General features: G+C 40.9%; 9 protein-coding genes and 1 pseudogene across 10 annotated transcripts; 4 read left to right on the top strand and 6 right to left on the bottom strand.

Annotated features, from left to right (window-relative positions):
* Window positions 1–9,944: 9,944 nt before the first annotated feature.
* SPRR4 (small proline rich protein 4) lies at window positions 9,945–10,166 on the top strand. Its single transcript, XM_014739747.1, has one exon. The coding sequence runs from the start codon at window positions 9,945–9,947 to the stop codon at window positions 10,164–10,166; it is 222 nt and encodes a 73-aa protein (XP_014595233.1).
* A 7,458-nt stretch (window positions 10,167–17,624) lies between these two features.
* Window positions 17,625–19,455, top strand: LOC100061178 (cornifin). The gene is made up of 2 exons (XM_023641142.2): window positions 17,625–17,745; window positions 18,826–19,455. Exon 2 carries the CDS (start codon window positions 18,844–18,846, stop codon window positions 19,159–19,161), a length of 318 nt encoding a protein of 105 aa, XP_023496910.1. The 5' UTR covers window positions 17,625–17,745; window positions 18,826–18,843; the 3' UTR covers window positions 19,162–19,455.
* A 9,747-nt stretch (window positions 19,456–29,202) lies between these two features.
* Window positions 29,203–31,062, top strand: LOC100630251 (cornifin). The gene is made up of 2 exons (XM_014739773.2): window positions 29,203–29,272; window positions 30,315–31,062. Exon 2 carries the CDS (start codon window positions 30,334–30,336, stop codon window positions 30,745–30,747), a length of 414 nt encoding a protein of 137 aa, XP_014595259.2. The 5' UTR covers window positions 29,203–29,272; window positions 30,315–30,333; the 3' UTR covers window positions 30,748–31,062.
* Window positions 31,063–42,593: 11,531 nt separating this feature from the next.
* On the top strand, window positions 42,594–44,391 carry LOC106783194 (cornifin-A). The gene is made up of 2 exons (XM_014739958.2): window positions 42,594–42,731; window positions 43,844–44,391. The coding sequence occupies exon 2, from the start codon at window positions 43,862–43,864 to the stop codon at window positions 44,081–44,083; it is 222 nt and encodes a 73-aa protein (XP_014595444.1). The 5' UTR covers window positions 42,594–42,731; window positions 43,844–43,861; the 3' UTR covers window positions 44,084–44,391.
* An 18,025-nt stretch (window positions 44,392–62,416) lies between these two features.
* LOC106783196 (small proline-rich protein 2I) lies at window positions 62,417–63,758 on the bottom strand. Its single transcript, XM_023641139.2, has 2 exons — window positions 63,676–63,758; window positions 62,417–62,955 (listed from the first exon to the last, which is right to left on the bottom strand). Exon 2 carries the CDS (start codon window positions 62,934–62,936, stop codon window positions 62,748–62,750), a length of 189 nt encoding a protein of 62 aa, XP_023496907.1. The 5' UTR covers window positions 62,937–62,955; window positions 63,676–63,758; the 3' UTR covers window positions 62,417–62,747.
* Window positions 63,759–72,449: 8,691 nt separating this feature from the next.
* On the bottom strand, window positions 72,450–73,846 carry LOC138924277 (small proline-rich protein 2I-like). Of its 2 annotated transcripts, none has more exons than XM_070268227.1 (2): window positions 73,771–73,846; window positions 72,450–73,053 (listed from the first exon to the last, which is right to left on the bottom strand). In XM_070268227.1, the coding sequence occupies exon 2, from the start codon at window positions 73,032–73,034 to the stop codon at window positions 72,846–72,848; it is 189 nt and encodes a 62-aa protein (XP_070124328.1). In that variant the 5' UTR covers window positions 73,035–73,053; window positions 73,771–73,846; the 3' UTR covers window positions 72,450–72,845. The 2 variants fall into 2 exon arrangements, with proteins under 2 accessions (XP_070124328.1, XP_070124329.1); XM_070268228.1 differs by having other exon boundaries at window positions 72,450–73,045; window positions 73,771–73,806.
* An 8,915-nt stretch (window positions 73,847–82,761) lies between these two features.
* LOC138924279 (small proline-rich protein 2I-like) lies at window positions 82,762–83,906 on the bottom strand. The gene is made up of 2 exons (XM_070268230.1): window positions 83,839–83,906; window positions 82,762–83,114 (listed from the first exon to the last, which is right to left on the bottom strand). The coding sequence occupies exon 2, from the start codon at window positions 83,093–83,095 to the stop codon at window positions 82,907–82,909; it is 189 nt and encodes a 62-aa protein (XP_070124331.1). The 5' UTR covers window positions 83,096–83,114; window positions 83,839–83,906; the 3' UTR covers window positions 82,762–82,906.
* An 8,753-nt stretch (window positions 83,907–92,659) lies between these two features.
* Window positions 92,660–94,055, bottom strand: LOC106783195 (small proline-rich protein 2I). The gene is made up of 2 exons (XM_023641137.2): window positions 93,988–94,055; window positions 92,660–93,263 (listed from the first exon to the last, which is right to left on the bottom strand). Exon 2 carries the CDS (start codon window positions 93,242–93,244, stop codon window positions 93,056–93,058), a length of 189 nt encoding a protein of 62 aa, XP_023496905.1. The 5' UTR covers window positions 93,245–93,263; window positions 93,988–94,055; the 3' UTR covers window positions 92,660–93,055.
* An 8,966-nt stretch (window positions 94,056–103,021) lies between these two features.
* LOC111773519 (small proline-rich protein 2I) lies at window positions 103,022–104,172 on the bottom strand. The gene is made up of 2 exons (XM_070268229.1): window positions 104,096–104,172; window positions 103,022–103,374 (listed from the first exon to the last, which is right to left on the bottom strand). Exon 2 carries the CDS (start codon window positions 103,353–103,355, stop codon window positions 103,167–103,169), a length of 189 nt encoding a protein of 62 aa, XP_070124330.1. The 5' UTR covers window positions 103,356–103,374; window positions 104,096–104,172; the 3' UTR covers window positions 103,022–103,166.
* A 39,445-nt stretch (window positions 104,173–143,617) lies between these two features.
* Window positions 143,618–143,932, bottom strand: LOC111773644 (small proline-rich protein 2H-like; annotated as a pseudogene).
* Between the last annotated feature and the right edge of the window lie 247 nt (window positions 143,933–144,179).

The following is a 144,179-nucleotide window of genomic DNA, read 5'->3' as shown; positions in this document are numbered from 1 at the left end:
GTGCCATCATCAACAGGGCAGGGAATGATGCTTCCCGGGGAAGAGGGACACAGGCAGCAAAATCTTTATAAACACAGCCCAGTCCACCTCACCCATGTGCAGAAATTCTTGGATATCTGTCCTGTGGAATTACTGATCCTGGTGTCGTCTTCTTTTGAACTGTGAGTGTCATCCTAGAAAGCCCAACCAACCTCTGTCAAATTCTCTTATATGCAAAAGACTGCTAATGCCCTGAGGAGGACGGAATCAAGAGTGAGGAGGATAAGTCCCTGCTCTTCACAGGCCCACAGCCCAGCAAGGAAGAAAAGCACAGGCTCCAAACAAGCACACGGCAGGCAGTGAAACACACCAAGGAGAGTCCAGCGACGTGGAAGACATGGGGCTCTGCTGCGTCCAACAGAGGGTATAAGTGTCCTCTCACAGCCACACGTCAGAAGATCCACTTATGCAGATCCCCTTGACTGACCATGTATTTGGTTTGTTTGAACACACATTCCTCATGTATCTATTATGACAAGATCCTACTACATATACATATACATGTACATATACACATACATATACATATACTACACGTACACATATACTACTACATGTAAAAGTCAAGGACAGCAGGGAATGAATGCTGCTGCCCTCAAGGAGGTCATCGTTAACAGAGGGACAGACCCACAGATATTCTATTCCAAAGCCACAAAATCGATGATAGGACAGGAGCCTCCTAAACAAACACAGGCACCGAATGCCACCAGGTTACACAGAATGGGGGGCGTTCAGGGAAGAAATGAACTAGTTTCTGAAGTTCTAAGGTTAGTCAGGCACAGATTAGGGGCAAGCCCTCCAGGCAGATGGATTAGCTTATTGGCAGAAGGAGAATGAGAAAGACAGAATATTACTTTCTAAAAAAACTGTAAATAGTCCATGATGGTTTATGGCAGGGACAGCAGAGTATTTGTGCAGAGAGAAAGAGGAGGGTGGGGTGACTGGGTCAAAAGGAGATTAGAAGCCTTCTCAGAGGGGCCAGAGTGTGAACATGGACCTTTTAAACCATGGATTTCAGCAACTGTGGACTGGTGGAGGGTCAGTGAAGGGTTTGGCATCAAGTGGCTTGATTGCTATGTATGTGAGCTATGATCCTGCCCTCTCCTTTCTCATCCAGCTCAGGATGGACCACTGAGGGAAGGTGGTGTATTTGTGCATCAGTCTGCTGAGTATGTGCAAGGCCACTCACAGTGCAGCGTGGCAGCTCAGAGCTCTATGAGCCCTGGTCCCACCTGGGGGTCTCAGTCATCACCAAGCACTGTCTGAGGCTGATTCTGGCAGCACTTGCTTGCTGCCTTTTGCAGCCACTTCCCTAAGAAAAGTCTCTGTGGTCAGAGAGCAGGGTACCAACCAGACAAACTGGCCCAGCTTGTGGTATCTGCTAATTTGTCTGTTTGGTTTAGTTTCCTCTCTCAGCCACCATCAGACACCGTCTGACCAGAGGGATGATCTGAGCCCCAGTTCCCCATCCCAAGGGCCCTGGGCCCTGGGAACAATCAGGCTCCTCAGTGGGAAGTGACATGAATGGAAACACCTTCTTGTCCCATCTTCTTCTAGGAAAAGAGCTACTGCTCCACCATGGCTGCCTCTGGCTGGAATCCACTTGAGGTTAGATCCACTGAGCTCAGTTGACCAGGAATGGAAACCATGAAGAACTCCTAAGAGAAAGAAAGAAAGAAAATAATTAAGAAATGATTGTCCAGCTTATAGGATATACTTCTTAGGGGTTCCTATATTTCCTTTTGTTTTATACCATTAGTCTCACGTCCCCAGTGGGGCTTTCTTTGCTATCTACACTAGGATATACTTTTCAAAAGTAGCCATCAGCCAGTCAGTAAACTAGTCAGCCAAACAGTCAGTAAATCATTTGGTCAAACACTCAACCAGTCAGCTAATCAGCTTTTCAATGAACTAGCCAGTTAGTCAGCTAGTTTGTCATCTTGTTTTTTCTTTATATACTCACTCCCTCTGTCTTTCACTCACTCACTGACTCAGTCACTCAACAGCATCCTTTAGTAACTGGACCACCCACTCACCAACCAGCTAGCCTATCAGCTGGCTAAGCACCAATTTTTAGCAGGGTTTAAGTTCTGTCCTGAACATCCTTCCTGCCCTTAAGAAGCTTGCATTCTGGCTAGTATAAAGAATCTCCCCATACAAACACGCACACAAACATGTAAACATCCAGGCACCCAAGCCTTTTACAGGTAATGAATGCTTTCAACATAGATCTTCAAGTTTGAGGGATGTAAAGACAATGCATCTTGTCTTCGGGATAAACAGGAAGAGCTACTTACAGGGGAAAGTATCAACCTGAACTTGAAAAGATGGATTAGTCCAAAAAGCATCTTAGCACTTCCTCAGTTCTGACTATAAAGCCAAAATGTCTAGCTATGGGTTTGCCATTCAATTCAACTCATTCATTTATGAATCATTCACCCATTCATTTATCCATTCATTTGTTCATATTTATGGAGTGGGTGTAATATGTGTTTGGCTAGTATGGGGGGTAGATGATAAACACGTGAATAAATGATGAGAGTGGAACAGCTCCTACCATCAAGGAACTTACATTTGATGCAAAGATAAGTATATATATATATTTTACAGTTGATATATTTGTCAAGTCAAAACATTACATGAAAAGTGTTCCAAGTTGGTGTAAGTAAGAAGCTGTGTGTGTTGAGCAGAAGAGGAAAACACATCTTTTGGGAAAGATTAAGGACTGAGGTCATGGAGAAAGTAATATTTAAAATGGTCCCTAAAGATGATCTTGAATTTCCCTGGGAAATCTGGGAGTAGAGTGCCGTCACAGATCGAATGATTTGAGGTGAGAAAGCGTGAGGCAAGTTTTGGAAGCAGCAATCCCTTTAACAGTGGTATTAAGACGAGGGGAGATAGATGGGAATTACAGGTGGTGTCAGCGTGTGCGAGGTTCCTAAACAGTTTATATCCTCTCTCCTTCTTCAAGTGTTTCAATTATTCTCATAATTCCTATCATATCACTCCCTGCTTTAGGCCTGGGGGACGACTACCTGCGCTCAGTGGCCCCTTATTTCTCTCAGAGCCTACATCTCTAATCAATTATGGCACTCTTTCCAGTTGGGCCTGAGCTCAACCTAGTACACTCAAATCACTACCAATCCCACTAGGATGAAACGAGGCTGCCTTGCTGGACGTAATCATACATTTACAGAACGTTAGTGCTCAATTGGACCTTAGAGAAAATGCTAGCCCGTCTCCTCATATTGGAGAACAGGAAAATTAAGGCCCCAAAACATAAACGGACGTACCCAAGATCTCACAGCCCATAAGGGGGAGTATCAGTAGAGCTATTTCTTTAGTCCCTGGCCTCCTTCCCTCTGTCTCTCAACTACACTGTGTCTTGTCCAAGGAAAGGGTGACTAGTGCTTCGGGCCACGTGACACAAAGGGGCTGATCTTGGCACGCTTCCCGGAGAGGGATGCTTTGCCCATTCATCCCCTCCCCTTCCACCGCCAGTCTTCATCTTCCACAGGTCTATGAGTGTTCCCTTGGAACTAGCCTCTCACCAGGTCCAGGACTTAATTCCTCCTTTATAAAGCTCCTGGGACTGTCGAGGGTCTTCTAGAAACATATCGTAGGGAGTTAAAGGGTGGAGGGAGAAGATAAATTAAACACACATTTCTGGAGACTATTCCTCTTACTCTTCTCTCCATGGGACTACTTTTAATACTATTACAGAGAATACTTAACATTACTCTCTGAACGTCTCATGTGCAAACAGCTAAATTAGAGAGGGAAATGATTTATGTTACAAATTGATTTCCTACATTAAAAAAAGGTCACAAAGTCTCTTTTTTTTTTTTTAAGATTTTATTTTTTCCTTTTTCTCCCCAAAGCCCCTCCGGTACATAGTTGTATATTCTTCGTTGTGGGTCCTTCTAGTTGTGGTATGTGGGACGCTGCCTCAGCGTGGTTTGATGAGCTGTGCCATGTCCGCGCCCAGGATTGGAACCAACGAAACACTGGGCCGCCTGCAGCAGAGTGTGCAAACTTAACCATTCGACCACGGGGCCAGCCCCGGTCACAAAGTCTCTTTAAGCACCATCTTCTAAAGTGCTTGCTGGCAGATTGTTAAGTAATTAGTGGAGAGAAAGACTTGAAACTAAAATGTTCTAAGCCATGACTGCTGGTTAGGTATCAACCAGAAATTAATATAAAGCAAATATGACATGATTATGATTTTTAAAATGAGATGTAACGTGCTCAGTTTGAAATTTTCATTTTAGTGGATGAGCAGCTAAAATATAGGAACACTGGCAGCCCGAAACCACCACTGTCCTCTCCACCAAACACAGTCCTTCTCTCCAGAAGCCTTTCCTGAGTAACCCAGAGCTCTCCTTTTTGTCTTCTCCTGTTTCATTCTTAGAAATAGCATAATCAATATGTTCCGTGTGTCTCTAAATGGAGCCATCAACAACCTTTCTTTTCCCCAAAGCCCAGAAACAAAAGTGCCCTGGTGGAGATGGGTCTAGATGGAGAGGTAGGTGATAAGCATTGTCTCTGGTGGGGTCCCCTCCCAGTGTCAGGTCTCTGCTGCCCAGTCACCCCATTGTTTGTCTGCAGGGTGGGGCTAGGGTTTCTCAAGCTTTGACTCACCTTCAGAAATGAGTCTTGCCTGTGCCCTTCCCTCCCGATGGAGTCATGGGCACACACCTGCTCTCAGGTGTCTGTTTCCTAGAGAGGGGAGATGCAGAACCTGGCCTACTGATTTTAATACAAAATGGTCCTTTGAGGATGAGAGTGTAACCGAAAGTTCGGTCCCTGAACCCGATGCCAATCCAAATAACGAGAACAGAGTCTTGAGTGGAAGAGGAAAGGTTTTACTATGCCAGGCACAGGGAGCAAAGCAAGGGCTCATGCCTCAAAAATTGCTAGCTCCCCGATGAGGAAGGGGTAGGGATTTTTATTTGGGTTTTTGGGTAGGGGAGGGGGAGCATGTAGCCTGTGCAGGTCAGCGTTTTTCCACTGGTCTGCCTTTGGCCTTGAGAGGCTGCTTGCAGCCCTGAGGTGGGGGTGCGGGATGGTGAGATAGGAGGATGGCAGGATAGCAGGTGGGTGTCCTTTGCCACTGTCTTGTCTTCCTGTTTGAGGCGGGTTTGAGCGCTGGGAGTCAGGAGTTGAGGTCTGGGAAGCCTCCGCTCCTTGATATTTTTGAGACAGCAGCTTTCCTGGCAAACTTCAAGGACACATGATTAGCTAAATTTTAGTGTGCCTCCAACTCCAGGTCACCTGGGCTGTTAACAATTTGTAACTCCCATTTAGTTGTAAAGCTCAAGGAGTCAAAGGTTAAAGAAACAAGTATTTACATATGAGTGAAGCTAGAGAAGCAGGAAAGGGGGTGGTGGGTTTTAGTTTTAACCCCATATATGCTGGGTTCAATGTGGGGGAAGTGATATCAGGGCTGATGTTAAGAGTCTGTAACAAGAGAACAGATACAGGACTCACGATTGGCCAGGCGACAGTCCCAAGGCCAGGCTGGGGAGGTGGGGGCGGGTGCCTGGACTGCAGAGTTGCCATCCCCCATAGCTTCTCAGGGCCCACCTTATCTGGAGGAGTTGTTCACATGGGATGAGTTGAGGGATGCCAGGAAGTCTCCTGTCCTCCTTTGAAAAAATAATCCACTCCCCGAGCCAGTCAGGTTCTCTAGAAATCAGCCATTACATATTTAATAGACTTGAGTCAGCCATGCCTTCTGACTTCTGGATTCAGCCACCAACAGAGCCACAGTATTCTCATCTCTAAAATTTATAGTACAATTACCATTCTTCATAGAGTATTGTGAAAACTGTATATGGAGGTACTTTGTAAGGTTTGATGACTAATAAAACTGCACTTGTGCCTGGCAGTATGGGGAAGAGGGTTTAGTTAGGGTCTCTTAGAAGATGGCGGGAGGCCCTATCTTGGTGGGTCCTCTTTGGTAGGAAAGAAAGCACCTGAGTGCCAGGGAAGAAGGAAGAAGAGAGACTAGTGCCAGAAGAGGTGGAGACCACCAGAACCAACTTCTTGACTTTGTCATTAACATAGCCTCTGCTAAGACTCTACCCAGCGGCTCAGTCACTCCAGCTACTGATAACAACTGTGAAGTCAGGAGACCTGTGATCCAACCCTGGCTTTGACACTGACCTCCATGTGACTTTAGGCAAAGCATGTCCTCATTCCAAGTCTCAGTTTCCCCTTCTATAAAATGGGGATAATGTGACCCACAGGGAAGTTGGGTGTCAGGGTTTTGAAAAATTTAATGTCTTGGATGCATATGAACTTGATTGTGTCTTGGATATTTGTGACCTAGCAGACACGGCCCCTTCAAGGCCAGCCATGTGTAGGTCTCCACCCCAGCCACCCCTGGAGTATCCTTTGAGATGATACTTGTGTTATAAGCCAAATTTTTTTCACTAGATAGAATTCTCAAAACTAAGTTGGACTTGTTTATTAACAAAGTAAGAGGCCAATGAGCAGACTGGGAAAAACGAGGACTAAAGTTTCTTCCAGAGATGCCATGTGGGGGACTGAGACACAAGGGGATGGTGCCATCCATCTCCTCATATGCAACACATGTATACTGATGTCTTCTAGGTGCCAGGCACGTGAGAATGCCTTGATCTGTGCCCATGCCGAATCTGTCTGGCCATATATTTCCCTTTTGGAGAGTTTGTGTCAGGATGAGCATAGTAGAGTGGGAGCATGGAAGCAAGGGTTTCAGGTGGAGAGGGTGTTCATCTTCAAGATGGAGCGCAGACCCCAGACTCTGGAACCCAGAATGTTACATTCTCAAAGTTGAGGCTTGGGAGGAGGTGGAGGAGGAGGCCTTGCCTGAAGGGGAAATTAAGGGAAAGGTTAACTTTTAAGTGAGATTGATCTCGAAAAATGAGCAATATTCAGTCTGCTTATGACAGAGAACTCAGAAAAGATCATTAGCCATGGTCCCTACGCAGTGACAGTCACTTGTCCACCACAGACACACTGGGCACTGTGATATAGTGGAAACGAGCCCTGGGCCAGGAGGCCGACCAAGCTTCACTCCTATTAGCTGCACGTTGTTGGGCAAGTCAGGTAACTTCTTGGATCTACTTTTTCAAACTGCAAAATCAGATTTACACTACCCGACAGAATTGCCATGATGATTAAATGAGACAAAGGGTTTGAAAAATGCTTTGGAAAATACTTTTAGGTATTGTTATCATTTCTCAGGCAGCCTTACAATTTGCTCTGGTAATGACAGAAATCAGAGCATCAGTGGCCTCTTGTCGGGCAGGATCCTGAGGTTTGAGACACTGGTCCAAACGTAGATCAGCCTCCCGGAGCAGTCCTGCCTCTCTCCATCCCAGGGGCTGGGAGGCCAAGTGGAGCACCAGGTCTTTCCTCCCACCTGAATAGGTCCTTCAGTGAGGTTACCAGATTTAGCAAAGAAAAATACAGCCTGTCCAGTTACATCTGAATTTCAGATAAACAACAAGTAATTTTGTAGTATAACTACATCTCAGGCAGTATTTGGGACATATGATACTAAAAAATTCTGTTTATTTCAAATTCAAATTTAACTGGATGTCCTATGTTTTATCTATAAATCCTACCCCCAGAGGGGTAATTCTATCCTACCCTCTTTGACCACTACTAATGCCCATAGGCAGCCTGACAGTGGGCAGGTGGGGGACACTGCCACTATGTTGATTAACCTTGGGGGCACCATCCACATTCATCTACTCATGCTCAAAGGGGAGCCTCACAGAACACCATGAGAACAATCCCCACCGGACTGGAAAGTCATTAGCACTGTGTAATACGGCAGAGTGGAGGAGGCACCTGTGGCTAGACTTTTGACCCTCCCTCTATAACGTTTAAGAGTCTGGGTCCTTTGTATCCTTCAGATCTGAGTTCAAATCTTCTCTCTCCTGTTTACTTCCTATGTATCTTTCCTAGTCTCACTTGTCTCATCTGCAAGATGGTAACAATGTCATTGCCTTATAGGGGCTGTAAAGAAAAAAGGAAACGATGGGTGTGAAGGGTAAATGCAGCTCCAGGTACCCGTGAGCACTCAATAAGCGGTAGCAACAGCAGCAAAGGGGGTGTTCATATTTTTGTCAGAATTGCCCCACTCCATGTTCCCTCTCTTCCTCCTCCCTCCTCAGTGTTTCTTCTAATTCTCAGTGTGTAGACAGAGCCTCAGATTTGTTATATTTTAATAAGATTTTGAGTCTTTGAGTTTGAGCAAACACCTGGGGTTGGTGAAGTCAGCTCAAGTAGACAGGGACCAGAATGCTAGAATATCTGATGGGTGGTTTCCATCAAAACGGGCCAGTAAAGCAGGTCCCTGGAGGAAGTGCAGGTGGAAGAAGTGGGTGAGGAATTTGCTGGGAGGTGGTAATCAGGGCCACACCAAGTGCCTGGGGCAGGTGGGGGCCCTTATCAGGTTTCCAGGAGTGGCTGGCCATGAATCTGTGTTCAGCTTCCCCTCCTAGGGTGCAGCTTGCTGCCCCTCGTAAGTGGGAACACAGTCACTCTCCTGGGATCTGCTGCCTGGAGCCGCTAGGCCAAGCTCCTCTCCTATTCTTGGGTAGTCAGAGAGGTAACATGAGCCTCGTGACAATTAAGAAAATGTCACACTAATTGTTACTTGGGAAATTCTGTCTCCATTCTGCACCATTGCTAAGTATGACTAATTTCCTGATCCCGGGTTTGACTCCCTGGCAAGAGGATTTTTCTCAGTGAGGGGAGATATTGAGAGCTATAACATTTTGTAGCAATTCTGAGCCTCCTTCAATGCTTTCTTACTGCCTTTCAGGGGATACCAGCAAGCTGTTTGCAAACTTTGCTTTTAGGTTTATAGAAGCAAGTATATTACATATTGTATTTTATACTACACAGCTCTCCTGCCTCACTACTATGATTGCCACCTGAGACCTATACTTCCCATTTATAATCACAAATTTAAAAGATGAGGAATGTCGCCTACAAAGAAAGCCAGAAACACACGTCAGAGCTGGGAAGGACTCAGAGACCTTCCAGATCAGCATCTTCCAAATAAGCTCATGGAAGTCCAGAGAAGGCAGGTTGCCCAGTGGTATGCCTGGCCAGTGAGTGGTAAGTTTGGACCTGGAACCCATGCCTGTGCCTTCTTGGCCAATGCTCTTTCCTCTGAATCAGGCTGCCTCTGGTAAAACATCCTCCCATAACTCCAGGGATTTATTTGGCCTTCAATTCCCCAGTTCTCCGTGGAGGGCTAGAACCACTATTCTACAGCCACATTAAATGACTTGCCTTAGCATTCCGGGCTGAGTCAGGAGTGGAGCTTGGATTAGAACTCAGGTTTCTGAGTTCCTGGAGCAGGTTTTCTCCAGCCCCATCATTTACACACCATGACACTTCACTCTAAAACAGAGACCACACCTGACCTCTTCCTCATGCCCTTCCATCCTTGTCCACACTCATTGTCTGCACTACCCAAGAGAGCCACCCAAAATTGCACACTTATCAGCTAACATGTCATGCCTTAATCTTGTCAAATGCCTGGGCCAGCTTTTAATCCTCAACTCAGCACCTCTTCTTGTTTCCAGGTGAGACTGAGAAATAAATTATAAATTCAGTTAAGTTAGGAGTTCATGGGAGGATGAAGGAAAATAGGAAATCAGAACAACATAGGAAAAGGAAGAAAGAGAGAGAGGAAGATGGCAGTGTGTGTGTGTGTGTGTGTGTGTGTGTGTGAATCAATCCATTAATCCATTTGAGGATATTAACCACTCATCACCTCCTTGGCTGTGAGAGGAAAACACTCTTCTAGGAGTCAGACGAAAGAAGAGATGAAGAGAGCCCTCCTCACGGCGTCCCCACCCGGGTTTCTTTCATGCTTACCTTTTTCTGCAGCAATGTCTTCTTGGCAGCAGTGCCCACCCCAGAAGGCCCAGCAGCAGCAGGTGAAGCAGCCCTGTCAACCACCTCCTTTCAAATGTCAAGAAACGTGTGCACCCCAAACCAAGGATCTGTGGGTTCCCCAGGCCAGGAAGCACTGTCCATGCAAGGGTACTGCCATCCCAGCCCAGCAGAAATGTCCCTCGGCCCAGCAAGCCCCCAAGAGTAAACAGAAGTAGGGATGGACCAGAATACCATCTGCCCACCCTCCAGGCTATCAGATGGAGCCTTCTCTACTTCCTGCTCCTCTTCCCTCCAGCCCCCAAATTTGTCCTCATCTCCAACCTCCTCCTACCTTGGCTCCAGTGAAGAGTCAGGAGTTCTTCCCATGGAGCACCTTGTCACACACACTCCCTTTGCTCCAAGTCTCCTACGCCCCACCCTGATGCTCTCTCAGTGGACGTGAGAGAGGCCTCATCTTCTCCACCCTCCAGCATGGGCGCAGCTATGGCCCCATCCAGGTCCCAAAGCAAGGAATACATCTGGACTTCTTCTAGGGCTCCATCCTAACTAACGGGAACACCAGACAATGATGCACAGCTTCTGTCTCATTCCCTTCCCCAACTCCTTCTCCCTGAGTTTCTCTCCTATTTCCTCCCCTAATAAATCTGTGCTTCATGTCATTGTCTATGTCCTGGCCCCGGTCTGTGGTCCATTCATTTGTTCGGAGGGGATATTTGGGAGAAGTAAGTGTGCAAGTACACATGGGCCTGGGATTGCATCCTCCTGGGCATAGCTGCTCTGGTAACTAATGACGGAGGAGGTTAAATCCTGATGCACGTCAGGTAAAAGAGGAGGAGAGAAAGCCCAAGGACTGTTGACAAGAGTCTGGGAGACTCGTGCTAACTAATCATATCTAGGGAAGTACAAAGGGAGGAAAAGTTTAACTCCTACCATCAGAAGCCCCCAGCCTACCCGATGAATGTGATTTTTGCCTCTTGGAAGTTGTCATTCTGAAAAAGCAAACAAAACATACATAAATGATGTAAGAGTACGTCAAAGCACTTCAACAAACATGTGCAGATCCATCTTCCATGTATTTGTTTATTTCTTGACCTTTCGTTTACTCATTAACTCACACGCACTCCTTCATTCACTCACCCATCTCTATCTAGCAAGTTCCAGGATGAGTTCGGTTCTCCACTCCGCCACGCTGATTTCCAGAGCTATCACCACATCGTCCATGCTGATTCTCAGTCTACTCTGGATGTCACAGTCATTTTCTTATGCAGGGAAAGGTGTTCCAGGGATGGCCACGAACAGGGCATGTGCAATTTTACAACTGGTTTTGTCATTTAGTTCAACTTTGTACGGCTTATGGGAGACGTCCATTTTTACTGCTGGCTTCCTAACCCAGGTCGAGACTGGCTGCCTATAAAACAAAGCGGCAGCAAAGCTTCCAGATATAAAAAGAGATGAATCTTTGAAAGAGAGACCCTGTGGGTCGGGGGAGGAGGGGCGGCTCAACACACAGCCAGACTTTCTTCTCTTGAGTTTTATTTTTCTTGGGATGTGCTCACTGAATCCAGTTGCCACCATGGGAGACAGCAATAATCAATTTCTTCTTCAGTTAACACACTGGCCTGAAAAGGAATTAATAACCATTTTCATCCTTTCCCCTTAAAATCATCATCCATGGCTGATTTTTCCAAGTAGAAATTACTTTAAAACTTAGCGGGTACAGATATTAGCTGGGAAAGGCAAAGTATAGTAAAAATAGTTAAGATTCAGAAGCAAATGCCTCTAACCCAAAGAATTCTTTGACAGTCTGTCTGAGCCTCAGTCTTTGCATCTTGAAATAACTTTTTGAAAGTTATGACTTTTAAGATATCAACTGATTAAATAAAACTGGAGTGGAGAGTGGAGCCCAGATAGGGATATTTTTTTAAAAAATACCAGATGATGCCAGTTGCACCCAAGATAGAAAAGGCATTGGCTTTAGAATCCAGTGTTTCACAACTTGTATGATCATAAAATCCACCTGACAGACACTTTATGAATATAGATCCTGAGGCCCCTCCCCTAGCTGTTTCTATTTCATTCAGACAAGAAGTTGGCACTACGTTTTTAACAAACACCCCAAGTGATTCTTATGCTTGGGTCAGTTGGGAAACACTCGTCCTTGATGGGTACTGGATCCCAGAAGCTCACAGAATGCTGCCTATCTCCCCACGAGAATTCATAAAGGCTGGGACTTCATGCTTGACAGTTGTCTGTCATTCAGCAAATATGCGTTAAAGAAATAACTGACTGACTACTTCACAAACCAAGAAAATTATGGAATGTTCTGAGTCACTGGAAATGAGTTTCTAATAATAGATGTCCTTCAGACCCTAAGAAGAAGAAATGTACTTGATATCTAGTATTCATCTATTACGCTCTAGTCACTATGGTAGTTGTTTTACATATGTAATCTCATTTAATAACAGCTCTGGAAGCAAATATTATCATTCCTAACTAATAGGTCAGATAAATTGAGATTCATAAAGACCTCAGAGTCACAGTGCTGGATTTGCATCTTGGCCCTGCCACCTATTTGCCACATAAACTTGGGCAGGGGACTTATTCTTTGGGCTTCAGCTTCCACATCTGTAGAGTGGGTGTAATGACCTGTTCCTCATGCTGCTACTGTAAGGATTACTGTCAAGCAACTAGAACAAAGTCTAACACTTTGTAGGTGCCAATCAAATGGGAGCTATTATTACTAAGAAACTTTCCCAATATTACACACACACACAGCTAGTAAGGAACAGAGCCAGAATTTGAACCCAGGACTTTGTGTTTTCAAACCTGTGATCTACAGAGGCCACTCTGCACTCTGCAGATGCTTGCTTTCAGAGGTGGATCAGGGACAAAGCAGGCAGAGCTGAACAAACAACAGGGAGAACCAACAACCACAAACAGCAGTCATCTCCAAGGGGTTGTTGGACCCTCTGTGGAAAATGTTTAGTGATGTGGTTGTCACTGTTCCCCTTCAACAGGCCAAGGAGCAATGAGTGATCGGTGGGGGAGAATGCCTAAGACATTAGTCTGAGCCATCCCAGGTTCCATTTCAACACCCTCAATAAAAAATAAATCAATCTGTCTTTGACCATCCATACTCAGAGAAACTCCATCTCAAATAGGCAATAGATAGGTAATTGATCAGTTCAACTGTGGGAGAACATCAGGGCCCAGTCGGTGTCTCTTCTAAGAGTAGCCCTCTAGCTTATAGAATGCCCACTAGTATTGAGAAGCAACATGGCAGAGTTGTTAAGGGACTGTATCCAGGTACATCCTATCTTTATGACCTCTTGGGAGAGTTACTTAACATTTTTCTTCCTCAGTTTCCTTAGCTAGGGCATTCCCAGGTCACTGCATGATCACTGACTTTAGCCACCTCCTGCATCCCAATTCATATAAAGCATGGACTGTGTAGCCACTGTCCAGTAACTCGAGGTATAATCTGACAAACATGACCCTTGAAAGTTTAGTGGAAAAAATGAAGGAGGATAAAGCCATCACAGAGCCTATGCACATTGCTCCACCGATGAAGGGCGCCCTCCCTTCGGGTTCCTCACACATACACACAAACACACACACACAATGTGAGCAGAAAAAGGGAAACACACAGAGAGTGGGAAGAAATTTCATCTGATTTCAAGTGGAAGGAGAGGAAAGAATGAGACAAATTAGCAAGAATTATTATGCACATTTTTAGCCCCTTATCCTAAAAGTGTTTGAAGCATCATTTCAATTAATCTTTACACAATCTTGTGGGTACAATTTAAGATTTCCATTTTAAAGATGAGGACATGAAAGTGCAGAAAGGTTAAGTAACCTGCTCAAGGTCATCCAACCAATCAGGGCATAACAAGGCTTTGAAACAGCTGGTCCAGACACTGAGCCTGGGTCCTTTCTTTTCTACTCGCCTCAAGTAAAAGAAGTCAGATTTAAATCTTGTCCAGCCCTTCAGGGACTGGGAAGAGAAAAGGAGGGAGGGGGTGTGCTCTGTTCTTAGGGAGACAGTGGTACAGACAGGGAGTCAGGTATCCCAGGTTTGTCTGATTCTGCTGGAACAAGTCCCTTCGCTACCCCATTTGTCTCTTCCCTTCAGCAGGATGAAGGGTTGGGGGGAGGTTCTGCGATGCTAGGATGTCTGTGCTCTCTCTGCCTCCGCATCTATGCTTGCAACCTTCACTTCTCCTGCCTGCTGAGCCAAAGTGTTCAGAAAGCTTATAAACACCTGGGAGCTGGTGTTTCTTCCTCCTTTTCCTCTTTTTCAGATGGGGGACCCTGTGTGTAATAGAGATTTTTTTCCTTAATCATTGTGACATGAATTGGGCAGCCAACATTCTAGTCTCCCTAGCTCCTTGCAGTGATCAGGGGGAGGGTGAAAGTAAAACTCTCAATACTGCCATTTCTGGATGTTACCGTATTTTAAATATGGGCTCCTATGGTAAAATGACTGGAATTTGAATTCTGCATGACGTTCTCTGCATGCTCTGGGCCCTGGGAAGTAAAGGAGGAGAGAGTGACCTAAGTTGGGAAGATCCTGATCACCGATTAGGCTCAGAACTGCCGTCCTCCCTCTCTCTGAGTGAGTGGTGAACAGAGCTAATGCAGGGTCTGTAGCTGGTCCAAAAGGGAACCACTTTTTGACCTGGGGAGAGCAGCAGCCTCCTGTGTCCTAAGGAGGGGCTCCTGTGAAAGGCTGAGAAATCTTGGGAGATGACCTTTCCGTCAGAAGTCTTTCCCTTTCCTTATATGGAGAGTTTGTGAGGCCAGATTCACCAGCTAACCCAACGCTGATACTGAAACAGAGTTCCTCCAAAGAGGTGAACAGACTTAATACTAACCACTGTGCGAGCCTCAGATAAACAAACAGGGAGAACAATGTCAGAGGTCAAGGGAAAGTTCTAGAGTCAGGAGCCAGAGCAGCACCGGGTGGAGTGAAGGAAGCACAGGTCAAGGCAGGCAGGAGAGTCCGGCCAGGGCGGGGTACCAGGTGACAAAGATATTCCTTTGCATCCAGGGCCAAGGCCCAGAGGGAATGGAGTACTCCAGCTTCAGAGCTGGGTTCAGATCCTCCAGGGCCTGCGCCAAGCTGGGTGGCAGGAAGAGGAGCAAGAAGTAGGCTTTTGGGGCTGAGAATCCTACCAGATGCAGCAGGACATTCTTCCTGAACTCCCCCTGCCAGGGGCTCCTGAGAGAGGGTTTGGGGGGAAGAGAGGGACCCGGCTCAAGCCTAGAGGGGAGCTAAAGTAAGGCAAGGGACTTGGAGCTCAGCTGTGGTTGTGGAGCTGGCACCAGCACAGAGGGAGATGGGTTATTAAACTTCCTGACAGTGAAGCACCATCTGTCGTTTGCTGAGTTCTTATTTCTCTTCTCAGCTCATCCCAAAAGATGAGGAACTTCCCAGAAATCTCTGGGCCTCTCTTTGCAAATAATACCATTCATTCCTTCATCCACTCATTCAGGCAGTCTGTCATTCTATAATTGCCAGCTCACTGAGCAGCTACTGCACATTAGGCACTGTTTGAGGATGGATATGGACCAATGGCTATGGGGATACAGTGGGAGGCTGATTCAGGACTCAGTTCATGAGAGGTCACCCAGCTGTGGAGCCACAGGTGCTTCACAAACATTAAGATGTGTGTTTGGGGGCAAGGGAGGGAATGAGAAGGAGGAACTATCCTCCACACACCTGGGTTTTAAGAATGATTTGGATTTTCCAAAGGCCACACCTGGTAACAGATTGTGTTTTGAGGGCAGCTCTGAACCGGTGACTTCAGTTTCATGTTATGTTGGTCAGTGAAAATTGCTGGTGTAATGACTCAGGGAATCCCTGTTCTTGTGTCCCCAGAAAAGAGAAGCCCACGGAACGGAGAATCTTCATGGAGGGAAGGCATACCCAGGCAGGTGTTCGGGGGCTACCTACCTTCTGCCATTGTCAACATCACCACCGGTCAGGGTAGCCAGGCTCTGTCACTATGCCACCCTGGAAACTCCTCCAGAGTGAAAGTAACTCTGGTTCAAAGCAAGCATTTTAGCATTTTAGCCTGTCCCTTCCTCTCTCACACCCTGGTCCACTGAGTGATGACAAACCGAATGAGTCCCTCATTTCCACCTATGCTAATTCATGCCCCCTCCTATTTTTAGCACAGCTAGAAATACCTTCTGGCTATCCCCAAAGCCACTTCAAACATTAAGCAGCTTTATTCTTACGTAAGCTTTATTTATCTCAGCAAAGATTAAGGGCTTACCCAAAAGACATGGCTCTTTCTCTCTTTTCTCATGGCCATTTATGCAAAGCTTCCTCAGGACTATAAGTAGACCCAGCTCCCAGCCAGGAAGTCTAAGCTCCCTCTTTCCCCCTTTAATCATTTTTCTACCAGGGCTTAATGTCTTCTATAGGCTTTACGAGTAGGGAGAGGTTAAGACAAAGGAGAACATAGGATTTCTGTGTAGAATTCCTTATCTCATGGAGTTTGTTGTTTAACCTTGGGTGAGTTATTTCACCTCTTGTGGCCTCAGATTTCCCCGGCATCACCTGAGGAGTATGAACTAAAGGTTCTCTGGGCTCCATTAAATTAGTGGCTCTGAACTAGGCTGTATCTCACCTTAGGGAGTTCCAAGTCTGTTGAGAGGAAATGATCTCCATACTCGGATAGCTCCTGGAATGAGACATGCCTGGCATATATTAGGGTCCCCGTTAATATTTGTTGAATGAATAAGGAAACAAATATTACCATGCGAACACCATTGTTTTGAGCAGGCACACTCTGATGCTCAGAGGGCCCCCAGGAGATGGAGAGCCAGAGAGAGGGGGAAAATATGGTGGCCAGCAAGATCTCCAGGTGTAGCGGCTGGAGTTGGAAGTGGATAAAAGGAAGGGGAGGACTCACCACTGAGGTCTCCGTGGATGGGGTTGGGGTAAAGGTAGTTACAAAAATCTTTCAGGTTTTCAGGTCATGGGTGATAGGTGGTAGGATTAGGAAGGAGGAAAGGGCCATGGCCAGAAGGTAGGGTAGAGTGAAAAGGTTATCCCAGAAGAAGAATTATCCCTTGAAAATCTCTCAAGTAGGAGAGGGGTGAAGGTGTGGTTGGTGAAAGCAAAGCAGGTTTACCCAGATTAGCAACCAGTCAGGGAAGGGTGGAGTTGGGGGGGGGGGGGAGGGGGGGTAATAATTAAGTAGTTCGATGGAGTTAGGAGAAAGATGGGGGAAATGGACAAGGAGTTTATAATCAGTCAATTCCATGATCTCTAGCATCTATCTACCTTTATGAAAGAGACAACTCATGCCCACCTCCCCTTCCCACTGGTTCATGTGCCCCAATGTTTTTCATCCTACAGAGCAAGAGGAACAACCATCTTCAGGAAAAAGAGAGCAGGAAGGTGGCAAGACCACAAAAAGACTCAGATCTCCCTCCAGGGTTAACCTGTTAAACCTCCAGGAAGCCTGTGGCTCACCCCTCCCCCTACACCTGAGTCTAAGGGCGAGGGTGGCCATGGGAATCAGGCCCAGGTGACATCATTGTCAGACAGCCAGTGCCACAAAATATCAGGTGGGTGGTTTTCATCACAAAAGCTGAGCCAACTGGTAATTGAGGGGAGTGGGGTGAATCATGTTTGACAGGTAAGGAATGAAAACAGAGGGGCCCGAGGTGATTCTATTTCCGTGAGGCAGGGCATATTTATCTTATAAAAAGCCAGCTTGCCGTTGACTTTACACCAGACCAGAGAGATCAGACATCCCATTCTTCTCTGCATACCAGGTGAGTCTCTGATTGGAAACCATGTGAAATTCTTATTTATTTTTTCATTATTAGGAGTGGGACAAAGGTAAGAGAATGTAAGAGAATGGCTGTAGTGTATTAATTAGATAGGGAGAATGTTGGGAGATCTTTGTTTTGACTTCAAGCACAGCTTGGGTTTGAAGAGACCTTAGAGGTGGTTCGGTCAGCCACTTCAGTGGACAGCTATGGAACTGGGGGTGGGGGAAGGGAACGGATCTGTGCAAGTTCCCACAGGAAGTTGACAGCAGACTTAGAACTAGAACTCGGGCCCAGGGCACTCTCAGCAGCACCACTATTCTCTGTTTAAAATACCTATTATAACAATTTTAATTCATTAGATGGACCTTCACTGAGCATTTATTACATTTAAGGCACTATGTTAGGCACTTTGGATAACAGACCAGTATGGAACTTACTCAGCAAACTTAGAGCCTAGCAGGGAAGATAACGCAGACACATAAATGGATGAAACACAAAGTTGATGGTGAGTGGTGTAAGGAGAGAGGAGAAGGGAAGGGCCGTGGCAGCTGGGAGAGACTTGCTCAAGAGCTCTAGTGATGGCACATGACATGAGCCATAACGGAGAAGTATTTGGACAAGCAGAGATGAGGAGGAAAGCACGTCAGAGGGGACTGTGTAAGCAAAGGCCAGAGTGACGTCTCAGAAGCTAAGGTTCATGCAGAGTCATCCTGTAAGTCATGAGTTGTTCTGTGTGGTACTAGGACTGGGCAGACTGCAGCTGTTTCTAAGATAGCACTTTCCAAAAGACCTGATTTGTGTCCTTGAGTACTTGCCAGTGAGGGATGTGACATGTCTGGGGAAGAAAGGGAGCCAAGGAATGAACCTCCACTGAAATGGAGCAGACCAAGTTGCATTTAAGCTCCTCCTCTTGAAAGAGCCCAGAAGTTATCAAAGCATATTTTACTCTCAAGCATAGGCAGACAGCCAGGGGAGAGGAGAGGCTCTCTCTTCTAAAGGAGCCTAAAATGAAACCTATTTGGCATTGAACATGCCTTCTTCCCTAGTTCACTCCTGTTTAAATCATCTGTCTGTCTCTAGTCCAGCCTGCTTTGAAGCATGAGTTCCCAGCAGCAGAAGCAGCCCTGCGCCCCACCCCCCCAGACTCAGCAGCATCAGGTGAAACAGCCCTGCCAGCCTCCACCACAGGAAACATGCGCCCCCAAAACCAAGGAGCCATGCCACACCAAGGTGCCAGAGCCCTGCCACACCAAGGTTCCAGAGCCCTGCCACACCAAGGTGCCAGAGACCTGCCACACCAAGGTTCCTGAGCCCTGCCACACCAAGGTGCCAGAGCCCTGCCACACCAAGGTTCCGGAGCCGTGTCCCTCAAAGGTCGTTCTGGAGCCAGCCCAGCAGAAGACCAAGCAGAAGTGATGTGGTCCACAACCAAACCCTTGAGAAGCCGACCACCAGACGCTGATTCTCCTCCCCCATTCTGCTTATGCATCCCATTTACAGTCAGCATGATGTCACTCTGAGTCCTAACCCCTCCCTCTTTTCACCCTCTAAAAAGATGTCCCTCACACTTACTCCTGAGCCTCTGAATAAGGCTGAAAGTCTCACTGGCCGAGCTAGTTTTCTAGCTTTTCAGGGCCCATTGAAGAGGGATTTAGGGGGGATCAAGTGAATTTTCCCTGCTCTGCCCCCATTAAATCACTTTTAACTCCATCGCTGGCTGTGTGTGTTAGTGGCTGACTCAGGGTTCTTCATTGTTCTCGCAACATGAAGCAGGGACTGCACACAGCGAGGGCTATAGCCAGAAAGTCCCTGATTCTGGCGCTGGGAATGTGTATGTGTGTGTGTGTGTGTGTGTGTGTGCGCGCGCGCGCTCATGTGACTGGTATACTCACAGGACATTCCTGGGCTGGCACTGCAAGAGCAGTCAAGGCCACCCAGAGGCTGTTACTGTGGGCAGCCTCAGCTAGAGCAGGGCTTTCTTCTTGCCCCTGAGTGAGTCACACCTGAATGCAGATGGTGCCTGCTTCAAGCCGTCCCTGACTCTGAGTCCTTGACCCCAAATCACCCTTATTCTGTTCAGTTTATGCCTTTATTATTGTTGTTATTATTCCAAAGAAATAGTGCTTCTACATATTCCAACATGATTTTCTTCACTCATCCTCTCTTCCTGATGCCCCCAACACATGGGGCCAAGCACTTAAACACTCACAGACACAAATACACATCCACCCACATCCAAATACACACCTATCCACACACTCAAACACAGACACACACACAAATAGACTCCTACGCACACAGAGATCCCCAAAATCATGGGACGCACACACACACATATACATGCTGATTTAATCACCTCAGTCAGTCTTTTTCCTTCACTGAACACCCAATATGAAGATCCTGATGCTGTAGCGGGAAGAAGGAGAGAAGGATCCACAGTTTCTGCCCTAGGAGAAGCCTAAGAGCGGTGAGCTTCTCCGCCTCCCCACGTAGACACACACTCACACAAATATGCACTGACGCAAAAGCACACATGCACTCTCTCTCTCTCCACACACACACACAAAGTAGAAGATAAAAGCGGTGCATCAATAGTAAAAGAAAAAGGAAAAGTTTAGGCAAGTTTTGGAAGGAAGTTAGGTTAATACAGATAAGACAAAAGTCAGCATAAAGCTGTGGAAGAACAGATCATTAAGATATAAAATATTACTGTGAAAGGAGATTTAAAGAGCATGTGGCACAGCCCATCCATTTTCCAGATAAACAAACTGATATCCAGAAAGGGGAAGATAATTCATGAAGTCACCAGAACCATGTTTCTAAACCACATCCAGAGCCCGGCTCTTCAGATGCCAACCCTCTGTCTCTCGCCCCTGCAGTCCTGTCTTCTTGAATTTGCTGGTGACCAGTAGGTTTGAAAGGCTCTGCTGAGCAGGTCTGGGATACGAGGGAGCTGCCTCTAGAGGCTGGGAAACCAACAGAATTCTCAAAGGGGCTGTAGCGTGTATTGGGGAGTGAACCCCATTTACTGACAAGGTAGATGGTCCGTAATATCGAGTGTGTGTGAGGCAGGTGACAAGCAGCATCTGTGTGATGCACAAGCATTCTGGATAGGTTTGAAAAGAACTCCAGAGAAACTCAGAGACTGTAAGACAAAAACTATCCAGCAAAGTTTTACAAGCTGATATATAATTCTCAGACTGGCAGGAGAGAATAATGCCACTTGGGTCTGTAAGGTTTGCACAGTTGAGAGATTTCAAACTGCTACGCATCGGCATGATGGAAAACGTCAGTAGTATCTCTAGAAGAGATCAACATTAAAGAGGCAAGCTGTGACTGGGGACTCTGACTAGTGATTTACAGCTGTTAGGGGTGAAAAGTCAAGGAACCGTCTTAGAGGGGAGATGAGCAAAATGAATCAAAACCCTTAAACATCTGCATACACCTGGCATTCCACTGGGAAATACGCATTCGTGTACACAATGATTTATTTATAAGGATGATCACTTCAACACTATATATAATAGCCAAAAAAAAAAAAAAAAGGGAAAGATGGGAGGGAAACAGCATAAATTCCCCAAAAGAGAAAATTGTTTAAATAAGTTATTGTGTATCTATGCCGTGGAAGACACTGTGATCAGAAAATAATAATATTTAGTCATATGGAAAAGTGTTAGACAATGTCAAGATCATGTAAAATATTATGACATGTAATACATAGTTACATTTTTGTGAAACTGTGTGTGTATATATATGCAGAAATTTTAAAAAATCTGGCAGTAAATACAGCAAAACATAAACAGAGGCTATGTTTGGCTAGAGAGCAAAAGGTATTATTTTATTTTTTATATATCCCTATATTCTAAACATTTTCTACACCATACGTTGAAATTACATTTATTTCTAACACTTCTTTTACATGTTTTAAAAACTCAAAGCACTCCAAGATGTTGATGAGCCACAGAAAATAATTTTTCCAGAACTTTCCTGAAGCCCTGCAGCAGTGTCCAGGCCAGCTGCCTAAAAGGTGGGGAGAGGAGCACCGTTAAGCCTTATTTTTAATGATATCCCACACAAACCCCAATGCAATTCTAAATCTTTTCAGGGAAATCTCCCAGAACACCAGTCCCTCTGCCCTACTCACAACCAAGGACTCCAGTCTTGCCCACTGACTTTGAACCTGAGGCCACCAAGGGTTAAATGAGTTTATCTGGCAGAGGTGGAGTTATTCTCCCCCTCTGAGCTCCTCCTCTGTCCTCAGCTCCCTTCCTCTCCCATAAGTAGAATGCCACTCTCCCAGCCAACAGTAGAGGGCAGGACACTACTTTTGTGTGAGGATTTGAGGTACAAACTCCACACAGGTTGGTGAACTGCAGGTTCACAGCTTGGTTGCAGATCTCACCTGTGCAGATAAAGAAATGCACATTTGATTCTCTTCATGGAGATGTCTTGGTTTCCTCACCCTGACGTTCCTCTGTCCTAGCAGCATCCTGAGCCTCCACCTGTGCTGAAGAAAAAAGATCCTATCTGGCTTAGATGAGAACTGTTCAGTAAGGGAGTTCCCACTAGACTACGAACTGTTTCCTCCTGTTTCTGACTCAGGAGAGTCTCTTTCCTGGGGGGGTCTATGCCGACCACTTTCTCAGTTGACTTCCAGCATCTCCCTGTGTAACATACTTGCTTCTCCACCACGTTGCTCCTGCTGTCCTCTCTTTGCCTCTCTTTTCTGCTGTATATTTAACACTCCTCCACCACTACCATGCCTACACCTCTGCAGAACCAATATCTGCCAAATAGTAGGAGGTTATTTGATGTCTGCTGAGATGATGAGTAGTGTATACCCTCACCAGATGATGCTGTGGATTTAAGGGGACCACTCTGAGCCTCACTCTTTGAACGCTCAATAGCCACTGTCATTCAAACTGTCGGGAGAGGCTGGGCCTCCAGTCCTGAGCCTTTGTTTTGTCCTAGCAGTATGGCTGCCCATTCCTTTTAGGAATATCAGAAGGCTTGTGTGCGAGTTGGATAATAACAGCCCAGCTGTTCCACTTCTCTATGAGTGGGGCTGCCTGACTCTGTAAATAGCTATTCCTCATAATTGCCACTCTTAAAATTTTATTCTTGATCTGTATTAGGGAATCAAGTGACCTGGAATTCTTGGTATTCATGTCTATTTTTTTTCAAGAAAACACATGACAGATATCAAAGTATGATCTCTTAGAACAGCATCTGCATCATTTTCTAAATCACTCTAGTTTCATGGCACATGCCAATGATAATTTCTCCTGAACACAATTTAGAATTTGAATCCTGGAGTTATTTACTGCAGTCAACCAACACTCGCTGTTTCACAACAGACGAATTTTCTTTGAATGATGACAAAAGAATGGAGGATCTTTATAATATAGAACAAATTGCTGAAAAGAAAAAAAAAGCCAAAAAATAAGAAATAAGAAATCATCATTATAATCATAGATTCAGGTGGTCAAAGAATACCCTCATAAACTAGACAGGGAACTTCCTAGCTCATTATATGAGTGCTGATTTCTCTTGCCTCTGCTAACTCCTTCACTTGATTCCTTTGAACTTTCCAGAATTAGAATAAAAGCAAGTGGGTGCAGCCTTTTCTGTTACCACCTGTAATTCTACCCGAGTGTCCTGAGCCGTGTCCCCTCTAGAGCTTAGAGACCTGGACCCCAAAATGCCCAGTACCTTACGCACCTCCACAGAGCTCATCAGCATTTATTTTTTTGCTGTCTACCTATCCAGTGCTCGACACCTCCCCAATGTCCACCTGCACAGGGCTCACCTTAGCACTAGCCATTTCCACAATGCCAGCCAATGTATTGTCCTATGAAACTAGCTGTAGTGCCCTCCAAAAAAGCAGGAAAAGCCTCAAAAGCTTGTAGGACTAAAACACAACAAACATAAATGGTTCTTTCTTTTGGAGGATTTCTACCACATCCCCTTCAAAGCCTGTTATAGTGACATGTGGCATCTTCAATAGGTTTCATTCATGATTTCCTTGGGATGATATCGAGGAATGACTTCTTTCTTGAATTTGTTATCAGAGAACATTCCGGGAATCAGCTGAGAAAACATCATCTGTAGCCATGCAAACTTTCAGATTCTTGTGATGTCCTATACAACGTTCTATGAAGATGGAAATGTTCTTTATCTGTGCTGTCCAATACAGTAGCCACCAGCCACATGTGTCTGTTGAGCACTTGAAATGTGGCTAGTGTGACTAAGGAACTGAATTTTTAATTAAATTTAAGTTTAATTAATTTAAATTTAAGTTTTCAAATATATTTTAATTCATTTAAAATACCAAATGTAAATCCATTGCAAGTTAACATAAAACAACTATATTTTCCTGAACAAAAGAATTAGTTGTAAGAGTAGTACTGTTTTAAAAATATCTTTAATGTCTGTGTTAGGAGAAAATAGTTGCTTTCTCATATCTACTTCTTCATTCAGTCAAATGTGATATACTGTTTTGTCTGAAGTATATGAAGAAAAGCCAGCCTGAAACAGATATGTAGTTGGGAAAGAGGAGGATTTTAATAGCTCTTTCATATAATTGTGGACTTTTTTGACACTACACCAAAACTCAGCAAATAGTAGTTTCCTAAAGATCAGCTGCAATGTGAGATCTCAAACTGTAATAACTGTTTGTATTTTGTTACGCTAAAATCTATTGGTCTGAAAAGAAGAAATAAAATGGTGTCTATTTGCAGACAGCATGATTTTCTACATAGAAAACGCTAAGGAATTTTTTTAAATTGTAGAACTAATAAGTGAACCTGGTTGCAGGATACAAGCTCGACACACAAAAATTAGTAGGATTTCTACATACTAACAGTAAAGAAATAGAAACTGAAATAAAAAGCGCAATTCCATTTAAAATTTCTCTAAAGAGAATAACATACTATAAATGTAAAAAAAAGTGTACAGGATTTGTATAATGAATGTAAACAATACGGGTGAAAGGAACCAAAGAACATCTCAATAATTAGAGAAACATACTGTGTTTATCTATTAGTTGACTCAAAATAGCAATGATGTCAATACGTTCTAAACAGAACTATAGGATTAACACAATTCTTATCAAAATCTCTGCAAGGCTTTTTGTAGACACAGGTAGGCTTATTTTAAAATTCATGTGGAAATTAAAATGTCCTGGAGTAGCTAAAATAATTTTGCAAAAGAAGAAGAAAATGGAAAGATTCATTTTTTCCAGTGTTAAGAATTCCTATGCAGCTACAGTAATCAAGACAGCACAGCACTAGTGGAAGCGTGGACACTTTCATCAATGGAACAGAGTAGAACATCCAGAAAGATAGGCCAAATTAATTTTTTTAATGAGACAAATTTGGTTTATAACATTGTATAAACTTCAGGTATACATTATATTTTGACATCTGTCTAGAGTACATCGTGTTCACCACCAAAAGTCTAATTTCCATCCATCACTGTACGCAAATGCCCTTTTACCCTTTTCGCCCTCTCCCCATCCCTCCTACCCCTCTGGTAACCACTAATCTATTCTCTGTATTTAGGTGTGTGTTTGTTATCGTTTTGTTTTATCTCCCACATATTAATGAAATCATATGATATTTGTCTCTCTTGTGTGACTTATTTTGCTTAGCATAATACCCCCAAGATCCATGTTGTTGCAAATGACAACATTTCATCTTTTCTTATGGCCAGATAGTATTCCATTGTATATATATAACACATTTTCTTTATCCGTTCATCTGTCGATGGACACTTAGGTTGTTCCTAAGTCTTGCCAATTAACTTTTGATAAAATGGCAAAAGCAATACAGTGTAGGAGGTATTGCTTTTTCAACAAATAAATGGCGCTACAGCAATTGGACAGCCATGGGGAAAAAATTAAACTAGATTTAAACATCACATTTTATACAAAAACTAACTCAAAATGTTTCATGTACTTAAATAAAAGTTATAAAACTGCCAATTATTTAAAAATAGGAGTAAACTGAGAAAGTACTGTCCTCAGCCACACTAACTTTTCCAGAGAGTCCAAAGGCACTTAGATCAAGTCCAACCTTCTTACAGTGATCCATCTGTCCTTCTGTGCTCTGGGCATGGCAACAAGTTCAGGAAAGAAGGCTGTCTCTGTTAAGGGTCATCCCCAGGAGAGTGGAAGCTGATGCTTGCTGAAGATGCAGCCTCTGACACGTGGTGAGAGGTGAGATGCCACCTGTCACCATGCCAGTTGACTGTATATGTGTGGACTTATTCCTGGTCTATCTATTCTGTTCCATTGGTCTGTATGTCTGTCTTTATGCCAGCACCATAATTTTTTCATTATTGTAGCTCTGTAATATAGTCTGAAATCAGGAAGTCTGATGCCTCCAGCTTTGCTCCTCTTTCTCAAGATTGTTTTGGCTATTCTGGGTCTTTTGTGGTTCCTTACAGCTATTATTGAAAAAACAAAAGGTAGGTGTTGACAAGGTTATAAAGAAATTGGAACCCTTGTACGTTGTTGGTGGGAATGGAAAATGGTGCAGCACGGGAGGGAAAAGTATGGAGATTCTCCAAAAAATTAGAAATAGAACTACCATAAGATCCAGACTTCCCACTTCTGGGTATATATCCAAAAGAATTGAGATCAGCCTCTCTAGAAGGTATCTGCACTCTCATGGTCATTGCAACACTATTCAGAACAGCCAAGACATGGAAACAACACAAGTGTCCGTCAATACACGAACGGATAAAGAAAATATGGTCTATCAACAAAATGGAATGCTATTTGGCCTTTAAAAAGAAGGAAACCCTGCCATTTGTGACAATATGGATGAACCTATAGCACATTAAGCCAAGTGAAATAAATCACAGAAGGATGAATACTGTATGATTCCATTTATATGAGGTATCTAAAATAGTCAAACTCATAGAATCAGAGAATACAATAGCGTTTTTCATGGATGAGGTGGTGGGGGAAATGGAGAGTTGTTATTCAATGGATATAAAGTTTCAGTTGTGCTAGATAAGTAAGTTCTAGAGATATGTTTTACAACACAATGCCTATAGTTAACAATATGATATAGTGTACTTAAAAATTTTAGAGGGTAGATCTCATGTTAAGAGCTCTCACAACAAAACAAAAAAAGAGAGAGAGATACACATGCAAGGAAACTTTCTTGATTGTGGTGTTGGTATCACAGGTTTTTGCATATGTCCAAACTCATATAATTGTACATATTTAACATGAAAAAAAAGGTATATCTCAGAAGGGTTTTCTCTGGGTCTGAGAGAGGGAAGCATTATCTATCAGCTCATGTACTCCATTGGTGAAGTGTGGCCATCGAGCGTTAACTATTCAAGCCTGTTCTTCCACAGATGCATTAAAAATTCCCATAGACATCTCATGCTGTGGCTTCCTGGAACTTAGGATCAAGAAAGGAAAGGCAGAGTCTAAGGGAATGTGTGGGAATGAACCATATAGACATGACTGGCAAAAGAGCAAGACCCAGAAGATTTGTAGAGTGTTTAAAGGTACCCAGTACCATCCACATACAAGTCCCAAGGAAAGCCCAGGCCATTGATGTGGGAAGAGTGGCAGCCTCCTGCCACCAGGAAAGGGGGCCAGGGGGAAAGATCAAGGTACATCTGAAAGTAAGTCTGTATGGGGACCTCTGTCTGGGGGTCAGTGTTCTTAGTGTGTGCAGTGCTAGTGAGGAAACCAAGTTTCTCTGAAGGGCAAAAGGAGCCTTAACACTCAGCCACTGAGCGTGCTTGTCCAAACAAACAGGAATAACAGGGTTGGGGTAAATTAGAAGTTCTAGGGGCTGTTGCCAGAGAGGTATTTGTTATGGTAAACAAGACATCACGTAGAACAGAGCAGGAGAGAGTCCATCCAGGGGAGGAAGACAGGATATGAGAAAGGAATTTCTTCTAGGACCAGGGTCCATAATCAAGAAAGGATACATGAAAGACCCACATTCACACAGAGGAACAGGAAGCAGATTCCCCTGGAGATAAGAATCCCAGGTGGAGCAGCAGGGTCTGGTCAAAGCTGCCTGTATTGAGAGGATTCCTGAGAGGTGATTTTGGAGAGAAGAGGGACCCAGACCCAACTGGAGAGGAGAGCTAATGTGATACCAGAGACTAAAGCTTCAGTGTGACAGTGTCACTGGCCACACCCCAGAGGGAGGCACTGGTCAAACACCAGCAGAGAGGAAAACAGATGGGTGGGGAAGGAAGCAGGAAAGAGGGTGGTGAACCCTCACCCTCTTCTCAGCTCCTACCATAATGACCTGCTGTCAGCCTGTCACAAGGGAGTGAATCATTTTCAAGAAGTGGCTTTATGATTGACAAAGCATTTTATAGACATCCTTCTAAAATAATGCTTTTCTCTCTCTCTTTCTCTCTCCCTCTCTCCTTCCTTCCTTCCTTCTTTCCTTCCTTCCATGAACCTACACATCTATTAGGGAAAGCAACAGTTGCCCATTGACTGAGCATCTACAAGACAGCCTGTGAGGATAAAAGGCAACTAGGGCTTTGGGGAACTGACAAAAGGAGCTCATGGTGGTGGCTGTGCCTGGGACTCAGTTTCATGGGAGGTAACACAGAGGTAGAGCAGTGGGAAGGGAGGAGCCATCCACATCCCTGAGTTTTAAGGATGTTTAGATTTCCTAGGGGCCACGCCTAGTAAGAGGTTGTGCATTGAGGTCAAATTTGGGTTAGTGACCTTTGTTTCAACTCATCATGATCAGAGGATATGGTTGGTGTATGAACTCAGGGATTCAGAGCTCTCTTCTTTCTGTGTTGCCCCTAAAAAAGACAGACTCCATGAGAGGCAAGGTCTTCAGGGTGTGTCATCATGTCAGACAGATCCAGTCAATCTTTACTGTCCATTTCTAATGACATCTACTAGCTGTAGTCAAGATGGCATCTTAAGGCTCTCTCCAGAGTGAAAACAATTCATTTCCAAAGCAGGAGATTTAGCCTTTTCTTTCCCAAGCCTGGCTCCTCTGAAAGATGGAATATCAGATGATTCAATTATTCCCTCTTATTGAATATTCACTTAAGTGAGTATCATATGATTCACTTATCTTTCTTCAGAGCCGTCCAGAAGAACCAGTAGTGCCTATTGTTCATCTATACATTCACTTAGGCAACTAAAGTGCTCAATAGGATTGCTCTGAGCTAAAGATTAGGGTCCTGTCCAACAGGCACGGTTGTTTCTGGTCCCAGAAGCCCAGAACGTTCCACTGATTTAACTCATAACCACCCAAGAATCTTATTGCCCAGAAGAAACTCACCACAAAGGGTGGACAGTGAGAACAGGTGCAGGTGACATCATTGTCAAAGAGTAAGTCAAAAAAATGTCAAGCCTGAGATTTTCCTTACAAAAGCTGGTATGAAGATAGATTACTCCCCCCAAATCTCACTTCCTTAAGGCAGGGCTCATATTCTATATAAAATGCCACCTGGCCAGAGACTCCACGCCAGACCCAAGAGGCCAGACAGCTTGAACTTCTCTGCACACAAGGCAAGTCTCTCCACTTGGAACTTCTTAATATTTGCCAGTTATATTTTATTTGATTGGGATCTCTTTGCTATGTTAAGGATATATTTAGTTAAAACGCAATGGCAATTTGTGTTTAAGGTGACTTTATAGATCTTTTTGACTTCCCACTCAGATTACAGCTTTGGAACTCGGGGTCAGAAAAGATGAGTGGTTCTTTTAAAGATAGCTATTAAATTAACAGGAGGATATGGACTACAGCCCATGTCCGGTGTACTCTCAGTGGTGTTTTAATAGTTCCTCTAACTGGTATAGAGAGTTCGCAATATAGAAGGCACTGCATTAGCTATTTAAATGTTCAAAATATATGTTTTTCTTTACTCCATAAACCTACAATCCACCAGAGAACAGAATATGTGGGTGTAATTTGCAAACATACTGCATGAAAATTGATTAGTAGAGAGGGCAAGGCAGGAATTGTACTGTGACAAAATGAGGAAGGTGACTTGGAAACAGGCAGAGAGTGTCTGAGAGAGGAGCCATGATGAGTAAACGTGTATCTACGAGACAGAATGTGAATCCTTCCAGAAGTATGCACAGAGAGGACAATATGAACAAAGGCTCCTAGTGGAATTTTGTGGGGTTGAGGGAGGTTTCCACAGAGTTTTCCTATGAGAGCTAATGCACTGTGTATGATGGACATGAGAAGGTAGACTCCAAACTTTTGACATTATCGCCTTTTCAAATTACTGAAAACCTGGGACCACACAACAATCCTAGGAGCTGGCTGTTGTGTTGTGTGGCTGAGGCAGGTTTTCAGAATCACCAGGAAGAAAGGAACACAGAGAAAGTCTCCACTCATGTGGAGCAGAATAAATCACCTTTGAGTTTCTCCTCTTTAAAGTGCACAAGAATCACCAAAGTTTCTTTTGATCTCAAATTCAGGGAAACAGAAAGAAGGGGAAGAGAGGCTCTCCCTTTTGAAGGGGCATGAAATGAGACATATTTGTCATTAAACTTGACTTCTTCCTTGTTTCACCAAACCACTGAGCTTTTCTGTCTCTAGGTTCAGCTTCCTTTGAAGCATGAGTTCCTATCAGCAGAAGCAGCCCTGCACCCTACCCCCACAGCCTCAAGAACAGCAGGTGAAACAGCCTTGCCAGCCTCCACCTCAAGAACCATGTTTCCCCAATACCAAGGAGCCGTGCGACATCATCATTCCTCAGCCTGACAACACCAAGTTCCCTCAGCCTGGCAACATCAAGGTCCCTCAGCCTGGGGATGCCCAGTTTCCACAACCCGGCAACATCAAGGTTCCAGAGCCATGCTACCCCAAGTATCCTGAACCAGGTCAATCTACATTTCCTGAGCAAGGTCACCCCAAGGTTCCTGAGGCTGTCTACCCTAAAGAGCCTCTGCCTGGCCAATCCAAGTTCCCTGAGCCATATCCCATAACGGTCATTCCAGGCCCAATCGAGCCTGGGACCAAGCAGAAGTAAAACGATCCACAGCCATCCACTTGAGGAGCTGACCACCAGATGCTGAACATCTTCTTCCTTTCTGCTTCTGTGTCTTAATTGTCTGTAGACCTTGTAATCACCCTCAGTCATAGCCTCTCTCTTATTTGCATCCTAAAAATCTGTGCTATGAAGCTTCCCTTACACATTCAAAAGAGTCCTCTGAGCCTCTGAATTATGTCGAAGGCCTTAGTGGCTTTGCTGGTCTTCAGTTGCTCAGGGTTCATCTGAAGTGGCAATCTGGATGGGAAGAATGTATGTTTTCTGCTGTGCTTCCATTAAATCTCTGTAATCCCACTCTTGGCTGTTTGTGTCATTGGTTAAATCTGCCCCTTCCTTGTTATCTCATCATGAGTAGGACCTGTAGACAGAGTCGAGTTGGTGCAGACATCACTTGCCTAGTCCTGGTACTGTGTGCTTCCATAAGTGTGTGTGTGATTACATTTATGGGGCATCCTCAGAATGGCAATAGCTGTTGTATAATGAACCCAGAACCTGTCCCTTTGGGCAGCCACTTCTGGAGCAGAGTTCCACTCTGGCACTGGACTGAGTCATTCCTGAGTTCCATGGTGCCTGTTCCAAGCCACCTCTGATCCTGAGGACCCTGCACCCAAGGCTCCTGTTTACACTAAAAAACTCACTCCTACATATTTGAACCTGATTATTCTGATTTTCTTCACTCATTTTACCTTTCAGATATCCAATACATACAGACACACACTCACAAAGAGACACATTCATTGTAAATAGCCACGTACTCACATAGTCACCCACACAAGCTCTACTCTCGTTAGCTCAGAAAATGTTGTCTTTGCTTGGTACAGACCATGTGCAGGGAGGCCTGAAACTGTACCAGGAAGAGGATGAGGAGAATACACAGTGCATCCTCTTGGAGAATTTGTAGTCTTCTCCAGGAGATATGGTATCCATGTCCTCTCATTCAAACATGTACACAACCACATACACTCACGCACACACACACACACTCCTAATAGTATCTCTCCTAAAATAACCCACAGAAACTTATTTAGCAAGTGATTAGAGAAAGGATGTGGGTTTTAAGTGGAGATTACAAGAAGGAGTACATGATCCAAGTAAGATGAAATATCAGCTGCAAACTGACAGCAGGTCATTAAGCTATAAAATGTCAAGGGTGAAAGGAGAGTTAAATAGCACCTACTATAGCCCCTGCATTTCAAGATAAAAAAAAAATTGATATCCATAAAGGAGAAGATTAATTAAGATCAACCAAAATTTTTTTCTAAATCACATGTAGAGCCCAGTTTTCCAGATTTCTAGTCCCTCACTTTCTCCTGCAACCTGGTCATGATTTCAAGGATGACCAGCAGATTTGCAGGTCTCTGTTCAGTGGATCTTGGACATTATGAGCTTTTCCAAAATCACCGAAGCTAAGATAAAATATCAGAAGGGCTACAGTTGTCATTGTGGGGTGAGTCCCATTTCTTGACAAAGTGGGTGGTCCATAACATCCAGCAGGTGTGAGGCAGGTGACAGATAGCATTTGAGTGATGTGCAAGCACTCCAGATAGGGTTGGCAAGAACTCAGAGATATTTGGGACCTGTTAGACATAAATTGTCCAACCAGTCACTACAAAGTGATGAACAGTTGCCAAACTGGCAGGAAAAAAATGACTTATTTGTGTCTGAAAGGTATGCACATTTCACATTGCTGCTGATTCCAATGGTGGAAGTATCTAGAGACAGCTCTAGAGCCACTTAAAGATAAATAGACTGATTTTTAATGGGGAAATAGGCACTATAATACACAGTTTTTATGAATATAGATTAATCATCTTAAATAACAGCTTTGCAGGGAAGAATCAAAGGGTTTAAAGATCTACCTGACTCCTGAGCCGCCAAGTGTATTCTAGAAATTTATTTTCAGGAAATGCTTATGTATGTACACAAATATTTTATACATGAGGATATTAATCTCAGCGTTGCATCTAATATGAAAAAGTTGTATATAACTCAATGCATATCAATAGGTAATGGGTTCAATAATTGATGGAGTGTCTATGTGTTGAGACTATACTGCAACCATCAAAAAGAATGTTATAGAAGAATGATTAGGCTCATTGGAAAATGTCCAGATTATATTATTAAAAAAGCAGACCTGAAACAATATGAACCAAACAAAGCATCTTTTAGCAATGTATGCACATGTGTGGGTTTTTAGAAAAAAATATCCTGACACTAAATACATCAAAATACAACTATGTTATTTCTGGCTTCTTACATGTTAGTGTTCATTTTCTTTGTTTGAACAACTCTATGCTTTTCCACATTTTACCTTATATAATATTATTTGATATATTTTAGGTTTTTTAAAACTTTTTATCATGATAGCAAAAAATATAGAAGTCAATAAAGATGTTGCTGAGCTAGAGGAAATGTATGTCCTGGCCATCCAGAACATTCTCGAAGCTCTGCAGCAGGTCTGATATGAGCAGCCCAAGGGCAGGGGATCCCACATCCTTGTAGGGGTCGCCCATGTGTCTCTCCTCCCCACACATCGCCATCTTATTCTAGACCTTCTGGTAGGGACCCTGAATACTCCAACACCCCACTCACACTCACAGCCCAAGGGCCTCCAATCCTGCTCACTGACTTTGATAGCTGATGCCACTTTAGGGCCAAACGAACACTTGTCCCTGTCTTGCCTCAGCTCCTTTTCTTCCCTCAGCTCCTCTCCTCCTCTGTGACTTAGCAAAATAGCCACCTCTAGGCTGGAAATTCAGAGAGCAGGTGCTATTTCTGTGTGATGAGTTTGAGGTTCAAACTGGGGACAGTTTGGCAAGCTTCAGGTCCACAGCCTGGTAGCTGCTCTAACTTGGGCAGATAAATAAAAGCACATTTGGTTTCTCTTCATAGTTCTTCCTTGTTTATTTCACCTTCACTTTCCTTCATCCTACCAGAACTAAGACCTCCAAAATTCCTGAAAAAAAATTCCTTCTTCTTCAGATAGAAAGTGACAATTGAGGGATTTCCCTGTAATTCCATAGTCCTGCCTCAGAAAAGTCTCATGGTGGGTCTAGGGCAACCGCTTTCCTCGCCTATCCTTGCCAGCCGCCTGCTTAATTTTCTCAATTCTCTCCCCTCTCTTCTGTCTCTTCCCTTTCATGTTCTATATTCAACCTCCCACGCCACCCCTGCCGCCCCACACACCTCCCCAGAACCCAGTGGGCTGTCTGGACTTTTGGGTCTTATTAGACCCCTCTGGCCCCTGACGCATTTGCAGGCACAGCTGTCAGGTGAGTTTTGTGAATCTCACCTCTGAGATCTGCCTCTGCCAAACTGCCCTGTGCCTCTGACACTACGGCTCTCATCACACTCATGCTTGCTGGATTCACATGTGACTTCTCCACTCTGTGAGCACCATGAGGGCAGCAACCTTCTCTGTCTTGCTCAGGGCAGTAGACTCAGGGTCCAGCCTGCCCCCTACCAAACGAGAGAAGCTTATTTGATGTCTGCTGAGATGTTGAGTGGTGTACACCTCTCCAAATGATGCTGTGGAGTTGGGGGGAATGTTCTGAGCCTCACTCTTTGAACCCGGATCACTCCTGCCCTCTGCTAAGTCCTTGACCCTGGTCCTTCCCCAACCCCTTTCTGCTCCCTACACATCTAAAGCAACAGTACTTGGAACTGCAAAATATCCGCTCTTCCCTGCCTGTCTTGCAATACCCTTGGACAGAGAGGTCTGCATCTCCCAGAAGATGGGGAGCTCCCTGAGGTCAGGGTTATATCTCCCAACTCCATCAAAAGGTTCCTGAGTTGGGAAGAAATCTATGAGCATTTTGCTACAAATCAGCCAACGATGATACTTTCATCATGCCACTTCTACCTGGATATATTACTTAAAAATGAAAAATCTAGGGACCAGCCCTGTCATGTAGTGGTTAAGTTCTCATGCTCCACTTTGGTGGCCCAGGGTTTGCAGGTTCAGATCCCAGGCATGGACCTACACACTACTCTTCAAGCAATGCTGTGGCGGAATCCCACATACAAAATAGAGAAAGATTGGCACAGATGTAAGCTCAGGGCCAATCTTCCTCACTGAAAAAAAGAAAAGAAAAGAAAAGAAAAACTTATTTGAAAACTCTTAAAGCTATGGTTCCTATAATAATTCTTTTTTTTTTTTTTTTAAGATTGGCACCTGTGCTAACATCTGTTGCCAATCTTTTATTTATTTATTTATTTATTTATTTATTTATTTATTTATTTTCCTTCTTCTCCCCAAAGCTCCCGCCGGGTACATAGCTGTATATTTTAGTTGTGCGTCCTTCTAGTTGTGGCATGTAGGATTCTGCCTCAGCATGACCCAACAAGCAGTGCCCTGTCCTTGCCCAGGATCCGAATCGGCAAAACCGTGGGCTGCCAAAGCGGAGTTCGAACTTAACCACTCGGCCACTGGGCTGGCCCCAATAATTTTTATTTAGTTAATGTCTCTTACCACATCCTAATAAGCAATGTACTTACCACTAAAACAAACAAATAATAATCAAAAAAACTTATTATTCATGTTATGCGTATTTGTCAGGGTAGTTTTTCTTCTGTGACTTAAAAAACCCCAAAATATCTGTGACTTTTGATGGGGTTCAGGGCAGGCTGCCCCAAAATATGCCAAAAAGGCATACTGATTTTTTTGAATTAAAGTTACTTAAGAAAAAGCTAGCGCAAAAGGGACGCTCTGACCATCCTTTGCCTCCCTGAAAGCAGAAAATAAATCTCCCACGTGAAAAGGCACCCTCCCTGCGCCATGAGGTAGCAAGACATCCTTATTACCAGAGATGGAGAATTCAGGGCTGAAAAGGCTGTGTAAACAAACTCTACTCAGTCTCTTCACTAATTAAGTACTTAAATCTAAGTTTCTTTGTCTTGTCAGTTCTTCACAAAATTTATTGTTTCTTTGTCTAAAAAATATAAAAGCTGTCTGCTGTGGTCATTTCTTTAGGTCTCCTTTCTATGAGAACTCCATATGTATGAATCTAAATTTGACTTTCTCCTGTTGATCTGTCTTGTGTCAATTTAACTATTAGACCAGCCAAAAGAACTCAAGAGGGATAAGCAGGAACGTTTCCCCCTCCCTGAAACTTTATACAATAGAATTTTATTTTTCATATATACCCTAGTCTAATGTAGGTTGGCAGGAACTCAGACTCCTTCTCTTGTATGTCTCATAAGCTTCATGGTCACTCTTCTTTATTGTACTAAGCAAACAGGGAAAGAAGGTAGGGGAGAAAGCACACTTGCCCTTTACCCCTATCTATAGTGATGACAATCTGCATTTCCAATGACATTCCATTGACTAGATGTCATTCACATGGTCCCACCCAACTACGTATAGCTGTGTGCATCAAAATAGAAGAGAATAAGCATGCACAGCTCTGTCACAGTCCAGGCTTCTGGCTGCCAAGTATTTACTTACTTTCTTCTTTCTATACATAGACACACTCACCTCGTCCCCAAGAGAGATAACTCAAGGTCCAGTGTAGGCATTGCATCCACTTCAAAGTCCAAGATCTCTGGGTGACATACAATCCTCTCCATCATAATCTCTCCATGCAGAAACCTCTCTTCTTGGTCCAGCAAACTAGGAAATACAGAGATCAGTCCTTTCCACTCCTATCACAATCAAATTTGCAATAGTGGAGCAAGGACTGGATAACCTCAGTAGCAACTTCCATATGGGGAAAGGAAGAGAAAGGGAGATAGCCAGCATCTGATCCACAGGAATTCTGAGATACCTCTAAACAGGCATGATGAAGCCCACCCTCCTATCAGGGATGATGAAAATTCTTTGATATGACATCGAATGTGCTCTCTGGAAGGCACTCTTGGCCTGATGGTTCTTCCTTTCTCACTAACCTCTCCTGAAGTGGAGTGCTTCCCCTGGGGAAGCGCAGCTTAGGCTGCTCTTTTTGCTTTGGTATTATTTTAAGACTCAGAAACACTCACAAGCTTTTGTAGTCTGGGCTCATGGTTTCTTAAATAAAACAATTTGATCAAAAATTTTTTCCAACTTCTGGTTCTTTTCCAGTCATCTCCCTTGGCAGTAACCCTATTAAAGCTCTTTGCCCTGACCTAATTCTCAGGCCAAGCTCATTCTTTGCTTCCTTGCTGCCATTTCTCTTTTTCTTAAATGTACTGCTGCTGCCCTAATGCTCTGTGGAACAAACTTTCATCTCATCTTTGCTGCAAAGATTTCTCTTATGACCTTTGTTTCTCTGGTGTTATCTCTGCATGTTGATATTTAGAAGTGGTTAACCTTTTTAATCAAATTTCTATTCTGTAATACTTCCTTTTTGTTCTACTTGCAAATTGGCCATTTCCTTCATGAACTCGCTAATATTTTGCCAAAAGAAGTCAATAGTAGCCTATACTAACCGAATTTCTGCATCTTTCCAGTCACTTTTTTTAAAAATATAATTACAAGATTATTAGGCAATTAGTCTGCTTTTCAAGTAACAAGTAATAATTTGACTAAGTAAATGTTTTAACAACATGTAACATTTAGGGAGGTGCTAGAGAAAGGAATAGCAGGAGTGTCCAGTAATGTAGGAAGCCCTCTATTCTGAAGACATCTAAAGCCAATATTATTGACACATTTTTAAAAATCCACAGTGTAGGAATGGGGGGGCTGTGAGGGGATAATTGCCCTGTTGGCTGACGCTAAAGAAAGGGGCTATGGTGAGTTCTGGGCCAGGATTTAAGGTAGAAAACCAGGGAGGGCTTTTATTGGGCCCTGTGTAACCAAGAAGACAAAACAGGCACCATCTGGCCAGTAGTAAAGAGTATATCAGGGGAGTTTTCCCCAATATTCAGTTACTCATACCAGCATCACTATTTTACCACACCCTCATACACTGGTAATATAATATTGGCTTAATATATCTCTTCAACATTACCTTTTAACAAAGGATTTTTTTTCAAAAATCACAATTGTATATTTACCAAATTAGAGTAACTCAGTGGCATTCATATCATACATGACAAACTAACACCAGCTGAAAGAACATTTGCTTGATAAGTAAATTTTCTGTCCTTGAAAAGCTTTTATATGTGACTTTAATCCACTGTTATGGGTAACCCTACTTCTGCAGAGTAGCAACTTTCAAAAACAAGAAAGCCCAAGGAATGCGAGTGATATTCAGACACCTGAAGAAACATTTCTTAGTGTGCTTTCCTCTGAGTTGATTGTTTCTGCAGACTGAGGATGCGCTGAGGAAGAAGAAAGATTCATCATGTCCTAAGGATGGCTGGTGGCAGAGAGTAAAAGCAGAGGAGAGCCTGCTCCCCTTGGGGCCTGGCCTCTCTTCCAATCACTCTTTCCAGTCCAGCCACAGTGCCTCTGGAGCACACCAGGCAGGCTCCGGCCTTGGAGCATTTGCCCCAGATAGTCTCTTGACCTGAAACTCTTCCCACAGCTATCTACCTCATTCACCTCCTTCAAGTCTGCTCAAACATCACCTTCTGAAAGAGGATGCGCAACCTCTTTGTGGCCCGAATTGCTTACATGACTATTCCTTTTCTAGTAGCTTTTAAAACAGAATTTACATAGTCATGTTCCTTTATTGTTTATTTCTACACTCCACTCTAGCATGTGAACTCCACAAAGTCAGAGATCTTTGTTGTTGTTCACTGATGCAACCTAAATGTCTAGAAAACTGCCTGACATAGTGTAGGTGCTCAAGAATTAGTTGAATGAATGAATTCGAAGAGTTCCTTTGATCTGGAGTTAGAGAATCCTCCAAATTTTCCGTTGCCACCAGCAATTTGCTGTAACTGCAAGGTTGGACAGGGCCTCCAGGGCTGAGCACGTACTCCAGTGGGGAGGTTCCAGGACACGTCATCCCCTGACGCTCCCTGACTTGTCCTTGCAGATGACTTGTATTTAGATTGAGAAATAACTGAACCTGCTCATCTTGGGGTGTTCCACTTCCCTCCCTGTGAGAATGCAATCTCCTGCATGGCTGAGCCTGAGTTCTTGAGATTCACGTCTATTTTGGGGCAATGAGATTGCATTTTGATTCTGAAAAAAAGAAGAATGTGTGATGCTTTTGTCTTTTTCTCATGTGGTGAGGAGAAGATAGAGATATTGTGTAATATGATTTTTTCTTTGTTTTATGATGGATTATTTTGAAACTTTCATTGAGAAGAAAGTTAGGCAGATGACATTAAAATGAAGGAGAATGAGAATGAGAGAGTCTCCTTCTGAGAAAGAATTCCTCCATGTTGACTTCGTAGAAGAGTGAACTAAACTTGGCGGTTCTCCTCAGGCAGGACTTGCCTCATTTCCAGAGGCTATTTATTTAAAATGAACTTCATGGTAGATAAGGAAAAGGAAAAATTCTTGGATCACAATTTCAAAATTTTGGTATGCCTTCCTTAATTTATCCAATTTCTTCTTTTTTTTTTTTTTTTGGCTGAATTAGAAAAAGTGTATTTTCTTTGAATTAAGGCATATAGAGGGAGAACCTTTGTAGTAAAACACAAATTTCTGATAAGGAAAATGCCAAATAGGAAGAGAAGGGAAGCAATCTAATGTTATAATGATGGTTTCAGAAGATGAAAAAATATCCTCACAGGTTGTACAAGTACTACCTTAGCTCATGGTGTGAACTTTGCCCTCTTTCCTGCTGGAGAGACCACCTGTTAACACAGTCACCTATTTCATTTATGTGTTTCTCAGTATCAGGAAAGATGTTCTCCCAGCGGTTGCCTTGCCAGCCAACTCCTGCAACTTCACCTGCTTATCCTGTGACATGTCCTCCCTAGTCTCTGGAGGCATGGTCTTCAAGTGTCCAGCACCTTGCACATTCCCGCAAAGCCCACCTTGCCACTGTCCACAACTACAGTGTGGATGTCTCCCAAGTGTACTTCTCCAGTAACCACCTAGACAGTGTTTACCCAAGTTGTCTCTTTTGGAGCCTCATTTGTATTTCCCAAGGCTAGAAGAGCCTCAGAAGTTGACAGGGCCAAAACACCACACAGACAGATGGATCCTCCCTTTCACAGCACTTTATCAAGTTCTATTCAAAACCTGGCATGGTGACAGGTGGCATCTCACCTCTCACCACGTGTCAGAGGCTGCTGCATCTTCACCAAGCATCAGCTTCCACTCTCCCGGGGATGACCCTTAACAGAGACAGCCTTCTTTTCTGAACTTATTGCCATGCAACATTTTAGGAGTAAACTGAGAAAGTACTGTCCTCAGCCACACTAACTTTTCCAGAGAGTCCAAAGGCACTTAGATCAAGTCCAACCTTCTTACAGTGATCCATCTGTCCTTCTGTGCTCTGGGCATTGATTTCCATCTTGTGGGTGGTTATGTTTATATGTCTGCTTTGTGAATTATAACCATATCTCATAATTGTCTTAACCTGGCTTCTCCAGAAAGTTGTGCCTGATGCTGAAGCCTCATAGATAGAGGTTTATTTGGGAGTGTGATCCCAGAGAAAAGGAATAACGGATGAGGAAATAACTGAGAAGGAAGGAATGTCCATTCAAGGCAGTGTTAATTTTTGCACATCACCAAGAACTACTGGTGGTCAAGCACTTGGGACCTTTTGAGGATCTTTAGGAGATGGCCTCAGAACTCTTTAACCTGGAGACGAAGTCAAGAAGTAGCCTCCTGTCACTCCCCTTCACCACCACCATTTGTCCAATTTGGCTCCATGTGCATTAACTCCTCCACACTTCCATACCGGGCACATGAGAGTGCAATGTGTTTCACAGACACTCTGCACTGTAGTATCATAGAAGACTTGGATCAAGAAGGAAGAGGAGGCTCCTACACAAAGCCCATCCAAACCTACATGGGAAGGGCCACATGACAGTGTGTAGTTAAGAAGCAGGGCAGAGAGAATGTGTAGGGTTGCCCAAGAGGTGTCTAGGACAGTTAACCAGCTAGATCAAGATATAAGAAAATTAGCAGCATCCTATCATCCTGAGAAGGGCATCAGTGTGAAAGTCAGAGGTATGTGGGGAGATGCTAGTTACAATCAGAAGCTATATGTCTTCCCAGAAAATTCATTGGCTAATCTAGCTCTGCTGGTGAAGATATTGAGCTTCCCTGTATAATAGAAAAACACTTAATACCCAACTGTTCAGCACACTTTAGACACAAGCAGAAGAGTAAAGGAGAAATTCCAGGAGCTAAAAAGAGAAAGGTGTTGCTGGGGGAAAGGAGTTAAAAGTCAGATAGTTACATCAAGGCAAAGCCTAGAGAATATTGAGTGACAGCCCCCCTTTGCACTCAGGGATGTGGTTACAGGAAAAACATGAGAGGCAGGAGCCTAGCCTCAGAGCTGAGGTTCAGGTCAGCCAAATCCAGAACTAGTGCCATGGAAGACCAAGAAGCAGGAAGAAGGTTGCCCTAGGTCTGAGAATCTCACCAGATCAGCAAGCAGCAAGGCATTCTTGGAACTCCTTTTGCAGGGTCCTTAGAGATGGGTGAGGAGAGATTTGTACCCAAGGCTAGGGGAAAGCTAAATTGATGCAAGAGGCCTGGAACTCAGGTGGTGGGGGCAGTGGCCCCAGCCCAAAGGGAAGAGACTATAAAAACTCTAGCAAGGAGGGAAACAGATGAGTGGGAATAGTAGCAGAAACATCTGCATCTTGCTGAGCCCTTACCCCTCTTCTCAGCTCATATCACGAGGCTTGTCACAAGGGCATGTTTCCCTTATGAGAAACTTTCTAGGAATTCTCAAAGAAGCTTCTGGATGTCTCATAACAAATAATGTTATTCATTCATCCATCCGTTCTACAGGTGTCAATCCACTGAGCAACTACTGCACACCAGGCACCATGTGGGGATGGACGTAATAGGATAATGGTTTGGGGGGGGGGCCAGTGGGAGGAACTTCTGGTGGTGGCTGGCTGGTCCTGGGCTCAAGTTCAGGAGAGGTGATACAGCTGTGGAGCCAGTAGGTACTCCAGAAACATTTAGGGAAGCAAAGTAAGGAGGGAGGAACTACCCAAACACTTGGGTTTGAAGAATGATTTGGATATCCCGAAGACCACAGCTTGTTACAGATTGTGTATGGAAAGTAGGCCTGGATTAGTGACCTCAGCTTCATTTTATCTTGAGCAGAGGGAACTCTGATATAAAGAGTCAGGGAGTCCCACATCTCTTGTCCCTGTGTTGTCCCCAGGAAGGGATCTTCATGAAAGGCAGGGTCTTCAGGGCCTGCTGTCACATTAGACAGAACAAGCAGATGGGCCACAAGGACTGGTTGCTCTGGGGTTGCTCAACCTGACCACCTCCCCGGTGTTTTCACTGATGGGTGCCCATGCCTTGTCTGCTATTGACTCTTAGGCCTTTTTTGGAGCAAAGGCTTTTTAGGGCCAAAAGGATCATTTTGGCTTTTCCTTTCCCCTCCCAGGCCGGGGTACACTGAGTGATGAATAAACAGATTTATTCCTTTTTTCCACCTGAGGGAATTCATGCCACCTTGCCCTTGGCCTCCCAAAAGAACCAGAAGAGATTATTGTTCATGTCCACGTCACTTTATGTATTAAGCAGCCCAACAAGCCTGGTCTGTGCTGAGGATTAGGGCCTTCCAGAAAACAGGGCTATTTCTTGTTCCAACAGCCCTAGAATTTCTTCCTTCTCTCTCCTTCCAGCCCACATCACCCTCACCATAAACATTACACCTGGATACAGAGGGTGCTCAGTGGGGATAAGGCCCAGGTGACATCATTCTCAGAGAGCAAGTGCCAAAAAATTGTCAAGTGGGTGGTTTCATCACAAAATCTGGGCCAACAGGTAAATGAGGGGAGTGGGGTGAATCATGTTTGACAGGCAAAGAATAAAGACACAGCAGCAGAAAAAAATCCCATTTCCTTGAGACAGGTCTTGATCTCTGTATAAAAAGCCAGTTGGCTGAGGACACTGCACCAGATCCAAGAGACCACACAGCCTTCTCCTCTCTGCGCACCTGGTGAGTCTATTCCCTTGCAACTTTTTAGTCTTCTCTCAAAGTACTTGATTTTTTATTGGAATCTCCTTGGCCTTCTTGGTATCTTTTTCCCCATTATTGAAGTTCAGTCATCAGAGTTACAGCCTCTAGAAATATCTTTGTTTTTAAAGTAATCATAGTTTGGGCTTGAAGGGACTTAAGACATTTTCAGTTCTGCCCTATCAGTTGTTGCTGTGTCAGTGAGGAGGGGATTGGCTTGTGCAAGTACACAAAGTTAGTAGGACAAGGACCAGAAATGAGGTCCACAGCACTTTTAGTGACATTATAATTCTTTCTTTAGTCATAATTTTAATGCAGAGAATTTTATTCTTTCAACAAATCTTTTTGTGAGAATTTACTGTGTTTGGCACTTTGGCTGCCATAAAAAACAATTTAGACAACAGGGAACTTACTCTGCGAAACCACAATTTATTCAGGAAAATAAGGCGTGGGCATGAAGAGCTAAAATACCATGTAGAAAGTCACCAGCATAAGGCAATAAGGACAAGTTAAGTGCTGTGGCAGTTTGGGGAGACACGTAAGTTCTGAAAGGTTTGCTCTACAAAACCTCGCAAAAGTATCTTATGAGGTGCTATATGATTCATGGTGGCTAGGCAGTACTGGAACAAGCAGAAATAAGGAATACATTTGAGGCAGAGGAGGATCGGGCGAGGGCAGAGGTGGGATCACGTGGGGTTCTAGAGAAGTCAGTAGTTATCTTATAGAAGATAAGCCATTCTATTTATCAGAAATGTGTGGGTGGGCTAATGTTACCGCGTTTTTTTCCAAATAATATCACATTTCCATATGATGCAATATTGTGATCTCACATACCGGCTAGGAGCCTGCTTGTGTGTCATGTTGCTAACTGGGTTTTAAGATGTGCCAGGAAGAAAGAGAGCACTGGGAGTGCACAAGTGGAGCAGAACAAATTGCTTTCACATTCTTCCTCTTGAAGCTCAGAAATCATCAAAGTGTTCCTTGCGGTAGACAGAGAGAAAGGGGAACATTGGCTTCCTAAGAGACCTGAAGTGGTGTTGAATATGGCTTCTTCTGTAGTTAATCCCTGTTTAAATCATCTGTTCTGTCTCTAGTCCCGCCCACTCTGAAGCATGAGTTCCCAGCAGCAGAAGCAGCCCTGCACACCACCCCCCCAGCCTCAGCAGCAGCAGGTGAAACAGCCCTGCCAGCCTCCACCCCAGGAACCATGTGCTCCCAAAACCAAGGAGCCCTGTCACCCCAAGGTTCCGGAGCCCTGCCACCCCAAAGTTCCAGAGCCGTGTCCCTCAAAGGTCATTCCGGAGCCAGGTCAGCAGAAGACCAAGCAGAAGTAGTATGGTCCACAGCCATGCCCTTGAGGAGCCAACCACCGGATGCTGAATCCCCTCTCCCCTTCTGCTCATGTGTCCCACTTACAATTAGCATGCTGTCACCAGCAGTCGCAGTCCTCTCTCATGTACACCCTAAAAACGTGTGCTATTTCCTTTCCTCCCCAAACACTCTGAGCCTCTGAATTAGGCTGAGAGTGTTGTTACCTTAGAACCTCAATTTCAGCTGCTCAAGATTCGTCTGAAGCGGGACTTAAGGTGCAAACAAATGGATCAGCTCTACTCTTCCCCCATTAAATGCATTTTCAATTCCACTCTTGATTATGTTGCCTGGTCTGACTCAGCTCCTTCCTTTCCCTCATGAAGCAGGACCTGTACACAAACAGGTTGGGGAGGAAGGACTTCCTTCAGAGGCATTTGATCCTAGTACTAGGTGGGTGGGAGGTTGTCCCCACCAAACGTTCCTGGGCTGTCAATGACAGGTTGTGCAATGCCACCCAGAGGCTGTTGCTTTGGACATTTAGGAGTGGAGCAGGGCTCTCCTCTTGCAACCCACTGAGTCACACGGAGTCTCGTTGGTGCCTGTCCAAGCTGACTCTGACTCTGTAACCTTGACTTCTCTGCCCCAAATCTGGCTCCCAGATTGCTGACTTAGCCAATTCCTGATTATTTCAAGGGATGTTGTTCCTATGTATGTGAATCTGCTCCTCTTCACTGATTTCTTTCTGATACCTATAACTCATATTCTCAAACATACCCAAAGACTCACACACTCCACTTTTGTTATCTCAATCAATCCTCTTCCGTTCACTTAGTGCCCGTTTTGTGCCAGAAAGGGTATGAAAGGATGCATAATGTCTCGCTCGGGGCATTTACTGTCTTTTAGAAGGATATAATTCACTGGCCTCCCCACCCCTTATACAAACACACATACACACTCATGCACGCTAGATGCGGAGTCTCCCAGAATAACACACAAAAGCTGATCCACTGGATCGCCAGGTTGGAGACTGCTTACTTCACACGTTAGTGTGACAGAAACCACAGGAAGAAAAGACCAGGAAGCACACCATCCCATCTTTCTGAAGTATAAAAATGTTAACAGTGAAATGAAATAATAAAATTGTCAACCATGCATTCGTATGTATATGCATTTACTTATATTTATATAAAAAGTATGTATTTTTTATGTTACTGGGAGACAAAGCAAATTTTCCTGCAGCAGTGTAAAGAGACGTATTTTATGGGCTGGCCCAGTGGCATGGTGGTTGAGTTCATGCTCTCCACCTTGGGGGCCCAGCATTTGCAGGTTTGGATCTCAAGTGTGGACCTACACATTGCTCATCAAGCTGGTGGCATCCTACATGCACAATGGAGGAAGATTGGCCCAGATGTTAGCTCAGGGACAATCTTCTTCACCAAAAAAGAGAGAGAGAGATTTTTCCTTAGGTTGTAAAATGAAATAATGAAAAAACAATGAGCATTTGGTATAACTCAAACAATTGTGATACTTTTAATCATAAAGTTTTTACCTTATTGTGCTCTTTAAAATTATACAGCCTATTTGAAAATGTTTACCCTGAAAGTCTTATGATCCTAAATGTCTTTTGTTTAATTGGTAGATAGGTCAACAATCATATTCAAGTAAGTAGTGCTTTCTAGCACCAAAACCAACTAAGCAAACTGAAAAAATTATGTTCTAATCATGCTATATTTATTAGTCAGCACAGGCTAACTGCTATAACAAATACCCCCTAAATTGTGTCTCAACCCATTAGAAGTTAATTCTTACTCATGTCCAAGTTCAGAGGGGTTTGAGAAGGTCTTTGTTTCATGCAGCCATAAAGGAAGCCAGATTCCTTCCCTCACATGGTCTCACCATTACTGAATGCCTTGTCCTCCTCTGAATTCAGGTACAAGAACAGGGAAATAGACTCTGTATGGAGAAGACACCCCTGCTCTTAACCACCTGGAATCAGAGATGACACACATCCCTTCTGTTCTTTTTGGCTTAAGTAGAACTTGGTCACATGGCCCTATCTGCCTTACAAAGTCAAGAAATGTAGTTTGCCAGTGAGCCCTTCAAGCGTCTGCCACAGTCTGTCCTTCTTGTCCTCAAATATCCATTTGTTCCTTTAGCTTCATAAGTAGAACACATCCCCCCAAGGGAAAAACCTTATAGTCCCAACCAGCTCAAAATATAGGGTCTCTGACTGACATTGAATTCTCTCTATCGTGCCATCCTATGGCTCCTGTTGGTTCAGTAAACTATGAGATAAACAGATGACCATTTCTTCCTGTTACCTAGCATCCAATGGTGACACAGGTACAGGAAAACTGAATAGAAAATACTATCTGCAAGGGAAAATAATGGGAGAAAAATGGAAGTCTCTAGGCCTTAGTTTTCTGAGATCAGCTGGGCAAGCACTATGAAGTCATATGCATCCCCACCCCAACATCCAGAAGTGATAGAAGTTTTGTGTTAAGGTCTTGATTCTGCCCTCTGAAAGGAACTCCTTTTTCCTTTGTTATCCATCATTCTTCCATCGGTAGGATTATTCCTTTTACGTAATCAAATCTGATGTGTGCATTATGGATTGCGCCCTTGTTGATAAGGTAAATTATGCAGCTCACTTTCTAACCAAGTGTGGTTTTAAGGCTCTTGGAAACAGTTTGTTTTGTTTTGTTTTGTTTTGTTTTGTTTTGTTTTGTTTGAGATCCAGCCTGTGGTTACCTTGGGGATATGACTCCTCAAAAACTTTGTAGACTTCTACTTGCTTCCAGTCGCTTCTACATTCCAGTAACCATACTCAAATTTCTTTCCCAGAAATCTTATGCTTATCTCACTCATTTGCTTCCTTTTCTCAATGACTTTCTTTCTCAACGGTAGCTTCTTTGGCACTATTTGGAAAAATAAACTTAGATGGGAAAGAATTAAACTTTAATCCAATCTTGGCTGAAAATCTGAGTCTTAACTGTCTTAAAACCATTCTCAATTTTATCTTTTTCTATTTAGTATCTAGAAGTAATCAACTTTCCACACCCTACAGGCCTCTAGATTTCTGGTTTCCCTCTATTCCCTTCTATTTCTGTTTGCAAAAGAACCATTTTTATGTTTTTGAAGTTTTATTGAGATAGAATTCACATACCTTAACATTCAACCTTTTAAAATGTACATTTCAGTAGTTTTTAGTATATTCACAGAACTAAACAATTATCACCACTACCTAATTCCAGAATACTTTAATCATTCCAAAAAGAGATTCCATATGGATAAGCTGTCACTCCCCATTCCCCTTCCCCCCAAACCCTGGAAAACACTAGTCCACCTTCTGTGTCTATGGATTTGCCTATTCTGGACATTGCATATAAATGGCATCATACAATATATGGCCTTTCATGTCTGATTCTTTAACCTAGCATAGTGTTTTGAAGATTGATCTGTGCTGTAGTGTGTTTTAGTATTTCACTCTTTTATATTGCCAAATAATATTGCAGTGGATGGATATACCACATTCATCAGTTGATGCACATCTGGGTTGTTTACATTTATTGGCTATTATGAACAATGCTGCAAGGAACATTCATGTACAAGTTTTATGTGAACATATATTTTCAACTCTCTTGAGTATATACATAGAAGTGGAATTGCTGTGTCATATGGTAACTCTATGTTTCACTTTTTGAGGAACTGCCAAAATGGTTTTCAAGGTAGCTGTGCCATTTTACACTCCAACCAGCAATGTATGAGGGCTCTGATTTCTCCACATAATCAATGAGACTTCTTATTGTTTGTCTTTTATTATAGCCATTCTGGTAGATATCAAGTGGTATCTCATTACTGTTTTAGCCTGTATTTCCTTAATGAGTAACAATGGTAAACATCTTTTCACGTACTTATTGTTCATTTGCATATCTTATTTAGAAAAATATCTATTCAAAGCTTTTGCTAATTTTTAATTGGATTCTTTTTCGTTTTATTGTTGAGATGTAAGTGTTATTTATATAATCTAGATAAAAGTCTTTAATCAGATATATGGTTTATAAATAGTCTCCCATTCTGTGAGTTATCTTTTCATTCTCTCAATGGTATCCTTTGAAGCATGGAAGCTTTTAATTTTTCTAAAGTCTAATTTGTCTGTTTTTTTCTTTTGTAACTTGCACTTTTAGAGTCACATCTAAGAAATCCTTGCCTAATTCAGGATCATAAAAACCTACATTTTTTTCTAAGAGTTTTATAGCTGTTGCACTTACATTTAGATCTATAATCCATTTTTGGTTAGTTGTATTCAGCATGAAGTAGTGGTCCAACTTTTTTCTTTTGCACATGGATACCCCATTGTCCCATCACCAATTATTAAAAAGACTATTCTTTTACCATTGAATTGTCTTGCCACTTTGTCAAAAATCAATGGGCCAGGAGTGATGTCAGCATCATGGCACAGTGGGCTCTCCCCTTAGACTCTCCCCACTAAGATACAATGAAAAAGACATTCATAAACCAACAGAGGACATTCATACAACACAATAGAGTCTGAGGGACGCACACAGCTGTACATCTGAAGGTGGAGGTGCTGGACCATCTAGGAGGCAATGGATGGAGGTAAGGGGATCTCATGTCCTCCCATAATGGCAGTGACCGAGGGCATGGGACTGCACTTGGCTCTGAGAAGAGGAGGGGAGGGGGCAGTCCTCCACTAGAATGCTTTCTCTCTCTGAGTTGCCTCCTAGCCCATGGGAAAGACCCACACCAAGGAGGCTAAGAAATTGTGGGGACATATTCACAAAGCCAAGCAACTCAGGGGGACAGAGAGCAAGGGCAGAGTGTGAGTGCCCCCTCGGGATTACTCATGCAAAAAAAGCACCCCTTCACCCACCTGGCACACCAGCCTAGCTGGTTGGCCAGAGCAAGGAACCCCCGTCAGAGTGCCAGCACACACGTGTGTAAAGCAGAGGTTACCAGTGGGCAAATGCAAAAAAGATCTGTCAGCATAGCTTCCAGAAGACAGCCACAGCTACCAGGGATTGCAGCAGGCACAGAATACACAACCCCTGCCCCCACCCTCATGGTGGCAGGTGGAATCTGCAACCAGATACTACCACTATGCAAAAGCACAAATCCACCCTATCAAATAGCATGAAGAAGCATATTAATACTCCAGACAAGAAGGAAAATGACAAGCACACAGAAATAATCCTGAAGGCACAGGAATTTACAATCTCCATGGAAGAGAATTCAAAATAGTCATCATAAAAAATATCAATGAGTTAAAAGAAAACTAAGACAGACGGTTCAACGAAATCAGGAATAAAATTAGTGAACAGGGGAAATTCATCACAAGAGATTGAAACCATAAAGAAAAACCAGTTGGAAATGTTGGAGATGAAAAACACAATGAATGAGATAAAGAAAAATCTGGATCCTTAAATAACAGAACTGATATTATGGAGGACATAATTAGCAATGTAGAGGACAGAAATATAGACATGCTTCAGATGGAGGAGGGGAGAGAACTACGACTAAAAAGAAATGAAGAAATTATCTGAGAAATATGAGACTCAATTAGGAAATGTAACATAAGGATTATAGGTATTCAAGAAGGAGAAACAAGGGGAAAAGGAACAGAGAGCTTGTTCAAAGAAATAATAACTGAGAACTTCCCAAATCTGGGGAAGAAGCTGGAACTACAAGTAAAAGAAGCTAATAGAACTCCTAATTATATCAATGTAAAAAGACCTTCTCCAAGGCATATGTTAGTAAAACAGGCAAAAGTCAATGACAAAGAAAAAATATTAAGGGAAGCAAGTCACAAGAAAATAACCTACAAAGGAACCCCTATCAGTCTTTCAGTGGTTTTCTCAGCAGAAAGCTTACAGGCTAGGAGAGAGTGGAATGATGTATTGACAATTCTGAAAGAAAAAAATTTCAGCCAAGAATACTCTATCCAATAGAACTATCCTTCAGATATAATGCAGAAATAAAAACTTGCCCAGATAACCAAGAGCTGAGGGAGTTCATTGCTACAAGACCCACCATACAGGAAATGATCAAGAAGGCCCTCATAGCTGAAAAAAAAGAAAGAGTTTACAAAGCCTTGAACAAGGAGATAAATAGGCAGACAAAAATCAGAAAATTGCAGCTCTCTATCAGAAAAAGTTAGCAAACAATTGTAACGTTAAAGATAAAGTGAAGGAAAACTTCAAAAATAACTACAATTACTTCATTTTAACCACAAATGCATAACACAGAACAGAATAATATGTGACAATAACTTGGGAAGAGGAGAGGGATGGAAACTGCTTAGACTAAGGAAATAAGAGGCTTTCAGAAAATGGACTATCTCATCTACAAGATCTTCTATACAAATATCACAGTAACAACTAAATAAAAAATAAGAACAGAGATACAAATGATAAATAAAGACAAAACTGAGAAAATCATCATAAAGAACCACCAAACTGAATTTGGCAGTCCAAAATACACAGGACAAGAAACAAGGGAAATACAGAACAACTGAAAAAAAAAGTGATAAAATGGCAGCATTAAACCCTTATATATCAATAATCACTCTAAAGGTAAATGGATTGAATTCTTCAATCAAAAGACAGAGTGGCTAGATGGAATAAAAAACAAGACCCAAAAATATACTGCCTCCAGGAAACACATCTCAACTCTAAAGACAAACACAGACTCAGAGTGAAAGGATGGAAGATGATACTCCAAGCTAATGAGAAACAAAAGAAAGTAGGCATTGCCATACTTATATCAGACAAAGTAGACTTCAATATAAAACAGGCAATGAGAGACAGAGAGGGGCAGTATATAACGATAAAAGGGATACTCCATGAAGAGGACATAGCACTGACAAATATATATGCACAAAACACAGGAGCACCAAAGTACATAAAGCGACTATTAACAGATCTAAAAGGAGGTATTAACAGCAACACAATAATAGTAGGGGACCTTAACATGCCACACACTTCAATGGATAGATCATCCAGACATAAAGTTAACAGGGAAATAGTGGAATTAAACAAAAAACTAGACCGGATGGACTTAATAGATACATATAGAACACTCCATCTGAAAACAGCAGAATACACATTCTTCTCAAGTACACATGGAACAATCTCAAAGATAGACCATATGTTTGGAAACAAGGCAAGCCTCAATAAATTTAAGAAGACTAAAATCATATGAAGCATCCTTTTCAACCATTATGCTATGAAACTAGAAATGGACTACAAGAAAAAAGCTGAGAAAGTGACAAATATGTGGAGATGAAGCAATATGTTACTGAACAACCAATGGATCATTGAAGAAATTAAAGGAGAAATCAAAAAATATCTTGAGACAAATGAAAATGAAAAAACACCATACTAACTCATATGGGATGTAGCAAAAGAGGTTCTAAGAGGGAAATTCATAGCTATGCAGACCCACCTTAACAAACAAGAAAAATCTCAAACAAGCAATCTTAAACTACACCTAACAGAACTAAAAAAAGAACAAAGAAAGACAAAAGTAAGAGAAGGAGGAAAATAATAAAAATTAGAGCCAAAATAAATGAAATAGAAACTAAAAAAAGCAAACAATAGAAAGGACCAATGAAACGAAGAGCTGGTTCTTTGAGAAGCTAAACAAAATTGATAAACCCTTAGCCGGACTCACTAAGAAAAAAAGAGAGAAGCCTCAAATAAACAAAATTAGAAATGAAAGAGGAAAACTTACAATGAATACCACAGAAATACAAAGGATCACAGGAGAATACTATGAAATACTATATGTCAAGAAATTGGATAATGTAGAAGAAATAGATAAATTCTTAGACACATACAACCTCCCAAAACCAAATCAAGAAGAATTAGAGAATTTGAATAGACAAATCACAAGTAAAGAGATTGAAACAGAAATCATAAACTTTCCCAAAAATAAAAGTCCAAGACTGGATGATTTCTCTGGAGAATTCTACCAAACATTAAAAGAACATTTAACATCCCTTTCTCAAACTATTCCAAAAATTTGAAGCAGATGGAACACTTCCTAACACATTTTATGAGGTCAACATCACTCTGATCCCAAAGCCAGACGAGACAACACAAAGAGGGAAAATTACAGGCCAATATCTCTGATGAATATAGATGCAAAAATCCTCAACAATATATTTGCAAACCACATACAGCAATACATTAAAAGGATCATACACCATGATAAAGTAGGATTTATATGGGGATGCAGGTATGGTTCACAATTTGCATATCAATCAATGTATTACACCACTTTAAAAAAATGAGAAATAAAAACCACAAGATCATCTCAATAGATGCAGAGAAAAGATCTGACAAGATCCAACATTCCTTTATGATAAAAACTTTCAATAAAATGGATGTAGAAGGGAAGTACCTGAACATGATAAAGTCCATATATGACAAACCCACAGCCAACATCATACTCAGTGGGTAAAAACTGAAAGCCATCCCTCTGAGAACAGGAACAAGACAAGTGTGTCCATTCCCACCACTCTTCAACATAGTACTGTAGGTTTTGGCCAGAGCAATTAGACAAGAAAAAGAAATAAAAGGTATCCAAATGGGCAAGGAAGAAATGAAACTCTTGCTGTCTGCAGACAACATGATTTTGTGTATAGAAAACCCTAAAGAATCCACTGGAAAACTGTTACAAATAAGCAACAACTACAGCAAAGTTGCAGGGTACAAAATCAACTTACAAAAATCAGTTGCATTTCTTTACTCTAATAACAAATAGAACTCAAGAATACAATCCCATTTACAATCACAACAAAAAGAATAAAATACCTAGGAATAAATTTAACCAAGGAGGTGAAAGACCTATTCAATGAAAACTACGAGACATTATTGAAAGAAATCGATGATGCCATAAAGAAATAGAAAGATATTCCATGAACATGGATTAGAAGAATAAACGTAGTTAAAATGCCTATACTACCTAAAGCAATCTACAGATTCAATGCAATCTCTATCAGCATCCCAAGGATGTTCTTCACAGAAATAGAACAAAGAATCCTAAAATTCATATGGGTAAAGAAAAGACCCTGAATAGCTAAAGCAATACTGAGAAAAAAGGGCAAACGTAGAGGCCACAGTCCCTAACTTCAAAATATCCTACAAAGCTATAGTAATCAAAACAACATGGTACTGGTACAAAAACAGACACACAGATCAATGGAACAGTATTGAAAGACCAGGAATAAAGCCGCACATCTACAGACAGCTAATCATGACAAAGGAGCCAAGAACGTACAACAGAGAAAGGAAAATCTCTTCAATAAATGCTGTTGGGAAAACTGGACAGCCACATTCAAAAGAATGAAAGTAGACCATTATCTTTCGCCATACACAAAAACTAACTCAAAATGGATTAAAGACTTGAAGGTAAGAGGTAAAACCATAAAACCCCTAAAAGAAAATATAGGTGGTACAGTCTTTGACATTGGTCTTAGAAGGATCTTTTTGACTACCATCTCTACTAGGCAAGGGAAACAAAAGAAAAAATAAACAAATGGGATTTCATCAGGCTAAAAACCTTCTGCAAGGCAAAGAAAATCAGGAAGAAAATGAAAAGACAATCCGCCAACTGAGATAAAATATTTGCAAGTCATATATCCAACAAGGGATTAATCTCCAATGTATATAAAGAACTCACACAACTGAACAACAAAAAAATGAACAAGCCCATCAGACGTGGGCAGAGGATAAGAACAGACATTTTTCCAAAGAAGATACACAGATGGCCAATAGGGACATGAAAAGATGTTCAACTTCACTAATCGTCAGGGAAATGCAAATCAAGACTACATTGAAATATCACCTTTCACACTTTAGAATGGCTGTAATCACCAAGACAAAAAATAACAAGTGCTGGAAAGGATGTGAAGAAAATGGAGCCCCCATACACTGCTGAGGGAAATGCAAACCAGCACAGCCACTATGGAAAACAGTATGGAGATTTCTCAAAAAATTAACGATAGAAATACCACATGACCTAGCTATCCCACTACTGGGTGTTTATCCAAAGAACTTGAAATCGACAATTCCAAGAGACTTATGCGCCTCTGTATTCATTGCAGCATTATTCACCATAGCCAAGACATGGAAGCAATGCAAGTGCCTATCGACTGATGGAGAGATAAAGAAGATATGGTGTGTACATATATACAATGGAATACTACTCAGCCATAAAAAAGACAAAATCATTCCATTTGCAACAACATGGGTAGACCTTGAGGGTATTATGTTAAGTGAAATAAGCCAGATGGAGAAAGACAAATATCATATGAGTTCACTCTTATGTGAAAGATAAAGAAACACATGGACAAAGAGAACAGATTAGTGGTTACCAGAGGGGAAGAGGGTTGGGTGGTGGGCATAAAGGGTAAAGAGGCACATATATATGGTGACAGACAAAGACTAGACCACCAGTGGTGAGCACAATGAAGTCTATTCAGAAATTTTTAAAGTAACATATAGAAATTCTAAAAATAAGAAATAAAATACCTAAAGTAAGAACTTAATTTACATCATCATCATATTGGATATAAACTCCAAAACAGGATACACATAAAGAAAAACACACCTAAGCAAACCATAGGTAAACTACAGAAAACCAAAGACAAAAAGAAAATCTCTCAAGAGCAATCAGAGAGGGGAAAAAAAAGACATTAACATCAAGAAGCAAAACTACTTACTTCTAAACAAACTTTTAAAGCCATAAGACAATAGAATGCTCTTTTAAGTGCTAAAAAAATAACTGCCAACTGAGAATTAAATATTTGGTGAAAATAACCTTGTAAAATGAAAGTGAAAATAAAATTTTCAGATCCCCCTCTAAAAGACAAGGCTTGGGAAATTCATCACCAGACCAGTAGAGCCACACGAAAAACACTAAAGGAAATATTTTTCTTATAGAAGGAAAAGCATTCCAGATAGAAACTTAAAAATATATGAATATACAAAGAGTGTTTTCATAGAAATACAGGAAAGATTAAATATGTGAATAAATCTAAATAATCTAAGTAATAATGATGTGTGGCAGTTTATATACACATAGTATTGAAGTATATAGCAATAATAACAAAAAGTGAGGAAGAGGTACATAAAATTGGAGTGTACTAATGACTTTGAGTTGTATGGGAAAAGAAAAAATACTAGCCATGAAAGTAAAAAATGGGTAGATCGCACATCATCAAAATTAAAAACCACTATTCTTTTAAATACGCTGTTAAGAAAATGAAAAGTCAATCCATAAATTGGTAGAAAATATTTCATGTAAATATCAAAGCAGGTACCCAAACTATATATAGCTTCTACAAATCAATCATGGAAACAGCAAGCAAACTAATTTTTTAAAATATGCAAAATATTTCAATAGACGCTACACAAAAGTATATATAGGAATGAGAAAGTTAAAATTTTGTTTATTATTATTAACCATCAGGAAAATGCAATTTGAAAAAAGGTCCCTCCAAGGCAAAGTGTCTGTCTCCTCTCCATGTGAACAACCTGCACTTACTGAAACAACCCACCAAAATTCAGGGTCTTGTCGTTTTTCTTCTCCTCTGAAATTGCTTTCTTGAATGTTCTCACTCCACATTTGAAAAATATTGGAGTTTTCAATGTTTACTTATATTGAAAAATTGCTACTTCTGTACTAGGTATTTTCTAAGTGCTAAGATTACTAGTCAAAAAACCTTCCAAAAGATTCCCAAAGCTGTAGTTTTGCAGATATACATGGAAAATCATTGGATTAAAGATGAAAAGTTAACTTTTCCGATCACAATTGTGTGAAACAAGCAATCAATAACAGGAGGAAAACTGGAAAATTCACAAATATGTGTAAATTAAACAATATATTCCTGAACAACCGATGGGTCAAAGAAGAAATCTAAAGGGCAATAAAAAAAAAATCCTAAAACAAATGAAAATGCTACATACCACAATTTATGGGATGCAGCAAAAACAGTTCTAAGATGGAATTTTAGAGAGATAAATGCCTACATAAAGAAAAAAGAAAAATCTTAAATAAACAACTCAACTTCAAACAGTGAGAAAAAGAACAGAAAACTAAACCCAAAGTTAGCAGAAGGGAGGATATAACAAAGATCTGACCAGAAATACATGAAATATAGAACAGAAAGACAACAGAAAAAAATCAACAAAACTAACAGCTGTTTTTTTGAAAAGATGGGCAAAATTGACAAACCTTTAGCTAGACTAATTGAAAAAGAAATAGATTCAAATGAATGAAACCAGAAATGAGAGAGGAGACAGTACAACTGATACCATTGAAATACTAAGGATCATAAAAAACTATAATAACAATTATATGCCAAAAACTTGGATAACCTGGAAGAAATGGATAAATTCCTAGAACCATATAACCTACCAAAATTGAGTCATGAAGAAATAGAAAATACAAACAGACCAATAATGAGTAAGGAGAGTGAATCATTAATGAAAAATCTCCCTAAAAGAAAAGCCCAGGACAAGATGGCTTTATGGGTGAATTCTATCAAATATTTAAAAAACAATTAATATCAATCCTTCTTGAACTATTTCAAAAGAGTTAAGAGGAGGTAACGCTTCCAAAATCATTTTATGAGGCCAGCATTACCATGATACCAAAACAAGACAAGGACACCACAGAAAAGAAAATTGCAGGCCAATATCCCTGATGAAATAAATGCAAAAATCTTCAACAAAAAAAACTAGCAAAAAGAATTCTACAGCACATTAAATGAATCATACACCATGATCAAGTGGGATTTATCCCAAGAATGCAAAGATGGTTCAACATACACAAATCAGCAAATATGATATATCACACTAAAAGAATGAAGGATAAAAATCATATAATGAGCTCAATGAATGCAGAAAAGGCACTTGACAAAATTCAGCCTCCTTTCATGATAAAAACTCTCAACAAATTAGGTAGAGAAGGAATATAGCTCAACATAAAAAAGGCCATGTAAGACAAGCCCAGAGGTAACATCATACTTGATGGTGAAAAGCTGAAAACTTTCCTTCGAAGATCAGAAACAGACAAGGGTGCCCATTCTCAGTACTTCTATTCAACCAAGTACTGGAAGTCCTAGCCAGGGCGATTAGGCAAGAAAAATGAATAAAAGTTATCCATACTGGAAAAGAAGAAGGAAAATAGTCTCTGATTGCAGATGACATGATCTTCTATATAGAAAACACTGAAGACTCCACCAAAAACATGTTAGAACTAGTAAAAGAATTCAGAAATTTGCAGGATACAAATTCCATATACAAAATTAAATTGTGTTTCTATACACTTACAAGGAAATATTGGAATGAGAAATTAAGAAAACAATCCCATTTACAATAGCATCAAAAATAATAAAACACTCAGAGATAAATTTAACCAAAGATGTGAAAGACCTGTACAGCTAAAACTATAAGACACTGATGAAAAAAAAAATGAGGAAGACACAATTAAGTGGAAAGATATGCAATATTCATAGACTGGAAGAATTAATATTGTTAAAATGCCCATACTACCCAAAGTGATCAATAGATTCAATGCAATTCCTATAAATTCCATTGGTATTTTCCACAGAAAATTTTTTTATAAAGATTTTATTTTTTTCCTTTTTCTCCCCAAAGCTCCCCAGTACACAGCTGTATATGCTTCGTTGTGGGTCCTTCTAGTTGTGGCATGTGGGACGCTGCCTCAGCGTGGTTTGATGAGCAGTGCCATGTCCGCACCCGGGATTCGAACCAATGAAACACTGGGCCGCCTGCAGCAGAGTGTGCGAACTTAACCACTCGGCCACAGGGCCAGCCCCTCCACAGAAAATTTTAAAATCCTAAAATTTGTATGGAACCACAAAATATCTCGAAGAGCCAAAGAAATTTTGAGGGAGTAGAACAAACCTGGAGGTATCACACGTGCTGATTTCAAACTATATTACAAAGATACAGTAATCAAAAAGTATGGTACTGGGATAAAAACAGACACATGGAACAGTGGAACACAATAGAGAGGCCAGACACAAACCAAGCAAATACAGTCAAATAAACTTCGACAAGGGTACCAAGAACATAGAATGGGGAAAAGATAATGTCTTCAATAAATGGTGTTTGGGGTCCAGCCCCGTGGCGTAGTGATTAAATTCAGTTTACTCCACTTCAGCAACCTGTGTCTGCGGATTTGGATCCCGGGCACAGACTTACACCCCTCATCAGCCATGCTGTGGTGGTATCCCACGTATAAACTGGAGGAAAGTTGGCAGAACAGGTTAGTGGTACAAGATGGAAAGAAGATGGGAGGAGGGAGAAAGGGGTAAAGAGGTGCAAATGTATGATGACAGATAAAAACTAGACTATTGGTGGTGAACACAATGCAGTCTATACAGAAACTGAAATATAAGAATGTACACCTGAAATTTATACAAAGTTATAAGCCAATATGATCTCAATAAAATGAAAAAAAACACACGAGCAAAAAAAAAGAATGAAAAAAACGACCTACAGAATGCGAAAAATTTATAAGGAACTGATACCACTCAAGGACAATGAAAAGGTGCTCAACGTCACTAATCATCAGAGTAATGCAAATCAAAACCACAATGAAATATCACCTCACACCCATCTGATGACTATTATCAAAAAGATCAGATAAAACAAGTGTCACTTGGATGTAGAGAAAAGAAAATCCTTGTACATTGTTGGTAAAAATGTAAATTGGTATAGCCACTATGGAAAATAGTATGGAGGTTCCTTACAAAATTATACATAGAACTACCATATGATCCAGCAATCCCACTTCCGGCTATATATTCAAAGGAAAGGAAATCATATCTTGAACAGATATCTGCACTCCCAGATTCACTGCAGCATTAATAACAATACCCAAGATATGGAAATAACCGAAGTGTCCATGAACAGATGAATGAAGGAAGATATGGTTACTGTGTGTGTGTGTGTGTGTACTATATATATATAATGGAATAATATTCTGTCATGAGAAAAAAGGGAATCTTGCCACTTTCAACAACATGGATGAACCTAGAGGACATTATGCTAAATGAAATTAGCCAGACAGAGATAGACAAACGCTGAAAGGTATCACCTATTTGGAGAATCTATGAAACTTGAACTCATAGAAACAGAGAGTAGAATGGTGGCTGCCAGGGCCAGAGGGATAGGGGAAATGCAGAGATTTTGGTCAAAGGGTGAAAGTCTTCAGTGATGAGATAAATAAGCTCTGGGAATGTGATGTACTGCCTTGAGACTATAGTTTATAATACTGTGTTGGGTACTTGATATTTGCTAAGAGAGTAAACCTTAAGCATTCTCATCACACACCCACACACAAACAAAGAAACTTAACTCTGTGAGGTAATGGAGATGTTAATTAACCTGATTGTAGTAATCATTTCACAAAGTATAAGTATGTTAAATCATCTTATTGTATACTTTAAATATACACAGTTTTATTTCTCAATTATTCCTCACTAAAGCTGGAGGAAAAGATGAAAGAGAATAACCATCATACAAAAGGGAAAGAAAGTTGGAGAATCTCTGCCTTCCTTCTCCATCTTGCATTGATTAGGTTCTGATCCTATTCTCTGGGAGAGAATCCCTCATCCAGCATTCTCTGTGGCCCTTGCATCCATCGCCCAGGGGTTATTCCTCTTTGGCTGCCTGCATTGACCACATCAGAAATAGGTGGTGTGGAAAGTGCAGAAAGGAGGGCTGGAAAGTTTTTCTATTCTTGAAAAATCAGTCTTTTAGTCTGAACTCTAGTTTGTTTAGTCATCAATTCCCTCAAAGACTTACTAGGTATCTGATACACGTCATTCCTCCAGTCGTTTCTATGATTTAGTAACCACACTCAGGCCCTTTCCTAGAAGTCATTCTCAGGCCTGATTGATTTTACTGTAACCGAAAGTTTGGTCCCCGAACCCGATGCCAATCCAAATAACAAGAACAGAGTCTTGAGCGGAGAGGAAAGGTTTTTACTATGACAGGCACAGGGAGCAAAGCAAGGGCTCATGCCTCAAAAATTGCTAGCTCCCCGATGAGCAATGGGTAGGGATTTTTATTTGGGGTTTGGGGAGGGGAGGGGGAACATGTAGCTTGTGCAGCTCGGTGCTTTTCCACCAGCCTGCCTTTGGCCTTGAGAGGCTGCTTGCAGCCAGGCCGGGGGGATGGTGAGACAGGAGGATGGCAGGTGGGCATGCTTCACCTTTGTCTCTTCTTCCTGTTTGAGGTGGGTTCCGGCGCCGGGAGTCAAGGAGTGGAGGTCTGCGAAGCCTCCACTCCTTGATATTCTTGAGACAGCGGCTTTCCTGGCAAACTTCAAGGACACATGATTAGCTAAACTTTAGTGTGCCTCCAACTCCAGGCCACCTGGGCTTTTAGCAATTTGTAACTCCCATTTAGTTGTAAAGCTCAAGGAGTCCAAGTTTAAAGAAACAGGTATTTACATATGAGTGAAGCTAGAGAAGCAGGAAAGGGGGTGGTGGGTTTTAGTTTTAACCCCATATACGCTGGGTTCAATGTGGGGGAACTGATATCAGGGCTGATGTTAAGAGCCTGTAACATTACTGCCTTTCTCGAAACCCAATGGAGCTACTGAGACTATCTGATGCAACAAGTCGAAAGACAACACACTTCCATCTGTTTTCTGTGTTGTTCCAGTCAAATGAGAGTGAACTTAAAGTTAAAAACCATTTCTCCTCCCATCTCTCACTTTATGGGGCTCACAAGCACTAGCTCTTCTAATTCTACCAGACTTTGAATTTCGGGGCTCTATTTTTATCTTTTCATTTTTGCCTTGCAAACTAGACAATGATTTCATGAACATATGTCTGTTGAAATACTTTGCTGAAGACAAAAAATAACCAACATTTGGACTCACTACCAAGTTTCCATTTTAGCAAATATTTGCCATTGAATAAGATGTGTAACCATATTTGTGGTTTCCAGTATTAGTTTCCTTGTGAACCATCTGCAGAGTCCTAACCCTATGCCACACAATTGAGATTTCCTGGGGTACCACTGCACTTCACAACCAATGTATGTATGAGAACAAATAACACTAGCTACAGTAGAAACCACCTCAAATAACAGTGTTTATTTTTCAGTCATGTCACAATCTGATGAGGGTTGAGCGGTAATCTGGGACTCTCCTTCGATTTGCAGCTCCATCATACTGGAGTCAGTTACTTCCAGCTTCCTGAGTGGAGAACGTAGGAAGAGGATGACCCTCTTAATATTTAATAGGACTAAGTATACTATGATTTAATAGGGAGACTTTGTTGCTTTAAAATTAACACTTTATTTATTAGGGTGTTGTGTGTGTGTGAGTGTGTGATCACAACTAACTCTTGCATGTGTGGACTCTTATGACCACAGAAAGAATATACTTAAAGAACCCATTACTCTTTCTGCAACTTACATGACTAGTAGGCTCAGCACTTAGAAAACAAGCTGCATGACAAGAGTAAATTTGCAAATTTAAATAAACATGTTAACCTCAATATCCTTCTTACATGGAGGTAGAGCCTTCAAGAGAAGAATTTCATGGTGAAGACACATGTGAGGACTCTGAATGTTGGTGCTTTGTTGGAATAAGAGGAGCAGGTGGGTCACGTGGAGAGGAGGCAGTCCTTTCCCTTGTAGGGAGCCTGATTACTTCCCTTCCTTCTGGGCTCCCCACAAGTGCAGAACTACAATGATTTTATGCAGAATACTCTGCTACTCCCCAAAAGTTCTTCATCTGTAACATCACAAAAAGAAATAAAGTGAATCACAAAAGAAAGAGAACAACAGAATATGAGAGAGTAATACAGTTTGGAATCTTCTTGTTTCCTATCCTGGTTCTGTATTTTGGACTTTGTACATTGCAGCTGCAACAAATGTGAAGGGTGTGGTGATGGTGAGGGTGGTCATGAGGTTGTTGATGATAATGTAGACAAGGAGGACCTAATGCCTTACCGAGTGCTAAGATGTGCCAGGCATTGTGACAACTAAATTACCACTCAATCTCAAGCCTAAGAAAAGTTGGTAATGTAAATAGGATTTATTTACATTACTTTGTAACAGAGAGATTGAAATCTTAAGGAATTAAATACTTTGTTCCTAAAATCATCAAAGAATAATTAAGGAAAATAAAATGGATTTGATATTAGATTGAAATAATATTTGGTAGGGGCCCAAAATTCAGATAACACTGAATATGAGACCTGTGTCTTGGAAGAAAGAAAACCAAATGATAATAAGATATAGCCAATGAGCAGGTTTTCAGAGAAAGACAATATCCCATCACAAGAAATGTCACTTTATTCAGGAAATGGAAGAAACAAAAGACACAAAAGACATCAGGAGCATCCCCTGCTGCTCTTCCTCCTGAAGCTCTGGGATGCTGGCACAGCTGAGGATGCCCTTCCTCAGCTCCCTCCTGGAGAGGAGCAGCGTGACAGCCTCAGGAAGGAACCCTTTTGCCGTCAGGAGTCACACAGGCATTTTACAGGCTGAAGGCTAGAGGAGCCGGTTCTGCCACCATGAAGGCTTAGAAGAGAAGGTGAAGGTGGAGCTGTGGAAGCAGGCGAGCCAATGGTCCTCTCTTTTCCAGATCCTGTTGATGCTGAAGCTGTTACTTGCTCTTGGGTGGGCACTTCTGCTGGCATGGTGGGGGAGGTTGCACAGGAGGGCATTTCTGCTGCCTCTGTGGGGGTGGGTACAGCTCTGGGCACTTTGGGGGCGGGCACGGCTCTGGGCACTTAGGTGGGCACACAGGAGGGGGCTGGCAGGGCTGCTTGCACTGCTGCTGTTGAGAAGACATCTTTCTGGAGTCTTCGGAGCTGAAAGAAATTAGAGACAGTGTTCACAAGTAGGGACTCCTCCAGAGAGAGACCACAGCTGATAGAATACCAGGAGATGTTCCCTCTCCCATTTCCAAGATTGGGCTTTAATCTCTCAACTCCCTCTTTTGCGCCTTCCACCACCCTGCTTCCTCTTTAGCCAATTGCCTCATCAGTCCTCAGAAAACCCTCTCTTTCCTCACATAATTTTTTCATGGAAAATATCTCTGATAGAAGCAAATCATGTTTTCCTAATGAAAAGAACATCTTCATGAAAGGCCATCAGAAGTTCTGAAATCCTGGGAAAACTCGCAAGCAATTACTATCATTGGGATCTCTTCTGAGGTCCCCATAGGTTGACCTAGGTACAGAGCAAATGGCCAGCAGGAAAATGCGAGGGCCTCATACCTACTAAGCCTTGGAAACCCCAGCGGGAGGAAAGGGAAATCAAAGAGACAGAGCAGAGAGAAAAATACTTTGGTCTTTCCTCTTCTTCACATCAAACCTTTCTATGAATTGCTTTTCCATATAGGATGTCAAACTAGCTACCAAAACACAAGTCAAGACAGGATATTATTGTGCCCCAAGGCTAAGCTTCCATCACCTAAGTAGCATCAAACCCACCATCATACCTATGGACTCAACAAACTTGCTGACTCCAGAATAAATTCAATATCTGAGAGCACCACAAAACAGATCAGCGGAAGAAATCACACTCACCACGTTCTCCAAAGGAGGTCGGGACTCGAGTACCAGGAGGATGACAGTCGTGCAGCAGAGCACCTCTTTATAGGGCTTGACGCCCAGCCCAGGGCAAAGTGCAACTGCCAAAAACTGGCCTGCCCCAGAATTTCCCAAACAAAATGCAAATCCATCCAGAACTGGCCTGACGGGGACACTGGAAACAGGAAATCTCCTGAACCAGGATCTCCTCTCTGGATTAGGTGCTCATGACTCACAAGGTCCAGCCTTAGCTCTCAGTGTCAGTGACTTATGGCAGCGGGAGACATTGGGGATTCTCTAACTGGTGGTCCAAGGCTATATCTCTTCATTGGGGCAGAGGACCCCTCCTATCTTCCACCTTTCCTGAATCATAAAGCTGCCTGCTTGGTTCCACTTTAGATGGTTGCCATCTTGCTGTATGTGCTGGGTTGAAAAGAGCCCGACTACCAGGTGACACCTTTCTCTTCAACCCAAGTCCTTCCTTCACTGCATTTCCCTCAGACCCATGGCTTGCTCATCTTCTCTCCTTTTCTTCTTCTAAACGGGACTGTGATCGTGGCAGTGGCCTTCCCATAATTATCCTTAGAAACAGTCAGTAAAATGATGACCACCAGAATGCTATGTTCACTGCTTTGCTCCTTCAATTCAAGGGCATAAAGCTGCTTCTGGTGGCCTTTATATATCTGTACCAAAGTGGGCCTCATGGAATCCACAGGGACCTCAGCATCACCTAGCATCATTCAGAGGGTCAGAGCACCAATATCTGAAGAGCAGGAGAAAATAGGGACTTAGGCTGATCCTCTATATTTGCTTTCTCACACTCTCTTTCCAAACAGGATTTAGGGCTTTAAAACAATGATGTTTTAAGTATATTTGCATGCTGTTTCTCTGTCTTTTCCTTAAGCCCTCTGGACCCCTCATCTTGCCACATTATCCTCTCACCTCCACAGTGTATACCTCTCCTTTTTCTAATTGTTTTACTGAGACCATAATGGTTTATAACATTGGGTCATTTCCAGCATACCTTATTGTTCATCAGTTTCTTTATAGACTGCATCATGCTCACCGCCACTACTCTGGATTTAATCCGTTGCCATCCATATGTGCCCCTTTACCCCTTTCAGTCAGCCCTCAACCCCCTCCCCCTCTGGTAACCACTAATCTGTTCTCTTTATCCATGTGTTTGCATATCTTCCCTATGTGAGTGAAAACATGCAGTATTTGTTTTGCTCTGCCTGGTTTATTTTACTTAACATCAAGCACTCAGGGTAGATCCATGTTGTTGCAAATGAGATGCTTTTGGTTTTTTGTGGGTGAGTAGGAGTCCGTTGTGTGTGTGAGTGTTTGTGTATGTATATATATCTGTGGCATATTTATCACATCTTCTTTATCCATTCTTCAGTTGCAGGGCACTTGAGTTGCTTCAAGTTCTCTCTCACCTGTCCTTTTTGGTACATATCCATCACTCAGGAGATGACATCAACGTATTTAGTGAGTCGCCCTTTCACATGTTTTTTAAACCTTCCTGCAGTCAGTGGGGATGACTAAATGCTGTGTATTCAACATTTAAAGTGACATGACTCAAGGCTCATTGTCTTGACCAAATTATCAGGAAGCTTTCCAAGAAATGTGGTTTTGTACTGGGAAACGGAAAATGAGGAGTAGGAGGAAGAGGAGACACTCGAAACTTGCGAAAGACTCAGCAGCGAAGCTACAGAACATGAAGGATCCCTAAGTCAATCTAGCATCACATCCCCTCAGTTGAATGGGTTAGGTTCCCAGAACTGTCATTGTTGCTCTCCATAAGGAAGAGGTTTTGACAAAGATTGTCATTCAGCCGTGACCTGGCAGGGGTGGAACCATCACTTCAGCACATTGAGGCCACATGACTGAAAACATTGTCATCACCAAATGGCTCACCTAGACTCTTGCAGGGTGCCAAGAGGAGCGCCTTTCCTCAGCAGCTTATTTACCGCTCCCCATAACTTCACACCCCACCTGAACATCAATTCTCAGAGTAATGTCTGATTTCTGTCATCCAAAATTTGAGAATTAGCTACTCAAATGGGATTCCAGTTTCAGATAATCCACTCTTGGTTGCATCTGGAAAGTCTCCCACTGAGGACAACCCTCGTAAATGCTGTGAATCATAACCACGCAGGCACCAAAGTCATGGCAGATCTGGTGCCCCAAACAAGTCAGGCTGGGGTCACTTTTTATGTTGCTAAGGTAAACTACAACCCTCAGAGTTCCTCAAGATCAGATACATGAACAGCTGCCACAAGATAAAGAATGGCATCTAACAATCAATTTGCCCTAATTTTCAACATGTGAGGCCTGAGATAGAGAACACAGAATACACAAACACAGAAACACCACAGATCTGTCAATCTATCTATCTAACTGTCTATCTGTGTATCTTTGATCTACATGCCTAAAGAGCTTCACTTTATGGACTTTAAGAGTCAGATAAGCCCAGGTTCAATCCTAAACCCCCAGTCTCTCATTTGCTAAGAGTTTTACCATGAATCATTACTATAAGAAAAATTAGATGAAAGAAGAAAATTTTCTCCAACTCATGACTCAACGTTTTATCTCACATTGTACTACTATAAGTCTTATATCATTGAAGAATATAGTCCCTTCAAATCACAATACTACCACACAACAAAGGAGAAATAGAGGTAAAGAGGCACGAATTAAGCAAGCTGGGATATTCCTGATATTCTTAGAGAAATGACAACTGCAAGCCCCCTTGAATTTCTGCCTTCTACTTTTGTTTCCGAGTATAATGCTCAGTCTCCATTACTCCTTCAGATACTAGCAAACAGAATTCCACAGCACATCAAAGAGATCATACACCATGGTCCATGTGCATTGTTTCCTGCGCTGCAAGGAAAGCTCCTCACACACAAATGAATAAATGTGATATATCACATTAGCAGAACAAAGGCTAAAAATCATATGATCAACTCAATGGATGCAGAAAAGGCATTTCACAAAATTCAACATCCTTTCATGATAGGAACTCTCCACGAATTACGTAGAGACGGAAAGTAGCTCAACATAATAAAGGCCATATTTGACAAGCCCACAGATAATAGCATGCCCGATGGTGAAATCAAAAAGCTTTTCCTTTAGGATTAGGAACAACTCAAGGGTGCCCACTCTCCCCACTCTTCAACATAGTACTGAAAATCCCGGACAGAGCAATTAGGCAAGAAAAAGTAATGAAAAGATCTAATTGGCAATGAAAAGGAAAATGGTCTCAGCCTGCCAGTGACATAATCTTATATATCTCTTATGTAAACCTTAGAGAAAACCCGAGGAACTCACTAAGAACCTCTCAGAACTAATAAACAACTTGACAGGAAAGTGACAAATTCAATAAACAAAAGTGAGTGGTGTTTCTATACACTTACAAGAAACTATTAAAGGGAAACTAAGAGCAAGTCCATTTACAGTACCATCAAAAACAAAATATTTAGGGATAAATTCAATCAGGGACGTGAAAGAACTGGACCTTGGATACGGTAAGACAGGATGAAAGCAATTGAGGAAGACTCAAGTAAATAGGAAGACATCCAGTGTTCAAAGATTGGAAGAATTAATATCATTAAAATGTTCATACTGCCCAAAGTAATCTACAGGGTCAATGCAATCCCTACAAATTCCATTGACGTTTATCACAAAAATAGAAAAAATAATCCTAAAATTCATATGGAACCACAGAAGACATCAAATAGCCAAAGAAATCATGAGAAAGAGGAACGCACCTAGCGCCATCACACTTCCTGATTTCAAATTAAACTGCGAAGTTGCAGTAAACAAAAAGTATGGTATTGGCATAAAAACAGACGGTGGACCACCCGAACATAATAGAGAGACCAGGCACAAGCCAAGCATATACAGTCAACTAATCTTTGATCAGGGGACCCAGAGCATAGAATGGGGAAAGGAGGATCACATTAGTATATGGTGTTCGGAAGACTGGACAGCTGCATGCAAAAGAGCACAGCTGGACCCCTATCATATATTATTCCCAAAAATTAACTCCAAAGGGATTAAAGATTTAAATGTTAACACTGGAAATCATAAAACTCCTAGAAAAAAACTGGGGAAATCCCCTTCACATTTGTCTTGGCAATGATTTTATGGATAGGACACCAAAAGGACGATCAACAAAAGTAAGAATTAACAGATAAACAAGTAAAATTAAACACACAGAAGAGTTTCTGCACAGCAAAAGAAACGAGTAACATTATGAACATGCAGCCTGCAAGTTGGGAGAAAATATTTGCAAACCACGATCCAATCAGAAGTTAGTTTCCAGAATATGCATGGAACTTATACAACTCAATAGAAACGAAAAGGGGCTGAACATCACCAATCACCAGAGCAATGCAAATCAAAACCACCATGAGAAAGCACCTCGCACCATCAGAGTGGCTATTCTCAGACAGGTAAGAGGTAACAAGTGTCGGCGAGGATGAGTAGAAGAGGGGACTCTTGTACATTGTTGGTGAGACTGCAAATTGGTATGACCACTAGGGAAAACAGTATGGAGGTTCCTAAGAAAACGACAAACAGAACAACCATAGCATCCAGCAAACCAACTTCTGGCTGTCTATCTGAAGGAAAGGAAACCACCACGTCGAAGAGCATCTGCACTCTTGGGTGCACAGCAGCATTACTCACAAGAGCCAAGACATGGAAACAACCTCAGCGTCCATTAGTGGAGGACAGGATAAAGAAAATGTGATACAAAGATAGATGGATGACAGATAGATAGATAGAATGACAGGTGGATTGATTGACAGATATAATGGCATATTGTTCCATTGTAACAAATAAGGAAATCCTACCATTTGTGACAACAAGGATGAACCTGGAGGGAATTTGCTGAGTGAAATTTGTCAGACGAGAAAAACAAATCATGCCTGATGTCACCTGTATGTTGAATTTAAAGCAAAAACTAACTCAGAGAACTGACGAGTGGATTGGTGGTTTCCAAGGAGAGCACTGCAGGGGTTGGGGTGGGTGTGTAAGGAAACATGGTAATTGGGTGAAAGTGGTCAAAGGGTACAGATTTGCAGTTTCAAGATGAATAAGCCATAGGAATGTACTGGACAGCATGCTGATCCTGGTTAGCAACGCTGTGTTGTAAATCTGAAAGTTACTAAGAGAGTACATATTCAAGGTTTTCACCACACATGCAAATAGCCGTAACTATGTGAGGTAATGGATGTGAAAACTCACTTTATTGTGTCAATCATTTCACAATATACACATGTATCAGATCGTTATATTGGACATCTCATACTGGCACAGTGTTATGTGTCATAACTATCTCAATGAAACTGGATAGAATAGAAACTAAAGGCTCCTGCACAGCAAAGGAAGCCATCAACAAGATGAATGGGCAATCTACAGGAGGAGGGTAAATATTTGCAAACTTTATGTCTGATAAGGGTTAATGTCCAAAGTCTGTGAGGTACTTATACAAGTCAATAGCAAAAAAAAAAGAAAAAATCAAATAATGTTAGTAAATAATAGGCAAAGGTGCTGAACAGATATTTCCCCACAGACATACAAATGGTCAACAGGTGCATGAAAAGGTGCTTAACATTGCTAATCAGCAGAGAAATGCAAGTCAAAACCACAGCGAGACATCAGCTCATACCTATTAGAATGGCTATTATCAAAAACACAACAAATAACAAGTGCTGAGAAGGATGTGGAGAAAGGGAACCCTGTACACGGTTTAGGGAAATGTAAATTGGACCATCCACTATGGAAAACAGTGTGGAAGTTCCTCAACAAAGTACAAACAGAACTACCATATCATCCAGCAATCCTACTTTTGGGCATATATCTGAAGGACATGAGATTGTATCTAGATAAGACATCAGCACTCCCATGATCATTGCAGCATTTTTCATACAGCCAAGATATGGAGACAAGCTAATTATCCATGGACAGATGAATGGAAAAAGACAATGTGTGTGTGGGGGGGGGGGTGTGTGCCTATAATTGTACATAAATATATACACATATATAATGGGATACACCCGAGCCATGGAGAAAAATGAAATCTTGCCATTTTCAACGACATGGGTGAACCTAGAGGACATCATGCAGAGAAATTAACCATACAGAGAAAGACAAATGCTGAGTGACATCACTTATTTGGAGAATCTACAAGAGTTGGACTCACAGAAACAGAGAGTAGAATGGTGGCTGTCAGGATCAGAGGGGTAGGGGAGATGCACAGAGGTTGCCCAAAGGGTACAAGTCTTCAGTGATGAAATAAATAAGCTCTGGGGGTGTATTGTAATGCCTGGTGGCTGGGGTTAATAATTCTGTTCTGGACACTAGATATTTCATAAGAGAGTACACCTTAAGAGCTCTCATCACACGCAAGCACGCAAATGCACACACACACACACACGCACAATTGGTAAATATGTGAGATGAGGAATGTGTTAATTAACCTGATTGTGGCAATCATTTCACGAAATACGCATATGTCAAATCATCACTTTGTACAACTTAAATATATGCAATTTTGTTTGTGAATTATCTCTTGAGAAAGCTGTGGGAAAGATGAAAGAGAACAACTATCATGCAAAGGGGAAATTAAGTTGGGGAATCTCACTATTCCTTCTTCTCCTTGCCTTGGTCATGTTCTGATACAATTCTCTGGGAGAGAATCCCACATCCACTATTCTCTGTGGCCCATTTGTTCACCGCCCAGATGTGATGCTCTTTCGTTACCTCCGTTGAGCACGTCAGAAATGGGTGGAGTGGAAAGTGGGAGACGAGAGCTGGAGAGTTGTTTTCTTTTTGAAGAATAAAAGTCTTTTGAGTCTTGGCTCATAGTTTGGATAGTCATCAACTCCCTCAAAAACTTACTAGGCGTCTGATACCTGTCATTCCTCCAGTAGTTTCTGTGATCTAGTAACCACACTCAGGCCCTTTCCTAGAAGTCCTTCTCAGCTCTGATTGCTTTTACTGCCTTCCTCGGAACCGAATTGAGCTACCTGAGACTATCCGGCATAATGGGTGGAAAGACTACACACTTCTACGTCTTTTCTGTGTTGTTCCAGTCAACTGAGAGTGAACTTCAAGGTCAAAACCATTTCTCCTCTCATCTCTCATCTGTTGGGGCTCACGAGCGCTTGCTCTTCTAATTCTACCAGACTTTGAATTTCTGGGCTCTATTCTTTTCTTTTGATTTTGGCTTGCAAAGTAAGCAAGGATTTCCTGAATGTAAGCCTGTTGAAATACCGTGTTGAACACTACAAATAACCAACAGTTAGACGCGCTATCAAGTTGCCATTTCAGCAAAGGTTTGCCTTTGATGAACATCTATCATAGTTACATATTTGATATGAAAAGCATATTTACACTTTCCAGTACCTATTTCCTTGCCAAGCACCTGCAGACTCCTCAGTCTAGGCCACAGAGTGGAGGTTTGTTGGGGTAGCATTCCACTACGACCCATTTCTCTATGACAACAAAAAACCCCAGCTACAGTAGAAACCACCTCAAATAACAGGGTTAATTTTCACTCATGGTGCAATCTGATGCAGGCTGAGCAGTAATCTGGGACTCTCCTTCCATCTGCAGCTCCATCTTCTTGGAGTCTGTTACTTCGAGCTTTGGAGTGGAGAATGGACCAAGAGGAAGACCTTCTTAAGATTCAATAGGACAAAGCACACTATGATTTCATAGGAAGACTTTGTTGTTTTGAAAATAATGCTGTATTTCTCAAGGGGTAAGGGGTGTGTGTGTGTGTGTGTGTGTGATTTCAACTAACTCTTCAGCGTGCGCACACTTAGCAACACAGGAACACCATTGATAGAACATAGCTCTCCTTCCACAGCTGACCTGTCTGGTAGGCTCAGCCCTGTGCAAAGAAGCTGCATTGCAACAGTAATTACGCAAATCTAAGCAACCATGTAAACCCCAATACTCTTCAAACATGGGATCAGAGCATCCAAGAAAGCAGTTTTGGAGGAGAGCATATGTGACATGACCCTGAATTTTGGTGCGTGGTTGGAGGAAGAAGAGCGGGGGGTTCGCGAGGAGAGGAGGCAGCCCTTCCTCTTGAAGGAAGCCTGATTACCCCCTTCGTTCGGTGCTCCCCAAGAGTTCAGAACTACTATGATTCTATGCAGAATACTCCGCTTCTCCCCAAAAGCTCTTCATCTGCAACATCACATAAAAAATAAAGTGAAACAGAAAAGAAGGAGAACAGCAGAGTACGAGAGAGTAATGGACTGTAGGAATCTTCTTGTTTCCTATCCTGGTTCTGCATTTTGCACTTGCACGTTGCAGCTGCAGCAAACGTGGAGGTTGTGGTGATGGTGAGGGTGGTCATGAGGCTGTTGATGATGAGGATGGACACAAGGACGATCTGATGACATACTGAGTGCTAAGATGTGCCAGGCGTTGGGACAACTAAATTACCATTCAATCTCATGCTTGAGAAAAGTGGGTAATGTAAATAGGATTTTCCCCACTTCGTAGCAGAGAGATTGAAATCTTGAGGAATTAAACACTTTGTTCCTAAAATCAGTCAGGCGGTAATTAAGGGAAATAACCTGAATCTGATAGGAGCTTGAAAGAATGTTAGGTAGCGCTCCAAAATTCAGAGAACACTGAATGTGAGACCTGAGGCTTAAGACAAAGAAGGATAGAAAGAAACCCAAACGGATGATAGGATATTGCAAACAAGCACCTTTTGAAAGAAAGACAACATCCCATCCCAAGAAATGGCACTTTATTCAGGAAATGGAAGAAAAGGAACAATCGCCAGGTGATACAAACCCCTGCCCCGGTGACAGACAGACACAGAAGACATCAAGAGCATCCCCTGCTGGCACCCAGGAAGAGAGCTGCTGCTCTTCCTCCTGAAGCTCTGGGATGCTGGCACAGCTGAGGATGCCCTTCCTCAGCTCCCTCCCGGAGAGGAGCAGTGTGACAGCCTCAGGAAGGAACCCTTTTGCTGTCAGGAGTCACACAGGCATTTTACAGGCTGAAGGGTGGAGGAGTCGCTTCTGCCACCATGATAGGCTCGGAAGAGAAGGTGAAGGTGGAGCTGTGGAAGCAGGCGAGCCAATGGTCCTTCTCTTTTCCAGATCCTGATGCTGCTGAAGCTGTTACTTGCTCTTGGGTGGGCACTTCTGCTGGCATGGTGGAGGAGGTTGCACAGGAGGGCATTTCTGCTGCCTCTGTGGGGGTGGGCACGGCTCAGGGCATTTTGGGGGCGGGCACGGCTCTGGGCACTTAGGTGGGCACACAGGAGGGGGCTGGCAGGGCTGCTTGCACTGCTGCTGTTGAGAAGACATCTTTCTGGAGTCTTCAGAGCTGAAAGAAATTAGAGACAGTGTTCGCAAGAAGGGACTCCTCCAGAGAGAGAAACCGCGGCTGATAGAATAGCAGGAGATGTTCCCTCTCCCATTCCCAAGATTGGGCTTTCATCTCTCAACTCCCTCATTTGCACCCTCCGCAACCCTGCTTCCTCTTCAGCCAATTGTTTGATCTGGCCTGAGAAAACCCTCCTTTTTCTCATATCATTTTCTCAATGAAAATGTCTCTGATAGAACTAAATCATGTTTTCCTAATGAGAAGAACATCTTCATGAAAGGCCGTCATAAGTTCTGAAATCCTGGGAAAACTCACAAGCAATTGCTATCATCGGGATCTCTTCTGAGGTCCCCATAGGTTGACCTAGGTACAGAGCAAATGACCAGCAGGAAAAATGCGAGGGCCTCACACCTACTAAGCCTCGGAAACCCCAGCGGGAAGAAAGGGAAATCAAAGAGATAGAGAAAAATACTTCGGTCTTTCCTCTTCTTCATCTCAAACCTTTGCTATGAATTTCTTTTCCATACACGATGTCAAAAAAGCTACAAAAACACGAGTCAAGACAGGATATCATTGTGCTCCAAGGTTAAGCTTCCAATAACGAAGTAGCATCAAACCCACCATCATACCTATGGACTCAACAAACTAGCTGTCTCCACACTAAATTCAACATCTGAGAGCACCACAAAACAGATCAACGGAAGAAATCACACTCACCACGTTCTCCAAAGGAAGTCAGGACTCGAGTACCAGGAGGATGACAGTCGTGCAGCAGAGCACCTCTTTATAGGGCTTGACGCCCAGCCCAGGGCGAAGTGCAACTGCCAAAAACTGGGCTGTCCCAGAATTTCCCAAACAAAATGCAAATCCATCGAGAACTGGCCTGACAGGGGCACTGGAAACAGGAAATCTCCTGAACCAGGATCTCCTCTCTGGATTAGGTGCTCATGACTCACAAGGTCCGGCCTTAGCTCTCAGTGTCGGGGACTTATGGCAGGGGGAGACTTAGGCGATTCCCTAACTGGTGGTCCAAGGCCCTCTCTCTTGATTGGGGAAGAAGACCCCTCCTATCTTCCACCTTCCCTGAGTCATAGAACTGCCTGCTCGGTTCCACTTTGGATGGTTGCCATCTTGCTGTATGTGCTGGGTTGGAAAGAGCCTGACTACCAGGAGACAACTTTCTCTTCAACCCAAGTCCTTTCTTTACTGTATTTCCCTCGGATCCATGGCTTGCTCATCTTCTCTCCTTTTCTTCTTCTAAAAGGGACTGAGATAAGGCAGCAGATTGGCACAATAGCCATCCCATAAAAAAACCCTAGAAACGGTCAATCAAATGGTGACCTCCAGAATGCTGTGTTCACTGCTTTGCTCCTACAATTTGAGGGCATAAAACTGCCGCCTTTATATATCTGTACCAAAGTGGGCCTCATGGAATCCACTGGGACCACAGCATCAGCTATAATCATTCAGAGGGTCAGAGCACCAATATCTGAAGAGCAGGAGAAAATAGGGACTTAGGCTGGTCCTGCATATTTGCTTTCTCACACTCTCTTTCCAAACAGGATTTAGAGCTTTAAAAGACAGTAATTTTGAACGTATACTTGCGTGTTCTTTCTCTGTCTTTTCCTTAATTCCTCTGTACCCCCTCATCTTGCCACACTATCCTCTCACCTCCACAGTGTATACCTCTCCTTTTTCTAATTATTTTCCTGAGACCACAATGGTTTATAACATTGGGTCATTTCCAGCATACCTTATTATTTATCAGTTTATGTATAGACTGCTTCGTGCTTACTGCCACTACTCTGGCTTTTATCCATTGCCATCCATATGTGCCCCCTTACCCCTTTCACTCAGCCCCCAACCCCCTTCCCTTCTGGTAACCGCTGATCTGTTCTATATATCTATGTGTTTACATATCATCCCTATATGATTGAAATCATGCAGTATTTGTCTTGCTCTGTCTGGCTTATTGCACTTAACATCAAACACTCAAGGTAGATCCATGTTGTTGCAAATGAGATGCTTTTCGCTTTGGGTGGGTTAGTAGTATTCCATTGTGTGTGTGTTTCTGTATGTATATATACATATATGTATATATACACCACATCTTCTTTATCCATTCATAAGTTGCAGGGCACTTGAGATGCGTCAACTTCTCTCTTACCCATCCCCTTTGGTACATATCCATCACTCAGGAGATGACATGAACTTATTTAGTGAGTCGCCCTTTCACATCTTTGTTAAATCTTCCTGCAGTCAGTGGGATGACTAAATGCGTGTATTCAACACTGAAAGTGATGTGACTCAAGGCCCATTGTCTTGGCCAAATTATCAGGAAGCTTTCCAAGAAATGTGGTTTTGTACTGGGAGACGGAAAAGGAGGGGGAGGAGGAAGATGAGACACTCGAAACTTGTGAAACACTCAGCTGCGAAGCTATGGACCATAAAGCATCCCTAAGTCAATCTAGCATCACATTCCCTCGGATGAACGAGTTAGGCTCCCAGAACTGTCATTGTTCCTGTCAGTAAGGAAGAGTTTTTGACCAAGATTGCCATTCAGAAGTGAACCATCACTTCAGTACATTCAGGTCATGTGACTGAAAAGAGTGTCATCACCAAATGGCTCACATTGAGACTTTCAGGGAGCCAAGAGAAGGGCCTTTACTCAGCAGGTCAATTACCACGCCCCATAACCTCACACCCCACCTGAGCCTCAATCCTCAGCGAAATGTCTGATTTCTGCCATCCAAAATTTGAGAATTAGCTGCTCAAATGGGATTCCAGTTTCAGATAATCCACTCTCGGTTGCATCTGGAAAGTCTCCCACTGAGGACAACCCTCATAAAGGCTGTGAATCATCACCGTGCAGGCACCAAAGTCATGGCGGCTCTGGTGCCCGGAACAAGTCAGGCAGGAGTCACTTTTCATTTTGCAGAGGTGAACAGACACACTCAGAGTTTCTCAAGATCAGATACATCAAGAGCTGCCACAAGACAAAGAATGGCATCTAACGATCAATTTTCCACAAGTTCCACCATCTGAGGCCTGAGACATCGATCACAGAATACACAAACACAAAAACACCACATATCTGTCTGTCTATCTGTCTATCTATCTATCTATTTATCTAACTATCTATCTGTATATCTTACATACCTAGAGCTTCCCTTTATGGACTTTAAGAGTCAGATAAGCCCAGGTTCAATCCTAAATCCCCAGTCCCTCATTTGCTAAGGGTTTTACCGTGAGTCATTACTATAAGAAAAATTAGATGAAAGAAGAAAATTTTCTCCAACTCATGACTCAACATTTTATCTCACATCTTACTACTATATGTCTTATATCATTGACGAATATAGACCCTTCAAATCACAATTCTACAACACAACACAGGAGAAAAGAGATAAAGAGACACAAATTTACCATGCTGAGATATTCCTGATAGTCTTAGAGAAATGACAGCTGCAAGTTCCCTTGAATTTCTTCCTTCTGCTTTTGTTTCTGAGTATAAGGCTCAATCTCCATTATCCCTTCAGGACCCTAGCAAACAGAATTCAACAGCACATCAAAGGTGTCATACACCATGATCCACGTGGATTGTTTCCTGGGTTGCAGGGAAAGCTCCTCAGACACAAATGAGTAAACGTGATATATCACATTAACAGAACAAAAGATAAAAATCATATGATCATCTCAATGGACACAGAAAAGGCATTTGACAAAATTCAACATCCTTTCATGATAGGAACTCTCCACGAATTACATAGCTACGGACCGTACCTCAACATAGTAAAGGCCATATTGGACAAGCCCACAGATAATAGCAGGCTCGATGGTGAAATCAGAAAGCTTTCCATTTAGGATTAGGAACAACTCAAGGGTGCCCACTCTCCCCACTCTTTGATATAGTACTGAAAGTCCTAGACAGAGCAATTAGGCAAGAAAATGTAATGAAAAGACCTAAATTGGCAATGAAATGGAAAATGGTCTCAGCCTGCCAGTGACATAATCTTATACATCTCTTATATAAATCTAATAGAAAACCCAAGGAACTCACCAAGAACCTCTCAGAACTAATAAACAACTTGACAGGAAAGTTACAAATTCAATATACAAAAGCGAGTGGTGTTTCTATACACTTACAAGAAACTATTAAAGGGAAACTAAGAGCAATCCCACTTACAGTACCATCAAAAACAAAATATTTAGGGGTAAATTTAATCAGGGATGTGAAGGAACTGGACCTTGAACACAGTAAGACAGGATGAAAGCAATCGAGGAAGACATAAATAGATAGGAAGATCTCCAGTGTTCAAAGATTGGAAAAATTAATATCGTTAAAATGTTCATACTGTCCAACGTAATCTACAGACTCACTGCAATCCCTATAAATTCCATTGACGTTTTGCACAAAAATAAAAAAAAAAATCCTAAAATTCATATGGAACCACAGAAGACATCAAATAGCCAAAGGAATCATAGGAAAGAGGAACACAGCTAGCGGCATCACACTTCCTGATTTCAAATTGTATTACAAAGCTGTGGTAATCAAAAAGGATGGTACTGGCATAAAAACACACATGGACCACCCAAACATAATAGAGAGATTAGGCACAAAGCAAGCATATACAGTCAACTAACCTTTGACCAGGGGACCCAGAACATTGAATGGGGACAGGATGATCCCTTTAGTAAATGGTGTTCAGAAAACTGGACAGCTGCATGCAAAAGAGCACAGCAGGACCCCCGGTCTTACAGCATTCCAAAAAATTAACTCCAAAGGGATTAAAGATTTAAATGTTAACACCTGAAATCATAAAACTCCTAGAAGAAAACTGGGGAAATCCCTTCACATTTGTTTTGGCAATGATTTTATAGATAGGACACCAAAAGCACAGTCAACAAAAGTAAAAATTAGCAGATAAATAAATAAAATTAAACAAACGGAAGAGCTTCTGCACAGCAAAAGAAACGATTAACATTATGAAAACGCAGCCTGCAAGTTGGGAGAAAATATTTGCAAACCACAATTCCATCAGATGTTAATTTCCAGAATATGTGTGGAACTTATACAACTCAATAGCAGGGAAAAGGCGCTGAACATCACTAATCAACAGAGCAATGCAAATCTAAGACACTGTGAGAAAGCACCTCACACCCTCAGAATGGCTATTCTCAGAAAGGTAACAGGTAACAAGTGTCAGTGAGGATGAGTAGAAAAGTGGACTCTTGCACATTGTTGGTGAGACTGCAAATTGGTGTGACCACTGTGGAAACAGTATAGAGGACCCTCAAAAATGGCAAACAGAACGCCCATAGCGTCCAGCAAACCCGCTTCTGGCTGTCTATCTGAAGGAAAGGAACCACCACGTCGAAGAGTATCTGCACTCTTGGGTGCACAGCAGCATTACTCACAAGAGCCAAGACATGGAAACAACCTAAGCGTCCATTAGTGGAGGACAGAATAAAGAAAATGTGATACAAAGATAGATAGATAGATAGATAGAACGACAGGTGGATTGATTGATAGATACAATTGAATATTGTTCAGTCAAAACAAATAAGTAAATCATAACATTTGTGACAACAAGGATGAGCCTGGAGGGAATTTGCTGAGTGAATTTTTTCAGATGGGAAAAACAAATCATCCTGACGTCACCTATATGTTGAACCAAAAACATAAACTAACTCAGAGAAATGGGGAGTGGATTGGTGGTTTCCAAGGAGAGCACGGCAAGGGTTGGGGTGGGTGTGCAAGGAAACATGGTAAACGGGTGAAAGTGGTCAAAGGGTACAAATTTCCAGTTTCAAGATGAATAAGTCATAGGAATGTACTGGACAGCACGTTTATCCTAGTTAGCAATGCCATGTTGTAAATTTGAAAGCTGCTAAGAGAGTAGATATTCAAGATTTTCACCACACATACAAAAAGCTGTAACTATGTGAGGTAATGGATGTGAAAACTAACTTTATTGTGTTAATCATTTCACAATATAAACATATATCAGATCATTATACTGGACATCTCATACTGGCACAATGTTATTTGTCATAAATATCTCAATGAAACTGGATAAAATAGACAAAAAAAAAATTCCCACACAGCAAAGGAAACCATCAACAAGATGAATGGGCAATCTACAGGATGGGGGTAAATATTTGCAAGGTTTACGTCTGATAAGGATTAATATCCAAAATCTATGACGAACTCATACAACTAAATGGCCAAAACAAAAATCAAATAACCGCATTAAAGGATGGCGAGAGGACCTGAACAGACATTTACCCAAAGAAGATATACAAATGGTCAACAGGTATACAAAAGAGTGCTTGACATTGCTAATCATCAGAGAAATGCAAGTCAAAACCACAATGAGACATCAGCTCATACCTGTTAGAATGGCCATTATCAAAAACACAACAAATAACAAGTTATGATAAGGATGTAGAGAAAGGAACCCTGCACATGATTGGGGGAAATGTAAATTGTACCATCCCATATGGAAAACAGTTTGGAAATTCCTCAACAAAGTAGAAATAGAACTACCATATCGGCCAGCGATGTCACTTTTGGGCATCTACCTGAAGAAAATGAGATTGTATCTAGAAAAGACACCTGCATTCACTTGTTGATTTCAGCATTTTTCACACAGCCGAGTTATGGAGACAAGCTAAATGCCCATGGACAGATGAATGGAAAAAGACAATGTGTGTGGGGGATGTGTACCTATACTTGTGCATAAATATACATGCGTATATAATGGGATATCGCAAGCCATGGAGAAAAAATGAAATCTTGCCATTACAAACAACATGGATGAACCTAGAGGACATCATGCAGAAGGAAATTAACCAGACAGAGAGAGAGACAAATGCTGACTGATACCACTTATTTGGAGAATCTACAACAGCTGGACTCATAGAAACAGAGAGTAGAATGGTGGCTGTGGGGACCTGAGTGGTAAGGGAGACGCAGAGATGTTGGTCAAAGGGTACAAGTCTTCACTGTTGAGATAAATAAGCTCCGGGGCTGTATTGTAATGCGTGGTGGCTGTGGTTAATAATACTATTCTGGACAATTGATATTTGATAAGAGAGTACACCTTAAAGCTCTCATCACATGCAAGCACCCCCCCACACACAAACACGGAACTGGTAAATATATGAGGTAAGGAATGTGTTAATTAACCTGATTGTGGCAATCATTTCATGAAGTATACAGATGTCAAATCATCACTTCGTACAACTTCAATATATGCAATTTCGTCTGTGCATTATAACCTGAGAAAGCTGTGGGAAAGATGAAAGAGAACAACTATCATGCAAAGGGGAAATTAAGTTGGGGAACCTCACCATTCCTTCTGCTCCTTGCCTTGATCGTGTTCTGATCAAATTCTCCGGGAGAGAAGCCCTCATACAGTGGTCTCTGTGGCCGCTTTGTTCAGCACCCAGAGGTGATGCTCTTTCGTTACCTCTGTTGAGCATGTCAGAAATGGGTGGGGTGGAAAGTGGGAGAAGGGGATTGGAGAGTTGTTTTCTTTTTGAAAAATCAAAGTCTTTTGAGTCTCGGCTCACAGTTTGTGGAGTCATCAATTCCCTCAAAGACTTACTAGGAATGTGACACACGTCGTTCCTACAGGGGTATCTGTGATCTAGGAACCACACTCAGGCCCTTTCCTAGAAGTCCTTCTCAGCTCTCATGGCTTTTACTACCTTTCTCGGAACTGAATGGAGCTACCTGAGACTATCTGGCACAACAGGGGGAAAGACGACACACTTCTAAGTCTTTTCTGTGTTGGTCCAGTCAATTGAGAGTGAACTTCAAGTTCAAAACCATTTCTCCTATCATCTCTCACTCGTTGGGGCTCACGAGCTCTCGCTCTACTAATTCCACCAGACTTTGAACTTCTGGGCTCTGTTCTTTTCTTTTCATATTTGGTTTGCAAACTAAGCAAGGACTTCCTGAATGTAAGCCCGGTGAAATACCCTGTTGGACAATACAAATGACCGACAGTGAGACGCGCTATGAAGGTGCCAATTCAGCAAAGCTTTGCCATTGAAGAACATCTATCATATTTACATATTTGATATTAAAAACATTTTTAAACTTTCCAGTACCTGCTTCCTTGCCAAGCACATGCAGACTCCTCAGTATAGGCCACAGAGTGGAGGTTTGTTGGGGTAGCACTCCCCTACAACCCGTTTCTCTATGAGAACAAATAACGCCAGCTACAGTAGAAACCACCTCAAATAACAGGGTTAATTTTCATTCATGTCGCAATCTGATGCAGGCTGAGCAGTAATCTGGGACTCTCCTTCCATCTGCAGCTCCATCCTCTTGGAGTCTGTTACTTCGAGCTTTGGAGTGGAGAATGGACCAAGAGGAAGACCTTCTTAAGATTCAATAGGACAAAGCACACTATGATTTCATAGGAAGACTTTGTTGTTTTGAAAATAATTCTGTATTTCTCAACGGCAAAGGGGCGTGTGTGTGTGTGTGTGTGTGTGTGTGTGTGTGATTTCAAGTAACGCTAAAGTCTGCGGACACTTAGGAACACAGAAAGGATATTTACAGAACATATCTCTCCTTCCGCAGATGACCTGCCTAGCAGGCTCAGCACTTCAAAAAGAAGCTGCATGGCAACAGTAATTTCGCAAATCTAAGCAAGCATGTAAACCCCAATATTCTTCAAACATGGGGTCAGAGCATCCCAGAAAGGAGTTTTGGAGGTGAGAATACATGACATGACCCTGAAGTTTGGTGCGTTGTTGGAGGAAGGAGAGCAGGGGCTTCACGGGGAGAGGAGGCAGCGATTTCCCTTGTAGGGAGCCTTATTACTTCTCTTCCTTCTGGGCTCCCCACGAGTTCAGAACTACCGTGATTTTATGCAGAAGACTCCGCTACTCCCGAAAAGCTCTTCATCTGCAACATCACGTAAAAAATAAAGTGAATCAGAAAAGAAAGAGAACAGCGGAATACGACAGAGTCATAAAGTTTAAGAGTCTTCTTGTTTCCTATCCTGGTTCTGCATTTTACACTCGCACGTTGCAGCTGCAGCAAACGTGGAGGTTGTGGTGAGGGTGAGGGTGGTCACGAGGTTGTTGATGATGAGGATGGACACAAGGAGGATCTGATGCCTTACCGAGGGCTAAGATGTGCCAGGCATTCTGACAGCTAAATTACCATTCAATCTCATGCCTGAGAAAAGTGGGTAATGTAAATAGGATTTACCCCAGTTTGTAGCAGAGAGATTGAAATCTTGAGGAATTAAACACTTTGTTCCTAAAATCAATCAGGCAGTAATTAAGGGAAATAACCTGGATTTGACATGAGATTGAAAGAATGTTAGGTAGCGCTCCAAAATTCAGAGAACACTGAATGTGAGACCTGAGGCTTGGGACAAAGAAGGATAGAAAGAAACCCAAAAGGGTGAGAGGATATTGCTGACAAGCAGGTTTTCAAAGAAAGACAATATCCCATCCCACAAAATGGCACTTTATTCAGGAAATGGAAGAAAAGGAACAATTGCCAGGTGATACAAACCCCTGCCCAGGGGACAGACAGACACAGAAGACATCAAGAGCCTCCCCTGCTGGCACCCAGGAAGAGAGCTGCTGCTCTTCCTCCTGAAGCTCTGGGATGCTGGCACAGCTGAGGATGCCCTTCCTCAGCTCCCTCAGGAAGGAACCCTTTTGCTGTCAGGGGTCACACAGGCATTTTACAGGCTGAAGGGTGGAGGAGCCGCTTCTGCCACCATGATAGGCTCGGAAGAGAAGGCGAAGGTGGAGCTGTGGAAGCAGGCGAGCCAATGGTCCTTCTCTTTTCCAGATCCTGATGCTGCTGAAGCTGTTACTTGCTCTTGGGCGGGCACTTCTGCTGGCATGGTGGAGGAGGTTGCACAGGAGGGCATTTCTGCTGCCTCTGTGGGGGTGGGCACGGCTCAGGGCATTTTGGGGGCGGGCACGGCTCTGGGCACTTAGGTGGGCACACAGGAGGGGGCTGGCAGGGCTGCTTGCACTGCTGCTGTTGAGAAGACATCTTTCTGGAGTCTTCGGAGCTGAAAGAAATTAGAGACAGTGTTCGCAAGAAGGGACTCCTCCAGAGAGAGAAACCGCGGCTGATAGAATAGCAGGAGATGTTCCCTCTCCCATTTCCAAGACTGGGCTTTCATCTCTCAACTCCCTCTTTTGCGCCTTCCACCACCCTGCTTCCTCTTTAGCCAACTGCCTCATCTGTCCTGAGAAAATCCTCTCTTCGCTCATATCATTTTTTCAAAGGAAATATCTCTGCAAGAACCAAGTCATGTTTTCTGTGGGAAAATATCATCTTCATGAAAGGCCATCAGAAGTTCTGAAATCCTGGGAAAACTCGCAAGCAATTACTATCATCGGGATCTCTTCCGAAGTCCCCATAGGTTGAGTTAGGTACAGAGCAAACGGCCAGCAAGAAAAATGCAAGGGCCTCACACCTACTAAGCCTTGGAAAGCCCAGCGGGAGGAAAGGGAAATCAAAGAGACAGAGCAGAGAGAAAAATACTTTGGTCTTTCCTCTTCTTCATCTCAAACCTTTCCTGTGAATTGCTTTTCCATACACGACCTCAAACAAGCTACCGAAACATGAATCAAGACAGGATATCATTGTGCCTCAAGGCTAAGCTTCCATCACCTAAGTAGCATCAAACCCACCATCATACCTATGGACTCAACAAACTTGCTGTCTGCACACTAAATTCAACATCTGAGAGCACCACAAAACAGATCAACGGAAGAAATCACACTCACCACGTTCTCCAAAGGAGGTCGGGACTCGAGTACCAGGAGGATGACAGTCGTGCAGCAGAGCACCTCTTTATAGGGCTTGACGCCCAGCCCAGGGCGAAGTGCAACTGCCAAAAACTGGGCTGTCCCAGAATTTCCCAAACAAAATGCAAATCCATCCAGAACTGGCCTGACAGGGACACTGGAGACAGGAAATCTCCTGAACCAGGATCTCCTCTCTGGATTAGGTGCTCATGACTCACAAGGTCCGGCCTTAGCTCTCAGTGTCGGGGACTTATGGCAGGGGGAGACTTAGGCGATTCCCCAACTGGTGGTCCAAGGCCCTCTCTCTTGATTGGGGAAGAAGACCCCTCCTATCTTCCACCTTCCCTGAGTCATAGAACTGCCTGCTCGGTTCCACTTTGGATGGTTGCCATCTTGCTGTATGTGCTGGGTTGAAAAGAGCCTGACTACCAGGTGACACCTTTCTCTTCAACCCAAGTCCTTCCTTTACTGTATTTCCCTCGGATCCATGGCTTGCTCATCTTCTCTCCTTTTCTTCTTCTAAAAGGGACTGAGATAAGGCAGCAGATTGGCACAATAGCCATCCCATAAAAAAACCCTAGAAACGGTCAATCAAATGGTGACCTCCAGAATGCTGTGTTCACTGCTTTGCTCCTGCAATTTGAGGGCATAAAACTGCCGCCTTTATATGTCTGTACCAAAGTGGGCCTCATGGAATCCACAGGGACCACGGCATCACCTAGCATCATTCAGAGGGTCAGAGCACTAATATCTGAAGAGCAGGAGAAAATAGGGACTTAGGCTGATCCTCTATATTTGCTTTCTCACACTCTCTTTCCAAACAGGATTTAGGGCTTTAAAACAATGATGTTTTAAGTATATTTGCATGCTGTTTCTCTGTCTTTTCCTTAAGCCCTCTGGACCCCTCATCTTGCCACATTATCCTCTCACCTCCACAGTGTATACCTCTCCTTTTTCTAATTGTTTTACTGAGACCATAATGGTTTATAACATTGGGTCATTTCCAGCATACCTTATTATTTATCACTTTCTGTATAGGCTGCATCGTGCTCACCGCCACTACTCTGGCTTTTATCCATTGCCATCCATATGTGCCCCTTTACCTCTTTCACTCAGCCCCCAAGCCCCTTCCCCTCTGGTAACCACTAATCTGTCCTCTTTATCCGTGTGTTTGCGTATCTTCCCTATGTGAGTGAAATCATGCAGTATTTGTCTTGCTCTGTCTGGCCTATTTCACTTAACATCAAACATTCAAGGTAGATCCATGTTGTTGCAAATGACACGATTTTGGGTTTTTTGTGGGTGAGTAGTATTCCATTGTGTGTGTCAGTGTGTGTGTGTTTCTACACATATATACATGTATATATGCGACATATATATACATATATATATACCACATCTTCTTTATGCATTCGTAAGTTGCAGGGCGCTTGAGTCGCTTCAACGTCTCTCTTACCCATCCCCTTTGGGACATATCCATCACTCAGGAGATGAGATCAACGCATTTAGTGGGTCGCCATTTCACATCTTTGCTAAATCTTCATGCAGTCATTGGGGATGACTAAATGCTGTGCATTCAACATTTAAAGTGACGTGACTCAAGGCTCATTGTCTTGGCCAAATTGTCAGGAAGCTTTCCAAGAAATGTGGATTTATACTGGGAAACGGAAAATGAGGAGGAGGAGGAAGAGGAGACGCTCGAAACTTGTGAAACACTCAGCTGCGAAGCCACGGAACGTGAAGGATCCCTAAGTCAATCTAGCATCACACCCCCTCAGTTGAACAGGTTAGGTTCCCAGAACTGTCATTGTTCCTGTCAGTAAGGAAGAGCTTTTGACCAAGGTTGACATTCAGCCGTGACCTGGCAGGACAGAACCATCACTTCAGCACTTTCAGGTCATGTGACTGAAAACAGTGTCATCACCAAGTGGCTCACCTAGACTTTTTCAGGGAGCCAAGAGAAGAGCCTTTCCTCAGCAGGTCACTTACCACGCCCCATAACCTCACACCCCACCTGAACGTCAATCCTCAGAGAAATGTCTGATTTCTGCCATCCAAAATTTGAGAATTAGCTGCTCAAATGGGATTCCAGTTTCAGATAATCCACTCTCGGTTGCATCTGGAAAGTCTCCCACTGAGGACAACCCTCATAAAGGCTGTGAATCATCACCGTGCAGGCAGCAAAGACATGGCGGCTCTGGTGCCCGGAACAAGTCAGGCAGGAGTCACTTTTCATTTTGCAGAGGTGAACAGACACACTCAGAGTTCCTCAAGATCAGATACATCAAGAGCTGCCACAAGACAAAGAATGGCATCTAACGATCAATTTCTCCCAAGTTTCACCATCTGAAGCCTGAGACATCGATCACAGAATACACAAACACAAAACACCACATATCTGTCTGTCTATCTATCTATCTATCTATCTATCTATCTATTTATCTATATAACTATCTATCTGTGTATCTTTGATCTACATACCTAGAGCTTCCCTTTATGGACTTTAAGAGTCAGATAAGCCCAGGTTCAATCCTAAATCCCCAGTCCCTCACTTGCTAAGGGTTTTACCGTGAATCATTACTAGAAGAAAAATTAGACGAAAGAAGAAAATTTTCTCCAACTCATGACTCAACGTTTTATCTCACTTTGTACTACTATAAGTCTTATATCATTGAATAATATAGTCCCTTCAAATCACAATTCTACAACACAACAGAGGAGAAATAGAGATAAAGAGACACGAATTAACCGTGCTGAGATATTCCTGATCTTCTTAGAGAAATGACAACTGCAAGTCCCCTTGGATGTCTGCCTTCTGCTTTTGTTTCTGGGTATAAGGCCCAATCTCCATTACCACTTCAGGATACTAGCAAACAGAATTCAACAGCACATCAAAGGGGTCATACACCATGATCCATGTGGATTGTTTCCTGGGTTGCAAGGAAAGCTCCTCAGACACAAATGAATAAATGTGATATATCACATTAACAGAACAAAAGATAAAAATCGTATGATCACCTCAATGGATGCAGAAAAGGCATTTGACAAAATTCAACATCCTTTCATGATAGGAACTCTCCACGAATTACATAGCTACGGACCGTACCTCAACATAATAAAGGCCATATTGGACAAGCCCACAGATAATAGCATGCCCGATGGTGAAATCAGAAAGCTTTCCATTTAGGATTAGGAACAACTCAAGGGTGCCCACTCTCCCCACTCTTCAACATAGTACTGAAAGTCCTAGACAGAGCAATTAGGCAAGAAAAAGTAATGAAAAGATCTAATTGGCAATGAAAAGGAAAATGGTCTCAGCCTGCTGATCGCATAACTTACATATCTCTTATGTAAATCTCATAGAAAACCCGAGGAACTCACCAAGAACCTCTCAGAACTAATAAACAACTTGACAGGAAAGTTACAAACTCAATATACAAAAGCGAGTGGTGTTTCTCTACGCTTACAAGAAGCTATTAAAGGGAAACTAAGAGTAATCCCATTTACAATGCCATCAAAAACAAAATATTTAGGGGTAAATTTAATCAGGGACGTGAAAGAACTGGACCTTGAACACGGTAAGACAGGATGAAAGCAATTGAGGAAGACTCAGATAAATAGGAAGATCTCCAGTGTTCAAAGACTGGAAGATTTAACATTGTTAAAATGTTCATACTGCCCAAAGTAATCTACAGGGTCAATGCAATCCCTATAACTTCCGTTGACGTTTATCACAAAAATAGAAAAAACAATCCTAAAATTCGTATGGAACCACAGAAGACATCAAAAAGCCAAAGCAATCGTGAGAAAGAGGAACATAGCTAGCGGCATCACACTTCCTGATTTCAAATTATATTACAAAGCTGTGGTAATCAAAACGGATGGTACTGGCGTAAAAACAGACGGTGGACCACCCGAACATAATAGAGAGACCAGGCACAAAGCAAGCATATACAGTCAACTAACCTTTGACCAGGGGACCCAGAACATTGAATGGGGAAAGGATGATCCCTTTAGTCAATGACGTTCGGAAAACGGGACAGCTGCATGCAAAAGAGCACAGCTGGACCCCCTATCTTACAGCATTCCCAAAAATTAACTTCAAAGGGATTAAAGATTTAAATGTTAGCACCTGAAATCATAAAACTCCTAGAAGAAAACTGGGGAAATCCCTTCACATTTGTCTTGGCAATGATGTTATAGATAGGACACCAAAAGGACAATCGACAAAAGTAAGAATTAAAAGATAAACAGGTAAAATTAAACACACAGAAGAGCTTCTGCACAGCAAAAGAAACGATTAACATTATGAAGACGCAGCCTGCAACTTGGGAGAAAATATTTGCAAACCACGATCCCATCAGACGTTAGTTTCCAGAATATGCATGGAACTTACACAACTCAATAGCAAGGAAAAGGGGCTGCACCTCACTAATTACCAGAGCAATGCAAATGAAAACCACCATGCGAAAGCACCTCACACCATCAGAGTGGCTATTCTCAGAAAGGTAAGAGACAACAAGTGTCGGTGAGGATGAGTAGAAAAGGGGACTCTTGTACATTGTTGGTGAGACTGCAACTTGGTACGACCACTATGGAAAACAGTATGGAGGCTCCTCAAAAAACAATAAACAGAACGCCCATAGCATCCAGCAAACCCACTTCTGGCTGTCTATCTGAAGGAAAGGAAACCACCACGTCGAAGAGTATCTGCACTCTTGGGTGCACAGCAGCATTACTCACAAGAGCCAAGACATGGAAACAACCTCAGCGTCCATTAGTGGAGGACAGGATAAAGAAAATGTGATACAAAGATAGATGGATGATAGATAGATAGATAGATAGAACGACAGGTGGATTGATTGATAGATATAATGGCATATTGTTCCGTCATGACAAATAAGGAAATCCTACCATTTGTGAGAACAAGGGTGAACCTGGAGGGCATTTGCTGAGTGAAATTTGTCAGATGGGAAAAACAAATCATGTGTGATGTCACTTACATGTTGAATCTAAAACAAAAACTACTCAGAGAACTGAGGAGTGGATTGGTGGTTTCCAAGGAGAGCACGGCAGGGGTTGGGGTGGGTGTGTAAGGAAACATGGTAAATGGGTGAAAGTGGTCAAAGGGTACAGATTTGCAGTTTCAAGATGAATAAGCCATAGGAATGTACTGGACAGCATGCTGATCCTGGTTAGCAACGCTGTGTTGTAAATCTGAAAGTTACTAAGAGAGTACATATTCAAGGTTTTCACCACACATGCAAATAGCCGTAACTATGTGAGGTAATGGATGTGAAAACTCACTTTATTGTGTCAATCATTTCACAATATACACATGTATCAGATCGTTATATTGGACATCTCATACTGGCACAGTGTTATGTGTCATAACTATCTCAATGAAACTGGATAGAATAGAAACTAAAGGCTCCTGCACAGCAAAGGAAGCCATCAACAAGATGAATGGGCAATCTACAGGAGGAGGGTAAATATTTGCAAACTTTATGTCTGATAAGGGTTAATGTCCAAAGTCCGTGAGGAACTTATACAAGTCAATAGCAAAAAAAAAAAAAAAAAAAAGAAAAAAAGAAAAATCAAATAATGTTAGTAAATAAGAGGCAAAGGACCTCAACAGATATTTTCCCACAGACATACAAATGGTCAACAGGTGCATGAAAAGGTGCTTAACATTGCTGATCATCAGGGAAGCGCAAGTCAAAACCACAGCGAGACATCGGCTCATACTTATTAGAATGACCATTATCAAAACACAACAAATAACAAGTGCTGACAAGGATGTGGAGAAAGGGAACCTTGTACACGGTGGAGGTGAATGTAAATTGGACCATCCACTATGGAAAACAGTGTGGAAGTTCCTCAACAAAGTACAAACAGAACTACCATATCATCCAGCAATCCAACTTTGGGGCATGTATCCGAAGGAGATGAAACTGTACCTAGATAAGACATCGGCACTCCCGTGTTCATTGCAGCAATTTTCATACAGCCAAGATATGCAGACAAGCTAAGTGTCCACGGACAGATGCATGGAAATAGACAATGTGTGTGTGGGTGTGGGTGCCTATACTTGTGCATAAATATATACACGTATATAACGGGATACTCCCAAGCCATGGAGAAAAGTGAAATATTGCCATTAGTAACAACATGGGTGAAACTAGATGACATTATGCAGAGAGAAATTAACCAGACAGAGAAAGACAAATGCTGACTGATACCGCTTATTTGGAGAATCTACAAGAGCTGAACTCATGGAAACAGAGAGTAGAATGGTGGCTGAGGGGACCTGAGTGGTAAGGGAGACGCAGAGATGTTGGTCAAAAGGTACAAGTATTCAGTGTTGAGATAAATAAGCCCCGGGGGTGTGTTGTAATGCCTGGTGGCTGTGGTTAATAATTCTGTTCTGGACACTTGATATTTGATAAGAGAGTACACCTTAAGAGCTCTCATCACTCGCAAGCATGCGAATACACACACACACAACTGGTAAATGCGTGAGCTGAGGAATGTGTTAATTAACCTGATTGTGGCAATCATTTCACGAAGTACGCATATGTCAAATTATCACTTCGTACAACTTCAATATATGCAATTTCATCTGTGCATTATAACCTGAGAAAGCTGTGGGAAAGATGAAAGAGAACAACTATCATACAAAGGGGAAATTAAGTTGGGGAACCTCACCATTCCTTCTCCTCCTTGCCTTGATCATGTTCTGATCCAATTCTCTGGGAGAGAATCCCTCATCCAGCAACCTCTGGCCCCTTTGTTCACCTCCCAGAGGTAATTCTTTCTTGTTACCTCTGTTGAGCATGTCAGAAATGGGTGGGGTGGAAAGCGGGAGGGGGGATTGGAGAGTTGTATTCTTTTTGAAAAATCAAAGTCTTTTGAGTCTCGGCTCACAGTTTGTGGAGTCATCAATTCCCCCAAAAACTTACTAGGAATGTGATACCTGTCATTCCTCCAGGCCCTTTCCTAGAAGTCATTCTCAGGTCTGATTGATTTTACTGCCTTTCTCGGAACCCGAATGGAACTGCCTGAGACTATCCAGCACGACAGGGGGAAAGATTACACACTTCTACGTCTTTTCTGTGTTGTTCCAGTCAACTGAGAGTGAACGCCGAGTTCAAAACCGTTTCTCCTCTCATCTCTCACTGTTGGGGCTCACGAACACGCACTCTTCTAATTCCACCAGACTTTGAATTTCTGGGCTCTGTTCTTTTCTTTTCATATTTGGTTTGCAAACTAAGCAAGGACTTCCTGAATGTAAGCCCGGTGAAATACCCTGTTGGACAATACAAATAACCAACAGTTAGACGCGCTATCAAGATGCCATTTCAGCAAACGTTTGCCATTGAAGAACATCTATCATATTTACATATTTGATATTAAAAACATTTTTAAACTTTCCAGTACCTGCTTCCTTGCCAAGCACATGCAGACTCCTCAGTATAGGCCACAGAGTGGAGGTTTGTTGGGGTAGCACTCCCCTACAACCCGTTTCTCTATGAGAACAAATAACGCCAGCTACAGTAGAAACCACCTCAAATAACAGGGTTAATTTTCATTCATGTCGCAATCTGATGCAGGCTGAGCAGTAATCTGGGACTCTCCTTCCATCTGCAGCTCCATCCTCTTGGAGTCTGTTACTTCGAGCTTTGGAGTGGAGAATGGACCAAGAGGAAGACCTTCTTAAGATTCAATAGGACAAAGCACACTATGATTTAATAGGAAGACTTTGTTGTTTTGAAAATAATTCTGTATTTCTCAACGGCAAAGGGGCGTGTGTGTGTGTGTGTGTGTGTGTGTGTGTGATTTCAAGTAACGCTAAAGTCTGCGGACACTTAGGAACACAGAAAGGATATTTACAGAACATATCTCTCCTTCCGCAGATGACCTGCCTAGCAGGCTCAGCACTTCAAAAAGAAGCTGCATGGCAACAGTAATTTCGCAAATCTAAGCAAGCATGTAAACCCCAATATTCTTCAAACATGGGGTCAGAGCATCCCAGAAAGGAGTTTTGGAGGTGAGAATACATGACATGACCCTGAAGTTTGGTGCGTTGTTGGAGGAAGGAGAGCAGGGGCTTCACGGGGAGAGGAGGCAGCGATTTCCCTTGTAGGGAGCCTTATTACTTCTCTTCCTTCTGGGCTCCCCACGAGTTCAGAACTACCGTGATTTTATGCAGAAGACTCCGCTACTCCCGAAAAGCTCTTCATCTGCAACATCACGTAAAAAATAAAGTGAATCAGAAAAGAAAGAGAACAGCGGAATACGACAGAGTCATAAAGTTTAAGAGTCTTCTTGTTTCCTATCCTGGTTCTGCATTTTACACTCGCACGTTGCAGCTGCAGCAAACGTGGAGGTTGTGGTGAGGGTGAGGGTGGTCACGAGGTTGTTGATGATGAGGATGGACACAAGGAGGATCTGATGCCTTACCGAGGGCTAAGATGTGCCAGGCATTCTGACAGCTAAATTACCATTCAATCTCATGCCTGAGAAAAGTGGGTAATGTAAATAGGATTTACCCCAGTTTGTAGCAGAGAGATTGAAATCTTGAGGAATTAAACACTTTGTTCCTAAAATCAATCAGGCAGTAATTAAGGGAAATAACCTGGATTTGACATGAGATTGAAAGAATGTTAGGTAGCGCTCCAAAATTCAGAGAACACTGAATGTGAGACCTGAGGCTTGGGACAAAGAAGGATAGAAAGAAACCCAAAAGGGTGAGAGGATATTGCTGACAAGCAGGTTTTCAAAGAAAGACAATATCCCATCCCACAAAATGGCACTTTATTCAGGAAATGGAAGAAAAGGAACAATTGCCAGGTGATACAAACCCCTGCCCAGGGGACAGACAGACACAGAAGACATCAAGAGCCTCCCCTGCTGGCACCCAGGAAGAGAGCTGCTGCTCTTCCTCCTGAAGCTCTGGGATGCTGGCACAGCTGAGGATGCCCTTCCTCAGCTCCCTCCCGGAGAGGAGCAGTGTGACAGCCTCAGGAAGGAACCCTTTTGCTGTCAGGGGTCACACAGGCATTTTACAGGCTGAAGGGTGGAGGAGCCGCTTCTGCCACCATGATAGGCTCGGAAGAGAAGGCGAAGGTGGAGCTGTGGAAGCAGGCGAGCCAATGGTCCTTCTCTTTTCCAGATCCTGATGCTGCTGAAGCTGTTACTTGCTCTTGGGCGGGCACTTCTGCTGGCATGGTGGAGGAGGTTGCACAGGAGGGCATTTCTGCTGCCTCTGTGGGGGTGGGCACGGCTCAGGGCATTTTGGGGGCGGGCACGGCTCTGGGCACTTAGGTGGGCACACAGGAGGGGGCTGGCAGGGCTGCTTGCACTGCTGCTGTTGAGAAGACATCTTTCTGGAGTCTTCGGAGCTGAAAGAAATTAGAGACAGTGTTCGCAAGAAGGGACTCCTCCAGAGAGAGAAACCGCGGCTGATAGAATAGCAGGAGATGTTCCCTCTCCCATTTCCAAGACTGGGCTTTCATCTCTCAACTCCCTCTTTTGCGCCTTCCACCACCCTGCTTCCTCTTTAGCCAACTGCCTCATCAGTCCTGAGAAAATCCTCTCTTCGCTCATATCATTTTTTCAAAGGAAATATCTCTGCAAGAACCAAGTCATGTTTTCTGTGGGAAAATATCATCTTCATGAAAGGCCATCAGAAGTTCTGAAATCCTGGGAAAACTCGCAAGCAATTACTATCATCGGGATCTCTTCCGAAGTCCCCATAGGTTGAGTTAGGTACAGAGCAAACGGCCAGCAAGAAAAATGCAAGGGCCTCACACCTACTAAGCCTTGGAAAGCCCAGCGGGAGGAAAGGGAAATCAAAGAGACAGAGCAGAGAGAAAAATACTTTGGTCTTTCCTCTTCTTCATCTCAAACCTTTCCTGTGAATTGCTTTTCCATACACGACCTCAAACAAGCTACCGAAACATGAATCAAGACAGGATATCATTGTGCCTCAAGGCTAAGCTTCCATCACCTAAGTAGCATCAAACCCACCATCATACCTATGGACTCAACAAACTTGCTGTCTGCACACTAAATTCAACATCTGAGAGCACCACAAAACAGATCAACGGAAGAAATCACACTCACCACGTTCTCCAAAGGAGGTCGGGACTCGAGTACCAGGAGGATGACAGTCGTGCAGCAGAGCACCTCTTTATAGGGCTTGACGCCCAGCCCAGGGCGAAGTGCAACTGCCAAAAACTGGGCTGTCCCAGAATTTCCCAAACAAAATGCAAATCCATCCAGAACTGGCCTGACAGGGACACTGGAGACAGGAAATCTCCTGAACCAGGATCTCCTCTCTGGATTAGGTGCTCATGACTCACAAGGTCCGGCCTTAGCTCTCAGTGTCGGGGACTTATGGCAGGGGGAGACTTAGGCGATTCCCCAACTGGTGGTCCAAGGCCCTCTCTCTTGATTGGGGAAGAAGACCCCTCCTATCTTCCACCTTCCCTGAGTCATAGAACTGCCTGCTCGGTTCCACTTTGGATGGTTGCCATCTTGCTGTATGTGCTGGGTTGAAAAGAGCCTGACTACCAGGTGACACCTTTCTCTTCAACCCAAGTCCTTCCTTTACTGTATTTCCCTCGGATCCATGGCTTGCTCATCTTCTCTCCTTTTCTTCTTCTAAAAGGGACTGAGATAAGGCAGCAGATTGGCACAATAGCCATCCCATAAAAAAACCCTAGAAACGGTCAATCAAATGGTGACCTCCAGAATGCTGTGTTCACTGCTTTGCTCCTGCAATTTGAGGGCATAAAACTGCCGCCTTTATATGTCTGTACCAAAGTGGGCCTCATGGAATCCACAGGGACCACGGCATCACCTAGCATCATTCAGAGGGTCAGAGCACTAATATCTGAAGAGCAGGAGAAAATAGGGACTTAGGCTGATCCTCTATATTTGCTTTCTCACACTCTCTTTCCAAACAGGATTTAGGGCTTTAAAACAATGATGTTTTAAGTATATTTGCATGCTGTTTCTCTGTCTTTTCCTTAAGCCCTCTGGACCCCTCATCTTGCCACATTATCCTCTCACCTCCACAGTGTATACCTCTCCATTTTCTAATTGTTTTACTGAGACCATAATGGTTTATAACATTGGGTCATTTCCAGCATACCTTATTATTTATCACTTTCTGTATAGGCTGCATCGTGCTCACCGCCACTACTCTGGCTTTTATCCATTGCCATCCATATGCGCCCCTTTACCTCTTTCACTCAGCCCCCAAGCCCCTTCCCCTCTGGTAACCACTAATCTGTCCTCTTTATCCGTGTGTTTGCGTATCTTCCCTATGTGAGTGAAATCATGCAGTATTTGTCTTGCTCTGTCTGACCTATTTCACTTAACATCAAACATTCAAGGTAGATCCATGTTGTTGCAAATGACACGATTTTGGGTTTTTTGTGGGTGAGTAGTATTCCATTGTGTGTGTCAGTGTGTGTGTGTTTCTATACATATATACATGTATATATGCGACATATATATACATATATATATACCACATCTTCTTTATGCATTCGTAAGTTGCAGGGCGCTTGAGTCGCTTCAACGTCTCTCTTACCCATCCCCTTTGGGACATATCCATCACTCAGGAGATGAGATCAACGCATTTAGTGGGTCGCCATTTCACATCTTTGCTAAATCTTCATGCAGTCATTGGGGATGACTAAATGCTGTGCATTCAACATTTAAAGTGACGTGACTCAAGGCTCATTGTCTTGGCCAAATTGTCAGGAAGCTTTCCAAGAAATGTGGATTTATACTGGGAAACGGAAAATGAGGAGGAGGAGGAAGAGGAGACGCTCGAAACTTGTGAAACACTCAGCTGCGAAGCCACGGAACGTGAAGGATCCCTAAGTCAATCTAGCATCACACCCCCTCAGTTGAACAGGTTAGGTTCCCAGAACTGTCATTGTTCCTGTCAGTAAGGAAGAGCTTTTGACCAAGGTTGACATTCAGCCGTGACCTGGCAGGACAGAACCATCACTTCAGCACTTTCAGGTCATGTGACTGAAAACAGTGTCATCACCAAGTGGCTCACCTAGACTTTTTCAGGGAGCCAAGAGAAGAGCCTTTCCTCAGCAGGTCACTTACCACGCCCCATAACCTCACACCCCACCTGAACGTCAATCCTCAGAGAAATGTCTGATTTCTGCCATCCAAAATTTGAGAATTAGCTGCTCAAATGGGATTCCAGTTTCAGATAATCCACTCTCGGTTGCATCTGGAAAGTCTCCCACTGAGGACAACCCTCATAAAGGCTGTGAATCATCACCGTGCAGGCAGCAAAGACATGGCGGCTCTGGTGCCCGGAACAAGTCAGGCAGGAGTCACTTTTCATTTTGCAGAGGTGAACAGACACACTCAGAGTTCCTCAAGATCAGATACATCAAGAGCTGCCACAAGACAAAGAATGGCATCTAACGATCAATTTCTCCCAAGTTTCACCATCTGAAGCCTGAGACATCGATCACAGAATACACAAACACAAAACACCACATATCTGTCTGTCTATCTATCTATCTATCTATCTATCTATCTATTTATCTATATAACTATCTATCTGTGTATCTTTGATCTACATACCTAGAGCTTCCCTTTATGGACTTTAAGAGTCAGATAAGCCCAGGTTCAATCCTAAATCCCCAGTCCCTCACTTGCTAAGGGTTTTACCGTGAATCATTACTAGAAGAAAAATTAGACGAAAGAAGAAAATTTTCTCCAACTCATGACTCAACGTTTTATCTCACTTTGTACTACTATAAGTCTTATATCATTGAATAATATAGTCCCTTCAAATCACAATTCTACAACACAACAGAGGAGAAATAGAGATAAAGAGACACGAATTAACCGTGCTGAGATATTCCTGATCTTCTTAGAGAAATGACAACTGCAAGTCCCCTTGGATGTCTGCCTTCTGCTTTTGTTTCTGGGTATAAGGCCCAATCTCCATTACCACTTCAGGATACTAGCAAACAGAATTCAACAGCACATCAAAGGGGTCATACACCATGATCCATGTGGATTGTTTCCTGGGTTGCAAGGAAAGCTCCTCAGACACAAATGAATAAATGTGATATATCACATTAACAGAACAAAAGATAAAAATCGTATGATCACCTCAATGGATGCAGAAAAGGCATTTGACAAAATTCAACATCCTTTCATGATAGGAACTCTCCACGAATTACATAGCTACGGACCGTACCTCAACATAATAAAGGCCATATTGGACAAGCCCACAGATAATAGCATGCCCGATGGTGAAATCAGAAAGCTTTCCATTTAGGATTAGGAACAACTCAAGGGTGCCCACTCTCCCCACTCTTCAACATAGTACTGAAAGTCCTAGACAGAGCAATTAGGCAAGAAAAAGTAATGAAAAGATCTAATTGGCAATGAAAAGGAAAATGGTCTCAGCCTGCTGATCGCATAACTTACATATCTCTTATGTAAATCTCATAGAAAACCCGAGGAACTCACCAAGAACCTCTCAGAACTAATAAACAACTTGACAGGAAAGTTACAAACTCAATATACAAAAGCGAGTGGTGTTTCTCTACGCTTACAAGAAGCTATTAAAGGGAAACTAAGAGTAATCCCATTTACAATGCCATCAAAAACAAAATATTTAGGGGTAAATTTAATCAGGGACGTGAAAGAACTGGACCTTGAACACGGTAAGACAGGATGAAAGCAATTGAGGAAGACTCAGATAAATAGGAAGATCTCCAGTGTTCAAAGACTGGAAGATTTAACATTGTTAAAATGTTCATACTGCCCAAAGTAATCTACAGGGTCAATGCAATCCCTATAACTTCCGTTGACGTTTATCACAAAAATAGAAAAAACAATCCTAAAATTCGTATGGAACCACAGAAGACATCAAAAAGCCAAAGCAATCGTGAGAAAGAGGAACATAGCTAGCGGCATCACACTTCCTGATTTCAAATTATATTACAAAGCTGTGGTAATCAAAACGGATGGTACTGGCGTAAAAACAGACGGTGGACCACCCGAACATAATAGAGAGACCAGGCACAAAGCAAGCATATACAGTCAACTAACCTTTGACCAGGGGACCCAGAACATTGAATGGGGAAAGGATGATCCCTTTAGTCAATGACGTTCGGAAAACGGGACAGCTGCATGCAAAAGAGCACAGCTGGACCCCCTATCTTACAGCATTCCCAAAAATTAACTTCAAAGGGATTAAAGATTTAAATGTTAGCACCTGAAATCATAAAACTCCTAGAAGAAAACTGGGGAAATCCCTTCACATTTGTCTTGGCATGATGTTATAGATAGGACACCAAAAGGACAATCGACAAAAGTAAGAATTAAAAGATAAACAGGTAAAATTAAACACACAGAAGAGCTTCTGCACAGCAAAAGAAACGATTAACATTATGAAGACGCAGCCTGCAACTTGGGAGAAAATATTTGCAAACCACGATCCCATTAGACGTTAGTTTCCAGAATATGCATGGAACTTACACAACTCAATAGCAAGGAAAAGGGGCTGCACCTCACTAATTACCAGAGCAATGCAAATGAAAACCACCATGCGAAAGCACCTCACACCATCAGAGTGGCTATTCTCAGAAAGGTAACAGACAACAAGTGTCGGTGAGGATGAGTAGAAAAGGGGACTCTTGTACATTGTTGGTGAGACTGCAACTTGGTACGACCACTATGGAAAACAGTATGGAGGCTCCTCAAAAAACAATAAACAGAACGCCCATAGCATCCAGCAAACCCACTTCTGGCTGTCTATCTGAAGGAAAGGAAACCACCACGTCGAAGAGTATCTGCACTCTTGGGTGCACAGCAGCATTACTCACAAGAGCCAAGACATGGAAACAACCTCAGCGTCCATTAGTGGAGGACAGGATAAAGAAAATGTGATACAAAGATAGATGGATGATAGATAGATAGATAGATAGATAGAACGACAGGTGGATTGATTGATAGATATAATGGCATATTGTTCCGTCATGACAAATAAGGAAATCCTACCATTTGTGACAACAAGGGTGAACCTGGAGGGCATTTGCTGAGTGAAATTTGTCAGATGGGAAAAACAAATCATGTGCGATGTCACTTACATGTTGAATCTAAAACAAAAACTACTCAGAGAACTGAGGAGTGGATTGGTGGTTTCCAAGGAGAGCACGGCAGGGGTTGGGGTGGGTGTGTAAGGAAACATGGTAAATGGGTGAAAGTGGTCAAAGGGTACAGATTTGCAGTTTCAAGATGAATAAGCCATAGGAATGTACTGGACAGCATGCTGATCCTGGTTAGCAACGCTGTGTTGTAAATCTGAAAGTTACTAAGAGAGTACATATTCAAGGTTTTCACCACACATGCAAATAGCCGTAACTATGTGAGGTAATGGATGTGAAAACTCACTTTATTGTGTCAATCATTTCACAATATACACATGTATCAGATCGTTATATTGGACATCTCATACTGGCACAGTGTTATGTGTCATAACTATCTCAATGAAACTGGATAGAATAGAAACTAAAGGCTCCTGCACAGCAAAGGAAGCCATCAACAAGATGAATGGGCAATCTACAGGAGGAGGGTAAATATTTGCAAACTTTATGTCTGATAAGGGTTAACGTCCAAAGTCCGTGAGGAACTTATACAAGTCAATAGCAAAAAAAAAAAAAAGAAAAGAAAAAAAGAAAAATCAAATAATGTTAGTAAATAAGAGGCAAAGGACCTCAACAGATATTTTCCCAAAGACATACAAATGGTCAACAGGTGCATGAAAAGGTGCTTAACATTGCTGATCATCAGGGAAGCGCAAGTCAAAACCACAGCGAGACATCGGCTCATACTTATTAGAATGACCATTATCAAAACACAACAAATAACAAGTGCTGACAAGGATGTGGAGAAAGGGAACCTTGTACACGGTGGAGGTGAATGTAAATTGGACCATCCACTATGGAAAACAGTGTGGAAGTTCCTCAACAAAGTACAAACAGAACTACCATATCATCCAGCAATCCAACTTTGGGGCATGTATCCGAAGGAGATGAAACTGTACCTAGATAAGACATCGGCACTCCCGTGTTCATTGCAGCAATTTTCATACAGCCAAGATATGCAGACAAGCTAAGTGTCCACGGACAGATGCATGGAAATAGACAATGTGTGTGTGGGTGTGGGTGCCTATACTTGTGCATAAATATATACACGTATATAACGGGATACTCCCAAGCCATGGAGAAAAGTGAAATATTGCCATTAGTAACAACATGGGTGAAACTAGATGACATTATGCAGAGAGAAATTAACCAGACAGAGAAAGACAAATGCTGACTGATACCGCTTATTTGGAGAATCTACAAGAGCTGAACTCATGGAAACAGAGAGTAGAATGGTGGCTGAGGGGACCTGAGTGGTAAGGGAGACGCAGAGATGTTGGTCAAAAGGTACAAGTATTCAGTGTTGAGATAAATAAGCCCCGGGGGTGTGTTGTAATGCCTGGTGGCTGTGGTTAATAATTCTGTTCTGGACACTTGATATTTGATAAGAGAGTACACCTTAAGAGCTCTCATCACTCGCAAGCATGCGAATACACACACACACAACTGGTAAATGCGTGAGCTGAGGAATGTGTTAATTAACCTGATTGTGGCAATCATTTCACGAAGTACGCATATGTCAAATTATCACTTCGTACAACTTCAATATATGCAATTTCATCTGTGCATTATAACCTGAGAAAGCTGTGGGAAAGATGAAAGAGAACAACTATCATACAAAGGGGAAATTAAGTTGGGGAACCTCACCATTCCTTCTCCTCCTTGCCTTGATCATGTTCTGATCCAATTCTCTGGGAGAGAATCCCTCATCCAGCAACCTCTGGCCCCTTTGTTCACCTCCCAGAGGTAATTCTTTCTTGTTACCTCTGTTGAGCATGTCAGAAATGGGTGGGGTGGAAAGCGGGAGGGGGGATTGGAGAGTTGTATTCTTTTTGAAAAATCAAAGTCTTTTGAGTCTCGGCTCACAGTTTGTGGAGTCATCAATTCCCCCAAAAACTTACTAGGAATGTGATACCTGTCATTCCTCCAGGCCCTTTCCTAGAAGTCATTCTCAGGTCTGATTGATTTTACTGCCTTTCTCGGAACCCGAATGGAACTGCCTGAGACTATCCAGCACGACAGGGGGAAAGATTACACACTTCTACGTCTTTTCTGTGTTGTTCCAGTCAACTGAGAGTGAACGTCGAGTTCAAAACCGTTTCTCCTCTCATCTCTCACTGTTGGGGCTCACGAACACGCACTCTTCTAATTCCACCAGACTTTGAATTTCTGGGCTCTGTTCTTTTCTTTTCATATTTGGTTTGCAAACTAAGCAAGGACTTCCTGAATGTAAGCCCGGTGAAATACCCTGTTGGACAATACAAATAACCAACAGTTAGACGCGCTATCAAGATGCCATTTCAGCAAACGTTTGCCATTGAAGAACATCTATCATATTTACATATTTGATATTAAAAACATTTTTAAACTTTCCAGTACCTGCTTCCTTGCCAAGCACATGCAGACTCCTCAGTATAGGCCACAGAGTGGAGGTTTGTTGGGGTAGCACTCCCCTACAACCCGTTTCTCTATGAGAACAAATAACGCCAGCTACAGTAGAAACCACCTCAAATAACAGGGTTAATTTTCATTCATGTCGCAATCTGATGCAGGCTGAGCAGTAATCTGGGACTCTCCTTCCATCTGCAGCTCCATCCTCTTGGAGTCTGTTACTTCGAGCTTTGGAGTGGAGAATGGACCAAGAGGAAGACCTTCTTAAGATTCAATAGGACAAAGCACACTATGATTTAATAGGAAGACTTTGTTGTTTTGAAAATAATTCTGTATTTCTCAACGGCAAAGGGGCGTGTGTGTGTGTGTGTGATTTCAAGTAACGCTAAAGTCTGCGGACACTTAGGAACACAGAAAGGATATTTACAGAACATATCTCTCCTTCCGCAGATGACCTGCCTAGCAGGCTCAGCACTTCAAAAAGAAGCTGCATGGCAACAGTAATTTCGCAAATCTAAGCAAGCATGTAAACCCCAATATTCTTCAAACATGGGGTCAGAGCATCCCAGAAAGGAGTTTTGGAGGTGAGAATACATGACATGACCCTGAAGTTTGGTGCGTTGTTGGAGGAAGGAGAGCAGGGGCTTCACGGGGAGAGGAGGCAGCGATTTCCCTTGTAGGGAGCCTTATTACTTCTCTTCCTTCTGGGCTCCCCACGAGTTCAGAACTACCGTGATTTTATGCAGAAGACTCCGCTACTCCCGAAAAGCTCTTCATCTGCAACATCACGTAAAAAATAAAGTGAATCAGAAAAGAAAGAGAACAGCGGAATACGACAGAGTCATAAAGTTTAAGAGTCTTCTTGTTTCCTATCCTGGTTCTGCATTTTACACTTGCACGTTGCAGCTGCAGCAAACGTGGAGGTTGTGGTGAGGGTGAGGGTGGTCACGAGGTTGTTGATGATGAGGATGGACACAAGGAGGATCTGATGCCTTACCGAGGGCTAAGATGTGCCAGGCATTCTGACAGCTAAATTACCATTCAATCTCATGCCTGAGAAAAGTGGGTAATGTAAATAGGATTTACCCCAGTTTGTAGCAGAGAGATTGAAATCTTGAGGAATTAAACACTTTGTTCCTAAAATCAATCAGGCAGTAATTAAGGGAAATAACCTGGATTTGACATGAGATTGAAAGAATGTTAGGTAGCGCTCCAAAATTCAGAGAACACTGAATGTGAGACCTGAGGCTTGGGACAAAGAAGGATAGAAAGAAACCCAAAAGGGTGAGAGGATATTGCTGACAAGCAGGTTTTCAAAGAAAGACAATATCCCATCCCACAAAATGGCACTTTATTCAGGAAATGGAAGAAAAGGAACAATTGCCAGGTGATACAAACCCCTGCCCAGGGGACAGACAGACACAGAAGACATCAAGAGCCTCCCCTGCTGGCACCCAGGAAGAGAGCTGCTGCTCTTCCTCCTGAAGCTCTGGGATGCTGGCACAGCTGAGGATGCCCTTCCTCAGCTCCCTCAGGAAGGAACCCTTTTGCTGTCAGGGGTCACACAGGCATTTTACAGGCTGAAGGGTGGAGGAGCCGCTTCTGCCACCATGATAGGCTCGGAAGAGAAGGCGAAGGTGGAGCTGTGGAAGCAGGCGAGCCAATGGTCCTTCTCTTTTCCAGATCCTGATGCTGCTGAAGCTGTTACTTGCTCTTGGGCGGGCACTTCTGCTGGCATGGTGGAGGAGGTTGCACAGGAGGGCATTTCTGCTGCCTCTGTGGGGGTGGGCACGGCTCAGGGCATTTTGGGGGCGGGCACGGCTCTGGGCACTTAGGTGGGCACACAGGAGGGGGCTGGCAGGGCTGCTTGCACTGCTGCTGTTGAGAAGACATCTTTCTGGAGTCTTCGGAGCTGAAAGAAATTAGAGACAGTGTTCGCAAGAAGGGACTCCTCCAGAGAGAGAAACCGCGGCTGATAGAATAGCAGGAGATGTTCCCTCTCCCATTTCCAAGACTGGGCTTTCATCTCTCAACTCCCTCTTTTGCGCCTTCCACCACCCTGCTTCCTCTTTAGCCAACTGCCTCATCAGTCCTGAGAAAATCCTCTCTTTGCTCATATCATTTTTTCAAAGAAAATATCTCTGAAAGAACCAACTATGTTTTTCTAATGGAAAGTACATCTTCATGAAAGGCCCTCAAAAGTTCTGAAATCCTGGGCAAACACACAAGCAATTGCTATCATCGAGATCTCTTCTGAGGTCCCCATAGGTTGACTTAGGTACAGAGCAAATGGCCAGCAGGAAAAATGCAAGGGCCTCACACCTCCTAAGTTTTGGAAACCCTAGCAGGAGAAAAGGGAAATCGAAGAGATCGAGAAAAGAGAAATACTTTGGTCTTTCCTCCTCTTCATATCAAACCTTTCCTATGAATTGCTTTTCCATAAGGGATGTCAAACTAGCTAACAAAACACAAGTCAAGACAGGATATCATTGTGCCCCAAGGCTAAGCTTCCATCACCTATGTAGCATCAAACCCACCATCATACCTATGGACTCACCAAAATTGCTATCTCCACACTAAATTCAACATCTGAGAGCACCACAAAACACATGAATGGAAGAAATCAGACTTACCACGTTCTCCAAAGGAGGTTGGGACTCGAGTACCAGGAGGATGGCAGTCGTGCAGCAGAGCACCTCTTTATAGGGCCTGACGCTCAGCCTAGGGCAAAGTGTAGTTGCCAAAAACTGGCCTGTCCAATAATTCCCCAAACAAAATGCAAATCCATCCAGAACTGGCTTGACAGGGACACTGGAGACAGGAAATCTCCTGAACCAGGATCTGCGCTGTGGATTACGTGCTCATGACTCATGAAGGTCCCACCTTAGCTCTCAGTGTCAGTGACTAATGGCAGGGGGAGATTTTTGAAATTCTCTAACTGGTGGTCAAAGGCTCTCTCTCTTGACTGGGGTACAGGGCCCTTTCCTATCTTTCACCTTCCCTGAATCACAAAACTGCCTGCTCTGTTCCTCTTTAGATGATTGTCCTTTTGCTGTACATGCTGGGTTGAAAAGAGCCTGGCTAACCCATGACACCTTTCTCTTTAACCCAAGTCCTTCTTATAATACATTTTCCCTGGATCCATGGCTTGCTCATCTTCTCTCCTTTTCTTCTTCTTAAAAGGACTGAGATAAGGCTTCAGATCATCTAAATTGCCTTCCTATAATGACGCTCAGAAACTCTCTATAAAATAGTGATCTCCAGGGTCCTATTTTCATGGCTTTGATCTTTCAAACAGAGAACATAAAGCTGATCCCTAGTGCCTTTATAAATCTGTACCAACCTGGGCTGCATGGAATCCACTAGGACCACAGCACATCTATTGTAATTCAGTGGATCAGAGCACTAAACTCTGATATCTAGGGGAAAATATGAACTTAGCTGATCTTATATACTTGCTTTCTCACACTCTCTTTCCAAAGAGGTTTTAGGTCCTTAAATGACAGTAATTTTTAAATTTTACTTGTATGTTTATTCTGTCTTTTCCTTAAGCCCACCAGTACCCTCAACTTGACACATTATCCTCTCACTGCCCAATGTATACCTCTTATCTGTCTTATTTCGTACATATCAATCACTCAAGAGTTGAGATCAGTGAATTTAGCGATTAGTCCCTTCATTTCTTTGTTAACTCTTCCTGCAGTCCATGGGGCTTACTAAATGCTATGTTCAGCATTTAAAGTGACGTTACTCGAGCCTCATTGTCTTGGCCAAATTATCAGGGAGCTCTCCAAGAATGTCGTTTTGTAATTGGAAAAGGAGGGAAAAAAGGAGAATGAGGAAGAAGAGGAAGAGGAGACATTTGAAACCTCTGAGACAGGTCACCAGCTATGCTCTGGAAAATAAATTATCCCTGAATCAGCCCAGCATCACATCCCCTCAGTTAAACAGATTAGGTGCCCACAACTGTCATTGCTCCTGTCAGTAAGGAAGAGTTCATGGCCAAGATTATCATTTGGCCATGACCATGCAGGGGCAGAGCCATCAGCACCTTCATGAGCACCTTCAGGCCAGGTACCTACAAACAGTATCATCATTAAATGTCTCATATAGAGTATTTCAGAGGGCAAAGAGGAGGGACTTTCCTCAGCAGGTCACTTACTACTCCTCGCAGCCTCACATCCAATCCACATATCAATCCTTAGAAGAATGTCTGGTTCTGTCATCCAGAATTTGAGAATTAGCTGCTCAAATGGGATTGAATTGTCAGATAATTCAGTCTTGGTTGCACGTTGAGACTCTCCCACTGAGGACGCCCCTCATAAAGGGTGCTAATCATGACAGTGCAGACACCAAAGTCGTGGTAGCTCTACTGCCCCCAACATGTCAAGTAGGAGTCACTTTATACGTTGCAGAGGTGAACTGCAACACTCAGAATTCCTCAAGATCTGGTACATGAAGAGCTGCCAGAAGATGAAGAATGGCATCTAATAAAGAAAGTTTTTCCAAGTTTGAACATCCAGGACCTGAGATGCAGAACACAGAATATGCACACATACCACATGTTTCATCTCTCTCTCTACCTACCTATCATCTATCTACATATCTAAAGAACTTGTCTTTATCGTCTTGAGTCAATAGTCCCAGGTTCAATCCTACTATCTCTATTCTCCAAATTGCTAATGAGTTTACTATGAATCGTTACTATATGAAAAATGACAAGAGGTAACAAAAATTTTGTCCAACTCTTGATTCAACATTTTATCTCACATTTTTCTACCATGTGTTATATTTTATTGAACAAAATAGTCCTGGGCAATAAAGATTCTACAATAAAATAGGGAAGAAATAAAGATTGGGAAATAGGAAGATGGTAAGATATTCCTGATATTCTTAGAGAAATGGTAACTGCAAGACCCCTTGATTTCTGCCTTTTGCTTTTATTTCTGAGTGTAAGGTTCACTCTCCATCATCCTTCCATAATCTTGCTGATTTGGATAAATTATGTACATTCCTATGGTGGACTTCTTAAGATCATTAAAGGAGAATATTTTGGAAATTGATTTAATATTATCAAAAATATTCAATTATAATTTTTAAAAGTATATGTAAATCATGGTGAGATTTTGATTAACATATATTCAAGAAAAGATAGGAAATACATAAAACAATTTGTTAAGAGTAATTAGATCTGGCTGGTATAATACAAACGATTTTTACTTTTTGTTTTTCTTTTCAAAAGAATCTCTTGCCTGAGTAGACATGGTATTCAAAAAGATGCTGCTATGATCAATGTCAAATAGTGTACTACCTACATTTTCTTCCAGGAGCTTTATGGTTTCATGTTTTACATTCAAGTCTTTAATCCTTTTTGAGTTAGCTTTTGTGTATGGTGTAAGACAATGGCCTACTTTTATTCTTTTGCATGTGGCTGTCCAGTTTTCCCAAAACGATTTATTGAAGAGACTTTCCTTTCTCCATTGTATGCTCTTGGCTCCTTTGTCGAAGATTAACTGTCCATAGATATGTGGCTTTCTTTCTGGGATTTCAATTTTATTCCATTGATCTATGTGTCTGTTTTGTGCCAGTACCATGGTGTTTTGATATAGCTTTGTATTTTGATGTCAGGTATCGTGACACCTCTAGCTTTGTTCTTTTTTCTCAGGACTGCTTTGGCTATTTGAGGTCTTTTATTGTTCCATATAAATTTTAGAATTCGTAGTTCTATTTCTGTGAAGAATGTCATTGGGATTCTGATAGGGATTGCACTGAATCTGTAGATTGCTTTAGGAAGTATGAACATTTTAACTGTGCTTATTCTTCCAACCCATGAGCATGGAATGTCTTTCCATTTCTTTATGTCTTCTTCAATTTTTTCAATAATGTTTTATAGTTTTCAGTGTATAGAAAAAATAAACAAATGGAACTACATCAAACTAAAAGGCTTCTGTAAGCCAAAGGAAACCATGAACAAAATGAAAAGACAACCCACCAAGTGGGAGAAAATATTTGCAAGTCATATGTCAGACAAGGGGTTAATTTCCAAAATATATAAAGAACTCATATGGCTGAACAACAAAAAAACAAACAATCTGATCAAAAACAAGACAGAGGATATAAACAGGCATTTTTCCAGAGAAGATATACGGATGGCCAACAGACACATGAAAAGATGTTCAACATCACTAATTATTAGGGAAATGCAAATCAAAACTACAATGAGATAGGGACCCACCCAGTGGCACAGCGATTAAGTTCACACATTCCACTTCAGTGGCCCAGGGTCAGCCAGTTCGGATCCCAGGTGAAGACATACCCAGTGCTTGTCAAGCCATGCTGTGGCAGGCATCTCACATATAAAGTAGAGGAAGATGGGCACACTTGTTAGCTCAGGGCCAGTCTTCTTCAGCAAAAAGAGGAGGATTGGCGGCAGCTGTTAGCTCAGGTCTAATCTTCCTAAAAAAAAATAATAAAAAGAGAAAAAAACTACAATCAGATATCACCTTACACCAGTCAGAATGGTTATAATTACCAAGACAAATAATAGCAAATGTTGGAGAGGATGTGGAGAAAAGGGAAACCTCATGCACTGCTGGTGGGAATGCAAACTGGTGCAGCCATTACGGAAAACAGTACAGAGATTTCTCAAAACATTAAAAATAGAAATACCATATGACCCAGCTATCCCACTACCGGATATTTATCCAAAGAACTTGAAATCAGTGATTCAAAGAGATTTATGCACCCCTATTTTCATTGCAGCATTATTCACAATAGCCAAGGTGCAGAAGCAACCCAAGTGCCCTTCTATAGATGAATGGATAAAGAAGATGTAGTATAAATATGCAACAGGATACTACTCAGCCGTAAAAAAGACAAAATCATCCCATTTGCAACAACATGGATGGTCCTTGATGGTATGATGTTAAGCGAAATAAGACAGACAGAGAAAGACAAATACTCCATGATTTCACTCACGTGTGGAAGAGAAACAAATACATGGATAAAAAGAACAGATTAGTGGTTACCACAGGGGAAGGGAGCTGGGGGTGGGCGAAATGGGTAAAGGGGCACATATGTACAGTGACAGACAAAGATTAGAGTACTTGTGGTGAGCACAATGAAGTCTATTCAGAAATTTTTAAATAATAATATACACCCAAAATTACACAATGTTATAAACCATTAATGAGCTCAATAAAATAATTGAAAAACAAAAAAGAATCTCCATAGAATATCTGTCATTGAGTAAAGAATCTTAAAATTTTCCTTTGAAAAAGTGACAAGAGACAAGTGTGTCCATTGCTCAATTAGGGATAAAATATTCTTTCTCCTTTCCAGAACCGAGCTTCTGCACCACCATTTCTGGCCAGGCTCCAAAGTTGGGACTGGAGGTGGTTAGATGTAATTTTTTGTTATTCTTTCCCTATTTGATCACATCTCAATTAAAACCACTCTTGAAGAAAACTCCCAGTGATAATCCACCCTCCTCCCAGCATTGACACATACACACAAAGCCACAGGCTCCCAATAGTCACATGTATCTATGCAACAATTCAAGCAAAACTGGGGAGTCACACTTAGGTTAAAAAAATTAATAATGATTTTCTCTAGTTCCCAAGAGTCAGACAGACAGAAATCCTAAAATTGGTCAGACCATGAGAAAACAGGAAAAAGGATGGTATTAAGAAAGGTAGTAAGTATGAAAGAATATAGCAATAATAATAATATCTACCTCTAAACTGTTATGAGAAATAAATAAGAAACCGTATATAACGCACTTAGCACAAGCTGAAGAAAATACTCAAATAGTAAACTAATAAATTGTTTATCTAAGAAATAGAGGCAAAAAGTTCAAGTTGTGTTTGATGGCTGAGAATGTTATTTTAGGTCAGTGCCAAAAGGTTGAGGAGAAAGCAAATGAAAATGCCTGACTTGAATGAGGTATGAAGAAATAATCAAAAGCACTAATATTTACACTTATTCTTATGGGGTGGACATGAGAGTTGATCTGAGCAGAAATTTAGGACGTAGATGGAAACAGGACAGTTTAATTGTTCCTGGGTATTTAGACTCACTTAGACCTTCCTCTGAAAATTGTTCAACACAAAACAAATCCAAATAAAATAAAATTCAGTGTGTTTATTTTGTTGGTTTGAAAAAATGAGCATTTATAAATATTTATTATTCTGCATGAAAAAATGATTTAATCTCTAACTTAGTTTACTAGTGCTATGGTTAGCTGTTTAGGACAGTAAGAAAATCTTTGTCTTAAATTTCTCATTCCTCCTGATGGCAGTTTGCCTGGTGTCAGGCTAACTCCTTATAAGTAAATGAATGGCAATTCGTACTAACCTTCCAAAAGCAAATAGGCTTTGTAAATTATAGTTTAATATGTACTAAGCGTGGAATCAGAATATTTAAGAGAGTGATTTCAATGGCCAATAAAAATATGAACTGATCCTGTATGGCATATGTTAGTGAGACTAAAAAGAACATGAGGCAAAAAACGGAACGAATCAGACACTTCTCCTCATAAGAGTTTTTCCAAGATACTGAAAGTACATGGACTGCTGAGTTCCTCCACAATAAAAACTCATAAAATAAAATAAACAAACCTGGGTAAAAGTTGTGAGAAACCCTGGGGAGGAAAAGCTATTTGGACTTTAGCATGGGGGGAGTAGGTGACTGTTGCCTGGGCAGAGAGGGCTGACAGAATTGTAGGAGGAAAAGTTAAACGAAATATAAAAATATAAAAATTCTTAGTCAAATTTAACTTACCAAAACTGACTCAAGATCTTACAGAGCTAAATATAATTTTACCATATGATCCAGTAATAGCAATCCTAGAAATTCACCCAACTAGTTTCAAAATATGTTCACACGAAAACCTGCGTGCAAATGTTTATAGCATCTTTAGTCATCATTTCCAAGAACTGGAAGCAACCAAGATGTCCTTCAATAGATAAGTGGATAAACAAACTGTGGTACACTCATACAATGGAATATTATTTAGTGATAAAAAGTAATGAGCTATCAAGTCACACAAAGACATAGTTGAATCTTAAATGCAAATTGCTAAGAAAAAGTCAGTCTGAAAGGCTACATACTGTATGATTCCCTTTATATAACTTCTGGAAAAGGCAAAACTGCACATCCAAGAAGCTCAACAAATCCAAAGAATATTACAGGATATTGTGGGATTCTTACTGTAGAATCCAAACAAATCCAAGAAACAAATCCAAAGAAACTCACATTGGACACGTTATAATTAATTATTAAAAGAGAGAATCTTGAAAGCAGCAGGAGACAAGTAGACTTTCACATACAAAGAATCCTCAATAAATATTGCCAGCCAATTTCTCAACAGACACTTTGGAGGCCAGGAGCCAGTAGGATGATATATTTAAAGTGCTTAAAGAACAAATTGTCAACCTAGAATTCCCTATCTGGCAAAACTGTGCTTCAAAGACGAGGGAGAAATTATGACGTTTCAGATAAATAAAATCTGAGGAGTTTGTTGCCACTACATTTGCCCTACAAGAAAAGTTAAAGGGAGTCCTCCAGGTTGATACGAAAGGATGCTAGAGAGAAGTTTGAAACTGTTCAAAAATATAAAATTCTCCACCAAAGATAAGTACATGGGAAAATAGAAAAGCTGGTATTATGGTAATTTTAATTTATAACTTCACTTTTTATTTTCTACAGTATTTAAAAGACAAATTCATAAAAAATTATAAATCTATTTAGTTAGCACACAATGTATAAATATGTAATTTGTGACACCAATAACATCAAGAGGGGATGGAGTTGTATAGGAATAGACTTTTTTAATGAAATTGGAGTTAAGTTGGTATGAATTCAAGTTAGACTGTTATAACTTTAGGATGTTATTGTAATCACAAAGTAAATATCTGCAGAATATACACAAAAAGAAATAAGAAGATAATCAAAAGTTTTACCACAAAAGATCAACTAAACACAAAAGCTGGCAGTAATGGAGAAAATGAGGGACAAAAACATAGAGAAAATAGAAAGAAAATTCAGAAGTAAGATTTTCCTTATCAATAATTATTCTAAATGCAAATGAATTAAACTTTCTAAGCAAAAGGCAGAGATTTGACAGAATGGATAATAAAAAAAAAATAATAATCCAAAAAAAATGATCCAACTATATGCTGTTTATAAGAGACTCACTTTAAATCTAAGGACATAAGTGAGTAGTTTGAAAGTTAAAGGATAAAAAATATATTTTATGCAAATAGTAACCAAAAGAGAGCTGAGTGACTACACTAAGATCAGACAAAACATCTGATTTTAAGTCAAATGTTGTTACAAGAGACAAGAACATTATATATTGATAAACGCATCAAATCATCAAGATAATATAGCAATTATATGAACTAATTATATGCACCAAACATCAGACCTCCAAAATAAAAGAAGCAAGCAGTGACAGAATTAAAATGAAAGATATTTCCTAAATTATAACTGGAGACTTCAGTACCCCACTTTTAGTAATAGATAGAATAACGAGACAGGAGATCAGTAAGGAAATAGAGGAATTGAACAACTGTATAAATCAATTGAACTTAACAGGCAGATACAGAACACTCCGTCCAATAACGGCAGAATACATATTACATTTTTCTCAAGAGAACATGGAACATTCTCCAGGATAGATAGACAATATTTTAGGCCACGAAAAAACAAGTCAATACATTCAAAAGACTGAAATAATGCAAAGTACTTTTCCAACCACAACAGAATGAAACTGAAATCTATAACAGAAAGAAAAATGGAAAATTCACAAATTTGTGGAAATTAAGCAACATACTTTTAATCAATGAGTCAAAGACGAAATAACAATAGAAATTGAAAATATCTTGAGACAAATGAAAACAAAGACACAACATTCCAAAACATGGCTTACAGCAAAAATGTGCTAAGCAGGAAAAATATAGCAGCAGATGCATATATTAAAAAAGAAGGATTGCAAATTGGTAACCTAATGTTACATCTTAAGAAACTAGAAAGATAAAAACAAACTAAACCCAACAGAAGAAAATAATAAAGATTAGAGTGGAGATGCATAAAATAAAGAACAGGCAAACACTAGAGAAAATCAATGAAATCAAAAATTGTTTCTTTGAAAAGATCAGCAAAATTGAAAAACTTTAGACAAACTGACTAAGAAAAAATATTTAAATGGCTAAAATCAGAAAAGAAAGTGGAGATATTACTACTGATTTTACAGAAATTAAATAAATTTTAAGAGAATACTATGAACAATTGTATGCCATCAAATTGGATAATCCAGATGAAATGGACAAATTCCTAGAAATACACAATCTACCAAAACTGAATCACAAATAAAGAGAAAATCTGAATAGACTAGTAAGGAGATTGAATTAGTAATCAAAAACCTCACAACAAAGAAAAGCCCTGAACCAGAAGCTTTACCAATGAATTATACACCAATCCTTCTCAAACTCTTCTGAAAAATTGAAAAGGAGGAAACACTTTCTAACTCATTCTATGAAGCCACCATTACCCTCCTGATATGAAAGACATACAAAGACATTACAAGAAAAGAAAACTACAGATTAAAATACCTAATGAATATTGATACAAAAAAACTCTACAAAATCTAACAAATCAAATTCAGCAACATACTTAAAGGATTATACAACACGACCAAGTGGAATTTATTCCTAGATGCAAAGATTACTTAATACACAAAATTCAATCAAACAATGTGACATACTACATTAACAGAATGAAGGGGCAAAAACACATAATCATCTCAATCGATGCAGAAAAAGCATTTCACAAAATTTAACACCCTTTCATGATAAAAACACTCAATAAAATGGGAATAAGAGGAAACTTCCTCAACCTGATAAACATCATACATGAAAAATCTATAGCTAATATCATATCCAAAGGTGAAAGACTAATAGTGTTTCCTTAAGATCAGGAACAAGACAAGGATTCCCACTTTCACCATTTCTATTCAATACTGGAAATTCTAGCCAGTGTAATTAGTTAAGAAGAAGAAATAAAAGGCATCCAAATTGGAAAGGAAGAAGCAAAATTATCTCTGTTTGTACATGATATGATCTTACATGGGTAAAATCCTAAAATTTCACCAAAGCAACCTGTGAGAGCTAATAAACAAATTCAGCAAAATTGCAGGGTACAAATCAACACCCCAAAATCAACTTCATTTCTATGCACTAAAAATGAACATCTTAAATGGAAATTAAGAAAACAATTCAATTTACAATAGCATTAAAAAGAATAAAATATTTAGAAATAAATTTAACCAAAGAAATAAAATACTTGTGCACAAAAAAGAAAAAAAAATGTTACTAGAAAAAAATTAAAGACCTAAATAAACAGAAAGACATCCCATACTCATGGATTGGAAGATAATATTGTTAAGATGACAGTATTACCCAAAAGATCTACATTTCAATGCAATCCTTATTAAATCCCAACTGCATTTCTCACAAAAATAGAAAATATCATCCTGAAATTCATATGGAACTTCAAGGGATTCTGAATAGCCAAATCAATCTTGAAAATGAAGAAGAAATAGAGAGGTCTCATGCTTCCTGATTTCAAAACTTAATACAAATCTATGGTAATCAAAACTGTGTGGTACTGGCATAAAGATAGACATACAGACCAATGGAATAGAATTGAGAATCCAGAAATAAACCCTCCCATATGTGGTCAATTGATTTTTGACAAGAGTGCCAAGACCATTCAGTGGCGAAAAGGAAAGTGTTTTCAACAAATGGTGCTGGGAAAACTGGATATTCACAGGCAAAAGAATGAATTTGGACATTTACCTTACACCATATGCAAAAATTAACTCAAAATACACCAAAGTCCTAAATGTACGAGATCAAACTAAAAATCTGTTAGGAGAAAACATTGGAAGAGATTCATGACACTAAATTTGGCAGTGATTATTTTAATACAATGTTAAATGCAGAGACAACAAAACAAAAAACAGATACATTTGACTTCACCAAAATTAAAAATTTTTGCACGTCAAAGGACATTATTAAGAGAGGGAAGGAGCTGGCCCTGTGACCTAGTGGTTGAGTTCAGCGTGCTTTGCTTCAGCAGCCCGGGTGTGGTTCCCAGGCATGGGCCTACACCAGTCAACAGTGGCCATGCTGTGGCAGCAACCCACATATAAAATAGAGGAAGAATGGCACAAGTGTTAGCACGGGGCGAATCTTCCTCAGCAAAAAAAAAAAAAGAGAGAGAGAGAGAGAGAGTGAAAAAACAACCCACAGAATAAAAGAAAATATTTGCAAATCATATGCTAATAAGAGATTAGTGCCCAGAATATATAAAGAACTCCTAAAACAAAACAAAACAAAAAGAAAACAATTCAAAAATGGACAAAGGACTTGAATAGACCTTTCTCCAAAGGAGTTATACAAACGGCCAATAAGCAAATGAAAAAATGTTCAACATCACTAATCATCAGAAAAATGCAAATAAAAACCCCGATGAGATACTACTTCACACTCAATAGGAGGGCTATTATCAAACAAACAAAATAAAACAGAAAATAACAAGTGTTGGTGATAATGTGGAGAAATTAAATCCATCGTGTATTTCTAGTGGGATTGTATAATGGTGCAACCACTGTGGAAAACAGTTTAGTCATTCCTGAGAAAGTTAAGCAGCATTACCATATGATTCAGCAATTCCACTTTTAGGTTTATACTTAAAAGAATTGAAAGTAATGACTCAAATAAATAGATATTTGAACACCAGTGTTTATAGCAGCATTATTTACAATAGACAAACGGTGGAAACAAAACAAATGTCCATCGACAAATGAGTGGATAAACAAAATGTGGTATATACATACAGTGGGATATTATTCAGCCATTAAAAGGAATGATACATGTTTCGACATGGAAGAACCTCGAAAACATTATGTTAAGTGAAATGAGTCAGACACAAAAGGACAAATATTGTATGATTCCACTTAAAGGAGGTATCTGTAATTGTCAAATTCATAGATACAGGAAGTAGAGTAGAGGTTACCACTGGCTAGAAGGACAGAGAAATGGGAGTTATTGTTTAGCAGGTACAGAGTTTCTGTTTGGGATGATGAAAAAGTTCTGGAAATGTACAGTGGTGATAGTTGCATAACATGTGAGGGTACTTAATGCCACTTAATGTCACTTAAAATGGTTTTTTAAAAAGGCAAATTTTTACCTTACAGCTGTTAAAATAGCTATAATCACTAAGACTAAAAATAACAAATGTTGGACAGGGTGTGGAGAGAAGGGAACCCTCATACACTGCTGGTGGGAATGCAAACTGGTGCAGTCACTCTGGAGAACAGTATGGAGATTTCTCAAAAAAACTAAAAATAGACATACCATATGACCCAGCTATCCCACTACTGAGTATCTACCCAAACAACTTGAAATCAACAATCCAAAGTGACATATGCACCCCCATGTTCACTGCAGCACTATTCACAATAGCCAAGACATGGAAGCAATCCAAGTGCCCATCAACCAATGATTGGATAAAGAAGATGTGGTCTATATATACAATGGAATACTACTCAGCCATAAAAAAAGACAAAATCATCCCATTTGCAACAACATGGATGGACCTGGGGGGTATTACGTTAAGCTAAATAAGCCAAACTGAGAAAGACAAACACCAAATGATTTCACTCATATGTGGAATATAAACAAACACATGGACAAAGAAAACAGTTCAGTTGTTACCAGGAGAAGGGGGTGGGGGATGGGTACAGGGGTGAAGGGGAGCACTTATATGGGGATGGACAAGAAATAACATACAATTGAAATTTCACAATGATGTAAACTATTATGAATTCAATTTAAAAAAGGCAAATTTTGTTATGTATATTTTACCACAATAAAAACGGTTATTTTAAAAACCAATGGAGAAAAAGAGATCTGAAACATGAGGAATTTTCCATTAATGATTTTTATTCTAGAAGCTTACTTTGGTTTTATAGATTTACTTAGCTAGAATTTTAAATTAAAATTAAAATTTATTATACAAAGCTTCCTCTACAAGCAATAAAAACCTTGATTATCTTTATAATTAAAGAAACTAAAACAGTAGTTTAAAATATTCTAATAGAATCACAATGAATGTAAGCAATAGAACATGTATCTGAAGCAATGAAGAAATATTCTTTATATCCATTATATCAGATCCAACTTAAACAAGATTCATGAAACTTTATTGTAAGAGCCTAAAACTCTGGATCAAATGGGGAAAAGGATAAAAGATTCAAAGGAAACACACATACCACTACCATCCCCACCACAGCCACAACAAAAACTCTGATCAGCTGCTGTTACCAAAAGCATGTTTTTAAAAAAAAAAAGAAACAAAAAGGAGAGAGAGAGAGAGAAAGAAACTGAATTTACATTTTGACCATGAAACATATCCTCTATTCATGACACTGAAAAGAAGGTACATTGCTTAGGGGATGGAAATTCTGCCTATACCAGTGACAGAAGGCACAAACAGGGTCTGATCTTGCTCCTCTGTCTGAGGCCTTAGGAAGCTTGGAATCAAGGGTAGTTCTTGGCCAGAGAGAAGCAATATAATCTCTTCATAAAAGCCACTTGTCTGTCATACATCATTCCAGGCAGAGCAGGGGTGAAGACCAGTAAAGACACAAGAAAGACAGGACAGTAGGATTCAGAACTCTTGGATTGTGATGACACATTTTTTCTTGTTTCATTGTCCTGAAAATTTCCAAGGACTGGATGATCTTGAGTGGGCCTTTCTTCTGGCAAGATGAGGATTGCTGCACAGAAGGGCCTTTCTGCTGTCACTACACAGGTGGGCACTTCACTGTAGGGCATTTGAAGGTAAGCATGGTCAAGGCTCTTGAGGAGAATAAAAGAGGTGGCTCATAGGACTGCTGCATCTCAGGGAAAGGGTGTGGAATCCAGACAGTCATAAAGAAGGTGTTAAGAAATCAAAGAGCCTTGAAAATCAAAGGGATAATTACACAGTTCTTTATACGAACTTTGGCTTCTCTGTCTATGGGAGTGCCCCTCTACAGTCATCTTATTTTGGGGGACTGCTGCCTCTTCCTCTGCAACTGATGCAATCAGTTTTTCTTTAAGAGTTGCCATTGAGCATACATGAGAGAAGAGTCTACTGACATGACAGAAGTTGTCCTAAGAGAAGACAATGTGAGCTTCATGTGTCTCCTTGAGGGTAGGAACCGTCCCAACTTCTTTTTGAGATCACATTTCTAGATACTCTTTAAGTGATCATGAGAAGGAAATTCCTTTGTCTCTCACTCATTTTCATATCCCATTAATTTATTTTCTCCTATGAACTTTAATATGATTCTTCAAAAGAAAAAATAAGGCCAAAATAACCTATCACCATCTGCAACTTCCAGTGACCAGATGAATGACATCAACAGATTAACACAATTTGGGCCTCCAGATTATATCAAAAACTTTCAAGCACCTGAAGGAAGATATGACCTCTCCCCTGCACCCAACTAATCAGACTCTCCAGATTCCCCAAAGCTGGTAGGGAACTGAGATGATGGCTGCTTGGCAGAGAACTCTAATGGACAATAGAACAGCCCAAGCCTGGACAGCTCCAAATAGTGCACAACCCAAATCTAGCCACCTGAAACTCTAAAAAGGAATTGACGTGTAGCCTAGTAACTGGAAGCATCTTGCACCAAGATCCTCTTCCCAGCAGCACTTGCTTTGTGAGAAGCTTGCCTTAAATGGAGCCCTGCCTGGTGCTTTCAGGACCTTGTTCCAGTTTGAGTATTGGGGAGTTCTCTAATTGGCAACCCATGGAAGGCTTGAATGAATGGGGTTAGCACCCCTTCCACATCCCCTCAGATTAACTGCATCATGAGTCTGGTGACTCTTTTTAGCTCTCCTTGCCTATATAACCAGAGACCTGGCCCCTCCCTAGACATCTCTCCAACTCATGCTTATATGACATTCCTCTTCAGTCTATTCCCCTTTAGTCTCAATACTCATTTTAATGTTCACTAGTGAATTTATGTGACATTGGAATATTCTTCTCAAACTCTTTTTTACAATTAAAGACATGAAACCACACACACACACACAACAGTGACTACCGGGGCCATACTTGCACATGCTGCATTCCTCCAAATAGAGCACAGATACACTCTGAGCTTGACGTTGTAGTTTTAACAAAGCCTGCAACACTGTGGCTATTTGAAATTCATCAGGACTCCAAGACCTTCTGCATTTCAGGTCTCTAAGCCCCAGCCTCTGGGCTGGCCCCAGGAATAAGTTCTCCTCACAGTTCTGCTATCGCGTTACACTACTTCCTCCTACAGAATTACTCCCAAATGACCTCCTTCTATTTGTTCAACTTCTTAAGGGCAAATACACATTTTGAACCCCTGTTCCATCTCTGAAACATCTAATTCCAAATAACCTCTTTAGTCAGTCATTCCAAGGACTCCTTGTAATATTTATTTTAATTACTTTATGTATTTAAATAATGACAATGTGGTTGGCAGGGAAACCAGGAATAAGTTCAGGAAAATATTTATGTCAAGTTCTTCATAATTAATTTGTTATTATTAACTACCATTCATTAGAGAATGTTTTATTCATGAATTATTACTAAATTATTGTTACTACTTCTTGTGGCTTTCAACACTGTTCCTAGAGATCATATTCCTCAAAGAGTCTAATTATCACATATTTCCAGTTCTAGTTGTACATATTTGGGCAGTGTGACTGAGTGGGTAAGCACTCTGGGATGAGATCACATGGAGCCTTCCCTTGACACAGCTCAAACCCTAAATGCCTCCTGGGTCTGCTGGCCTACTACAAGACATCAGATGCTCCTTTAGTGATGCTCTCTGCAATCTCTTCCCTAGAGGCTTGTCTCTCCCCACCCACTGCCAGCGGAGAGGTAGTCCAACTCCTCATCTTGCTCCATCCTTGTTTTCCTCCAGAAAAATTATTTAAGGTCTTTTCCTTTAGTAATTTTAATAATTTTACTGTTCATACTTACCATGAAGGAAATATTTCTAAATGTTCATTTAAGAACTACTTATGGAAGCATGAATATTGTGCTTTATGAGAAACAGAAGCTGCTTCCCAACAGCTACAAGCTGGCTGAGTGGCCAGCAGACAACAACATGGGCTACAGGATACAGTGTTCCTGCTGTGCCCTGTGAAGTAGTAGCTAGAAGCCTCCGGCACATCGGTTTCCCTTCCCCCAGCCTCCAATAGCTCCTGCAGTCCTTGCCTCTCCCCTGCCTCTTCCCATGGCCTCAGCCTGCAGATTTAATCAGGGAAGAGCAATAAGGATCAACCCATCTCTCTTCTGGTGCCCACTTGAAATGTACATTCCCTGCCTTTCATTTCTACTCTACACTGCAAGAGTCACCTTATGAGGAAAGATCAAAGAAGTAAATGAAAGTTCTTTGGAAAAGGAGGAATCTCCTAGGAAGGCAATGCTCCACTTTAATTTTGTTTTATTTTGATTATAGTCACCCATTTGTAAACACTGATTCCTGTTCCAACACTTCCCTGTGGTTGCAATAGTGTGACTTATTAAAGAAGATTGTCTCACATGGTAAAAAAGTTTTTTACATTTTAATTATTATCTATATTAATCTACATTTTAAAAATTCATAAGTAGAATTTCAAACTTGTCATGTAATATATACTACTGCCAAGAATTACTGTAAGTTTTTAAAGTCTATTGACCTGAAGGTAATTTCAATGAAAACTAAGTATTTTTAATAATGTTGACAATATGCAAATATAAAAAAGAAGTATGGAATTCATGAAAGTATGGGGAACATCTCCCTAATAAATCCTTAGGTCCTTCCAGAATAACCTAATTTCTACCTGCCACAAAATGCCCATGGCAGTTTCCTACCTTATCCTGACTCAGAACTCACCACTGTTGCTTTTCTTCTATGTGCCTTTCACTAAAGCTGTCCCAGTTTTGCCATGGATGGTTGAGGATCCCTAGTTTGTTTATGAAAGTGCAGAAAGGGGTTCACCTTTATCACTGAATCTCAGGACACCTTCTGCATACCCCATGCCCTGTGCCTTAAACATCAGAAATAAAACAAGGTTCAACATGCACAAAACCTAAGAAAAGTGTAAGATAATATTTTAAGTTCACACACAGGCACAGAGATAACCTACTGTGGATTTAAAAGGGGAGAGGCAGGCACAACAGCAGAGGTCGCGGGCACTAAATCTGAAGAAACATCAGTGTCTTCACTGTCAGGGACAGCAGGCACATTTTGGGGCATGTGTCCTCAGAAACTGATGTCATCTTCACTGTGATCCAGGTTTAGGCAAGTGATTCACAAATTCTGGATTGTAGGAGTCAAGCCTTTCTTTAAGAAATTATGTTTTGGGTATGTCATGAGGATACAAGAGGCCTAAGGCCTGCAGGACTGGTGTATGTGTTTCCTCTTTCCATGCTTAGGCTTTCAGTCCCTCAAAGCAAGAAGTTGTATATTTACTATTGCATATTTGTTTAATATTTGTCTCCACCAATCACATACACAGACACTCTACCACCACCACCAAGTATGGAGGACAGAGCTGAGACCTTGTTCATCTCTTACTAACATATCCACGTGATCTAAAATAGAGTCTGCCAAATAGTAGACACTGAACAAAGGTTTAGTGAATTAATTCTTGAATTATACGATCAATCTTTCTCTCCTGAAACTCAGAGATGACTCTACTTGAACTTATTTGATCTAGGAAGATCATCAAAAATCTTTCCTAGAATGTAGTTTTTCAAAGGGAGAAGAAATATGAGCAGGACAGGGCGAAGAGGGAACACCCATCCCCCTTGTTCTCCAGGTAAGATCTGGGCAGGGCGGAAAAACTGAGTCACCTAAGCTCCCACGCAGGGGAACAGGTACCTGACACTGTCCCTCGCCAGGAAACAAGGAGTTTTGTGTGAGCATTGGTCACGACTGCCATGAATAAAACTGCCATCCTCAACAGCTTAAGAACAGGTATCTGCAAATAATGTCATCACCATTGAGTCCATGATTACTGGGACAGACTCTTGGGCACGCCAAGGGACTTTCCCTAACAGAAAGTGACTCCTTGTATCCTCATAACACGCCCAAAACATAATTTCTTAAAGAAAGGATTGACTCTCACAATCCAGAATTTGTGAATCACTGGCCTAAATCTGGATCACAGTGATGGGGACGTCAGTTTCTGAGGACACACGCCCCAAAGTGTGGCTGCTGTCCATGACAGTGAAATCACTGATGTTTCCTCAGATTTAGTGCCCAAGACCCCTTAAAGCAAAAATCTACTGCAAGCTTTGTCTCTCAGGATGACCACTGAGTAGGTCATCAAGTGAAGAGTCATAGATGGCTACTTTAACCAGCGTCAGTGTTGACCTTCTGAGACCTGCTGTCCACCAATCCCTCCGCCTTGGCTAATAGGGAATCCTTGTGACTAGCTAACAGGAGAGGGAAAGCCCAAGCTTAATTCATGAATGGCTAGTTCGGTAAGTGGGTGAAAACCAAAAATGAACTTCTCCATCACAACAACCCCACTCCAGACTGGGCCTAAAACACAGAGGTGCGGGGAAACTCTCCTAGTGTAGAGGGGGAAACAAAGAGCAATGAAATCTAGATGTGAGTAAATGCAAATAAATACTCACAGTATGTTAATAACAACGATGTGTGAGGTTTAAATTTATGTATAGTTAAATTGCATGACAACAATAACACAAGAGCCTCAGATTAAGTTAGCGAAGTTAAGGCATTCTAAGGTTCCTAGAGTTTTCTGAGAAAGAATATAAATGCTAATGTTTATCTGATTATAAAAAGTCAAGGATGTATGCTGTAATCTGTAGAGTGTCCTCTAAAAGAATGGCTTAAAAAAATCCCTAAAAAACTAACAGGGATGGAGGACTAATAAAGAGATTTAATCCATCTGAAAGGAGGCAAGAGAGGAGATGTAAAGGAATATTAAAGAGATGGGAGAGGAGTTCTGGTTCCATTGAGGATGTAGAAAACTGGAGAGAGCTTCATCCTCACCTTAACAAAGAGTAAAAGCCACATAAACTACAAAAGTATAACTTTTCTCAAATTCATAAAAGCAGAAGTTTCAAAACAAAGAGCATGAAACTCAAGGAGAGGCAGAATGTGAGCACTGGCTTGCCTATGTCAGACCTCAGGAAAAAGGATGCCTGGTGCCATAAATTGGCTCCATGATTACTGGGACAGACCCTTGGGCAAGAAGAACAAAGCTAAGGTGTCTAACAACTTGCAAAAATCCGTATCAGCTAGCATGACAGTAAGGGAGCCCCTGATGTTATAGAAACAGGGCCCTTTTCACCCACTTGAATGTTCTCCATGCTTCTCCATTCGGTGCTCGTGAGAAATGCTGGGAACAGGGAAGTGGAACAGAGAATACCTCCCTCAGCAGTGCTGACATAGGGGAGGGGAGCAGCCATCACTGTAAGAAAGTCACAAAGCCCCACTAAGACCCTGCGCCTCTCTGGCAAAAGAAAAAGCCTTAGCTATTGGGGCAGGAGCAGCAAACTCTGTTACCCTCAGTGCACAGATAAAGACCCATTGTGGCTGAGAAAGTAAAAGAAAGCAGCCCTCCACTCCTAGGGGAGATTGAGGAAAAATTCTTGGTCTTAAATTCCAATACTGATATCATTAGAGGTCTCTTATAGTAGCAGAGGGCAGAAATTCTCTCTCACGTAAGATCTACCAACATGAGGAAGAGTCTGGCTGCTACAGGAAGGAGGCACAAGATCCCTGAGAAAGCCCCATATTCAAGACACAAGCACTTGGGGCCTGACTAAGACAGGATGGACCAGGACAATAGACAATGCCCTTGTCCTCTTCTCAGGCTAGTAAGAGATAAGAGCATAGAAAGAGACCAACTCTGTGGTGTAGGTGCACTTGGAAGGCCTAAAGCTGAGAGTGGAGTAGGAAAATTGAGAAAAACCCTCCAGCCACTACCCTAAGCACAGGATAATACTAGAAGAATTTGAAATCTGTGGTGCACAGACACAACCATAGCAACAACAATTCCCAGAGTCACCTCAACTCCTTAGTAGATTGACTCAATCCTCACATTAACAACCTAGCAAAAGAGGCATGCCACTTTCTAGACATAAAAACTATTTACCTCAGACATGAAAACTGATACTTCAAAAATAAGGAAAGGTCAATCCACCAGTAAGTATAATAATCCCAAATCTTCATGAACCAAGTAGCATAACTAAAAATATGTAAAGAATTGACAGAAATCAATGAAGAAATAGACAAATCCATAATCACAGTGGGAGACTTTAACACAGATTTTGCAATAGCTGATAGGAAAAATAGATTAAAATCCGAAAGGATAGAAAAAGATTTGAAAAACATAATGAGCACCCTTGACCTACTTGACAGGTCAAGAACATCGCACACAACATCTGAAAAATGAACATTCTTTTAAAATGCACAAAGGACATTTTTTTAAATGAATACATACCTAGCATAAACCAAGTTTCAAAAATGTTAAAGTTTGAATCATTCAGAATGTTACATGACCACATAGAATAAAGCTAGAAGTTAAAAATGCGTATATAAATAGAAAGTCCTCAACTGCCAGGAAATTCAGCAACACACTTCTAAATACCACTTGAGTCAAAGAAGGAATTACAATGGAATTTATTTTTTAAATTTTAGCTGAATAATAGTAAAGTTAAATATATGAAAATTTATGAAATATAGCTAAGAAAGGATGAGAGAGAAATGTATGGTCATAAACGCATATTTTAGATAAAACATAAAAATCAATAACCTACAATTGTACAGTTTAAGCAATAACCTAGCATCTTCTGAAGCTAGTAAAGAAACAGCAAGTTAAACCCCAACAGAGAAGGAAGAACACAGAAAATTAACAAAGATGCAAATTGTTTCTTCGAAAAGGCTAGCATAATTGATAGACTTCTAGGAAAACTAATCAGTAAAAATGGAAGAAAATGCACATTGTTAATATTGGGATTGAAAAGGAAAACAGACATTAAAAAATAAGAAGATATTGTACATCTTGTAGGCCAAATCCAGCCTGTTACCTGTTTTTCAAAACTTTTAAAAATATTTTTGTAAATAAAATTCTATTGGAGTACAGCCATATCCACTCATTTATGTATTGTCTATGGCTTTCCCACTAAGCAGAGTTGAATATTTACAACAGAGACCACATGGCCCTCAAAACATAAAATATTTACTATCTAATCCTTTACAGAAAGTTTGCTGAATCTATTATAAAGAATTATATCCAATACTTTTAAAATGTAAAGAAAATCAACAAATTCCTAGAATATCATAACTTACTAAAACCAACACAAGAAGAAATATAAAATGGCAATAGTTATATAACTTTAAAAGAAATTAAATCTCTAATTAAATTAAAAGAAACTGCCAAGGTTAGATAACTTCAAAAGAAAATTCTTTCATACATTTAAGAAATGATTAATATCAATATTACTCTAGTTATTTTTCAGGAAATCGAAAAGCTGATAATACTTCTCAATATATTGCATGATGTTGAGGCATCCTTGATTTCAAAACTGGCAAGGACATTATAGGAAAGAAAAATTACAGAAACATAGATGCAAAAATTTTTTACAAATATTAGTAAGTAAAATTCAGTATATAAAAAGGATAATATAACCAAATTGGGTTATTCCAAGAATGTGAGGTTGGTTTAATGTTTGAAAACCAATTGATATAATTCACCACATATAGAGAATAAAAGTAGAAAATTCACATAATCATATAAATGTTGGTAGATCTTACATGAGAGAGAATGTCTGCCCTCTGCTGCTATAACAGACCTCTAATGATATCAGTATAGGAATTTAAGACCAGGACTTTTTCCTCAATCTCCCCTAGGAGTGGAGGGCTGCTTTCTTTTACTTTCTCAGCCACAATGGGTCTTTATCTGTGCACTGAGGGTAACAGAGTTTGCTGCCCCTTCCCCAACAGCTCCTTTCAGAAAAACGCTTGATAAAATTAAACATTTTAAATTAAACATTTCTCAGGAAACTATGAACAGAAGGAACATTTCTTAATCTGATGAAGAACATCTATTTAATAAGCCTTATGGAATTGTAAAATGACAAAGCTTTCCCTCTGAGACTGAGAACAAGGCAAAGATACCCACTATCACAACTTCTATTCAACATTGACTAGAAATTCTAGCCAGTGCAACAGGCAAATAAATAAAGAGTCAAAGCAATAAATAATAAAAACGTAAAAGATGTAAGGATCGGAAACAAACCAATAAAAGTATTATTATTCATAGATCACATAGTGGTGCATTAGAACATCCAAAAGAATCTGCAACGAAATCAATTAGAATAACTGAATACATCATGATATACAAATGGACAACATATAAAAATAAATTCTGTCTACGCACCAACAGTTAAAAAATGAAATTTAAAGACAGATATCATTTACGGTAACATTGAAAACATCAAATACTTACAAATAAATCCAACACACAATGTGTAAGTCCTCTTAAACGAAAACCTCAGACTATTATTGAGAGAAATTTGAAAAGTTATTAACATGTTAATGGATTAGAAGACTTCATACTGTACAGATGTGAATTCTCAATAAAATCTATGGATCTGATGGAAACTTTGTCAAAAGTCAAACAAATTGTATATGTGTATGTGTAAATTGACAACCTGTTTCTGCAATATGTGGAGATTCGAAAGGCCAAGAATATCCAGGATAATCTTGAAGGAGAACATGGTTGATGGATTTACAATGCTATATATAAAGTTTCAAAGCTGCAGTAATTAAGACAATGTGATATGAGCATAAGGAAAGACAAAGTGACCAATGTAACCAAATATTATCTAGAAATTGACCCACACACATCAGGCCATTTGATTTATTATAAATGTGACAATGCTGTGTGTTGAGAAGGACAGCGTTTTAATGAATGGTTGTGACTCAATTTACTATCCAAATCAAAGAAAATACATTTTGCTTCATATCTCACACCATATATAAAAATAAATCCCAGAAGGATTATAGTTTTAAATGTGCAAGTTAAAGCATAAAAATTCTAAAAGAAAATGTAGGAGAATGTCTCTTTGTCCCTAGGGTAAGTAAAGGTTTTTTATATAGGACACAAGGAGATAGAACCAGAAAGGAAAAACATTATAAATTAAACTACATAAAAATCAAGAGCTTGTCTTCAAAAGGCACTGTGAAAAACATCATCTGTAGAATGGGAGAAGATATTTGTAACACATATACCTACCAAAGAGCTCATAATCCAGAATATATAAAGAAATTTTACAAATGAATAAGGAAAAAGGCAAACAACCCAATAAAAATGGGGAAAAGTCTAGAACAAACACTACACAAAAAAAGTTATCATAATGACCGATTAAAATGAGTTCAATCACAGGGCCAGCCCCAAGGCTGACTGGTTAAGTTCGCATGCTCCACTTCGGCAGCCCAGGAGTTCACTGGTTCCATTCAGTTCTGTGCTTTCAGCAACTGAGGCTTGGGTACTTTGTGTGTCACCTGGCCAACACTCTCTCCTTCACTCTCAGCTGTACCTGTATTCACTCCCCCTTAGTCGATAGCCTGCTGGTCCCACCACTCCTTTTACTCACCATTAATTGGCCCAGATGAGTCTACAAGCTCTTCTCCTTAGTCTTCTCCCTAATAAAAGACAAATGAACACTCAAGGGTACAGTGACCATGGGGCTCCATTCTCACACACCATTCACCTCAGGAAGGAATACCCCTATAAATTGTAATTGGTGCCTATCGCCTTTGTGGAAAAGGCACTTCAGTGCTGTTCCCTGACCCACTTGGAACCCAGGTTTATCTCCTACAAATTTGTAAATATAAGTCCCTAGGTTGAATCCACATAGCACTATGCCTCCTCATAATCCTCAAGTTCATCATATAACTATTATAATTTATGAATTTTAATTTCATTAATTTAAGTGAATGCACTTTGGTTATTACAAATATATTTAAAAGATCATTAGAATGATAATTTTAATAACTCAGCAATTATTACTAACTGCTAATCATTTAAGAGTTTTTAAGCCATAAATTACCCTTTCTTCATAATTATTACTGATTACTATAGGTGCCAGCACTATTAGCTCAAAAGGACTGATTTCATAAGCCTTCAGCTCTTCATTTTCCTTATGTGGCATGGTATTGTGCTAGAAAGGAAAAAGCATTGAGGAGAGATTCAGGGACTATTAGTTCCAGTTTCAGCTCTATCATGGATAAGATGTCTTTGATAAGAGGAGAATCATGTCTTCTCTCCAAGGTTGTGTTTTCTTCCATGTGTTGGTGAGAAAAATACCTGCCTGAATATGTGAGGGGACAGCTGGATAACCTAAGGGCTTCTCTACTCCTCTTTATTTCCTCCCACAGCATCCCAGATTCAGCCTATCTTTCCTACCCCTTCAGACTACACTCCCACTCCATCTCAGGAGGCTCTTTGCTCTACAGGACTGACTATGGAAAGAGACATGGTCTCCCCAGTTCTCTCCATCCTCGTTGCTCCAAGGATGAGTTCCTGGCATCCTCCCCAGATGCCATATGGCTATCTCCTAGGATTTCTGCTCTCGGATCTGTTTCCCAGAAGGTGAGGTTTCTTTGTGGTTGGGCTTCTTCCACAGCTAAACATGGAATTGGACCATAGCAATAGTGGATACCACTTTTAATGTGTATTTCTTCAACTTATTTTTTGAGATTTTCAACAACACACCTTATGAAAATGGATTAAAATGATACACTTTAAAATGGCAAAATTTCTTTTCAAAGAAATGGCCAAATACTTATCCCTAAATAAATTTTCACAAAGATTCTTAAGAGTATCACTTGCGTTACTCTGTGAAAAACAGAAAAAAAAAAAACCCCTTATTTTTAGTTTTAAAATATCACACACACAGATATATATATACATATATATATAAATTGTATTAATTGTTCCTTTTCTCTTTTTTCTTTATCCTACCAAAGATTCAGTATTTTTATTGCTTTTTCATAGTTGATCATTAAATCCGTTTTCAGCCCTTCTCCTTTCTCAAGAGAATGGAAGGTGGGGCTGAGAATCCCAAATTTCCAATTATGGCTTGGTCTTTGTGGTGACCAGCCCGCATCCAGGAACCATCCAGAAGACCACCTAGAGTCACTTTATTAGAACTAAAGATGTTGAGGCTAGACTGGTGGCCTAGCGGTTAGGTTGGCATGCTCAGCTTCAGTAGCCCAGGGTTCACCAGTTCAGATTCTGGGCTCGGACCTACACACCACTCATCAAGCCAAGCTATGGCAGCATCCCACATAGAAGAACTAGAAGGACTTACAACTAAGACATACAACTATTTACTGGAGCTTCGGGGAGAAAAAAAAAAAGAGGAAGATTGTCAACAGTTTTTAGCTCAGGGCCAATCTTCCTCACCAAAAAGCATACCAAAAAAAAAGGAACTAAAGATGCTCTTATTGCCTGGAAAATTACAAGGGTTTCAGGAGTTCTGTGTAAGAAACCAGAGTCAAAGAACAAAAAATGCTCCTAGTGTTCTTACCACTTAAGAAATTAGAAGAGGTCTTGGAGCTCTGTGGCAGAAATTGGGAGCACATATTTTGTTTTCACAATAAATATTTTATATTATCTCACAGAAGATATTCAGAATTTTTATATGTATTTAGACCTTTTATTCATTTGTAGCACTCCTTTCTACTCTTCAATTTTGCTTTTAATCATAAAGTTCTGTACATCTTATATTCATGTAGGTACTCTAGCTTTCCTTTCCCTAGTATATAATTTTCTATTCTTTTGCTATTGATCTGTCAAAAATATTGTTTAAAAAATAAAAATTAAATAGCATCATGGTAAGTTTTAAATTTTAAAATCTAGTCTGACACTCATTGCCTTACTGTGTGAATTTGATCAATTTAGATTTACCAGATTATAATTATATTTGGGCTTTTTAAGACCATCTTATTTTTTTAGTTAATTTACCACTTTTTCTTATGTTTCTTTTTCTCTTTCCTTCATTTTTTCCTTACAAATGGATCATACCTTTGTGTGTGTGTGTGTGTATGTCTGTGTCTGTGTCCTTATATAACATTTTGCTTTCTCCAGGTCTAGAATTTGTACAATTTATTGATGTTCTTTTGATGGTTATCCTTGAAATTTTACCCTAATGTTCAACTTAAACTCTAAAATAAACAATATATTAACTTTTGTTAACAACATAAGAACTTTAGAATACTTTCAATATATATTAAGTCATTGCTTTGTGATATGTACCATCAGACAAGACAGAGTCCTTGTTCATAAGGACTTCCAGTGTGAAACAGAACAGTGCAGGCTTCCAGATGTACTTAGAGAGACGGTACAGGGATGTTCCCTTCAGCTTGTACACCAGGCTTTTATTCCTAAGATTGTAGCTTACCAGTATCATATTTTCACAATCTCGGTGAATTCTCTCAAGTCTCATACTTCCACATATATATATATATATTTTTTAATATTGGCACCTGAGGTAACATCTGTTGCCAATCTTCTATTTTTTTTCCTTCTTCTTCCCAAAGCTCCCCAGTACAGAGTTGTATATTCTTGTTGTGAGTGCCTCTACTTATGCTATGTTGGACGCCGCCTCAGTGTGGCCTGATGAGTGGTTCCATGTCACACTCAGGATCCAAACTGGAAAAATCCTGGGTCACCAAAGCAGAATGCACAAACTTAACCACTTGGCCATGGGCCCAGCCCCCATATATTTTAATCTTTCCCTACATTAAGATTTTTTGGAGGAATAATAAATGGCATCAAAAATATTTAAGTAATTATTCATAAAAAATTATGTAATGGGTCTGGATTGATAGCATAGTGGTTAAGGTCACATGCTCTGCTTCAGTGGCCCAGAATTCATGGATTCAGATCCTGGGCACAGACCTATGCAGTGTTCATCAAGCCATGCTGAGATGGCATCCCACATAACAAAAGAGAGGAAGATTGGCACAGATGTTAGCTCAGAACCAATCTTCCTCACACACACACACAAATCTTGTAACAAAACCATGCATAGTTCAACCCAAATTTCTGTTGAAAAAACATCTTGTTATGTAAATTTCACTTCAATTAAGAAAAATGTATTAACAGTTGATATCTCCAGCACAAAACAAGGATGACAGCAATCACCACTTCCAGTCAACATTGAAATGGAGATGCTGGCCAGTGAAATAAACCAAGAGATAATAAAGGAATTTGTATTGGAAATGAATTTTTTTAAAAGATCATCACTATGTACAGAAGACATAATTATTTACATAGAAAATCCAAAATAATTTACAGAGGAATTATCAAAGATAGTGTAAGACATACACAAGTGGCTAGCTCTATGATCAATATTGAAAAGACAATCACATTTGTATACACAAACAAGAAACAACTAGAAAATGCAATATGTTAAATGAAAACATGAATTATTTATAGTAATTGTTTATGTGATTATGAGGACAGTCATAACAAAATACCACAGACTGGGTGGCTTAGCAACAGCAGTTTATTTTCTCACAGTTCTGGAGGCTAGAAGTCCAAGATCAAGTTGTTGGCAGGTTTGGTTTCCTCTGAGGCCTCTCTCCTTGGCTTCCAAATGGTCACCTTCTCTCTGTATCCTCACAGGGTCTTTCCTCTGTGCCCACGCACCCCTGGTGTCTCTTTGTGTATGTCCAAGTTTCCTCTTTTTAAAAGGATACAAGTCAGGAGTGATGTCAGCATCATGGCAGAGTGAGCTCTTCCCTTAGACTCTCCCCACTAAGATACAATGAAAAGGACATTCATAAACCAACAGAGGACATTCATACAACACAATAGACATATGAGAGACCCAAGCAGCGATATGTCTGAAGGCAGAGGTGCTAGACCCTCCAGGACTCAGTGAATAAAGGTAAGGGGATCTCATCTCTCTCCCCCAATGGCAGTGACCTAGGGCACTGGGCCTCACACAGCTCTGAGAGGAGAGAGGGGAGGGGCCAGTCCTCTGGGGGGACACCTTCACTCTCTGAGTTCCCTCCCAGCCTGTGGGAAATCTCCAAACTGAGGATGCTAAGCAATCATGGAGGCATATTCAACAAGCACAGCAGTTCAAGAGGACAGACAGCGAATGACCCTGGGATCACACACATGAATGAAAGTGCCCCTCCTCTATCTGGCACAACAGCTCAGCTGGTCAGCCAGAGCAAACAACCCTTGCCAGGGAACCTGTGCACAACATTTGTAAAGCAGTGACAGTGAGCAGGCAAACACAGACAGACTCTGTAAACATAGCTTCCAAAGGACAGGCACAGCTGCCAGGGACCACAGAGGACTCAGAATACACAGCTCCTGCCTGCCCCCTCAGTGGCAGCAAGTGGAATCTGTGACCAGACATGCAAAGGCACAAATCCACCCCATCAAATAGCGTGAAGAATTTTAATACTCCAGACAAGAAAGAAAATGAAAAGCACCCAGAAATCAATCCTGAAGGCACAGAAATTTACAATCTGAATGACAGAAAATTCAAAATAGCTATGCTAAAAAAAGTCAATGAGGGGGCTGGCCCTGTGGCCCAGTGGTTAAAGTTCCCCATGCTCTGCTCCACTGACCCAGGTTCACAATTCAGATACCAGGCATGGAACTACTCCACTCATCAGCCATGCTGTGGAGGCATCCCCCATAGAAATTAGAGGAAGACCAGCACAGATGTAGCTCAGGGCTAGTCTTCCTCAAGCAAAAAAAAAGAAGAAGATTGGTAATGGATGTTAGCTCAAGGCTAATCTTCCTCACCAAAACAAAACAAAACAAAACTCAGCAAGTCACAAGTAAAGTTAGAAAGACAGTTCAATGAAATCAGGAATAAAATTAATGAACTGAGGGAACTCTTCACAAAAAAAGATTGAAAATATAAATAAAAACCAATCAGAAATTTTGACAATGAAAAACACAATGACTGAGATAAAGAAAATCTGGAGTCCTTAAAATACAGAGCTGATATTGTGGAGGACAGAATCAGCAATTTAGAGGACAGAAATATAGGAATGCTTCAGAAGGAGGATGAGAGAGAACTAAGACTAAAAAGAAACAAAGAAATTCTTCAAGGTATATCCCACTTGATTAGGAAATGCAACATAAGGATTATGGGTATTCAAGAGAGAGAGGAAACAGAGAAAGGAGCAGAGAGCTTATTCGAAGAAATAATAGCTGAGAACTTCCCAAACCTGGGGAAGGAACTAGAACTACAAGTAAAAGAAGCTAATAGAATTCCTAACTACATCAATGTAAAAAGACCTCCAATGCATATATTAGTAAAACTCCCAAAAGTCAATAACAAAGAAAAAAATATTAAAAGCAGCAAGGCAGAAGAAAATAACCTACAAATGAACCATATCAGGCTTTCAGCAGATTTCTCAGCAGAAACCTTACAGGCTAAGAGAGAGTGGAATGATGTATTCAAAATTCTGAAAAACAAAAACTTTCAAACAAGAATACTCTATCCAGTGAGAATATCCTTCAGACAGGATGGAGAAATAACAACTTTCCCAGGTAAACAAAAGCCAAGGGAGTTCATTGCCACAAGACCCTCTCTTCAAGAAATGATCGAGAAGGTCGTCATACCTGAAAAAAAAGAAAAGGTTTACAAAGCCTTGAGCAAGGAGACACATATGCAGACAAAATCAGAAAATTGCAGCTCTCTATCAGAACAGATTGGCAAACACTTAACTAAAACATTAAAGATAAAGGAAAGGAAAACATCAAAAATACCTATAATCATTTCATTTTAATCACAAACTCATAACACAAAAGAGAATAAGTTATGTCAACAATAACTTAGATGTGGAAGAGGTAGGGGATGGAACCTGCTTAGACTAAGGAAATAAGAGGATATCAGAAAATGGACTATCTCATCTACAAGATCTTTTATACAAACCTCATGGTAACCACTAAGCAAAAACTCAGAACAGAGACACAAATGATAAATAAAGAGAAAACTGAGAAAACCATCATAGAGAACCACCAAACTGAACTGGCAGACCAAAATACACAGCACAAGAAACTTGGGAAATAGCGAACAATCAGAAAACTAATGAAAAAATGGCAGCATTAATCCCTCATATATCAATAATCAATCTAAAAGTAAGTGGATTGAATTCTCCAATCAAAAGACACAGGCTCAGAGTGAAGGGATGGAAGATGGTACTGGAAGCTAACAGCAAACAAAAGAAAGTAGGTGTTGCTATACTCATACTAGACAAAGTAGGCTCCAAGATAAAAAAGGCAATGAGAGACAAAGAGGGACAGTATACAATGATAAAAGGGATACTCCACAAAGAGGAAATAACACGGATAAATATACATGCACCTTATACAGGAGCACCAAAGCACATAAAACAACTATTAACAGAACTAAAAGGAGATATTAACAACACCACAATAATAGTAGGGAACCTTAAACCCCACTTGCACCAACGGATAGATGATCCAGACAGAAAATCAAAAAGGAAATAGTGGAATTAAGTGAAAAACTAGACTGTATGGACTTAATAGATATATATAGAAGACTTCATCCAAAAATAGCAAAATACACATTCTTCTCAAGTGCACATGGAACATTCTCAAAGATAGACCATATGCTGGGAAACAAGGCAAGCCACAATAAATTTAAGAAGATTGATATCATCTCACACATCTTTTCTCACCATAATGCTGTGAAACTAGAAATAGACTACAAGAAAAAAGCTGAGAAAGTGACAAATATGTAGAGACTAAATGACATACTACTGAACAACCAATGGATCATTGAAGAAATTAAAAGAGAAATCAAAACATATCTGGAGACAAATGAAAATGAAAATACACCATACTAACTCATACAGGATGCAGCAAAAAGTGGTCCTAAGAGGGAAATTCATAGCAATACAGGCTCACATTAACAAACGAGAAAAATCTCAAATAAGTAATCTTAAGCCACGCCCAATAGAACTAGAAAAGAAGAACAGACAAAGCCCAAGGTCACCAGAAGGAAGGAAATAGTAAAAATTAGAGCAAAAATAAATGAAACAGAAGCAAAACAAATAAAGCAGTAGATAGGAACAATGAAACTAAGAGCTGGTTCTTTGAGAAGATCAACAAATTTGCCAAACCTTTAGCTAGCCTCACCAAGGAAAAAAGAGAGAAGGCTCATATAAATAAAATTAGAAATCAAAGAGGAGAAATTACAACGGATACTGCAGAAATACAAAGGATTATAAGAGAATACTTTGAAAAACTAATGCCAACAAATTAGACAATCTAGAAGAAATGGATAAATTCTTAGACTCACACAACCTCCCAAAACTGAATCAAGAAGAAATAGAGAATGTGAATGGCCAATCACAAGTAAAGAGTTTGAAACAGTAATCAAAAACACTTCCAAAAAATAAAAGTTCAGGACCAAATGGCTTCTCAGGAGAATTTTACCAAACATTCAAAGAACATTTAACACCTATCCTTCTCAAACTATTCCAAAAGATCGAAGAAGATGGAACATTCCCTAACTCATCCTACAGGGCCAACATCACCCTGATCCCAAAGCCAGACAAGGACAACACAAAGAAGGAAAATTACAGGCCAATATCTCTGATGAACATAAATTCAAAAATACTCAACAAAATATTAGCAAACAGAATACAGCAACACATTGAAAGGATCATACACCATGATCAAGTGGGATTTATACCAGGGACACAGGGATGGTTCAACATCTTGCAAACCAATCAATGTGATATACCACATTAACAAAATGAGGAATAAAAATCACAAGATCATCTCAAAAGATGTGGAGAAAACATTTGACTAGCTACAACATCAATTTATGTTAAAAACTCTCAATAAAACGGGTACAGAAGGAAAGTACCTCAACATAATAAAGTTCATATATGACAAACCCACAGCCAACATCATACTTAAAGGGGGAAACTGAAAGCCATCCCTCTGAGAACAAGAACAAGACAAAGGTGCACACTCTTGCCACTCTTGTTCAACATAGTACTGGAAGTTTTGGCCAGAGCAATTAGGCAAGAAAAAGAAATAAAAGTTATCCAAATGGGCAAAGAAGAAGTGAAACTCTCATCTGTTGAAGATTAAAGCCCCTAAAGAATCCATCAGAAAACTGTTAGAAATAATCAACAACTACAGCAAAGTTGCGGTATACAAAATCAACTTACAAAAATCAGTTGCATTTCTATACTCTGATAATGAACTAACAGAAAGAGAACTCAAGAATACAATCCCATTTAAAATCACAACAAAAAGAAAATATCTAGGAATAAATTTAACCAAGAAGGTGAAAGCCCTATACAATGAAAACTATGAGACATTATTGAAAGAAATTGGATGAGACATAAAGAAATGAAAAGATATTCCACATTCATGGATTGGAAGAATAAATATAATAAATATATGTCCATACTTCCTAAAGCAATCTACAGATTCAAGGCAATCCCAACCAGAATCCCAATGACATTCTTCACAAAGAGTCCTATAATTCATATGGGGCAACTAAAAGACCCCAAATAGCTAAAGCAATCCTGAGAAAAAAGTACAAAACTGAAGGCATCATAATCCCTGACTTCAAAATATACTACAAAGCTAAAGTAATCAAAATGGAATGATACTGGCACAAAAACAGACAGGCTCAATGGAAGAGAATTGATAGACCAGAAATAAAACTGCACATCTATGGACAACTAATCTTTGAAAAAGGATCTAAGAACATACAATGGAGAAAGGAAAATCTCTTCAACAAATGGTTTTGGGAAAACTGGCCAGCCACATGCAAAAGAATGAAAGTAGACCATTATCTTACACCATACACAAAAATTAACCCCAAATGCATTAAAGACTTGAAGATGAGATGTGAAACCATAAAACTCCTAAAAGAAAATATAGGCAGTACACTCTTTGACATCGATCTTAGAAGGATCTTTTTGAATACCATGTCTACTAGGGCAAATGAAATAAAATAAACAATTTGGCTTCATCAGATTAAAGAGCTTCTGCATGCAAAGGGAACCAGGAACAAAATGAAAAGACAGCTCACCAACTGGGAGAAAATATTTGCAAATAATATATCCGACAAGGGGTTAATGTCCAAAATATATAAAGAACTCACACAACTCAACAACAAAAAAGCAGATCAAAAAAATGGGCAGAGGCTATGAACAGAAATTTTTCCAAAGATATACAGATGGCCAATAGGCACGTGAAAAGATGTTCAACATCACTAATCATTAGAGAAATGCAAGTCTAAACTACAATGAGATATCACCTTACACACATTAGAACAGCTATAGTCACCAAGACAAAAAATAACAAATGTTGGAGAGGATGTGGAGAAAAGGGAACCTTCATACACTGCTGGTGGGAATGCAAATTGGTGCAGCCACTATGGAAAACAGTACGGAGATTTCCCAAAAAATTAAAAATAGAAATACCTCCTGACCCAGCTATCCCACTACTGGGTATTTATCAAAAAAACTTGAAATCAACAATTCCAAGAGACTTATGCACCCCTATGTTCATTGCAGCTTTATTCACAATAGCCAAGACATGGAAGCAATCCAAGTGCCCATTGACTGATGAATGGATAAAGAAGATATATATACATACAGTAGAATACTACTAAGCCATAAAAAAGGCAGACAAAATGGTCCCATTTGCAACAACATGGACAGATTTTGAGGGTATTTTTGTTAAGCAAAATAAGCCAGACAGAAAAAGACAAACACCATACGATTTCACTCTTATGTGTAAGACAAAAAAACACATGGACAAAGAGAATAGATTAGTGGTTACCAGAGGGGAAGGGGGCAGGGGGGTGGGCATGAGGGGTAAATGGGTACACATATATGGTGACAGACAAATAATAAGGTACAACTGAAGTTTCACAATGTTATAAACAACTATGATCTCACAATAAAAGGACACCAGTCAGATTGGATTAGAATCCACCCTAATGATATCAGTTTCATTTAATCACCTCTTTAAAGACTGTATCTCTCAATACAGCCCCATTCTGAGGTATTAGACATTAGGGCCTCAATATATGAATTTGAGGGGGACATAATTCATCCTGTAACAACTTGGAAATAAATTAAAAGATTTGTATCAACAAATGGTGCTGGAACAAGTGGACATTCACCTGCAAAAATTTAAATCTAGACATTGACTTTACATCTTTCACAAAAAGTAACTCAAAATGAATCATAGACCTAAATATAAAATGCAAAACTATAAAACTTCCAGAAGACAACGCGAGAGAAAATCTAGATGGCCTTGGGCTTGGTAATAACTTACCAGATACAACACCAAAAGCACAATCCATGAAATAAAAAATTGATAAGTGGGACTTCATTAAAGTTAAAAACTTTGGCTCTATGACAGTTACTGTTAAAAGAATAAAAGATAAGCCACAGATTGGGAGAAAATATTTGTAAAACACATATATATGTGACAAAGGATTTGTGTCTAAAATTTACAAACAGCTCTTAAAACTCAATAATAAGAAAACAGGCCAGTTAAAAAGAGGGCAAAAGTTCTGAATCGACCCTTCATCAAAGAAGATAAACAGATGGCAATTACATATATGAAAAGATGCTAAATACCATATGTCACTAGGAAATTGCAAATTAAAACAACATCTGCTAGAATTGGTAAAATCCACAATACAACACAAAGTGCTGACAAGGAGGTGGAGCACCAGGAACTCTCATTCATTGCTGGTACAGCCACTTTGGAAGACATCTGGCAGTTTCTTACAAAGCTAAATATTGTCTTACCACATGATCCAAAAATTGTGCTCCTGGGTATTTACCCAAATGGATTGAAAACTTTTGTCCACACAAAAACCTGCACACAAATGTTTATAATTCCCAAAATTTGGAACAACCAAGATGTCAACAAGTGAATGGATAAACAAATTGTGGTACATCCAGACAATGGAATATTATTCAGCAATAAAAGAAACGAATGAAAAGACATGGAGAAAATGTAAATGCGTGTTACTAAGTAAAAGAACCCAATCTGAAAAAGGCTACATAATGTATGATTCCAACTATATGACAATTTGGAACAGAAAAAACTATAGAGATAGTAAAAATATCAGTGATTGCCAGGGGTTGAACAGGGAGAAGAAGAGGGATAGATAGGTGTGGCAAGAAAGAAAACAGACAAGTAAATGCACACCCAACTGAGACTACCTTTAATTCTGAAGGATTCAAAGTCTTCACAGGAATAGAATAAAAACACTCATGTAGAACCAGCTTTGGCTTTATTTTACAGACTTAAGTCAGCCAGGGCTCTGCTATACCACCTTTTCTAAGACCACACTCATTTATTTCCATGAGGGTCTATGTGAATTTAAAATATTATCTAATATTTCACATTGGGTTTTTTTTTTTTTTTGCATTTTGAAACATATATTTTTTCTGATATAAAAGATTTTGTCTTGTGAATACTGAATACTGAGGGTATTCCCATTGAAAATGAATACCAAGTGTCCTTTTTTCTCCAGTAATACTATTTGACTTGAAGTATATTTACCTGATATTAATATAGCCACTCAGCTTTTTTTATTTTTTTATTTTTTTTTTATTTTTTTTTTTTTTCCTTTTTCTCCCCAAAGCCCCCCGGTACATAGTTGTGTATTCTTCGTTGTGGGTTCCTCTAGTTGTGGCATGTGGGACGCTGCCTCAGCGTGGTCTGACGAGCAGTGCCATGTCCGCGCCCAGGATTCGAACCGACGAAACACTGGGCCGCCTGCAGCGGAGCGCGCGAACTTAACCACTCGGCCACGGGGCCAGCCCCGCCACTCAGCTTTTTTAATGCTTGTTATTAGCATGGTATGTCTTCTTCCAGTACTTTGCTTTTAGTGTATTTGTGTCTTCAAATTTAAACTGCATCTCTTGTAAACAGAAGTTGTTTGTTGTTTTGCTATACCATATGACAATTTCCTCCTTCTGATTAGATATTAAGTGCATTTACATGAAGATAGTTGCATATTTATGTTATATTTAGGTATGCCATTTTTAAATATGTCATCTGAGGTATTTGTTGTTTTTTCTTGGCCTCTGTTTTTCTTTCTTGGACTCTTTTTGTATTAATCATCTTTTAAAGATTTCACCTTAATTCCTCTGTTAGATTTCTACCTATATGATTTCTCAATTTTTTAGGAGTGGCTTTAGGGATTGCAATATGAAATGTGCAATTATCTCAATCTACTAACTATATTGTAAAATACAGAACTCTGCAATTGTACATTTTGTCTAGCTTCTCTCTAACCTTAGTGCTATAGCTGTCATATATATGTATAGCAATACATTGTTATAATTTTTTAGGCCCTTATTGCCTTTTAAAGAAACTAAGAAGATAATGTGTGGGAGTGTAGTGTGCATATGTGTGTGATCTTTTATGTTACCCACAAGTTCTCATTTCTGGTAGTCTTGATTGCTTTCCTGTAGATCTGACTTGCCATCTCCCTGAAGAACTTCCTTCAGTGTATCTTGTACTGCTGGCAAAGGATTCTTTTAAGTTTTGTTTATCATAAAATGTCTTTACTTGCCTTCATTATTGAAGGATAGCTTTGCTGGGTATAAAATGTTTGCTTTGCTTTGTTTGTTCTTCAGCTTTTTGAATATATTGTTTCAATGTTTTTCTGATGAGACACCAGCTATTAATTTTATCATTTTTCCCCTGTATACAATATGTCGTTTCTCTCTGACTGCTTTCAAGATTTTATCTTTTTCCTTGGCTTTCAGTTGCTTGTCTCTGATATATCTAAGAGTGACTTTCTCTGTGTTTGTTCTGTTTGGATCTTGGATCTGTTATGTAGTGAATTATATATATGCTCTGGGCATCAAAGTTAAGTTAGCCTCATAAAATAAACTGGAGATTATTTCGTCTTTTTCTACTCAGTGTTTAGTTTAATACAAATTTACATTACTTATTCACTGAATATTTGGTAGGTCACTGTCTTAGCTTAGAGTTTTCTTTATAAGAATATTTTAGCACAGTTTAATTAATTTAGCAGTTATTGTACAAATCAGATTTTAATTTCTCTTTGTTTAGTTTTGGTAAGTTATGTGTTTTAAGAATGTGGCTATTTCATATATATTTTCAAATCTATTGACAAAGTCTCTATTGTATCAACACTTGCTAGAAGAGTGCTTTTGCTGCCCGTCTCATCCATTGCCACATGCCCCCATCTATTCATGGTCACGGTTATCCTGTGCTTTCTCTTTTGTTTCCAGACAAACATAGACAGGGGTTTATTAACTTTATCAGTGTTTCCAAAGAATAAACTTTTGGTTTTATTAAATCTCCCTATTGTCTTCTAGTTCTACTCTTATCTTTAGTATTTTCTTCCATTAAATTTCTTTCTAGTTACTTTGTTTTCTTCATTTCTTGAAATGAATATTTAACTTAATATTCTGTATTCTTTGACTTGAGAGTACATTTAAGGACATATATTCCTTCTCAGAGAGCTATCACTGCTTTTCTGAATGTTTTGATCTGTAAATTAGGATGCTACTTCCATTATGAGGCCTCAGTACTTCTCCTGTCCCCATCTTTCCTCAATACCTTTCTTGATTGCTGTTGTGAGCTTGAAATTCCTTTCCCAGAAGGGGAAAGGTTCTTCAGCTCTAGATATAATGATAAAGATCAAAATATTTAAAAGTCAGTGCAAAACATTATGTAATATTTTAAATTCACAGCCAGACTCTTGTAAGTGACCGAGAGTAGGTTTAGAGAGGTGAGCACTGGTGATCTGATACCTGTAAAATAACGTGAACTTTAGTATCTTATTACACAGTTTTTATTCTCTCCCCACCAAGGCTCTACCAACTCCAAAGGCGGCGACTATGTCTTGTTCGTGATTTGGTTACTTATATATTCTTGGTCACCTTCCCAGTGCCCTCCTTCTCCATCCTAATTCTGTTCATTATAGTAGTTATCTTCGAAATTTTACCATATTATTTATCTTATCATTTATTTACCATAATATTTATTCAAAAATATGCAATACATTCATGTGTGCACATTCATGTATATTCTTTCCTGAATAGCAGAAGAATTTAGAGTACTTTCAACATTTAGTAAGCCAGTGCTATATATGCACTATTGAAGTAGACAGAGTCTCTGACTATAAGGAATTCCAGACTGGTAAAGGAAGTAAAAAGGTATAACATCACAGGGCTTCATGTATATTTACAGAAATGTTGGTGGAAGCCCCCTTCAGTTTGTGTATAGTTTCACTAAAGTGGAACATTATCAACCATCAAGTTTCAAAAGTCTTGGTGAATTATATAAATTCTCATATGTCCATATGGTCAGATACATTTTTGCATTAGTTAGGATTTCTTGCACGGGTATTGAATGATATCAAAAATCTTCAGTTTATAGTTCGTAAAAAAGTAAATAACAAAAACGTTACAGTGGTATTAGAATTTCTGTAGACCAAAAGTGTTATGATAGAGTTGATATCTCAGGAACAAGAAAAGTATCTCAACATATAAATATTAAACATTTAAATGGAGATCTTAGTCAGCACATAAGACCCTTTTTTGAAATTTCAAAAATAAAGTGCATTTAAACAACGTTTTGTTCAGACACATACACAAACATATTCATGAATATTTAACAAACCATTTGAAAGGCAATTTCAGTGGTGATTACACTGATTGGTATTGCACTAAATAAGAGAATTGGACAGACAAGGGTAACGTGAGTAAATGTAAGTTATTGCCAGTGAACTAGATTGTTTAAGTGATATGTTCAAGGATTTCACCATATTATTTTTAAAATAAATACAAACATACTTATCATGCTTAGATAGAAAGATACTCATCAGAAATCAACAGTGTTATCAACTAAGGATTATGATTAACCTAGTTCTGTGTGCCGAATGTCCAATCATGGAGAAATTTGGATAATGTAGTTTATTCTGCATCTGGGAATCATTGTTCCTCTTTCTCTCCTACCCACATTTCAAAATCTAGTATGTGTCTAAATGAGATAAACTTCTAATCACGAACAGCTATTTCTTTGTAGTAGATAAAGGAATATATATTGGATTTCAAAGAGAAGAGAAAAGGTATGCTGTGAAAGACCCGCTAAGATTGAGAAACTTTGATTATTATCAGTTTTATTTCATACATTAACTTTTCTTATGTAGCCTTGTTTGGACAAATTCAATAATAATAATGATTTCAACTATCATTTACTGCATGTTAATTATATATCAGGCACTGTACTAAACACATCACATACATTTCCTTATTAAATATTCAAGGTAAATATTTCAATAATACCTTTAATGGGTATTCTGACTCCAATTTTGAAGTAGCAGAAATTGAAGATCAGAGGGTTTGAGAAACTTGCCTAAGTTTACAAAGCAATTGTGTAGTAAGTAGAGTGTGGGTATGAGGCAAGGCAGAAGCATTCTCTGGTGTAGGCCACACATCTGTCCCAGGTCAGAGATCCCTGCTGTACTATTTGTGAATCAAGAAAAAAACAACAATAAAAAAGGAGGAAGTGGATAAAGATGAAGAAAGAAAGGAAAAGAGAAGGGGGGGGGGCAGAGGAATTTGGAACTACAAAAGCTGAAAAAAGCAGGTTAAAAAATAAAATAATGTCTATCCATCATGAAACGTGTACTTTACTCAGGCAGCTGAAGGGAATCCCCAAGAGCTCAGATAATGGGATTTCTGCCCAGGTCAGAGACACACGGAAACACCACCGGCTAACACAGCGGGAGCAAGTTGCGCCTGATCCTGCTGCTCTCTCTCTCTGGAGATTCTGAGAAGCTGTAATCATCAAAGCTGGTCCTTGCCAGCTGTTCCCTGGAGAGTAGCAATATGCTGACTGCAAAAGGAAGACTTCTGTCTCCAGTAACATTCCAAGCAGGTAAGGGCCCTTAAGTCAGTGAAGATGTCACCATGAAAGGATTCAGGGAGAAGGTGATGAGAACTCGGACAGGGAAGAATCATTTTTCATGACATTTCATGATCCTGAAGACTTCTGAGGCTGCTGCTTATTTTTGGGTGGTCACTTCTGCTTGCAGGGTTGGGATGGCTGTACAGGCAGGTATTTCTGCTGGAACAGCTTTGGTGGCCACTGGGGAGGTGGGCAAGGCTCAGGGCACTTTGGAGATGGACATGGCTCATGGCATCTTAGAGGTGGACATGGCTCTTGGCACTTTGGAAGTGAGCATGGCTCAGGACATTTTGGTGGTGGGCAAGGCTCCAGACAGATTGGTGGGCACACGGGAGGTGGGAGGCAGGGCTGCTGGCACTGCTCCTGCTGCTAGCAGGACATCCTTCCTGTGTCTTGGGGAATCTGAAAGAAACATATTAGAGTGTTGAAAAAGGAGACATTCCTGGAGGTAGAGCAAGGAAGAGCCTATCTACTGAATTCAACCCTTACATATCCAATCACCTACTTTGATTTTTTTTTTTAAAGATTGGCACCTGAGCTAACATCTGTTGCCAATCTTTTTTTTCCTTCTTCTCCCCAAAGCTCCCCAGTACATAGTTGTATGTTCTAGTTGTGAGTGCCTCTGGTT

The sequence above is a fragment of the Equus caballus genome, chromosome 5, assembly GCF_041296265.1.
Source record: "Equus caballus isolate H_3958 breed thoroughbred chromosome 5, TB-T2T, whole genome shotgun sequence".
NCBI lineage: Eukaryota > Metazoa > Chordata > Mammalia > Perissodactyla > Equidae > Equus > Equus caballus.
This window is presented reverse-complemented; position numbering and strand designations above follow the sequence as displayed.

Bases quoted from the DNA above. Each gene is read 5' to 3' on its own strand.
- LOC106783196 (XM_023641139.2), bottom strand. From the start codon at position 62,936: ATGTCTTCTCAACAGCAGCAGTGCAAGCAGCCCTGCCAGCCCCCTCCT.
- LOC106783194 (XM_014739958.2), top strand. From the start codon at position 43,862: ATGAGTTCCCAGCAGCAGAAGCAGCCCTGCACACCACCCCCCCAGCCT.
- LOC138924277 (XM_070268227.1), bottom strand. From the start codon at position 73,034: ATGTCTTCTCAACAGCAGCAGTGCAAGCAGCCCTGCCAGCCCCCTCCT.
- LOC100630251 (XM_014739773.2), top strand. From the start codon at position 30,334: ATGAGTTCCTATCAGCAGAAGCAGCCCTGCACCCTACCCCCACAGCCT.
- LOC111773519 (XM_070268229.1), bottom strand. From the start codon at position 103,355: ATGTCTTCTCAACAGCAGCAGTGCAAGCAGCCCTGCCAGCCCCCTCCT.
- LOC100061178 (XM_023641142.2), top strand. From the start codon at position 18,844: ATGAGTTCCCAGCAGCAGAAGCAGCCCTGCGCCCCACCCCCCCAGACT.
- LOC106783195 (XM_023641137.2), bottom strand. From the start codon at position 93,244: ATGTCTTCTCAACAGCAGCAGTGCAAGCAGCCCTGCCAGCCCCCTCCT.
- LOC138924279 (XM_070268230.1), bottom strand. From the start codon at position 83,095: ATGTCTTCTCAACAGCAGCAGTGCAAGCAGCCCTGCCAGCCCCCTCCT.
- SPRR4 (XM_014739747.1), top strand. From the start codon at position 9,945: ATGTCTTCTTGGCAGCAGTGCCCACCCCAGAAGGCCCAGCAGCAGCAG.